Source organism: Giraffa tippelskirchi, chromosome 7 (assembly GCF_054371585.1).
Source record: "Giraffa tippelskirchi isolate mGirTip1 chromosome 7, T2T-mGirTip1v1.2.pri, whole genome shotgun sequence".
NCBI classification, from domain to species: Eukaryota; Metazoa; Chordata; class Mammalia; order Artiodactyla; family Giraffidae; genus Giraffa; species Giraffa tippelskirchi.
Genome location: NC_137281.1, coordinates 41,896,378 through 42,038,364, shown reverse-complemented (window position 1 = coordinate 42,038,364; position 141,987 = coordinate 41,896,378). Strand labels below are relative to the sequence as shown.

Genomic DNA, 141,987 nt, shown 5'->3' with positions numbered 1-141,987 from the left:
TTGAAGGGAGAAAGAAAAGCCCACTTTTAATGGATGAGAAACACAAATTAGGTCTTTTCTTCTTTCTTGCCCTTCATTTGGCTGCAGAGGTATACTGGCTCTCATATGGGTCCTTCCAGAAATGCCTTCCTTCTGAGTGTGTGTGTGTGTGTGTGTGTGTGTGTGTGTGTGTGTGTGTGTGTGTTTGGGTCATGTCCTTCTGACTTGGCTGCCCTGCTCGGCACAGGGTCCAGGTGTGAGGGGCCAGAAGATGTGACTGCTCATAGAAACCTGGTCCATGTGGCAAGAGCCTGTGGCCCCTGTGGAATTTTTCTGAGGTTTCTGAATCCCCACTGGGAATCATTTTCCCTTTTCCATCCCAAATATGGACTGGGTTCTGGAAGGCATGGGAGAACTAATTTGAGGCGGGTATAAACACTTCCATGCTAGTGGAACCCTGGCCAGCAGGAATTCCAAGCCATCTGAGAAGTCTGCCAGGCTGGAGCTGGACTCTGGCTGAGACCCTCTGGTGTAGCTACTTTTAGCTGGGAACATTTTTTTCCCAGACTGTAGAAGGCCACACTTGAAAGATTACGTTTACTCAACAAAGACCCCAAACTGACCGGGAACATTCTCCATTGAGTTGGCCATTTACATGCCTGCCTCCCAGATACCGCCTTTCTGGGGAGTGGAACCTACCTACTTGTTAAGACCCAGCACTTGGAAGGCATATAAACCTAGCTTTACCCCCGGGTCTACCTCTTGTTGACTTTGGGCCACTTATCTGATGTGTCTCAGTCTGCTTCTGCATCTGGAAAACAGAGATCATAATAATGCTGTCTCAAGACTTGTTGTGAGGATCAAGTGAAATCATCATGCATATGAAAATACTTTAACATGAGAGTGTTTGTACCAGTCAGTCCAGGCAAGGCTGTGCTGCAATAACAAATATCCCCCAAAGCTCAGGGGCTTAACACAGCAGCAGTTTATTTTTCACTCTTGTAAAAAGTTTGCTGTTGGCCCAGGCCACTCCCCAGGGCAGCATTCCCCTACGTGCGACACATGATCCAGAAGATTAAGTTCTTGTTCCATCATTTCAACAGGAAGCCCCCACGTTCACTGGAGCAGAGGAAGAGATTAACTAAAGAGCTAAGCAGAACACTTTAGATTTCAATTTTAAATTGATCAGAACTAGTCAATGACACCATGTAACAGCAAGGGTGCTGGGATATATGATTTTCCCATGTCCAGGAAGGAAAAGCCAATTAGATATTGGAGAACACTTGTAATATCTCCCACAGTTTTCAATAACAGTAGTGTCCTGCCTTCATTTTCTACCCTCAAGTAGTTCAAAACTTGTTCAAGGTGATGAGATAGAGATGAGAAAATAAACATATTTTCTTAATTTCTTAGAAACATGCAGTTCTTTGCATTTTTGTAAGAAGTTTTTTCAGCCTCATTTCCATAGTCTCCTGGGGAGGGTTTCTAAGCCAGGAAATGAAGCACTGAGGACTTGCTCAGTGACTGGATAGGCAGGTGTCAGAACCAGCTGGCTTTGCAGAAGAAATCCACCTGCACCAAGCCCCAAGGAGGGCAAAACATGAGGCTGGAAGAAAAGGGCATCCCACGTGCCAGGCACCAAGCCAAATGCTACGTGTGTTGTCACTCATGTGGTGACAACGAGCGCCTTGACTTTACAGATGAGGAAACCGAGGCTCAGAGAGCCAGGGGAGCCAGCCGGAGGAGCGAGGGCTGAGGGGGGCCTGGGACCATCTCTGGCTTGAGGGTCAGGCACACTGGGGTCCACCATCATCCCATCTGCTCACACTATGGCTGAACAGGCAGAGCAGAGGGAGTTTTTGGCAAAAACCCCAATGTGACAACACCCAAGAGCCGCTTAGCAAAAATCCAGAGTGCTCATGGGAATTGCTCACAAATAAAAAATTAGAATCAACTTCTCTGTAGTGCAGAAGGAGCCAGTTGCCCCTTTTGGATAGAAAGAAGTGGGGGAGGGAGGGACGGACGGTGCAGAGTGAGGGAGGGGGCTCTTTTCCATGTCGGGGTCTTGGGTTGACCAAGATCAGAATCAAAGCCTCCTTTCCTTGTTATTTGGGGTAACTGAACCCCAGAGCAGGGAAGGGTTTGTCCAGGCACACGGAACCAGGAAGCAGAGGAGGCAGGTGAGAGCGCCAGTTTCCTGATGCCCTTTTCCTCCCATGGCTGCCTGGGGCCAGAGAGAAGGGGAGGTGTGGGGTCCCCAGTTGACAGCAGCTCCCAGCAAGCCCTGTGTGCAGGCGGTACCCGCCCAGGCTGGTCTGTCCCTGTAAACCCACAACATTACAGATGAGAAGGGAGTAGGGGAAGGGACACCCCCGCCCACTTCTGTCCCCCGAAGTATCCCATTTTCCGTGAGAGTGATGAGGAATGTGTTGTCATGGTGCTTGTTAGGGTTCTGATAAGGTGGAAGAAACTTCAGGCCCAAAGGCCTAAGGAGAAGATGATCAAAGAGGGGAGCTCTTGTTTCTGTGTTCCCCAACCAATGCACCCACGAAGCAAGCCTCCCCAACAGCTCCACCCTGGTCCTCCCCAGGCTCAAGCTCCTTGTTCTGCGTGTGACCTGCTTCCCAACCCCAGAACTTGGCTTTGCCAGGAGCTGAGGTTTAGAATGCTCAAATGCAGATGGGCTGCTTGCAGGCAGAGGCGGGGAGCACTTCGATCCCTGGGCATTCACGAGCTGAGGTGGGCCCTATGTGGCACACTGCAGGGTGTCCCACCGTGGATGACATGCCTCTATGCCCCTCCAGATCCCTCTGTGTGACCTGGCAGCATCAGCTCTCCATCGCGGCCTCTCTCTGACTTTTGCTTGGGTTTGGCCAATGGGAGGACGCATCAGGGGATGAGAAGGTGGCAGGAGAGAGGTCCATTCCCTGCTTCTCTCCCTGCCTGGCCACAGCACCTACCTGACTGCCTCTTTGAATGCCACCCTTTCTGGGTCCTGGTGCCTGCTCCATCAACCCCTTGTCCTTTCAGGCCTAGTTGTGTACCTACTCCTGCTGGTACTCCCTGTCCCTAAGACCTTTCCAGTTCCCCTTCACCTGTAAAGAGCCCCACTTTCCCTTTGGAAGATGCCATCTTCTTCTGGCAGGGATCAGACTGATACAAACAGGAAGGATGGGACGTCGACCCCTTAGACCCCGTCTTTCCCAGAGGCCATGGTTCTCAGGTCCCACAGTCACTCTGCCTGCCCACGTTTCCGCCAGCCTGGCCCCTCCGCGTGCCAGGCCTGCGCCAGGCTCCCGCCAGCCTTATTTATTTATTGAACAACATGCAAGCTCAGTTTCCTTTTGTGTTTAATGTGTCAGCGTTTCAGTGGATTCGGACTTCAAGGCTTGGATTTTGTTGACAATAATGAGATCACCCAGACAATTATCGTTTGATTTTTCAGTTTGCCAGAGAGGGGAAGATTAAAGAAAAGTTAAGAAGCTTTGGCTGTTTCCTGTTATCCATTTGCTGGGAGGGGTGGGGGTGGGGTTGAGGGGCTGAGAAGAAAAGAAAATCTAACTGCTTAAAAATGTCCACATGGGGGACACGCAGACTGTCTGCTCCTCCCAGCAGGCTCCCTGTGTCTGTGATGGCCCCACGTGGGATGACCCAGAAGACTCCTCAATCCCCAGGTGCTTCACCACCTCAGGCCACAGGGTCTGAAAATCCATTGGCTCCAATATCCAAACCCCTCTGGCTTAAATCCTGGAGAGAGACTAGGAGACTGGAATTCAGCAAACCTTTATTATTATTATTGATTGAATTGTTCTTATTGTTTCAGCTCACCACTCATTGGTTGACGCCAGAGGGGGTCATGCCTCTGGCCTCAGTTTCCCTCTATGCAGTGAGCGATGATTGAATGAGATGATCCAAACCCACCTCAGCCCTGATTTCACCACTCCTTCTTCCCCCTTATTTGTGTGGCTGGAGTTTTCAAATGGGGAGACCCCAAGGAGAGGGTGCTAGGTGCTAAAGGGGAGGAGGAGGGTGCTGGAGAGACAACAGGCCCTGGAGTGTTTCTACTTTCTATCGCACCCTCTTAACAAGACCCCAGCCCCAGAAAACAGGCCTTGGGTGGGGACTTCCGGAGCACACGTTCCAAGGGGTTCTGGAAGAAGCAGCTGTACTAGGGAGGGCAGGGCGAGCTGGAGGGTCTCCTTCTTCCTTCCATCCCTCCATCTTTGGTTCCTAGGGGGACTCCTCCTGTGAACTAACCCCCACCGACTGGCAGAATGTGGCTTTGAAGCTCAGAAAGACCATCCAGAAAATGGCTCTACCTCTGGAAATGTCGTCAGGGTCCCCTCTACATCTCGTGCCCCTTTCTAGAACATCACAGAGACCCTCGCTCCAGTGTTTCCACCTTTCCCTTGCTTGACACCTTCTCTCACTCCCCGCCGCCTCCCTGTCCAGCTCGGATGCCTGTGTGGCATTGCCTTCCTGCCCCTTCTCCCCAGCTCATCACCCTTCTCTGACTCCCAGGTTGTTACTCTGCTAGTCCGTCTAGGTGTTGGCACTTTCAAACAATCTGCTACATGTGGGATGTTAGAAGATGACCACTGGGACAAGACTGTCATTGAAAAGAGAGAGAGAGAGAGAAATGATGGGAGTGAGGGGTGGGGCTAAGGGGACTCAGAGTCTTTGAGCAACAAGAATGTTAGACAAAGGGGAAAACTGAGGTCCAGAGAAAGGACAAACCCACGCCTCCCAGCCTGGCTCTGAACTACAGGCCTTCATCCAGGGTTTGACTACCCCACAGTGAAATGAGGCAAGTGAGGGCACTATACTGAGTTCTTCATCAAGTTTTTTGTTTTGAGAGTCTGTCCTTCCTGTTTTTGGTGTTTAAATGTCCGTTCTTGGGACTTCCCTGGTGGTCCAGTGGCTAAGACTCCACACTCCCAATGCAGGGGGCCTGGGTTCCATCCCTGGTCGGAATCCCACATGCTACAACCACCAAGCTTACATGCTGCATCTAAAACTCGCACAGCCAAATAAAATAATAATAATAAATATTATAAATGTCCATTCTTTTATGAAGTCTTGGTGAAAATGAATAATTGCCAGTTTCCTAATGTACTTGCTTGGCATAAGATTTAAACTTAAAAGTTGGCAATGTCAAATTGATAAGCCAAGTTTGGAGGAGATTAGCCTGTTACCTCTTAGCCAATGTCCGGGAACATTTGCCTCCTAGCACGCTGAGAACACACAGACCAGCATATATTGAATCACTCTTCTGACGGGGAGCTCCCTACTGCCCCCGCCCGCAATGTGGTTTTGAGGAACACAGGCTTAGGGCAGCCAAGGCTCAGGGCCCCCACTGGCCCAGGCCAGGGCCTGGAGGTACACCCAGAGCCCCATGTGGGAGGGATTTCACAGTTGTGCCCCAGCCACTCTGTTCCCAAGGCCTTACATCAGTGTGGATTAGAAAATGAAGAACCAGACTTTTCCAGCCCCATCAGTGATTATGAGTGATTTTTCACTTTCTTTTGCTGTGTTTTACTCTCATCTGCATTTTTCAAGGGGCAGAATAATGTTTACAGCCACCTCCAATAAATCATCTCGGTTCTGGAAAAACATAGGCCTGTAAACTTTTGCTGTCCAATTTTAACAGTAATAATTGCTCATGGTGCTGAATTTTAACACCCCATGATGAGAACATTTCCCCCACATTAGAAAATGGCCAGCATTGGGGGTCTCTCCATCCTTAGGACCACTTAGAAATGAAGGATACAACTGGCTGTTTTGTGGACGGCCGCACAGGGGAGGTAGCAAGCACTTTTGCCCTGGGAGGACCCTGGTGCAGAGACAAAGTCTGCTCCCCCTGGGGGCTCTCCTCTCTCTTCTGCTCACCCACCCGTCCCCTGCTGACCTCTGCGGACACCAACGCCAGTGTGGCAGGGAACTCTCCTGATGGATATTTGTGGAGCTGAATAAAGAAGCAGCAAAGAAGAGCTAGCGAGGTGTGCCACCACTCCCGGCCCCCTGGAGGACTCTGTCTGAAGGACTTTGACAGACGGGGGTTTGTTTCTTCCTGTTGTTGGGCTCAAAACAGAGTTAAGGCTCCTGATCGTCTCAAATGACCTGAAATGGTTTCCCAAGCAACCTGGGTAGACCCTGCGGAGTCCACCCCAGGGCATTCGGGGGCCCTGGGCCTCTGGGTCTGGAGGCCTGCCCGCCCCTTAGTGGCCTAATACAGATTCCAGAAAGGCAGCAGAGGCCTGGTGCCAAAGGGCTGGGGGTGGGAGTGAGAGTGTGTGCCATGGTGTGGGTGAGGGCTGGGAGGGGCACAGAGGGTCCAGCCTGGGCCTGGGGCATTGTCTGCAGGGGCAGCCTGGAGGAAGTGGCCTGGGGTAGCTGTGGACTTCTACAGCCAGAAGAATGGGGTCATTCTTCCAGAAAGCTGAATGCTCAGAGCTGGGGTAACCCCAGGGGTGGGGGTCCTGGCCACCCTTTGCCCCAGGCAGGGCAGGCTGGGGATCAGCACCAGAGCATGGCTGGGGGGTGTCCTGCCGGAGAGGCTGGTCCTGGAGTGGAAGAGGGGCTGGTGCTGGCAAGCCACGTTGTTCGGGGACCGGGGGATTTAGGGCCTGGAGACCTTGCAGGGGTCAACAGGATGAGGAAACTGAGCCCCAGAGAGGAGCACGGACCCTCCTCATCTCCCTACTCAGTCAGTGGCAGGACTGGGACGTTAAGCTGGGAGTCTCTGGAAGCCTGGGTTTGAATCCTAGGCTGGTGGCTTATGAGGTGTGTGTGTGAGCTGTGGGGCCGCAGCTTCTCTATGTGAAAGATGGAGATAAGCATAGTCCTCTGAGGAACCAATGCAGGAGGCAGGGCTAAGGTGTGCAAGAGGGCTTCTTTGCTTATTTTTCACAACTGACACTGAAACCAGGTCTACACGCTTCTGCTTGTCCTTCATGGCCCCTTGCAACCACCATCTCCTCCTCCTAGCTCCTCCACTCAGCTTCTTGGGGACACTTGTTTTTCCTCTGTCCTCATTGGAGGACTGGCTTTTCTCACTTCCATTCTCACTTCCAGTCTCTGTGATTACCCTTTCAAAATGTGTGACTGGGACTGAAACCTTTCTTGCAGTTCAGGAGCAGGGGTTGGTCAGCTAGGATGAGAAGCAGCACAGACTCCCAAGGATCTGAATGACTTGTCACCTGGGTTAAAGACTGTTGAGAGTGGGTGGGGTCACTGCAAGGAATCAGCATCTCTGTGCATGTCCTCCATGTTAGAGTCCCTGAGGTGGTCATTGTATGCACCCCCACTTTACAGATGAGTAAACTGAGGCCTGATTTGCCAGAATCACTGTCTTTTGGATGTTTAGCATCTGTGTAGCCCGAGTCCTCCAAGCCTGGAGCTGGGGCCCTGTTCTGTTTCACACTTTGAGTGGGCACCTCGGAGGCAGGACCTGGGTGCCTTCTGGCCGGGGACTGAAAAGGCATTTGACTGCCACCAGCTCTGTGGGGTCCCAGGTACAAGGGTATCATCAGGAGGTCTGGGCATTTCCTTTCTGCACACTCTAGTGTTCTGAGCACATGGAGGCCTGGTGCCCAGAAGAGGAAAGATGCCATCACTGAGGCATCGTATCATTGTTGTTTTCATAGCAGCTCCATCCTCAAACTGAGCAGCCCTCAGTTTTCTTATAGAAACTGGGCCTTGAAATCACCCTTCCAGGGTGCCTACCTCCCTGCCGGGTCTGTGAGGTTGGAGGAAGTATAAACTATTCCTGCCCACCCTCAAGAAGGTGAGACCTCAGAGAGCTGTGAGGTTTCTCTACCCTGCGAGCTCCCAGAAGACCCCATCTCCACACGCTCACCCATGCCACTAAGGTACAGGTTCCCACTGAGCCAGATGATGGAGGTTCAAGCAACCAGTGGTCCTGAATCCGGGGAAACTGTCAGACCAGGCCACTTCCATGAAGGTGTGGGAAGTCCTGCTCAGCTCGGCACCCATAGGGGCTACTCTACTCTCCTGGACCACTCTCTAAGGGGTGGGTCTTGGAAATGCTGTCAGTTTTAGGGAATAGAGAACACTGGAAGTAGGGAATTTGACCACTAGGCCACTTGTTATGTCACATAAGGGAAGCCCAGTTGCAGGGTGGCTCCATATTGGTCTGTAGTGTCTTGGACACCCAGTTCCTATCCCTTTGTTCCCTCCACCACTCTCAGCATCTGCACGACTTCTTGGCATAGCCATCCTCTTGGCCTCAAGATGGCCACAGCACCGTTAAACATCATGCGCCTCTGGGTCACCATCTGGGGGACAGTAAGTGACTGGCTCTCTCTTCTGTGTCTCTTTGAGGGAAATAGACCATCTGCTAGAAATACCCCTAGCCCATCCCGTACTGGAGAAGGCAATGGCACCCCACTCAAGTACTCTTGCCTGGAAAATCCCATGGACAGAGGAGGCTGATAGGCTGCAGTCCACGGGGTCGCTAAGAGTTGGATTCAACTGAGCGACTTCACTTTCACTTTTCACTTTCATGCATTGGAGAAGGAAATGGCAACCCACTCCAGTGTTCTTGCCTGGAGAATCCCAGGGACGGGGGAGCCTGGTGGGCTGCTGTCGTTGGGGTCGCACAGAGTCGGACAAGACTGAAGTGACTTAGCAGCAGCAGCATCCCGTACCTCTTACTGGGCAGAACTGAGAGTAGGCTGGTTCAATACCAGTTATTGGTGGGAGAAACAGAATTACCATGATGGATTTAGACTGGTTGATTTGTTCTGAAGCTGAAGTTCAGACTCCGTCTAAAATCCATTACCTTACACCTCTACCTTGAGGAAGAAAAGAGAAGTCTAGTAACAAGCAATCAAATGTATTCCTTTAAATATGAATATATATATAGGCTTCCCAGGTGGCCTTAGTGGTAAAGAACCTGACTGCCAATGTTGCCAATGCAGGAGACACGAGATGCAGATTCGACTCCTGGGTTGGAAAGATCTCCTAGAGAAGGGCATGGCAACCCACTCCAGTATTCTTGCCTGGATAATCCCATGGACAGAGGAGCCTGGTGCGCTACAGTCTGTGGGGTCGCAAAGAGTCGGACACAACTGAAGCGACTTAGCACAGCACAGCATATATAGCATACACACAGTTGTTCATTTCATTTTTTCATTTTTATTTTTTAGCTTTTCATTTTATATTGGAGTATTGTTTGATTAACAATGCTGTGATAGTTTCAGGTAGGCAGCAGAGACTCAGCCATACATATACATGTATCCATTCTCCCCCAAACTACCCTCCCATCCAGGCTGCCACATAACATTGAGCAGATGTTTCATTTTTAAAGCACCAATTTAAAAATTGATACATGTTACTACTGGCATTTTCTTAATTGTTTTGGGTTTGTTTTTGTAGGTCTTTTCCTTCTGTCCTGTTTCCTTCCTATAGAAATGCCTTTAACATTTGTTGTAAAGATGCTTGCTATGCTGTGCTGTTCTGAGATGCTCAGTTGTGTCTGCCTCTTTGCAACCCCGTGGATGGTAGCCCGCCAGGCTCCTCTGTCCATGGGGATTCTCCAGGCAAGAATATTGGAGTGGGTTGTCATGCCCTCCTGCAGGGGATCTCCCCAACCCAGGGATCAAACCCAGGTATCCTGCATTGTAGGCAGATTTTTTACCATCTGAGCCACCAGGGATGCGGTGCTAAATTCTAACTCTTGCTTGTCTGTAAAGACTTTGATTTCTACATCAATTTTGAATGAGTTCCTTGCTGGGTGGAGTAATCTTGGCTGTAGGTTTTTCCCTTTCAGTACCTTAAATATATCCCACCATTCCCTTCTGGCCTGCAGAGTTTCTGCTGAAAGATCAGCTGTTAATTGTATAGGGTTTCCCTTGTATATTACTTGCTGCTTTTCCCTTGCTAAAGCACCAATTTAAAAATTATTTTAAAAATTCTGATTATGATGTTGCCTGTTATTGTGCAATTGCTCAGTCGTGTCCAACTGTTTGTGACCCCATGGACTGCAGCATGCATCCTTGTCCTTCACCGTCTCCCAGAGTTTGCTCAAACTCATGTCCATTGAGTCAGTAACGCCATCCAACCACCTCATCATTTGTCGTCCCTTTTCCTGAGATTTTTCTTAATTGGTTGGGTCTCACCTGGGCTTCCCTGGTGACTCAGTCAATAAAAGAATCCTCTTGCAATGAGGGAGACCTGGGTTGGGAAGATCCCATGGAGGAGGGCATGGCACCCTACTCCGATATTCTTGCCTGGAGAATCCTAGGGACAGAGGAGCCTGGCAGGCTGCAGTCCAAGGTGTTGCAAAGAGTTCCACACGACTGAGCGACTAAGCATACACCTGGGCTCCAGGATGATTGGCAGCTGCCCAGGAGATGCCAATATGTGGCTGAGTTGAGGACAGAACCTAAGGCCCCTGGGCTCATTCACATCTCCACTGCTACCACAACCAACGCTCACTATTATTTTCATCTTTGCCAATCCTATGGATGAAAAACAGTACCTCCCTGCTGTTTTAATGGGCATTTGCCTGGTTACTTCTGAGTGTCTCCCTACTGCCCCTGATTTTCTCCTCGCTCTCTTTCCCATCTCATCCCTCCCACAGCCAGAGCCCTGTCATATTCCTGTCTCATGGGGCCTTCTAGGGGCTCTGGGGGACAGGCAGCAAGGGGTGGGTTCCATTTCCCATTTTAGAGAAATGGGCATGAAGACCCAGGAAGGACCCAAGGTCACCAAGAGGAGAAGAGGTAGAGGTGGCTTCTCATGGGGGTCTTTACACATTGGTCCTTCTCTGTTTCCAAGACACTGATGGTTTCCAAACTATTTTAGGTGAGGAAGGAAGTCTTTTTTGACATCTTCCATGTAACCCTAAGTGAAAACCAGAGAGAAGGGCTGTCACTGGAGAGTATGGTTTAAAGTCGTGCCTCTCTGTCCCTCTGCTCCTTGAGGGCAGGGGCTGGGGCTTCCGTTGTCCCCCTTTTGTTCTCCGTGACACCCAGGACAAGCCATGGGCTGGATTCGACTCATGGTGCTGCTTTGTTTGGCCCATAGGGTGATTTTTATTTAATTTTCCATGTTTTATTAAGGCATATTGTTTAATCAGGTATAATAGTTTTATTGTATTAATATAATTTACAGATAGTAAAATTCACCCTTTTTAGTATGCAGTTCTGTGAATTTTGACAAACTACTGCCGTAAGCAACGTATAGATCATCTCTATCACTTCCCCAAACCCCTGTGTGCTTTTTTTTAGTCTATTCCTTCCCCCACCCCCAACCCTTGGCAATCACTGATCTGTTTTCTGTCCCTACAGTTTTGCCTTTTCCAAAATGTCATGGGAATGGAATCCTACACTAGCAATCTGCTGGGTCAGAGCTCTTTCACTTGCCAGTGTGCCTACAAGATTCAGCAACTTTGTTGCATGTGGTGGTGGGTCATTCCTTTTCTTGCTGAGGTTCCATTACATAGATGTACCATGATTTGCTTATCCATTGCCCAGCTGAAGGAACGTTTGGATTGTTTCCAGTTTTGGTCATTACCAATAGGAAAACTGTCATAAATATACACTTACAGAGTCTTGTGTGAACATAAATTTTTATTTCTCTTGGGCAGTACCTAAGAGTGGGATGACTGGGTTGCATGGTAAGAATATGTTTAACTTTATAAGAAACTGCCAAATTGTTTCCAATGGAGTGGTACTCTTTCGCATTCCCATCAGCAATGTTAAGATTTCTAGTTGTTCTACGTATTTGTCAGCACTTGGTACTGTCAGTTTATTTTTATTTTATTTTAAATTAATTTATTTTAATTGGAGGCTAATTACTTTACCATATTGTGGTGGTTTTTGCCATACAGCAACATAAATCAACCACAGCTGTACATGTGTCCCACCATCCTGAACCCTCCTCCCCCCTCCCTGCCCACCCCATCACTCTGTGTTGTCCCAGAGCACCAGCTTTTAGTGCCCTGCTTCATGCATCGAACTTGGACTGGTCATCAGTTTTACATATGGTAATATATATGTTTCAATGCTATTCTCTCAAACCGTCCCACCCTCGCCTTCTCCCACATAGTCCAAAAGACTGTTCTTCACATCTGTGTCTCTTTTGCTGTCTTGCATGTAGGGTCATTGTTACCGTCTTTCTAAATTCCATATATATGTCTCAATAAACTGTAATGGTGTCTCTCTTTCTGACTTACTTCACTGTGTATAATGGGCTCCAGTTTCATCCACCTCATTAGAACTGACTCAAATGCATTCTTTTTTATAGCTGAGTAATATTCCATTATGTATATATACCACAACTTCCTTATCCATTCATCTGCTGATGCACATCTAAGTTGCTTCCATGTTCTAGCTATTTATTGTAAACAGTGCTGCAATGAACATTGGGATATATGTGTCTCTTTCAGTTCTGGTGGGTACATAGTGTTATCTTATTGTGGTTTTAATTTGCATTTCTCCAATGACTAATGATGTGGAACATCTTTTCACATGCTTCTTTGCCACCTATATATCTTCTTTGGTAAAGTGTTCAAATCTTTTGTTAAATTTGTTTTTAATTAGATTTTGAGAGTAATTTTTATGTTTGGCTATGCTATAAAGTGTTTTAAAAATCAAAATCTGTTTATAATATGTCAAGAGATTTCATATGAAAGTTGAATCTGTCGAGGTTGAGCCCAGCATCCCATGTGGCAACAGTGGCTGAGGCTGGGTGGAGCCTGCATCTTTACATGGGCTGCATCCTGCAGCCTCTTGCCTCTTTATTGCCAGCCTGGTTCCTCTACATATTTGAGTTTGAGACCTTCTGAGTGCTTTCTTCTCTTTGACCTGTAATGTGTGTTGTCCACATAGACAGTGCCCCCTAGGGCTGAGTTCAGGTTTTGCACTGTTTTTCTTTCCATCTTCCCACTCACCCTTGGCCTAGGATGGAATCCCCCAAACCCACTTACTCAAATGATCATGAGACCCCTCTTTATGCCTTCTGGTTCCTTGATGTTTCCCACTTGGCCACCGTGTTTTGCCGTTCAGGTGGCAGTTTGTGTGAATGGCGCCCTCTGGAGTTGTGCAGTTCGCAACATACATTGCCATGAGCACTAGCCAAGTCCTTTGTCTCTCCCTAGCTCAGGACTCAGGTGTGTATTGTTCGCTCACCAGGTGAGAGGATGCTGTGTAGCTGAGACCAGAGCCTGAAGTTGTCTCAAGACAACCTCACCTTCTTGGCTTTGGTTTTAAACTGATAAATTCATTGTGATGATGATACTGGACCAGTGGTCCTCAAGCTTTAGCATCACTTGGAAGGCTTGTTGAAACACAGATTGCTGAGCTTCAGCCCCAGAGCATCTGATTCAGCAGGTCTTGGAGGGGCCTAACAATTTACACTTCTCTAGAACTCCCAGGTGATGCAGATGCTGCTGGCCTAGGACCACACTTTGAGAACCGCTGTCTTGGGTCTTTCCAGAGTGAAGGACAGTGATTCTGAATAGTGGAGGTTGATTTGGGGAGAGGAGGTGATGAGAGGAAAATTAAATTCCCTGAGGGAGGAAAGGGCTGTGTGGAATTCTCAAATTCTGAAAATAACAGGATGGGACCTGGAGACACGGCTGTGACAGTCCCTTTGAAAGAAAAGGCCATATCTAGGTTGGCTGAATTGAGACCCCAGGCCTGAGTAAATATCCCATGCCGAGACGGGGCTGGAGGCATCCGAGCTGCAACCTCTGAGCAACCCTGTGTCCTGCTCTGCCTTGGTTTGAGGACTGATCAACAGTGGCCAGGGACAAATTTCTAGTCAGGCTACTGGATGGGTCCTTGGAATCAAGTTTAATTTGATTTTAGAAAAATAAAATAACTCTTTTTTCATATCTAGGATCATGGAATAAAATTCACACCTGCTCTAGATGATTTAGTTGTAAGCTATGGTAAACCCAGATAGCATATTAAAAGGCAGAGACATCACTTTGCCAACAAAGGCCCCTATAGTCAAAACTATGGCTTTTCCAGTAGTTATGTATGGGTGTGAGTGTTGGACCGTAAAGAAGGCCGAGCACTGAAGAACTAGTGCTTTCAAACTGTGGTGCTGGAGAAGACTCTTGAGAGTCCCTTGAACAGCAAGGAGATCAAACTAGTTAATCCTAAAGGAAATCAATCCTGAATACTCACTGGAAGGACTGATGCTGAAGCTGAAGCTCTAAAACTTTGGCCACTTGATGCAAAGAGCCGATTCATTGGAAAAGACCCTGATGTTGGAAAAGATTGAGGGCAGGAGGAGAAGAGAGAGACAGAGGATGAGATGGTTGAATGGCATCCCCGACTCAATGGACATGAGTTTGAGCAAACTCCAGGAGATAGTGAAGGACAATGAAGCCTGGCATGCTGCACCCATGGGGTTGCAAAGAGTCAGACGTGACTTAGTTACTGAACAACAACAACCTCTGTCTCCATAATTATATAGAGTTTGCCACTGATAAATAATTCCTTCTTTCCTAAGCGTGTGCAGAAACTGATGGTGGAAGGACATCAACACATGATAAAAATTAATTTGTGGATACTCTGCAAAGTGGAATAGTCAAGAGTTGGTTGAAATTACTGCTTGTTCTCCCTGTCACGAAAGCTTTCTAATGTAATATAACAATGATGGTAAAAGCTCTAGCCAGGTGCTGGGCCTCTGGTGCATTGGGTCCTATCTGCAGGGATCTCCAATTACATTATTTATTTTGAATCTCCCCAAAGCCCCATGAAGTAGGATTTTATTTCTTCCACATTATGAGAAGGAGAAACTATAGTTAATAACTTGTCTAAAAGCACATGGCCAGGGGCAGGAGCAGGATTAAAATCCAGCTCTGTCTTACTCTGTTTACCTGGGGGATTATATGGCTGTAAAGACAAATCCCTTATGATTATGCAGTGGAAGTGACAAATAGATTTAAGGGACTAGATCTGATAGACAGAGTGCCTGATGAACTATGGACGGAGGTTCGTGACATTGTACAGGAGACAGGGATCAAGGCCATCCCTATGGAAAAGAAATGCAAAAAAGCAAAATGGCTGTCTGAGGAGGCCTTACAAATAGCTGAGAAAAGAAGAGAAGTGAAAAGCAAAGGAGAAAAGGAAAGATATTCCCATTTGAATGCAGAGTTCCAAAGAATAGCAAGGAGAGATAAGAAAGCCTTCCTCAGCAATCAGTGCAAAGAAATAGAGGAAAACAACAGAATAGGAAAGACTAGAGATCTCTTCAAGAGAATTAGAGATACCAAGGGAACATTTCGTGCAAAGATGGGCTCGATAAAGGACAGAAATGGTATGGACCTAACAGAAGCAGAAGATATTAAGAAGAGGTGGCAAGAATAAACAGAAGAACTGTACAAAAAAGATCTTCATGACCCAGATGATCACGATGGTGTGATCACTCATCTAGAGCCAGACATCAAGGAATGTGAAGTCAAGTGGGCCTTAGGAAGCATCACTATGAACAAAGCTAGTGGAGGTGATGGAATTTCAGTTGAGCTATTTCAAATCCTGAAAGATGATGCTGTGAAAGTGCTGCACTCTATATGCCAGCAAATCTGGAAAACTCAGCAGTGGCCACAGGACTGGAAAATGTCAGTTTTCATTCCAATCGCAAAGAAAGGCAATGCCAAAGAATGCTCAAACTACCGCACAATTGCACTCATCTCACACGCTAGTAAAGAAATGCTCAAAATCCTCCAAGCCAGGCTTCAGCAATACTGTGAACTTCCAGATGTTCAAGCTGGTTTTAGAAAAGGTAGAGGAACCAGAGATCAAATTGCCAACATCTGCTGGATCATCAAAAAAGCAAGAGAGTTCCAGAAAAACATCTATTTCTGCTTTATTGACTATGCCAAAGCCTTTGACTGTGTGGATCACAATAAACTGAGGAAAATTCTTCAAGAGATGGGAATACCAGACCACCTGACCTGCCTCTTGAGAAACCTGTATGCAGGTCAGGAAGCAACAGTTAGAACTGGACATGGAACAACAGACTGGTTCCAAATAGGAAAAGGAGTACACCAAGGCTCTATATTGTCACCCTGTTATTTAACTTATATACAGAGTACATCATGAGAAATGCTGGGCTAGAAGAAGCACAAGCTGGAATCAAGATTGCCGGGAGAAAAATCAATAACCTCAGATATGCAGATGACACCACCCTTATGGCAGAAAGTGAAGAGGAACTAAATAGCCTCTTGATGAAAGTGAGAGGAAAGTGAAAAAGTTGGCTTAAAGCTCAACATTCAGAAAACTAAGATCATGGCATCTGGTCCCATCACTTCATGGGAAATAGATGGGGAAACAATGGAAACAGTGGCTGACTTTATTTTTGGGGGCTCCAAAATCACTGCAGATGGAGATTGCAGCCATGAAATTAAAAGACACTTACTCCTTGGAAGGAAAGTTATGACCAACTTGGATAGCATATTAAAAAGCAGAGACATTACTTTGCCAACAAAGATCTGTCTAGTCAAGGCTATGGTTTTTCCAGTGGTCGTGTATGGATGTGAGAGTTGGACTGTGAAGAAAGCTGAGACCAAAGAATTGATGCTTTTGAACTGTAGTGTTGGAGAAGACTCTTGAGAGTCCCTTGGACTGCAAGGAGATCCAACCAGTCCATCCTAAAGGAGATCAGTCCTGGGTGTTCATTGGAAGGACTGATGTTGAAACTGAAACTCCAATACTTTGGCCACTTGATGCAAAGAGTTGACTCATTTGAAAAGACCCTGATGCTGGGAAGGATTGGGAGTAGGAGGAGAAGGGGATGACAGAGGATGAGATGGCTGGATGGCGTCACCGACTTGATAGACATGAGTGTGTGTAAACTCTGGGAGCTGGTGATGGACAGGGAGGCCTGGCGTGCTGTGATTCATGGGGTTGCAAAGAGTCGGACACGACTGAGCGACTGAACTGAAATGAAAGACAAATAATCTCTCAAATCACCTTGAGTATAAAATGGTGCTCCACAGGTAGGACACAGGGTGATGGCAAAGGCCAAGGGCTCGGGGTGAGGCCGCAAGACCTGGACCCAGAGGCCTGTGGGGCCGTCTGACCTCAGCATCAGTTTCTCCCTGCTCCATCCTTCTTTCCTTTCAGACACTTCATTATTCTATTTGTCTGGACTGGAGTCCACAACTGAACTCCAATCTCTACTCCCCAGCAGGAGGGATCTTATTGACCTCGTTTGGGTCAGGTGTCCACTTCTAGTCCAGTTGGCTCTTTCGAGGGAGGGCTTAGTGGGGGGAGATAAGGCTGCAGATGCCTTGCAGTAGGGAGGTCCTCTGAGTAGGTCGCCCCCATGTTGTATAGGAGAACCAGAAGCTCTAAGATGTAACCGCCCAGCTCATGGTGAACCTGGAACAGAACCAGCCAGCTCGGCAGATCTGGGTCTAACCTTTGACCCGTCTGGGTAACTGTGGGCAAAGTCCTTGAGTCTCAAAGCCTTGGTTTTCTCAGTTGTAAAGTGTAGAAACTATAACCCAGCGCTAGGGATTGTTATAAAGAGTTGATGATGTTTACTCAGCTTCTTACACAATAATAGATCCCAAGTGTTAACCTCAAGGGTGTCTATATTAAAGAAAGGCACTTTTATTGTGCTTTTCTCTTGCAAAGTAGTCATATTCATCATAACATCAAAATAAGAGAGGATAAATAATTGTCAATTCCCTTCATCTTGTAATTTCTACCTCTCACGGCTATCGTTAGCCTTTGTGTGACCTCAGGCCACTTATTTGAATGTCATGAGATCTCAGTTTTCCTGTCTGTAAAATGGGCACAACCTTTCCTCCACTGCTTCCTACCATCTCCAGTGACAGGGCTCAGGTTCTGGCCCAGGGAACTTCAGGGGAAATAATAGTTTAAAAGTAAGTGTTAAAAATAAAAAGGTACCTGAAATGCCCCATGGATGCCCCTCGGATGAGACAACAACCTTCAGAAAGCTGGTTAGCTTACTCTCTCTACAGAGGCCCAGTATTGACAGATATTCGAATTTTTAAAGAAAAACTACAAAGGAAATACTTTATTTCTTTAAGAAACATTTAAACATCTGCTATATTAAAATTTTAAAAAGTATTTAAATTAAACATTTAAATAAAAAGTCACCATAGTGGTCAAATAAGATATCTCTCGGGGGGCTTCCCTGGTGGCTGTCAGTAAAGAATCTGCCCATGATGCAGGAGACCCTGGTTCAATCCCTGGGTCAAGAAGATCCCCTGGAGAAGGAATGGTAACCCACTCCAGTATTCTTGCCTGGAGAATTCCGTGAACAGAGGAGCCTGACGGGCTACAGTCCATGGGGTCGCAACAGTCAGTCGGGACTTAGTGACTAAACCACCACGGGGCCGGGGGAGGGGGGGTGCTGCCAGTTTGGAAGCCCTCCTCAGAGGCAGGCAGGGAGGTCTGGGGTCTTATTCTGAAGGCTCAGACCAGAGCTTGAGTGGTCTGAGCCTCTGGCCAGGCTACAGCAACCCCCCCTCCACAACCTCCTCCCCGCCGGGTGCCAGGGATGACTTCAGCTGGAAGACAAAGGGGCCTTCATGTTCAAAGGCCGGCAAGACGGTTCATCCTCCATCCTCCACAAACAAACAGGGCGGCTTTGATCTGGGCGGGGGTGGAAGCGGCAGCTCCAATTAGGAGATCAGCCCGTGACTGGGCTAAAGAATGTTTGTAATAAAGTAAAAAGATCTAAGTGGTGGTAATGAAGGGCAATAGAACAATGGTGTCACTCGGGATTCTCTGCGAGCTGTCCCATTTGAAGTGGATTAACCGACTGGTATGGGATAGGGCCAAGGGCCAGTCCCCAGAGGCTCTCCCGGGACTCTGCCTCACCCCCACTTGGCACAGGATGGGCACTCCTAGGTGCACACGGAAGGGCCCCCAGAGGAGCCTATTTTCTGAAGCATGTCCCCCCCTCTCACCTCTGCAGACACTGCCCCTTCCACCCAAGTGACCACCCTCGTCAGTCAAAGCATGGGAGTCCAGGCCTTCCCCAGCGACCCTCCTGTGAGGAAGACACCTCTGCACTCCCAACTTTGTCCCCTTCACCGACTGTGGGTTGCTTCACTCTCTGGAGCCTAACCTGTGGAGTTGGGTTCTGCTTTATAGCAGGACTCGGGCTCTTTCCTGCTAGAAACATTTGTAGGAACCCTCACAAATGGAAGCCGGCCCATCTTCCTCAGCCCTGGCATCGATTGTACTCATTACAGGGGAAGGTGCATAGGAAAGACTTTGGGTTCTAGTCGATGGTTTGGTAGGTAAGTGTACACAGAGGTGGTATCTCCAACTTGCCAACTGCTTGACGTTCATCATCAGGGCTGCTGCAGACGGTTGCTCAGGCTGTGTACTGCACAAGCCTAGGGTTGCCATTTACAGTCTAGGGATTGCCTGTTTCCATCATTCCATGTTACTTCATGATAATGCTTCAGAGAACTCATTTTGGTTCTCAAATGAGGGAACTGAAGCTCAGAAGGATTGAACGATATCCTCCAAGCAAGATGACTAAGCTGGGAATGTAGGTCCTCCTGGCCTCTGAAGTCCTTATGTTACCACAACAGGGTATGACACCAAAGGTGACAGCCTGGAATCGATATTTATTTAGTAGACACTATTCTAGGGATCTGGGCTTTCCTGGTGGTGTGCTGGTAAAGAATCTGCCTGCCAATGCAGGAAATTCAGGTTTGATTCCTGGGTCAGGAAGATCCCCTGGAGAAAGAAATGGTAACCCACTCCAGGGTTCTTGCCTGGAAAATCCCATGGACAGAAGAGCCTGGCGGGCTACAGTTAATGGGTTTGCAAAATTGTTGGACGCAACGTAGCAACTGAGCAACAACAGTAACAGATTGTAGGGCTCTATGTACATGAAGCCATTGGATCCTTACATATCCTGACAAGGTGGTTACAATGATTATCATCTTCATTTTACAAAAGAGGAAGCTGAGGAAGGGTGTGGATTTGAAGTCATTTGGACATTTAGCAAACAGAGTTGCAGGTATTCAAACGAAAAAAGCTGGACCTTTAAAGCCTGTGGTGTTACCCACTCCAGCATCTTGTCATCATGATTACCTCATGTCTGGCTACTTGGTCTGACTTTTTGGTCTTGGTTCCCGCCCTCCCCTCCGCCCCCACCCCGCCTTTAAATTGCTGATTCCATTCATCTGAGAAGGCCTGGGGTAGGGAGAATGTTTCTTCTGTCCCAGACCATGTTTATCTCTTCCATGTGGGCAGGGACCCCAGAGCAGGAACTACCTGGGCATGATGGGGTTTTCCTCCTTCTTGGCACCCAAGCCATGACACCAGCCATACCTCTCCTGCTCCGCGTGTCTCCCTCTCTCTCCCTCAGAGGGGTCCTACTTGTGGGGGAAAAGCCCAAGGATAGTCTGGATTTATGTACAGTATATAAAGTAGAAGGCAATCCTTTCCTTGGCATGGAATCCCTTTAGATTTATTTCTTCTGTTTCTAATTAGCAGCTTCAGCTTATTTGGTATGACTTGACATCCATTGCACCTGCATTATCAGTGAGCGGAGGTAATGGGAATGTTAGCTTTGTTTCTGTCTCCCCCATGATATGAAAAGCAGCACTTTAAGAGTTTAATTCCCCAAGAAGACCACTGTCTCCCATCCTCCTGGTGGGGGAGCAGGGAGAGGGATCCAGGGAGGGGGGATTCTAGGGTTGTGATTCTCATTTAGCTCTTGAAAGAAAGGAGATTTCTGAGCCCACGAGGTCAAGCTAGTTCCTCTCTGGGCAAGCACAAGCCAATCCAGGAGGCCACTCTGAAGGCAGCTTCAGAGACACACAGGTGTGCACTCAGTGGCTAGGTCGTGTCCAACTCCTTGCGACCCCATGGACTGTGTAGCCCACCAGGCTCCTCTGCCCATGGAATTCTCCAGGCAAGAATACTGGGGTGGGTTGCCATTTCCTTCTCCAGGGGATCTTCCTCAGCCAGGGATTGAACCCACATCTCCTGCATTGGCAGGTGGATTCTTTACCACTGAGCCACCAGGAAACCCCATCTCTTCTCACTGGTCACAGGTTAAAATCCATCAAACTTTTGAGTTAGGTTCACAAAGTCATATCTCTGCCTACCCACATGCCAGTGACATTGCCGAGTGTAAATCCAAGCGAACTTAAAACACAGTGAAGAGGGTCCCTGCCCTTTTCAGGATTCTGGGTGCTGAAGGCTCCCTTGTCAGCAAATTCCATCTGGCATTCCCACCCACACTGGGGAGGGCAATCCGCATTACTCAGACCCCTGATTCAAATGTTAATCTCATCCAGAAAGTTCCAAACAGACATACCTAGGCATCCACTGTCTTTGCACTCTGGGGGTCTTCCCTGGTGGTTCAGATGGTAAAGAATCTACCTGCAGTGCAGGAGACCGGGGGTCAATCCCTGGGTCAGAAAGATCCCCTGGAGGAGGAAATAATAACCCACTCCAGTATTCTTGCCTAGGAAATCCCAAGGACAGAGAAGCCTGGCAGGCTACAGTCCATGGGGTTGCAGAGTCAGACAGGACTGAGCTCCTAACACTTTAACTGCACGCTCTGGAGCACAGTCGAGTGGACACGTACAATTCACCATCACCACCTCCCACAGAAGCCGACTATTTGAATAAAGGCATGGAGATCTGTCTCTGCTCGCAGGCTTGGTGTTGCTGGGGGAAAGTTTTGTGCACAGAGAAAGGCATAAGCCACTCTGTGCACCACTGTGGGGACTCTTGAGGGTCAATCTGACTGTCCTGTAATTTCACCATCCACTGAGGAGCCCTTGGCACCCCCTAAACTGCACCCTGAGGCCCCCTATTGTGACTCTCCCCACCCCACTCCTCAGACCCACCAACTGCAACTGGTCCCCCTTACCCTCACATCCAACCCCGGAGCCTCAGTCCTGGGTGCTCCCAGCTGCCTACACCTCTTGCTGACACCCCCTTCCCTCTTGCCTCCCAAGTCCCCTCTCTTCCTATCCCCCTGGGCTGCTGGGTTGGCCTTCCACATGCTTTTCTACCATCGTAGACCTGTGGGGTGTTGAAACTGGCCAGGGTCTTTAGAGATGGACCATCTCCTCCAGTACTCCTTTCCTTCCTTACAGCCGGGCAGCTGAGGCCTGGGATGAGGAAACGACTTGCCCGTTGGCCGCCCTGACCCTCGGGCCGGGTCTTCTTGTGTGTGCCCAGGGGACGGTGGGAGGGGTGGGCAGTGAGGAGAGGGCCGTGGGCCTGATGGGGAGAGAGGATGTAAAGAACGCAACTAGGGGTGGAGGCGTGGCAGGTAGGTGTGAGTGTGAGCTGGGGGTAGGTGACAGATATATAGGTGCTATGCACATAAGTAGGTGTGTGAATCTGTGTGGCTCCTATGAAGTGACCCAAGACAGTGGATGCTGGAGTGTGATGGTGGGGGGTGGGGGTGGGAGGAAGTCAGGCAGAGGCCAAGCAGTGTCGGCTAGTTAATAGCTCAGGCTATTTCCCCAGCGTGCTCGTGATGGGTACGAGCTCTTCACCCACTTCAGACACCACCCACTTCCACACATGCCTCACTGGGGGCTTCCCGGGGACTCTTCTACTCCTAGGTCTTCTGGAAAGGGTAGGGTGGGTGTAAAAGCTTACCTGGGGCCCTCCTCCGAGGGGTGCCTGTCTGCAGGCGAACCCAGGCTCCAGCCATGTCCAACCATGTTTAGCTGTGTCCCAGCTAGCGCTCAGCCCTTCAGGGCTTCATTTCTCTCATCTGTTCAAGAAGGGGTGTGCCAGCTGGAGGCGGTTTCCATACACCAGTCTTCTATGCCAACATCTGCCCCCCTGGCCTTGGCAAAACCAGAAAAGTAAGGACAATGCAGTGGGTTGTTCATAAATCTAAACGCATGCAGTTTAATGGGCTGTGCTTTCTTCTGAAATGAAGTCCTTCCTCTTTTTGATATTCAAATGCCCTTTTAAAAATCAAATGATAGAAGCTGTGTGTGTGTTGTGAGTGTGTGTGTGTGGGGGGGAGCATGCACATGCATGTTTGTATGCTTATAGAAAAAGACAAAATAGTGAAAGGCAGGGTATATCAAAGTGTGGTCTGAGAATGCCTGGGTTGCTGTCAGGGGGTCTACAAGGTCACAACTATTTTCATAATAACACTGAAATGTCATTTGCCCTTTTCACTGTGTGGACTGATTTGCACTGATGGTGTGAGAGCAATATTGGGTAAGTCTGATTGTGCTGGCACGTGAATCAGGCTGTGATACACTTGTGGTAAAACAAAAACCAGGAAAAGAGATGGTCATTACTTAAGAATGTCCTTGAAGCAGGAAAAATGGATTAATTTGTTAATTTCTTCACCTTTGAGTACAAGCCGTTTTCATGTTCTGTGTGACCAATGCATAAAGCATTTGTCCTGCACAATGAAGAACAGTAATTGTCTTAAAGAGAAGTACTTGGGCAATTGTCTGAGTTGTGAGCTGACCTAACTGAGCATCATTTTCACTTGGGAGAAAAAGGCTAAGAGAGAAATTATAGTTATTCGGACTTGAGACCTTTTCCCCAAAAGGAGTGAAGTGTGCCTGTCACTTCAGGAGAAAAAATGAACCATATTTGCCGGTGATACAGTTCAAGCTTTCAAGATAATGGATGTCTGGACCAGAGTGGGTATCTGAAAAAGCTATTCTTCCCTCTCTCCTGTCCTCAGTTCTCTCCATCTTTCCTCTCTTCTTGGTGGATATTAGCTTCTCACCCCAGCTGGCAAAGTCTCTGAGGATTTGGTGTGAACTGGGGGAGGAGATGTCTGTTAGGGCACATGGTAGGTGGCTTTAAGAACAGTCCTCTCAAGACTTCCCTAGTGGTACAGTGGCTAAGACTCTGTGCTCCCAATGCAGGGGGCCTGGGTTCAATCCCTGGTCAGGGAACTGGATCCCACATGCAGCAACTAAGACTCAAATAAATATATATATACATATAAATAAATATTAAAGAAAGAACAGTCCCCCCTGGTATGGCAACTTGAACTAGGTAGAAGGTTTTTTTTTTCCCTCAGATGAAACTCAAATTGGGAGGTGGTCTGGGAGTGGAGGGCAATTGGGTCAGGGGTTCAAGCTACTTCCATCTTGTCTTCTGCCCATCCCCATGGTTAAAGCTGGATCTCTATTCTGTGTCAATGCTCCAACCTGCAAAATGAGGGAAGAACAAGGTAAAGGGCAAACAGACATCCCCTCTGCTCATGTGCTGCTCACACAGGGCCCTGCTTAGCTGCAAGGGAGGCAGGAAAATGGCGTCTGTAGCTGGGAGGCCATTCTCTTACTAAAGCCAGGAAGGCAGAGTGGATAGTGGGGGAAAGATAACTCTATCTGCTACAATGGGAGTGGTGTAGGATTAGGAGAGGAAGATGTGAGAATAGTAAGAATGTGGCATGTATAGGTTTCAGGTGCAGAGATTCTCAGGGGAGAGCCCAGAGAGGTCTACATAGACATGGCACCCCAGGATTACTACCTGTCTTCACCTTGTCGGGCTCTTCATGTAATCTAGGACAGGTGCCTTCATGTTTACCCCAAACTTGTTAGGTTTAGAGGAGACCTCATTCTATCAAAGTAGGAGCTGAACCCCAGAAAGGGAAGACTCACAATGACACACAGCAAGTCAAAGGTGTCACTAGAACCAACCCACTGTGGCCCAACCAGCCCACTGCCTGTCTTGCTGAGCCACTCAGCTCTCTCTGCTTCCTCATGGACACATCAGGGGACTCCCTCCTTGAGCTGGCCACCTGATTCCTCATCCTTTGTCACCTTGCAAAGCACTGACTTAGTTAAAATAGGAAAGGAGTGAAGCAAACCTGAAGCCCACAGTCAAAAAGAAGAACAAGCAGAGAGATGTAGCTTAAGGAAGATCATCCAAGAAAGGGGTTTTCCCAACCTGTTTCATACATCACTCAGGATCTGTTTGGCTGCATGTGCAAACATTCCACACACACTTGCTCACATAATAAGATAATATATACTCGCCAATTCCATATTTTAGAGTAGGTCACTTTCAACACCCCAGTCCTGGTATCAACTGCTATGTCATTTGAGATGTCTTGTTGACAAACTGGAGCAACAAGTTCTGACTAACCTGAGCCTTTTGGGGGCTTTTACTGGAATAACCCTGGGGTAGTACAGAGGATTGAAGATGGTGCTGAACAGCAGGATCTGGAAGTTCTATTTCAGAGGATGTCAGAGACAAGGAGTCTGTTACTTGATGTTTTTGTGGCAGTCACCTTCCACGCCTGAGTTCAAGGCCTAGATCTGGGGAAAGGAATCCTGTTGGTACGCCCACCTGGAGCTTCCCAGGTGGCACTAGTGGAAAAGAACCCGCCTGCCAGTGCAGGAGAGATAAGCGACACAGGTTCAATCACTGGGTCAGGAAGATCCCCTGGAGGAGGACATGGCAACCCACTCCAGTATTCTTGCCTGGAGAATCCCATGGACAGAGGAGCCTGGTGGCTACAGTCCACGGGGGCACAAAGAGTCGGACATGACTGAAGCGACTCAGCATGCACACATGCATGCACATGTCTACCCCTACCTTATATCAGAAAAAGATGGGGTGAAGAGAGGGAGCTATGTCTGATAGACAGAAGCAATCACTACCACACTTTCCATCTCCCGTGGATGTGCTCTGTCATCCTTGTTTGTTTCATGGATTGATTATGGCTTTTTTCTCAAGTTTAACTTATAGACATGTGTCTAAACTCTACTGACGGCATCTTTCTAATGGAAGGCAGTAAGTTATAGCAGTTAGAAAACCTTGCTCAACACTTATCAACTGTATAACCTTGGGCAAGTTACTTAACTTCTCTGGGTCTCAATTTCTTCATCTTCATTTTTATTTAAAAAAATTTATGTATTTGACTGCTCTGCATCTTAACTGTGACACACAGGATCTTTTTCAGCCATGGCATGCAGCATCGTTTTTTGTGGCATGTGGGATTTAGTTCCCAGACCAGGGATCAAACCCAGCCCCCGTGCATTGGGAGTGCAGAGTCTGAGCCACTGAACTACCAGGGAAGTCCCAGTTTCTTCATCTTGAAAATGGAGATAAATAGTCTTTGCAGGGCAGTTGAGGTAGTTAAAAGTGATAATTCATGAGAAGATCTTGAAGTAGAGTGAGCATTCAAGGAAAGTCCTCCCGAGGATAATTTCCCAGTTCAGTCCGTTCAGACCCTTTCAAGGCCAGCTCAAAAACAACCCTTCCCTGAGGCTGGTCCCTAAGCTCCAGGTGGGAATTGGCATCTCTTTACTCAGTACCCTGACCCACTTGATCTGTCCTTCTCTTCTGATGCTGGGCAGAACCTGGAGCAATCTGTGAATGTGCGAGGCCTGAGGTCTTCCCAGGCGCTGAGGCCAGTGCCTGGTGCCTGGTGGGTGCTGAGGAAGTGCTGGGAGAATGCCTGAGCAAGGAGTATTTTGCCAATTGTGAAAGCCCAGCCTGTGTCTGAACCCTCAAAATATGAGTAGCGGAAACACCACTTGAGCTTGGGCTAATATATGTGTGCAGCCCGGCCCAGCCCAGGGCTTGCTGGTGAAATGCCACAGGGCAATAGATGTCTGGGTCAAAAGCCCTAATTCCTCAGACTGGGATGTCAAACAAGTACTCCAGCTGGGCACACGGAGTCTCCTATTTGGAAGTGCTTTGCCACTTGACAGCTCCACGAGGAGAGTCTTGGAACCACAGTGGGTGAGCTCTGACCCAGAGGCAACCATAGACCTCAACAACCAACGTCCATCAGTGTGGGAGTATCACTACTCCAGCTCACGCAGCTCGTGTGACTCTAGAGCTCCTCTGTGGGAGTGACCTCAAGCTGCTCTCTGGAGGACTTTGTTTGATAACATATCCTTGTTTGATAACACATCCTCCCTTGGGTATCTGTGTCCTAACTGATATCTTCTCTTTCTGGCCCCCTCTACCAACACTCCACACATTTTCTTCTTTTGAAATCTGCTTCTAAGCACCCAACCTAAGAGAATAGAGAGGGAGGGAAATTAAAATAAAAAGACTGGGACCTCCTCGTGGTCCAGAGGCTAAGACTCCAAGTTCCCAATGCAGGGTGCATGGGTTCAATCCCTGGTCGGGGAACTAGATCCCACATGCTGCAACTAAGACCTGGAGCAACCAAATAAATAAACAATAACAAAAAAATAAAAAAGGCCTCATTTAGCCCATGGCCTAGAAGTTATATATTGCAATATTTATCTGAGAAATATTTCTATGGCTTCCCTAGTGGCTCAGATGGTGGAGAACCTGCCGGCAATGCAGGAGACCCAGGTTCGATCCCTGGGTCAGGAAGATTCCCTGGTGAAGGGAATGGCTACCCACTCCAGTATTCTTGCCTGGAGACTCCCATGGACAGAGGAGCCTGCAGGGCTACAGTCCATGGGGTCGCAAAGAGTTGGACATGACTGAGCAACTAACACTTTTCCTATGGCACTTCCTATTTGCTGGAAACCTTCAACAGTTTTACAAACATGAACTCATTTCTTCTTCATAGGGAGTATGGAGGTTCAGGGGAGGTTTGTGGGGATTCTGGCTGCATAGAGTCTGACCCTGTCCTCTTTAGGAGTCCCACCTGTTCTTTTTCCAGTGGTGGTTAGCATGTGGCTGTGCCAGTGGGGTGCTTCCCTCTCCAGAGCAGCAGGAGAACACAAGGCCCCCTCTCTGCAAGCAGTGGCTTAAAGACCCAGTGCCCAGAGTCCAGGTGACCAACGGCGCTCTCTTTTTCTGACTAAGCCTCTTCTGACCCTGGCCTCACCTGCCTGATATTTCTTGCTTTCTGCTCATTTTCTCCGTCTGATTTTACAGCTACCTCTGGGTGCCTTTTATGTTAGGGTTCATCAGGGTTGAATTCTGTCACCCAGAGTCCTGACTGGTTCAGAAGAGAAAGTTGAAAAAAAAAAAGTTAAAAAAGGAAACAAAAGGAAAAAAAAAACAACCCCAAAACAGAAGAGAAAGCTGGGAGATGAGGCCAGGAAGATAACTGGGAGTCAGACTGAAGAAGATCTTGAATGCCAGTCTAAGCATCTGTGATTTTATCTTTTGGGCCAGTGGTTCTTTATCAGAGATGTGCTTTGGAATCACTGGATGTATTAGTTGAGATATGGTAGCTCAGATGATAAAGAATCTGCCTGCAATGCAGGAGGCTAGGGTTTGGTTCCTGGGTCAGGAAGAACCCTTGGAGGAGGGCATGGCAACTCACTCCAGAAGTCTTGCCTGGAAAATCCCATGGACAGAGAAGCCTGGTGGGCTGCAGTCCATAGGGTCTTACTGTAATAATGCTGCATCACAAATGACCCCTAAGGCACAGAACAGCAAATTTTTCTCACTACAGGTCTGTAAATCAGTCCAGGCTGGGGGTTGGGTTCACATCTCTCATCTTGGGACCCAGGCTGAAAGGGTAGTGGTCATCTTGCACACACTCTTTCACAGTGAATGGCAAGAGTGCAAGAGGGAGGAACAGAAATATTCAATGCCTCTCAAGGTCTTGTCTGGGAACTGGGACAGTGTCGCTTTTGCCCATATTCAACTGGGTGAAATAAATTACACAGCCAAGCCCACTGGTGTGAGAGACTTCCCTCTGCTCATCAAGGCTCATGGTAAAGGCAGACAAGGAAGAATCATGGACAAATAATTTAATCTGCATACCAGCTGTGTTTTTTCTCCATCTGATACTCTGATTCCAAGTCTTTGAATGACGTATCTGTGTTTAATAAAGCTGCCCTGGTAATCCACGGGCTAAATACTATCATCATGGCCAATGAGAAACTGTTGAAGGCTTCAGAAGAATGACACACTCGGTCCTGGGCTTGGAAAAGAACCCTCCAGAATAGACAAGTGTGGAGGCTTGGAGATGGTTAGTAAATAGTTGCAACAGGAGAGATGAAAGTTTGTTCTGGTGTTCAGGTGTTTATCGCTGTGAAACAAACCGCCAGAAAACTCAGTGACTTGACCATGTTATTACCTCTTATGATTTTGAGGGTTGAATGGGCTCAATGGGGTACCTCTTCTGCTCCGTGTGATGTTGACTGGGATTGCTGTCAACCGGGGACTCTTTCATGCTAGACATCCAAGAGGGAGCACTCCCGTGGCTGGTGGTCGTGGCTGTCTGTCTGCTGGAAACTGAGCTGGGGCTGTTGACTGACACAGGTATATGACCTCTTCATGTGGCTTGGGCTTCCAGCATTGCAGCTGGGTTCTGGGAGCGAATGTTCCAGAAGAGAGCATTCCAAGTGGGGGAAAACAAAGCTGCCTGTCCTCTTAAAGGCTGGGCCCAGCACTTGCACAGGCTTGCTTCTCCCTCTCTCCACTGGTTCAGCAGTCACAGGGACAGCCCGAGCTCAAGGGGAAAAATAAATATCTCTGCTCCATAGAGTGAGTGACAAACCATGTGTGGCCATATTTAATCAATCACACCTGGGCAGTGGCAGTGTGGAGGGAGAGAATGTAGATCTAAGGGAGATTTCAGAAGAATGAATGGGACCTGGCACCTTATCGGTTGTGAAAGGACGAATTGGGATGCCCCGAAAGCCTGGAAATGATTTGTTGGCATGCCCTATTCAAACCCTAATGTCAGCCTAGGGAACAAGCCCCCTGTCATGTGTTAAGTGTATTCTTTGGGAAGGAAAGATGATTGGCACCTTCACCCAGGACACCTACAGTCACTCCAGTGACATCAGGCAGATTATCTCAGCTTCTTGCACGGCACTAAATGAAGAGGCCACAGGACAGGTAGATTTGGATAGTAAGGAGGTAGGAAAGGGAAATTATTGGCTGTTCTTGGAAGAAGGGGGTTGCAGAAGCCAGACTAGGATGTACTGTGAGCAGGTCGGGAAGAAGGAGAGAGACTGGACTCTGATTATTCTGAAAAGTAAATTTCTTGCCATCTCATCAGAGAATGAATTATTTGCTCTCAAGAGTGGCACCTGGCCTGCTTTCAGGGGTGTCAGTTGACCGAGGGGATCTGTCTTGATGCTGAGACCCCCTTCATGGTTTCCCTTCATCCCTGGAGCCCCACGACTATCCGGAGAGGGAGGTCTTATGGTTCTACTCGATAGGAGAGAATTCTATAATCATTTTTTTCAACATCGAGACCAGGCCTCAGAGGGTAGCCCTGGGCCAGTTATGATATATATATTTTTTATTCTTTTTTCAACTAAAGTATTTTTCCTCCTCTGGCTTCCTCACCAAGCCAGCTTTTCTTTCCTTTTTAGACCAGCTTTCCTTTCTGGTCTCCAAGTCACCTGTGTTTCAAGGTCAAGGACGACTGTTAACCTGCTTCTCAAATTGTTCAGTCTCTCATTCCTATATCTCTACTGCCTTTCCTTTTGCTTTCCCAGGGGTCAATTTCAAGAGGTCTAGTTCACCCATTCAAAGATATTTCCAAAGATCAAGGTTGGCTCTGGACGAGCTGGACTAACCCAAGAAGGTAAGTGACTGAGTTGGAGAAATGTGAGTGCCTGTGTACAGTCAATCCTTCTCTTCTTTCTGAAGAAAGAAGGGGATTAGATGTGAGGAAAATTATGGAGGCAGATAGTCCTAGACTGAGTCCCAGGGCCCCCACTTATAGATCATGTGACCCTGGGCAAGTCATTTCATAGATTTGAGACTCACCTTCCCCATCCATAAAGGGAAGGCAAATACCTCTTTGGCAGGCCTTGAGTTCATGTATGGGAAGGGTGGAGTTATGAGGACATTCTGCCTTCCTTAGGTAAGAAGATGTCTCCTTTTCCCCCTTACTTTAGGGGACTTTCTCCTTCTCATCAAATATTGTCATAGAGATGGGGCTGCAAATCAACTCTATCTGGCCACGAAGTTGGGCATCTGACTCAAGCTGGACCCACCAAACACCTCTAGTCCAGGAATGTGTACATGACACAAGCTAGACCAATCAGAGTCCTTCCCCAGGATTTTTCTCATCTGGGCTGGGGGGTGAATAATTCTCTTTTTCACTCTCAATACAAGGTTGTCAGGTTATAAATTGAAGCTGCCCATGATCTGTCCTTCCAGCGCCTCGGTTATGTGAGCCCATAACCTTCCTTTTTGCTTGGATTATTTTTAGTGGGTTTTTGTCACTGTCACTTACAGCCAGAAAGTCCTAAAGAAAACATTATTTTAGGGTGCTCTTTTAATAATAATGATAAGCTCCCTTTTACTGTATGCCTGCTATTTGCCAGGCTCTGTGTAAAGCCTTTCCATACCTTAGCTCATGACTCACCTTCATCAATGCTGCTGCACGCTCATCTCCCACAGTTGGGTTTGTCTCAGCACTGACAGGCACACCCAGTTTGATGACTGTCCTGCACGGGTGGAGGGCAGCCTAAAGACAGCCCCTCAGTGAACCACCTTGAACTTAACCTCCAGTGTGGGGTAGATGGGGTGTTCAGTGGGTTCCGCAAGCTGTATGGAGTCAGTTCTCTGGCCGGAGATTGGCTGGGGACTGATTTTCAGAGGGCAGCTGCATAGAAGTGGGATGGATCCCCATTCCCGCTCATTCTGAAAACCCCCGCCTTGGCTCTGTATGTTAACAGCTGGTCCAGAATTCCATCTGATGATTGTGAGAGTTGGGGGATGAGGGACTGTGTTACTAAGCCACTTGGGTTGAAGGTAAGAACTCTCCAGGTCTCCAGCTGGGGGCTAAAACAGGAAGAGAACAGCTGGCTAGTGGAGAAAGAGGTGACACCCATGCTGGGACTGAAGGATGAGCAGGAGGCTGGACTGGGGAGAGCAGGGAGTGGAGCTGAAGCAAGAGGACAGACTCAGGAGGCCCCTTGGGTGTCTGATGAGCTGGCCAGATGCCGGAGCTCAAGGAGGACTAGGATATGAGACAAGAGGGTTCCCCAACACTGCCTTTTGAAATGCTGGCACCTATTCCTATTTTTTTGTGTGTGGCTGCATCACATAGCTAGAGGGATCTTAGTTGCCCAACCAGGGATCCAACCTATGCCCTACAGTGGAAATGTGGATTCCTAACCACTGGACCACCTGGGAAGACCCCACATATTGTTAGTTTTTAAGAACAGAAAAACTTGCAGTTTGATTGGCATTTAAGTCTTTGAAGTTTGAATGATCTTCTTCTAGAGTAAGTAAGTGAAGTCGCTCAGTCACGTCTGACTCCCTGAGACCCCATGGACTGCAGTCTGCCAGGCTCCTCTGTCCATGGAATTCTCCAGGGAAGAGTACTGGAGTGGGTTACATTCTAAAGTAAGAGTATCTAGAATGTTACATGTGCATTAAAACGTTGCCTGAAGCGGACATCAGGCTTGAGAGTGACTTCAGCTCTCCTCTGCTTAAAGCCCCTTAAAGATATCTTATTGCTGTTTAGTTCCCATTCTCCAGGATTTTAGTGAGGCCAAGGAGCTTTGTAAAGGTTATTACTAGTCCTTTGTATTTTCCCTTGAACCACTTGGGCCCCCAAGAGCATCCTCCTACAAAGAGGAAGGTTAAGGGTCTAGGGGAGGAGCTGGGAGCAGAGTAGGTGGGGCTCCCAGACCTGTCAGCTCGTCCCTCCTCTACCCTTTTCTTTCTGAGGCCAGCGCCATTCTCTTAAGGCCTGACCTGCCAACCTTGGATAATGAGTTGTGACCAGCCCTCCTCCTCAGAGCCCTCCCTGAAGCGATCCAGGGCAATGGATAGAGGAGCCCTGGCCCCCCTGCTCGGGGGAAGGGCAGCCCAGATGGAAGGCGGCAGGCTGGGCGGGCCCCATTCCACTTCACACTGTCTGGGAGCCCCATCCCATTGCTCTTATGTTGCAAACACGAAAGGTCAGCTGGCCTGCGCAGCCTAGTGAGTTCTTGGAAAGGGTTGGCCTGATGCCTGATGGCAGCGGGAACCATGAGAGGCTTGATGAAGGAGGAGGGCACGGCCCTCCGCAGCATAATTCCAACCGTGGAAGGTCATGGAGATGATGATGATAATGAGAGTTAGGCAACATTAATGACGGCTGAAGCTTACTAAGAGACCAGGCCGAGCTGGGAGCTGTCTACTGTTTATACATGGAGGTGAAAGTGAAAGTTGCTCAGTCATGTCCGACTCTTTGCCACTCCGTGGACTATACAGTCCATGGAATTCTCCCGGCCAGAATTCTGGAGTGGGTAACCTTTCCCTTCTCCAGGGGACCTTCCCAACCCAGGGATTGAACCCAGGTCTCCCGCATTGCAGGCAGATTCTTTACCAGCTGAGCCACAAGGGAAGCCCGAGAAAACTGAAGTGGGTAGGCTATCCCTTCTCCAGAGGATCTTCCTGACCCAGGAATCAAACTGGGGTCTCCTGCATTACAGGCGGATTCTTTATCAGCTGATAGGTGGAGGAAGTGAGGGTAAATAGGGGCTCAAGTTTACTCTCCTGGCAGGTGAGGAAGGCAGAGCTACCTTGTTTAGCCTAGAATCCCTCTTCACTTGTTTCGAGGATGTTAGAATTACGTCTTAACTACAATCCCCAATTATAGACAAGAAAACTGAAGGCAAATATTGGAGCTAGGAAGTGCTATGTTCAACTTTGTCTCTCTCAGGTACCCATGGAAGACAGGTGATCTGGGCAAAGGAGGAATTTTTTTCTTCTCCAGATGCAAGATTTGCATTGGGAAGAAGGCTCTCAGGAGAGGCCCTGGCCTCAACATTCTTGGGCTTTATCTATGCCTTGATGAACACTTAATTTGTTGTAATTTGTCCTACCACAGGGTTGGCATGTATAGTTGCACAGGCTACACACTGCACAATACCAAGTGTTATATGGCACAAACCTGGGTGACCTATCTTGCAGCCCATGAAACAGTGAAGAGTAGTGACCATATGCAAGAGCTCGGCTAGCAGGCAGTGGGGAATCTAGCCTCTGCCACTGTGTTGGTAAGTTTCGTTGTTCTTGAGAATCCCTGTGAGGTAACAAAATGCATACAACCCTTCACACAGACTTGGCAATAGTGAGCCCCCAGCATAGCCTAGCTCGCCACATTTCTGTCTGTTTGCCTGGACTTGAGGGAGTCCTTTCTGATTCATTCCTGCATCTCCTGCTTCTAGCCTAGTCCTGGCACACTGGAGGGACTTAGTACCCATTTGCTGAGAGACCGGAGGGGTAACACTAATGGTAGGGAGGGCGTTTGGGGGACACTGGGGCAGGGGGCATGAGTCTGCCATCGTCACCCTGTTTTTCCCTTTTGAAGAGAGCCTGGGTCTGGTCTGAATCATTGCCTTTCCTCTGCCTCTCCTGTCTCCAGTGTACATTTTCTCTGGATGCGTTTAGCTAAGCAGAAGGTGAAGCGGGTGCCAAGGGGCAGGATCCTAGCAGGAATGTATGTTTCATTTGGCCTACATCATAATTTATATGTTTTTTTGAACTAATTGCCAATATTTGAAAATTTGGAGATTTCACCTAGAAACATGGATTTGCAGCTACTACTGAAAAATTGAAAGATCTAGCAACTCAGGGTCCTTGAGTGGAAACTGGCGCCGAGCTACAGCTGCCCCTTTAGACTGGGCAGATGCTACCAACGCTGTGGCTCAGATGGTAAAGAATCTGCCTTTAATACAGGAGATGCAGGTTTGATCCCTCAGTAGGGAAGATCCCCTGGAGAAGGAAATGGCAACCCACTCCAGTATTCTGGCCTGGAGAATCCCATGGACAGAGGAGCCTGGTGGGCTACAGTTCATGGGATTGCAAAGAGTCGGACACAACTGAGTGACTGACACTTTCGCTTCTTTCTTCTACCTGTCCAAACCCCTCCTTTGTCTTTTCCCCCATTCCCCTGGTGAACCCGTGATCACCTGGCTCTGTGGAGCTCAGGGGCATATGGCAAAGCACGGCCGTGCCAGGGTCTTGGTCTGTGTAACCTCACCAGCCAGACTCAGCCGAGGTACTCTCCGAAGGTGCCAACCAGCACACTGATGCTCACTGCCCAGCCTCCACTGTAAGCATCCTGCCGACTTTCTGGTCCTCCCCCGCCTCCATCCATCCAGCAAGGCGGCTGCATTGTTTTGGAACGCAAACATACACACATACACACGTTATTAGAACCCCAGATCAAAGGCGGCGTCCCACGGCCTGCCTCTCAATGGTCCCTTTGTGCAGACGGAAGCCTGTGAGAAAGAGTCAGAACCCAGGGAGGGAGGGAGGGGTTGGGGAAGGGGGCTGAGTACAAACATACTTGTCACCCAGAGAGGTCCGCAGATGAGGATGTCAAAAGAGGCTCCAGGTGGAGGATGCACCCCAGCTCTCTGCTGGAAGATGCAAATGAAGAATTCTCCATTCTGTGGAGGAGAAAACACTTGGCCCTGTGGTTTCAGAGAGAAGGGACCACAGTAGTAGCTGGGTGTATGAACACTTCCATCTGCCTTCCTGCCCTGGCTGGGGGTAGGTGTGATATGGCCAAAAGCTGCTGGGAGCCATAGGCTGGCAGTGACCTCTCTTGGGCACAGAGTCAGAAGAAACCCAAATGACGTGGGAAGGGAGTTTGTAGAACTCCGGGAGATGTCCAAGGAGAGATAGCATCACCTCTTCTCAGATGGGCCCCTTTGCTGTCATTCCTGTCCACAACAAACGTGTCTAAAGCCCCTACTTTGGCCCCGTGTGTGCCAGGCACGGGGTGCTGTGACAGGGGCCCAGACACGGCTAACCCGGGGAGGGTGCAGAGCTCCACCGTATCCACATTGTCAGAGAGCTGGCCTCCATGGGTCCCCAGCCGGCCGCCCGGGAGCGCTTCGCACACATTGTCTCGTTTATCTCCAGGGCTGGTTTGAACAAAGAACTGCTTTGAGACTTCAGATGCTGAGCCAGGAATCCTGCCTGCTGTGGAGTGGGGGCGGGTGGCAGGGGTGGGGTGAGCAGGTAAGAGAAGGATTTACTGAGCAGGGCTTCTCTCGGAGGGGAGCCGCGTAAACGGGATGGAGGTCAAGAGGTCGCGGAGCTGCGGAGATTCCCAGGAGATAGGCAGATACTTGCCATCCCCCAAACTTACTCTGTCCTTGGCCCTCTTCTGTTCTCTGTCTGCACTCACTCCCCAGGGGAGCTCATCCAATGTCGGGCTTTAAATTCCCTCTCGAGGTTTATGACACCCAGGTGTAGCTTTCGGCCCGCAGCTTCTGAACCCTAGGTGAATGGATTCAACTGCCTACTTGATCTGACAGCTCAGATACCAACAGGCCTCTCCAAAGAACACGTTCAGTCTGAGTCCTGAGCTTCCCTGCTCTGCAGACAGCACCCACCGCAGGCTTCATCATTTCGGTTAGTGGCAGCTTCCTCCTCCCAGCCACTCAGGCCATTTTAGCATCTTTCTTAACTTGGCTCTTTCTCTTCCACCCCATGTCCAGTTTGTTAGCTAGTCTTGTCACCTCTAACTTCCAAGTACATTCAGCCCCGGACCTCTCACCTCCTCCACTGCCATCACCCTGGTCTAAACCAAGCTTGTGTCTCGCCGAGGCTGCTGGCATCTCCTCTTTGTTGGTCTCCTTGCCTCTACCTGGTCTCCTCCACCACCCCTGTCTTCCCACTCTGCTCTCAACTCAACAGCCTTGTCACTCTGGTTCACAATCCCCTAACAGGAGCCATCTCTCTCCAGTAAAGCTGCCATCCTTACCAAGGCCCACAAGGTTCTCATGGTCTAGCCTTGTCACCTTCCAACCTCATCTTCCCCTCTTCTGCACTTTCTCTGCTTCACAGCCACTGGCTTCCTTGTTTGCAAAACATTCCTGGCATGTCCCTGCCTCAGGACCTTTGCACCTGCTGTTTCTTCTGCCTGGACCTCCTTTCCCCTGGCATCCTTATGAGTCCCTTCCTAATTTTCACATCTTTACATAAAGGCTATCCTCTGACCCCTTTACCTAAAACTGCAACCACTCTCCTAGTATTTAACCTCCCTCTTTGTTCCTTGATTTTCCCCACAGACACACCATATAGTGTGTTGACTTATATTTGTCTGCTTTGTTAACATAACAGCCTGGTATAAATTAGACCCTCAAAAATCTTTGTGGAATGATGTGGGAAAAGAGAGTATCTTTATTTCTCATGTCCCTCCCTCCTGATGTCTTTTCCTTCTTCTTCTGCCCAGTACCGCAGCTTACTCTATGAAGAGGCAAGTTCTATAACACTAGTGGCTGTTGAGAAGACTTCAGTTTCTAGAGTCTTAAATGCAGGCTACAAACCAGCAGCATCAGCCTCATTCTGGAGCTTGTTAGAAATGCAGATTCTCAGGTCCCATACCAGACTGCATTTTAACATGATCCCACGGGATTCATATGCACATTAAATTCCAGGGAACTCTCATCTAGGCTCTTTGACACCAGTCCAAGATGGGGGGACCAAGTATCTCTCAGTTCTGAATAGAATACATAGGCAGAACTAACAAGGTTAGGAGTTGGGTACAGGCAGCATCAGGGACCAAGACATTCTGACTGTCTGTCTGCACATCTCTCTTCACCTGGCTTACTATCTCTCTCTCTGACAGCTCCTACCCCTGCTTCTTTCTGCTTGTTCATCAGCCCACATGGATGCCTAAGCAGCTGCTCCAGTCCCTGGAGCTACGGAAACTACAGAGCCCTTCAGCTTCAGAGATCACCAGCAAAGCAGACCCCAGACCCTGGGCCTTGCTAGTTAAATTCTGCAAATATCCTGATCAGTCAGTCTCATGGTTAAGGCAGCCAATCAGCTGTGGCCAAGGAGTAAAGCAGTCATGTGTATCAACATGGCAACAGGGCCACCTGAAGCTGTGCTCTGTGAGATGAAAGGAAAAGAAGGTGATGGATGGTGGAGGAACAGGAAAAGGCGGCCAGGCTAAACTAGAAGGGAAGGTAGGTGAGGCAGGCAAACACTACAAGCTTTACAACAGTGATGCTTTCCCGTCTTGCCTTGAGCTTTGGCCTAAAGAAGCCCCACATGAAGCCTCACACATTGTAGGTGTCTGATTGTTCAGAGGCCTGGAGGTGGACACATATGTTCTGAAACACATTAAATGCACATCATTGAATGCGTGTTGACTGTACTCTTTCACGGAACCTCCCCATACTGGCTCTGTCCCCACTGAACTTTCCTTCCTGTCACCCTTCTAGGCTAGGTCCCTGGATTTAGCACTGGAATTTCAGATTGGAAGGAACCTTAGAAGACACCAAGTCCACCATTTTCCAAAGACTGTTCCGTGAATGTTCATTTTCACTTGCATCTCCCAGAAAGTGTTCCCCAGTCCAGTGAGTTTGAAAAACACTGCTTAGGATGTCCTCCTTTTAGAGACTTGCAAAGCTGGGGCACTCCCTGAAGGTTCTGAAAAGTTCTGCAGAAGAGGAACTTGTCTCCCTTTTCTAGGCCAGGGCCCACAGAGCTCTTTCTTTCATGTAATAAGAGCATCTCACAATTCTGGTGTTCAGTGGACATCCTTTTGGGAAAGACTGACCTCTTGGGCCCTTCCGTCTCCTGGATGAGCAGACTGAGTATGGGGATTAGGCCCTGAGTGTTACTGAAAAGCAAAGTCTCCATAAGATGGGAGTCTCTTTCTCCCTTTTGTGAAAGGAGTCTGGAAGTAGACAGAGGGGGCCTGGAGAGGAGCAGAGAGGTGGGGACTGGAGGAGAGCTGGCCATGCTGAGGCCGGGCTGTCTCTCTCCCTCCTCCAAGGTCACCTGGGATGCCTGCATTCTGAACTTGCTGAAACACCCTTGACCCGGGAGGTGTCGGCAGCACAAAAGTTCGATTCAGTTTTATCAACATTTAGGCTCCAGTAGCTGTCTTTGGGGTCTCTTTCCTCTAACACCTGGATAGGGTGGCTTGAGGACCCTACCCCTGCTCCAGACTCCCCTCCTCTCCCCTCCAAGGACTGATGCTAGGGCTGGCATTCCTCCTGGCTCCCTCTTGCTCCCATCTTTCCCTCCTGATGAACATCTCCACTCTGAAGACTGTCTGTGGCCTGTTCCCCTATGGATGGATGATCGACGTTAGGGCCATCTTTCTACTTCCTTCCTTCTGTCCTGTGCTGTTACCCTGGAGACGTGGTTAGGGTTTTGCCAAGGTTTGGAGGGATGAAGGGCAATTCCAGCACCAGGCAGAGCAAGTGACAACTGTCAATCACATTTTAGTCTTCACTGTCCTGAAAATGGATTGACTGTCCCCACCTCACTGGATTGCCCCTTTGTGGGCCCTTTTATTTGTCACTTTCTTCTCATACTGTTTCCTTTGTCACTCTTTCCTTCTCTTTCCTGGTTGGTATATTGAAAATTCCTGTAACTTTTTCATATAGGACAGTTTTTTAAAAATTTATTTATTTATTTATTTATTTTTGGCTGTGATGGGTCTTCACTGCTGCATGGGCTTTTCTCTAGTTGCATGAGCAGGGGCTGCTTTTCGTTGTGGTGTGCAGGCTTCTCAATGCATGGCTTCTCTTGTGAAGCACGGGCTCTAGGGCTCGTGGGCTTCAGCATTCGTGCTCAGCAGTGGTGGCTCCTGGGCTCTAGAGCACAGGCTCAGTAGTTGTGGTGCATGGGCTTAGTTGCCCCGCAGCATGTAGGATCTTCCTGGATCAGGGACTGAACCTGTGTCTTCTGTACTGACAGGCGAATTCTTTACCACTGATCCACCAGGGAAGCCCCATGCAGGACAGTTTAACTCTGCTATTCTCACCCAAACCAGGCTTCCCTGGTGGCTCAAACGGTAAAGAATCCACCTGCCAATGCAGGAGGTGTAGGTTTGATCCCTGGGTTGGAAAGACCCCATGGAGAAGGAGATGGCAACTCACTCCAGTATTCGTGCCTGGAGAATCCATGGACAAGAGGAGCCTGGTAGGCTACAGTCCATGGGATTGCAAAGAGTTGGACATGACTAAATGACTCACACACACACACACACACACACACACACACACACACAGTGCAAAAACTTACCAGGAAACTGTGGCATGAAGCAACTCCAGGGATCTAGGGGAAGCCAGTAAAATTTGGACATTCATTTTTTTCTTTAGTATATCCCAATTCATATTCTTGTAAGCCCTCCCACCCTCTTATTGACCACAACATGTCACAGGGTAGAGATGGGACTGGGTGGGCTCCTCTAGTTTTATATAGAGCACCTTCTATGGGCAATGCTGGGTACTGCATCTAGACTTGCTAGTCAGGCAAGAACTCACCTCAAGGAGCTCTAACTCCAGAAGGGAAATTTAGCCCCATCCTTAAAAAATGAGTGCCAAGTGGAGAGAGAGCGGGGAGGGGAACTTGACTCTTCAGAGTGGTCAGAGTTCTTCAGGCAGGAAGGCCAAGGAGGGCTTCTTCTAGGAAGTGGCATTTGAAGGGGACCAGAGCATATGGCTTAACTTGAGGACAAGCATGGGACAGCCAACCAGGGTGATGAGTGTGTGTGTGTGTGTTTAAACCTCCCAGCTCCATGTCTAACAGATTTCACCTAAACCAGCCTTGCTAAATCTCAAGCCCCATGAAACCTGTTTCTGTTATAATCTCTCTCTCTTATCTCTTCCTTGCCTTCCTTCCCCATTCTCCTCCCTCAAAGGATGGGAAATCTTCAAAGAAAAAGATGTGTCACTGTAAGTATACAGCCCAAGAAGTGGGCCAGATAAATTATTAAAACACATAAAAAGACAGTGAGTCATGGGGCCAGAAGCTAACAAAGGGCGAATAGCCATCCCAGGTGAATGGTGGGCTCGTGGCCCCTGGGGCACCCCTCCTCAGAGCTCTGGATGGCCTGAGGTTTCAGCATCAGGCCCACCTCTCTTGTGTCTCCCCCTAGGACCAGGTTGGTGGGGGTGGGGATGTCATGGTTCCCATAGCAGTGAAGCCCCAGGCGCGCCTGCCGGGCTGGGAAGGGCCAGGCTGAAGGTGGAGGGGGAGCTTTGTGTCTGGGCTGGACATTTGGGATTTACTTCCCTCAAGACTCAAAGCTGGTAACTGCAGAGTTTTAGTTCTTGCTTTTATCTCTTTTTGAACTGTAAAAAGAAATTCCCAAGGGGATGAGGGGATACTTTTTTCTCATGCAGGAAGAAAGCCATGACTGGTTTAAGGAAGTAACCAACTTTCTGAACACTGTGAGAAAGACCGCTCCGAGTTTTGCTTTGATTTAGATGCGCCCTGGCACCGGTGGGAGGTGGGGGCGAGAGAGACATCCAGCATCCAACCCCCCTCCCCTCCAACCGAATTCCATTTCCTTTGGAGGGGTCTGCAGGAAAGCTCCTACTGGAATTCAGACACGCAGAGCCCCCACCTCCCTAGTACTTCTGATCCCTGTCAGCCTGCTCCGCTTGTTTTCCTGCTGCTCAGAGGTTCTCACTTTGGCATTATTGATACTTGGGGCTGGATCAGTCTTTCAGGTGGCTGTCCTGTGCATTCTAGCATGTTTAGCAGCAATCTTAGCCTCTACTTACCAGATGCCTTCAAACAGTCCCAAATGTCCCCCAAAGCGCAAAACAGCCCTCAGCTGAGAACCACTGCCATAGCTGGTAATGCCTGCTAACTTAGCATACTATTTGCCAGTTCATTATGTTTATTCTCTGTCTTCCTTCCGGTAGAGCGCAAGTTCTGTGAGAGTGGGGATTTTTTGTTCTGTTCACTGATGTATCTTAAGTGCCTGAAACAGTGCTTGTCACACAGCTGGCACTGAATCAGTATTTGTTTCCAGGTGGGTGAGTCTGTCTCTAACAGTGAAATGTTAAGTTTGGACAGTGTTGGGATAGCCTGATGTAGTAAAAACAACATGGGCAATGGAATCAACAGGATTGGGCTCAGTTCCTGACCAGGTCACTGACTAGCTGTGTGACCTTGGGCAAGTGATTTCACCTCTCTGAGCCTAGTAGGTTTCCTCTTTTATAGAACAAGTATGAGCCTGCATCAGACAGTGGTTGTAAGAGTTATCCATGACTTAAGACAATGGCTGACATACAGTAGATACTTTATTTGTGCATGCTTAGTCGTTTTAGTAATTTCTGACTCTTTGTGACCCTGTGGACTGTAGCCCGCCAGGCCCCTCTGTCCATGGGATTCTCCAGGCAAGAATACTGGAGTGGACTGCCGTGCCCTCCTCCAGGGGATCTTCCCAATCCAGGGATTGAACCCATGTCTCTTATGACTCCTGCATTGGCAGGTGGGTTCTTTACCACTGGCGTCATCTGGGAAGCTCCAAGAAATGCAATATAAAATGAATAATAATAATTTTTTTTGGTGGGGGAAGGGGTTCCCAGCACTCCTCAAATGGAACTAGCTTGCTGTGAGCATTAATGTACCTGCTTATAAGAATACCTTTCATTTCTCTGCAAAAGGGGATGTAAAAAGCAAATTTGAAGGATGGAAGTAAGATACTGTTGGGTGAAGGGATTTATGACTCTAGAGGTCCACGCAGTCCCCAATATCCTTCGGAGACACGAAGATGCTGCAGAGTTGTGATGCCCAAATATCCGTGGCCATAGAGCACTTGCACTGTGGCTCATCTGGGTTGAGTTATGCTCTAAGTGTAAAATATACCAGATTTTAAACAGTGCAAAACAAAGAATGTACATCTCATTATATGTTGAAATTGAAATATTTTTGATCTATTGGGTTAAACAAAATACATTAAAATTAGTTAAGTTTCTTTTTATTTTAAAAAAATGTGGGTACTAGAAAATTTGAAATTACGTATGGTGCTCACATTATCTTTCTATGGGGCAGTGTCCCTCTAAGGAGTTGGCAAAAAGGGCAGAACTGAGCCTCCGTAACGGAGGCTCACACAGAGAACTCAGTCCAAGGGGCAGCGCTTTTCTTCTCTTCTAGCACAGGGTTTTCTTTTCCCACGCCCAGACTGCCCAGTACCAGGCCTAACTTAACAGGCCCTCAGTGTCCCCAGCAGAGAAGGCGTGCTCTCTGAGAACCACAAAGGTGGAGTGGAACCCCTTGATGTCGCCCTCCCCTCCGCAGAGACCTCCCCAGACAAAACAAACAAGCCCTTGGGTCTGGCGAACTGCAGCGGGGAGCGGAAACCCAGGAAGATCAAAGACCCAGCGGTTACCCCCTTCCGGGCCGCACAGCTGGCAGCGCGCCCCGACCCCCCGGCGGGCACCCACGGGCCTGGGAGGAGAGGACAGAGCGATTGGCTGGCTACTCGCGGCTTTCGAACACTTGTAGCCGCCGCGAGCTGGCTGGGTCCACAGCTGGCCGGAGGCGCAATGGGGGCTTCTCCTGCACAACCAAATCAAAGCCTAGAGAGAGGTTCGGAGGAGAAGCGGGGCGGGCACTGGGCGGGGAATAGCGAACATTTTCTGCCGAAGTCCGACCGTGCTAGACTTGGGAAAGGGCAACGTTGCGGGCGCCCCGAGCAGCATCTCGGAGCATCTCCGACCTCAGTTTCATCATCTGTAAATCGGAGCCGCAGAGTCCTGTCCGCTTCCAGGAAAAATCGAGTGCAGGGAACACACAGCGCCGTGAGCAGCGTTGTGAGGGGAGCAGTTGTTCTAGAGAGGGCAGGACCCAAGAGGGTGTCTGTCCCAATATTCCTACTGACCAGAGCTCCTCCGCCTCCCTCCACCTCCCAACCCACCTCTAGTCCCCAGTGTCCCAGGTGCCCAGCCCCCGGCCCGGGTCAAAGACCGAAGCCTGGACGGGGGCGCTGTGTCCAGCCATGAGCGCTTCTCCACGCCCCGCCCCCAGTCTGCCGGCCCCGCCCCCAGTCCGCCCCCTCCGCGGCCCGCCTCTCCTTTGATGCCCCGCGCCTGGCCAATGGGGGAGCGGGGAGGCGCGGGCCGCGGCGGCGGGCTGGGGGCTCGGCGCGCCCGGGCGTCAGTCCGGCCGCGGCAACAGCGGCAGGAGCGAGTCCCGGCGCTGCCTCGGGCTCCGCTCAGCTCCGGGGCTGCTCCGGGAGGAGGAGAGCGAGACAAGGCGAGGCGAGCCTTCAGGGCCCGCCGGCCAGGCGCATGGCTTAGGGACGCCCCCTCCCGCCGCGCCCCCAGCATGGGGAAACTTCACTCCAAGCCGGGTCAGTGTCCCCGCCCGCGCGCCGGCCCCCTGGCCCCCTGGCCCTTGTCCCCGCGATTGCTAACTCTCTGCCTCTCCTTTCTTTCCGGCTCCCGCCGCCGCCGCCGCCGCCGCGCGCGTTGTGCCTGCAGCCGCCTTGTGCAAGCGCAGGGAGAGCCCGGAAGGTAGGGGCGCGCGGGGCACGGACCGGGGTTGGCGGGTGGGGGCTAGACGGAGAAGCACCGCGAACCGCAGCGGAATGGCCTAACCCGCGGATCTTATTACCAGGGCCACCCCCCACCCGTTACTCCAGCCACCAGTCTCACAAACCCTCTCCTTGGAGCACACTTTGTGTCTCCCTCTCTGCCCCACCTACCCCGTCCCCGCTATCCTGTACTTTCTCTTCTGACCTTCAACCCCTCCCCTGCGGTACCCCAGCTCTGCGCTCACTGCAGCCCCTTCATCAAGAGCCTGCCTCCTCTCTTTCTGGTCCTCAGCCCCTCTCCGAGATCTTGGCTCCTGCGCCCCTTCTCTTGACCCTCAGTTCCCCTCTTCCCCTTACCCGGTGTCCGTCCCTCCCCTCCGCAGTCATGGCCTCTGGCGCTCGCTCTCCTGATCCCCAGACGTGTCCCCCTTGGTTCGCCTCCCTGCTCTCGGGGCTTCGCTTCGAGAACCCCCTTCTCCTGATTACCTGCTTCCCTCTCTCAGGATCGTGCGCAGCTCTCAGCACCCTCCTGGTCCCTTGGTGCCTCTGCCTCGCCCACTCTTTCTCTCCTCTCTCGGGTAACTTTCAGCCTAGGGGCCAGACTCAGGGGCTTCATGTCGTCCCCGCCCCAGGTGACAGCTTCGCTGTGAGCGCCGCCTGGGCTCGGAAAGGCATCGAGGAGTGGATCGGGAGGCAGCGCTGCCCGGGTGGCAGCTCGGGACCCCGACAGCTACGGGCGGCGGGCACCGTTGGCAGAGGAACTCGGGTACGATCCCCACTTGCCTCCCTTTCAACCTCAGAGATGGGTCTCCATACACCCCCTAGACAACTTTTAGCACCTCTCGGCACAGCTTATAAGTCCAGAAATCCCTTAGCTGCCCCTACCCCACCAACATGACCCTGCACACCCCCTGCCTTGGGGAACCTTACTGGTGACACAGATGGAAGGGGCCAGTTAGGGGGCAGAGGGCTGTCTGGTAGGAAAGGTCCTAGGTGAGGTGGGCCAGTTGATGGGGAACTTGTCTGTGCTGGAGGAATTCGGGGGCTTGCTCTGATTTCTTCCTTGTTTCTGTGGCCAGCATTCAAAGGTGGATTTGGAGTTGGGCTAGGGAAGAGGGAAGGCGGTTGGGGGTGTCTGGGTGAAAGGCAGGACTGTGCTGCCCTCCGAATGTGTTCCAAGTGTCTGTGGCATTCATCAGTGCCAACTGCCTTGGAGTCCCAGTAGAGCAGGCAGTGATCTGGGTGGGGGCAGAACTTGGGGGGTACTGAGATCTGGGAGACGCCTTGACTTGGCACACAAGGAGAGAGAGGGCCTCATTGTGCTCTAGCCTAGCCCACCCCCAGCTTTCACCCAGTGAGTCCCTGAGGCTGGAGTTGTTCCTAGGGGAGCAGTAGATGTGACAGGGGAGTGAGTGAGTCCAGCTGCAGCTCCTGGCCTGGGACTGGTGTTCACAGATGTCCTATGGGCTCTGGAACTCTGCACAGGGCTTTCAGATGGTCTGCGTGGAACTCGAGAAAGCCAAGGATCAAAGGATGAATCAACTTTTTGATGTGACATTTAATTTTTTTTCTTAAACTTAGAGGGGAATAGACTGAGTTTCAGGTATGGTTAGTCCTTTGGTCTTGTTCATAGGCTGGGGAGGGGCCAGTGGAGTTTTCAGCTGTGTGTGTGTGTGTGTGTGTGTGTGTTTGTGTGTATGTGTGTGTGTTAGGGTGGTGGGAGCTGGACTGAGTGTAGTCGGTAGCAGGAGGTGAGCCTGTGGATAGCTGACTCTTGTGCATGTATGAAATAACCTCTGCATCTAGAGGAAGCTCCCATCTCCTACACTGACACTGCTGAGCAGGGGGCCTTCTCCTCTCCATTTCTCTTCATCTGTTGGCTAGGTTAGAATTGAAGCTAGTGTCCCCTAGGAAAGGCCAACGCTTGGTGGGGGGAGAGGTCACTGCAGTTAGGGCCCTTTAAAAACAGAAGTACAAACTTCCCTTTCTTCCCCCTACCATTTCTACTTTTTGATCTCCTTATTTACTTAAAGCCCAATGAAAATGATCCGATTTAGCCATATGAACAAATGCATTTTGCAGCTCAAGATAGAGGCCAACTGAGTGGATTTCCATTAATCAAGTTTTGGGTTTTTTCAGCCTGTTTATTTTTACAAAGTATTCCTGCAGAATGACATTTATTTGCAGTCCCTTTTTTTTTTCCTTTCCTAAACTGCCAGGCAGCTTGCTCCATGCTTTAGGGGAAACTTGAAATACAGCGAGGGCTTACTTCAATTGACTTTTATCTTCAAAGCCATAACAAATGTTACCCGCATGTTTTTGGTGGGTCTCCTTGGCATCCAATCCTGGAGGATGGGAGGGAGGAGGAAGGAAGGAGAGGAAAACAAAAGTCTGTCGTTTTTAATTAAATAGTAGTGTTCCCAGCAAGAGGGATGTGAGCCAGTAAAAGTTGCCATTGGGGAAAATGGGGGCGGGGAGGGGGCCCCAGCTTAAGTCTGTGGCTTTGGTGAAGTCACGGGAATTTTGTTGCCTGGTTTCTTCCCCCAGCTGAGGACAGCATGGGATGGGGCCTGCCCCCTCCTTTCCCAGCCCCCTCTCTCAGAGAAATGCTGAGGGGTCATTAGTGTTTGTTCAAAGCCCTTTTGAAGATGTGAGACCGAGAGCCATCAGTGTGACATATGTTGGGTGGTGGAGGGTGGGCCCTGCCATCCAGGATATTCAGAAGAGAGAAACTCTGCCTCCTTGGGAGTCATGCTTGGTGACTGGGACCCGTTCGCCTGGGTTACCCCCACTTCTGGCCTCATTCCTGAGCCTGCAGAGGTGGAGTTGGCCTAGGGAGAAGCCAGGGTGAGCCCAAGGTGTGGGGCTGTCCTGTGGGTGCCTGTGAGGTGATTTCAAGTAGTACTTAGAGGAATATTTTTTATCTTAACAGTTACTTTTTTTTTTTAACCAGAAAAGAAAAAAAAAAGCTGGGACATCAAACCCTTGATTTCATGGATATTATTACTTAGGATGAAGCTAAATTGAAACAGATAGTCTAAAGTCGATTCTGAGAAAAATATTAAGTACAACTGGTCAAAATTGTGAATGAGAACAGAATGCCCCGAGTTTAACACTGAGATACTAAACGGGATCGCAGTAGGCAACCCCCGGTCTGTTTAGTTTCCGTGAGTTCCAGGGGCACGGAAAGGGTGGCTCTGGGTTCTTCCATTATCTCATCAGGATGTAGGAGGGTGTGGGCTCCACAGTGTGCTTCGTCCCAAGCGCTGGCATAGCTTCCCCCCCACTCCCCACCAGCCCCAGACCTGTCCCTGTCCTGGGAGTGGCTTCTGTCTCTTCTCCATCACCCAGCGTTGCACCAAGGCAGCTGGGGACACATTCCTGGCTCATCCGACCAGCAGTATTATTATTGCAAAGATAACTACTATTTATTAAGCACCCATGTGTGTCAAGCATTTTGCTTACATTATCTTAATCCTCCTCATAACCCTGTAAAATTGCCAGCCGGCTGGTGTGGACTCTGGTTTTCTCCCTTTCTGGAGTACTTTCTAGTACTTTCCCGCACCAGAGCATCTGCCTGGAGGGGGTCGCACTTACTCATTCCTAAGAGGTGGCACACTGGCCAGCTGCCGAGCACTTTGGGGTGAGGCAGGCAGAAGCGTGAGGGGCCCCTGCTTGCCCTCTTCCTCCCTGAGGGGGTCTGAGTAGTTTAGTAAATGTTTAAGGTGGGTCTTAGTTTCATGCCAGATCTTGGGATGTGAGAGGGTGACCTCATCGGCAATTAACCCATGCCTACCCTTCCAAAAAAAAATGAATAAATGAGGTCAGTCTTGGCCACAATAGCTTGTCACCTTATATAAACCATTTTACCTTTGTCTACCTTAATGAGCTCATCTTCAAAATGGGTGTAATAACCTGATCATTCCTGGCAGAGTTTTGGCAGGTAACTCTTCATGAAGTGTAGAACCTGGAGAAAGCCTGGCAGGTTCCTGAGGCCCTAGGAGGGTGGAGATGGGGGCCCAGATTATGAAACCAGAGGCTTCCTTCCCCCATACTTTATAGTCTCATTTGGAGGGACACAGGTTAAGGCATCTGCCCTTTCAGTGGTACATGATGAGCTTCAAGGGAATATGAGCTCAGAGGAGAAAAATAAGGAGACATACAAGCTGTACGAGTTCTACAGAAGATGAATGATACGTGAACAATTTGTATGGCAGACAACTGTGTGCTAGATAATTAGACATTAAAGTAAGCATAATATTCTTAGAGATAAAGGATGATATTAGAAGCATGAAGCAGCAACAGGCATTAACAAAAGAAAAGCAATTGGAAATGTTGGATCTGGAAGATGTAATGGGTAAAATTAACAAGTTTAGTAGATGGATGGAGTAGCCTAATGGACACAGAGATATTGATAGGAGAACACTTGGAGAAGCAGAATCTGCGTGTCTGTGAACACTCCTGCAGCGTGCACATGCGTGTGCATATATGCACGTTGACCTCCGGATTTAAGACCATCCCCTCCCCCAACCCCCAGTTTGGCCCTTTTGTTCTTTTATGGCAAAGTTGCCTGAAGAAAACAGGCTGAGCACTTTGGTGCAGGCAAGCCTGCCTCTGGATCAAAGGTGGCTGCCAGGCGGTTTGGTAATTTGATTAGGGGCACCTCATGCATTTTGATATTTGGGGGAGATTGGGAGGGTACAGGCAGGGAGGGATCCTGCGGGGACTTATGGGGCTGGGTGATGAGATTGGAGGCCAGCCCAGCTGCTGCTTGAGTGCTGGATTCCAGGGGAATTACCCTTGAATGATACCAGTTGGCACAATTAAAAGGCCCCATGTCTTCACCATATGGAAAGTGTTAGGCCTCCTTACGTGGTTTCAAAGCTATGTGCCGGGAGGTGGACTTGACATTTGAGGTAGAGCATAAATTAAATATTTGGTGTTTCACAATTAAAAGATGATTTGCTCTGAGGCTAGAGGAGGCGTTTGGGCTTCCACTTACTGGCTTCTTTGAGTTCTCCATGGAGGGTGCCCTCTGCCTGTGGCACCCAGGCCCGCTTCATAGTCCCACCTGGCAGCTTTCTGGGCCCGTGGGGGATGGGGAGGAGAGCAGGGGCAAGCTGGAGCTGGGCAGAGTGCCAGGGGGGCTTCTGGTTTCCGGTAGGTGTGGGTCCCTCAGGGTGGTGGGAAGTGGGCAAGGGTGTCATTCTGGATATGTTAATGCATCTCTGTGACGGGGTCTCTGGGAGAGGCTTCGAGGAGTGTCTTATCCTCCCTACAAAACTTTTTGTCTTTGTGAAGGACTCTGGTTCCCCGAGTCAGGCTGTTCCGTGCGTGCTTTCCCTCAAGCTCAGGAATAGACACTCTACATTCACACCTTGTGCAGACTGTCATAAACTCAGTGGGAAGCCAAACCAGGAGACAACCGCAGTATGTCCCACAAACTTCTAGACTTGGGGAATGTTTAATCCCCTCACCCTGTGGGGATGTCAGAGTGAGGCAATAATGTGGGTGATGATCAGACAGAGCATATTCCTCCTCATACCAGGAAGCTTGGGCACCGGGCTCAGGGGCCAGACTGTTCCTCTGAGGCCTTAAAGCAACAAAGCTGAGCGGTCAGCAAAGGAAGAATCACCTCCTGAGGAATCCGTCTTCCTTTTGGCAGTCCCAGGGCATGTGGTGGGCTCTCATGATAAATTTGCTAAGTGAATGAATGAAGAATGAATGAAGATGGATTAGGTCACCATCACTGCCTCTTCCTCCCCTGGCCAGGTAAAGCTGGAAGCAGGAGTAAATGGCAGACTGTAATTTGGCCTTTTCTTCCAGACTCTCAGCTGTTCATTCACGATGACTGATAATGAATTGTTATTAATTATGAATTCCCTAGCCAAGACAGGCATTGAAGCTACAGTGGCAGATCACAGAGTGGTGGTGCCTGTCCTCCTGTGGCTTCCAGTCTAATAAAGGAGATGAAGAATAAGCATGTGCACAGGTGCATTGGCAGACAGTGACACTCGTGAGAGGCTGGGCCAGTGAGGAAGGAGTGTGGAAAGAGGGGATGGGTTTGTGCAGCGGGAGCTGGAGGAGGCCGTGGCGCATTCATGTCTGTGGTTGGGTTGAGCCCTTGAAGAAGGGACTGTGGGCTCCAAGTGGTTGCGCATCCTGTGGGGTCTGAAACTCTCTGGTGCTCATTCTTTCTACAAATTTTAGATTTTACAAATCCCCCCCACATTTTAGTGGTTCTTGGCACATGTGAGCTCCCTGTCCCTCTGGACAGGTGGATGGGGTGGAGCTGGCCTGGCAGCCAGCCTGCTGGTCCAGACACCAGTACACTCTGTAGAGTGGATTGGCATGCAGTGTCATGCCCAGGGACCTGGGGGCGTTGCTCCAGCTGTTTGGGTGAGGGGTGGCCCCTGCTGCCCTGTGTGTGGGAGGAAGTTCAGAAGCCCAGCCGTGGGTGGGATGTGGCACCTGAGCCATGGGATTGGCAGAGGGAGGCACCCCAAGGGCCAGGGGGCGTAGTGACACACCAATCCCAGGGAGAGCCTGTCCTGCCCCAGAATTGCTGTGAGCCTGTGCTGGAGGGAAGAGGGTCTCCTGCCTCAGTTTACCAGATGTGTCTGTGGAAGAGGAGTGCAGTGTAACCCTCTGGGCAGGGGGCAGGGACCCACGAGGAGATCTGTGAGCCCCCGGGGAGTCAGGGACCCCTCAATCCTCCTTATGGGCTTCCTAGGTGGCGCTAGTGGTAAAGAACCCGCTTGCCAGTGCAGGAGATATAAAAGACACTGGTTTGATCCCTGGGTCGGGAAGATCCCCTAGAGGAGGGCATGGCAACCCACTCCAGTATTCTTGCCTGGAGAATCAATCCCATGGACAGAGGAGCCTGGCAGGCTACAGTCCATGGGGTCACAAAGAGTCAGACACGACTGAAGCGACTTAGCACACACACATACGCAGTCCTCTTTGCTCGAGGGTTCTTGCAACCTCACTCACTATGACTGTAGGTTCACAACTTGGGAATTTTTAGGTCACTTGTTGGATTCCAAAGCAGGCACTTCAGGCTGCCTCCCTGACTTCCCGCTCTCTTTTCTACTCACACATGTTCTTTTTGTGGCTCTTGTCTCTCACAGACATTCTTTCTCTTCCTCTCGCTCTCTCTCCCCCTCCTTTCCCCTCGCCTCCTCCCTCCCCCACTCCCCAAGGAAGGAAAAAATTCAGACTCTTACAAACAAAATATCTGCCATTCCATCCAAGGGAGAACTGAGGCAGGAGCCCAGAATCTCCTGGAAGAAACGCCAGAGAGAGCTGAAGGCCTCGGTTGTTTAATCTGGAAGGCAGTCTTTGATGTCACCGTGCTCCGTTTATCCTGGGAAGCTGCCTGCTTCTTTATGGCTCGCTTCAGACTCTGCACATGAAGAATGGCCGAGTTCCTTCAGGAGCTGGAGGAAAAGGCTGATCACTCCCCAAAGGGCAGGCCTAGTGATGCTTTCGCTCCTGCCAAGCCCAGGTGGGGTGGAGAACCTTTTCCAAACAAGCATTTGCAGAGACATAAGTAATTCTTTGATAACTGCCCAGGAAAGCAGAGGGGGCTGTTTATCCACGCGGTACCTGTCACAGGGCTTTGCAAGGGAAACCTCAGGTCCCTCCGATGAAGTCATCCTTCGCCCCAGAAAGGCAGCATGCAGGAGCTCTTACCAGGTGACTCTGCCCACTGGGGTGTGTCCTGGATGTGTGTTTGTGTCGAGGGCTCCAAGGAATTGCTCTGGGCTTCACTTTCCTTACTTATTAAGCCATGTGGTCTGTGGCCTATGTGTGGCTGACACCTTTCAGAGGAACCCAGGGTAATGGGTGGGCTTCACAGTGGTGTGTGGCATCAGCTGAAGGGTCCTTCCCTTCTCTGGGCCTTGAATCTTCTAGCTGAGAAGTAGGATAAAATTTATTATATTTATTGCAATTTAGAAACTATGTATTGAATGTATTCTATTCAAGTCATTTATGCATCTGTGCAATAGAAATTCAGTACTTACTTTACGCCAGGTATACATCTGCTCTGTCAGTAGAGCGTGGTCCTTGTTTTCATGGATCTTACACTCTAGTCAGAAAAGATAAGTGTTTTAAAAAACAAATTACACAATCTAAGTTGTGATTTATGTCTCAGTAGAGGTTCTGGGTGCTTTGAGAACACTTGATGGGAATCAGACCTAATCTGGGTGGCTGTTCATTCCACAGATTTTTGAGTGTGGTTAGGATGTTGTGGAAATTATGAGGAATAGAACATACTTCCTGCTTCATAGAACTTAGAGTTTAGTGAAACTAAACTTTCATTTTTGCCTCTCATCTATTTTTCTTATCTTATTGCATTGGTTAGAATATCCTTGACTGATTAATAACTAGTAAGTATGATGTTCATTGTTTAACTACTTAACAAAGCTTTCTTTATCTCCTGACTTGCTAAGATTTTTTAAACCAGGAATAATTATTGAATTTTATCAAATGCTGTTGGGGTATTGATGGAGCTGATGATTCTGTGCTAATATAATGTGTGATTTATATGAATGATTTACATTGCCAGATCTCCTAGAGTTTAAGTTTCTTTGCATTCCTAAACTAAATCTTTCTTTTCCATGCTAGACTGCTGCTTTAAAATATTACTATGTTTGATTTGCTAGGCTTCCCAGGTGGCACTAGTGGTAAAGAACCCACCTGCCAATGCAGGAGACATAAGAGATGTGGGTTCGATCCCTGGGTCAGGAAGATACCCTAGAAGAGGGCACGGCAACCCACTCCAGTATTCTTGCCTGGAGAATCCCATGGACAGAGGAGCCTGGCAGTCCACAGGGTCACAAAGAGTAGGACACGACTGAAGCAACTTAGCATATATTTGATTTGCTCATACTTTACTCTGCATTGATATTCATGTTTGATTGGCTCATGTTTGAAAAGTTATCTCCTGAATAATGACAATATTTAGGGAATGTTAGAGAATGCTCTGGGCACTCTGAAAGTCTAGAGCAGGGAGGGCCAACTGGTCCAAGGTCACAGGTAGTCTCAGAGGAGCTGTGATTTAAGCCCAGAGTTGCATAGGGAGAGGGGTAGTGGTGAGCAAGGCAAAGGGAGAGAACACATAACAGCCACATGAGTGTTTGCTGGACAGACCCACCACATGTGAGAAAGCCCTGTAGTGAAGAGGGCAATTTGTTTGAGATGCTGATTGAAGTTCAGTTGGCTGAAGAGGGGTCACGGCCTGGGCCTGGGGGCCTTCTCAGCCATGCCATGGAGCTTGGTCTTTGTCCAGAGGAGAGACAAGTGTGTGAGGGGCCCTGTGTGAAGGGCCAGCAGGACAGAGGTGAGCCCTTTGATCTAGGGGAAGAAGGAATGTGGGGAACGATGGGCTCTCCCTTGTAAAAATACTTTGGAGGATAAAGAGGAATCAAGTGACTGATTCTATGGGCTGAGGGAGAGATTCTGGAAGGTCTGCCTTGATCCAGGCACAGTGTTTAGTTCTCAGGGGCCACCCAGGGGACCCTTGAGGGGGCCACAGGTGGGTGAAGGACCAGGAGAAGTAGAATAGAACACCGCGTGGTGTAAGGTGGTGGTTAAAGAGCGAGGACTCTGCAGCCCAGTGTCCTGGGTTCAGATCCTGCTGCACCGTTTTCTGCCGCGGGAACTTGGGCACCGTGTCGAACCTCTGTCAGCCAGGGATTTAGCGGGAAACAGAGCCACTCCAGAGAGTCTAAATGAAATTAGCTTCCAGAGGTATGGGCAGCGTTCAGGGAGCCTTCATGGGGTCTTGAGGTACCCAGGGTCTGGTGGGTCCCTGGCAATAGGAGGAAGCTGTTACTACCCCCCTCCAGAGCAAAAAGGGCCAAGGAGGATGTGTTGGATATTTTGGGTTGGATCCATGTAGGAATCGCAGCTGAGGTTGGGTGGAGACCAGGCAGAAGCTCTAAAGATGGAGGATTAACTGCAGTGAGAGATATGGTACAGAAGTAGTGAGGAGGTGCAGAAGAAACAGACCACCCCCATCTCCTGGCATCCTCGTTTCCTGCCAGGGCCTCCCATTGGCAGCTGAATTCAGAAGCCAGAGACTGGGAAGCCCTGGTGAATGGGTCCACAGGGTTATCTTCCCGAGGGCACAGAGCAACATAGGACAGGGGTTGGGGGTGGATGGGGAGGGCGGGTAACGGATGAGGGTGGGGCTGAAATAGACTGATCACCTCTGTGCTTGTGTTTCCTCATCCATAGAGTGACGATGATAATAGTATCTATTTCACAGGGCAGCTGTGAGGACTCAAACTGTAAAATGGTTGTAGTATGGGACGGTTCCTAAGTGTGTAAGTTCACTCTTACAGTTACAAAACCAGGAAGAGACACAGGGTTGTAGAGATTGGAGGAGATGTTTTTGAAAGACATGGCATGTCAATACAGCTCTAAGGATGGTAAGACTGAGACCAGGGGTCAGAATCTAAAGGACCTGCAGGGACCAGAGAAGTCATATCCACCAGTGCATCAGGCTGGCTGGGAGACGCCCGGGAGGTGGGGAGGACTCGGATGCCCTGGGGAGCACATGTAATGTGTCCAGGGAGCAGCGCCCCTCAGCCCCAGCCAGCTGTTGCCATGTGGGAATGTGGCCTGGCGTTGCCACATCTTTTGATCGTTAAGAGAATCCAGCCGTCTGGATTTTTATGTGAAATTTTTCTAATTTAAAAAATTATCATCAACGACATAAAAATTTTCAAAAACACTCTTTTGGGTGGACCCAGACAGCTGGATATGGCCTGGAGTGTGACTGTTGATTTAAACCTACAAGATTTTGGTGGGGTATGACTGTGTGAGGGATAATAGCACATACAAGTGAATATTAAAGTACATAATACTGTACATGCATTCTTTACATGTATTATTCCCCTGTGTACAGCTGAGACAGGCTCAGCAAGTTAAACTCCTGAGCCCAGCCAGGGAGGGTGTACTCAGGCTGCCTCCAAGGTGGAGGGTATAGCCCAAGCCAAGGCTGGGAGCTGCGGAGTCATGGATAGTATGTTTCAGTTGGTAGAGAGAAGGATGGGAGGGCAGGTGGGGTCAGTACAGTGTAGATGTGGTTTGTGGCTCCTTTTATACCAAAGTCCAGAGTGTGCCTGTGTAGGTGTTGGGGGTGTGTTTAGAGCTTTCAGAATCCGATTTCCCAACTCTCCCAGCTGGGTGGCCCTGGGTTACCTGATAGCATACCGCAGATCCTCAGCTTTCACATCTGTGGAATGGGCGGTCATAGTTTCCTACCTTGTGGAGTTGCTCAGAGAGTGAAATGTGTTCACTCTGGCAAATCAGGGAGAACAAAGCAGATGTCACCCCTCCTTTTGCAGCTGTCTGGTGTGGTTAGTGGATGCTCTGCATCCAGATGTGTGCTGATGTGCACTGCATGTGATGAAGGGAAAGAACAGGGCGTGGTAAGAGAGAACAAGGAGGGGTTCTCTTTTGGTTTAGGGAACTAAGTTGTTGAGTCCCAAAAGGATAAATAGCCGGGTGATGAAAGGTTTGGTAAAAACAGCTCAGACAAAGGGTTTGGGAAGTGCAAAGGCCACAAAGCGTGATTGCCGAGTAGGGAGTCTTTAACCCACTTTTGGTGTCTGGCTTAGGACAGTCCAGTCCCTGAGATGTTCAAGTAGAAATGTATGGTCCAGCGCAGGGGTGGGTAGCGCTTGGGGGTTGCGGGGCAGGATGCTATATGTTGCAACTTGTTTTGAGCCCTTGTCTGCCTGCTGCAAATCTTCCATGGTTTTATTTTTTACTGATGTCTGATCCCTCCAGATTCTCTTCCTTCTGGCTGAGTGGGAGATGGGGGAGAACCTCGGGTCCCATGAAAGCCTGGAGCTGATGGGCTGGTCTGCCATGTGCTGTCCAAGCCCCCAGCCTTGAGCTTGAGGACAGAGCTGGGGCCCTGGAGAGGGTGGGGCAGAGCATAGAAGGTGCCTGTCAGTAGGATGGGCCTGGCCACCCTCAGGCCACAAGTGAGGCTGGGGAAGACCGGAGCCTCCCAAATGTGTCTCCAACTCCAGATGTCTGCACAGGCTTGGGGTGGGAGGGCTCTCAGAGAGGTTTTGGCTCATGGCAGCTCCACTGAGTGGAGAAGGCAATGGCACCCCACTCCAATACTCTTGCCTGGAAAATCCCATGGACGGAGGAGCCTGGTAGGCTGCAGTCCATGGGGTCGCTAAGAGTCGGACACGACTGAACGACTTCACTTTCATGCATTGGAGAAGGAAATGGCAGCCCACTCCAGTGTTCTTGCCTAGAGAATCCCAGGGACGGCAGAGCCTGGTGGGCTGGTGTCTATGGTGTCGCACAGAGTCGAACACGACTGAAGTGACTTAGCAGCAGCAGCAGCAGCAGCTCCATTGAGTAGGTTTGAGGGTGCTACTTTGGGGTACCTTGTTACAGGGCAGCTTTTGACCTTGACCTTGTTTTAGCCTTCTTTCCCCTAGGGATCTAGATAGACTTCAAAAGCAAAACAATGATGTCAGAAAATTACTACAAAACAGGAAGGAAGTTGCCTTCTAAGTGGGTGCTGGGAGCACTTTTCTTGCTCCCCTATGCTGGAGATCTCAAGGAACCCGCTGCCCCAGTCAGTCTTGGGTACATGCCTCCTTACTTGGTGTTCTGTGGCTGCAGCTTCAGTGTGGTTGTTAAGTGCCTGCTGTATGCTGAGCCTTGTGCTGAACCATGGGTATAGCATTGAGCATCTGCTGTATGCCAGGCCCTGGGCCAGGAGCTGTCCCTACTACTTGGTTCTCTCAGCCTCGCTATGAGGCAGGTACTATCATTTCTCCCATTTTACTGCTGGGGAAACTGAGATTTTAAAGAAATCTGCCTTCTTGCCCAAAGTCACTTGACTTGGAAGTGGAATCTTGCTCTAGCAAGATTCAAATTCAGAGTAGTCTGATTTTAGAGATGTCTTAACTCATTATAGGTGAGTTTTTTTTTCTTAAACTGTGTCTTATAACCCCATTCATGGCTCTTGAAATCTATGTAGTGACCAGTATTTAAAAAAATGAAATAGACAAAAACAAAAATAAGAGAGAACTTCCTGTGTAGTAATAGTAAGTGTTGCTTTGTGTTACTTTCTGTTTAGTTTATAGTGATGGACAGGCATGTCTATAGATGATAGATAGATATGGATATACAGACATGGATGTCCATACCAATAAATAGATAAATAGATCTATATATGTCTATAAAAAGAAAGAAAATGAAGTCACTCAGTCATGTCCGACTCTTTGCAACCCCAGGAATGTAGCCTACCAGGCTCCTCCGTCCATGGAATTTTCCAGGCAAGAGTACTGGAGTGGGCTGCCATTTCCTTCTTCAGGGCATCTTCCCAACCCAGGGATTGAACCCGGGTCTCCCGCATTGCAGGCGGATGCTTTACCATCTGAACCACCAGGGAAGCTCAGATATGTCTATATCTAAATGGGTATCTATACCCAAACCCATATATACTGAGGCCCATTATAAAACACAATCCTTATTGTGGGTCACTATAAGTGTTAGAAAACACTGGTGTTTGGTCACTGGTCTAGACTCTGAGTTTGAATGCCTAGCCCTGCTTCTCACTGGCTGTGTGACCTTGAGCAAGTTCCCTAACCTCTCTGTGCCAAAGTTTTCTTTCTTAACATCAGGGCTTTTTGGTTTATTGACAATTTGGTCAGAATAAATTTTCCCAGGATTGCCGTGGTTGCTGTCTTGTTCACCCACTCCCTTTGCTTAGGGCATGAAGAGGGCCCTTGGGGGTCCCATGTCCTCTCACCTTAGAAACCAGCCTCTGAGCATGACAAGCAGCAGCTGCATCCTGCAAACTCAGTTCTTCTGGACAGAACACTGTTTGGGGAATCCTGAGCCCAGCTTAGCTATTAGGTGTCTACTGTGACCTCTCCTGGCCTTTGTTTCCTCCTCTCAACATGTAGTGAAGAAAAGATGGATGTCTAGGTTATTTTTTGTTGTGTAACAAATTAGTCCAAAACTTAGTGACTTAATCATTTTGTGATCTGCTTAAGATTATGCAGTTTGAGCAGGGCTTGGCAGGGGCACCTTATCTCCAGCTCCATGTGGCCTAGTTGGGTTGGCTCCAACAGCGAGGGGCCAGCTGCCACAGGTCCACTTGGCTCATATGTCTGGGGCTTCATTTCTCTTCCAGGTGGCCTCACCACAGAGTTAGCTTGGGCTTCCTCATAGTATGGCAGTCTCAGAGTAATCAGACTTCTTATATGATGGCCGACTTTCTACAAGTGCAAAAGTGGAAACTTCCAGAACTTCTTAGGGTTCAGACCTAGAATTGGCAGTGTCACATTCTCTTTGTTAAAGCTAGTCACAGGCCCAGCCCGGGTCCAGGGGAAGGGACTACACAGGGGCATAAATACTGGAGGTGTGATGGAATGAAAGCAAAGTGCAAGTGAAAGTGCTAGTCACTCAGTCGTGTCCGACTCTTTGAGACCCTATGGACTGTAGCCCACTGGGCTCCTCTGTCCATGGGATTCTCCAGGCAAGAATATGTCAGTGGGTTGCTATTTCCTTCTACAGGGGAATCTCCCCGACCCAGGGATCCAACCCAGGTCTCCTGCATTTCAAGCAGATTCTTTACCACCTGAGCCACCAGGGAAGCTGCAGCTGTGCTAGATTGGGGGCCATCAAAGTATTTTACCAGGAGGGAGGATGTGATCTCCTGGAGAGAAACTGCTGAGAGCCTGAGTAAGAAAAGGTGTCCATTGGATTTTGGGTCCTGGTGGTCACAGTCTGGTTTGGCAGGAGCTGCCTTGGTGGAATGGTAGCACAGGTGAGACTGACATGGACCCTGAAGGGACTGAGGAGCACTGACACGGGAGCAGAAGCACGTACATGTGTGAACATCCATGGATACATTATCTGAAAGAAGGGAAACTTGTAGTAACTCAAATATCCATCACCAGGAGATAGCAGTGGTGTTGCCATTCCATTTCAGGATCTCTCTGCAACTGATAAAACCAGGTTGAATGAGGGCTACATGCCGATAGGAAGGAGGCCCTGAGATGCTGTTGAATGAGCAAAGCAAGAACAAAACATCAGTATAAGGTGGCCCTGTTTTTTGCACTATACAAAAGTCTGTTCAGGCCTGTGTTTCCATATATTTGCTGATGCACATGGAAAGATCTGGAATAATACACTGTCAAAGTCTGTTTCCCTGAGGAGTGCAGTGGTGGGAGATGGTAAGGAGAGAAGAAATTCACTTTTCGCATTATACATTTTTACATTGTTTGACTTTTTTTCCCCAGTGAGCACATACCACTTTTGTATTTTTCAAAGAGGAGAAATCTCATTTAGGAGAAATGAGAAAATAGCATGTGCAGACAGCTCTAGGGATACACTTTTCTGGAAGAGATGGAGAGAGATGCCAATAGCTGGAAGGGGATATGGGGTTAGGATGGACTCGGGATAGTGCCCTTAGGGGTCCCTCCCTCACCAAGCCCTCTATTTCTTTTCTGGCAAAGCCAGAGTTTCCCCCTCAAGCCAGGGTCTTCAAAATTCATGAGGGCAGCAGCTTCAGGGAGGTTTGTGGCTAAGTAAGTGTGACCTTTCTCTGTGTGGATGAGTCAGGACCCTTTGAATTTTAAGCCCATCTCAGTGGTTTCCTACAGAGGCCTGTTATTGACCTGTGTAACCGGGAGGTCGGGAGGGTGAATTGAATTCGCTCAGTTGTGTCCGACTCTTTGTGACCCCATGAACTGTAGCTCATCCAAGTCCTCTGTCCATGGGATTCTCCAGGCAAGAGTACTGGAGTGGCTTACCATGCTCTCCTCCAGGGGATCTTCCTGATCCAGGAATCGAACCCAGGTCTCCCACATCGCAGGCAGATTCTTTACCATCTGAGCCCCTAGGGAAACTTGAATTCAGGAAAGCTGGGTCCTAGAGCTCCATCCAGCTCTGTCCCAGGGTGGCAGCCTCTGCTCTCAGCTCTGGTTTCTTTTGGGTCAGCTTCTTTCTTGGGCTGACTCTCCCCAGGTAGTGGAAATTTGGCTCCTAGCGGTCTGGGCTTCCATCTCCAACTAGAAGATAGTTTCAACCAAAGTTTAGGCTGGGATCCTGTAGTTTTGACTTGATCCCATGGCCATCCCAGAACCAAAACCTCTGCTTCTGCCAGTTCTGGGTCACATGGCCACCCTGGAGTGGGGAGTGGGATCAGAGTCCCCACCCCTGCCCCGCAAACCTCAAGGGCTGGGACGGTGGGGGTGGGTGTTTCCCTAAAGGAAAACCACCTGTGAGAAGAAGGTTGCAGAATGCGCATTAGGTGGATGGAAACAACATCTGTGCTGCATGTAAAACTCACTGACCGCAGCTCCAGTCAGCAGCTGGCAGGCGTGGGTGGGACGAGGCAGCCTGACAATTAGCTAGCTATCTGGGGAGGACCACTGCTTGCCATTGGATCTTGAAACAGCGTAAGTGATTTGCCATGCAAATCTAGAAGGGGGGCTCCTCCATGCAGCCCCCATGAGTCATAGCTTTCCTTTCAAGCTCCTAGCCTCTCTGTGATGAGCATAGTTAGGTGATGCTTAACCCTCAGGGGATAGGTAATAAAGACCCTTCTGGGAATCTGCTGTATCAGATGGCGTCTTTCTCCTTAAATAAGTGCTCTTACACCTTGACCCCTAATTTCAGGGCACCTATAGCCCCCAGGTTAAGAACTGCTGCCTCAGTTTTTATGGATATTTTAAAAAACCTCATCATTTAACTTTTTTTTTTTTTCTTATATGGATCTTCTCTACTCCAGAGGGGCACACAGCTTTGGACCTGGACTTCCGATCTGGGTTTGTACTGAACTGTATTCACTTTGGGCTTTAATTTCCTTACCTGTAAAATGAAGGGAAAAAGTATTAATCTCTTGGAGTCATTTCAAGGATTAAATGAAATAACACATGTTGCGATTTAAGGCTTAGCGTGCAGTAAGCACTCAGTAAACATACTCAACAGTCCTATAAGACCTCTGGAGCTGCTGATTCCCAGTGAACCCACTCCATCTCTCTGGGACCCAAGGCAGCATCTGGATGGGCTTGGTTGCTGTTTGATGGATGAAGAGGTTCAGAGAGAACATCTTTGTTCACTCAAGAGTTCCCTGGAGTGATTCTTTTCCATTTCCAGATGGGGAGACTAAGGCCAAGGAGGTTTCAATGACTTATCCGGCCATCTTGGAGTGAGTTTGAGGTAGTTGTGAGCGCTTTTCCATTCTGATCTTAGGACACCTCTCACTTATTTTATAAACTGTGCCTCCTGCATGGCAATGGACAGGCCACAGGTGACAGCTCACCTGTGCATAATGCCTGCTTGGAGGAGGTCCCCAGTCTCAGCAGAGTCCTTTCTGGCCCTTGAGTCCCAGCCAGTATTTCTGCTGCCCACCTGGCTGGACACTAGGTCTCAGGTGGTGGGTATTGTTCTGCAGAAATGCAAACTAGTGCTTTGCTTTGAGAGTATTAAGACACAAAACCCCCGTGGTTAACAGCAAATTAATCACAGGGTTAAGGAGGAAATTTCTGGGTAGACATGACTTCATGAGCTTGTCATAAAGTCTGTCCCTGCCATGTTTCACTCTCCAAGATTTTTGACTTTCAGAAAAGGAACTGCAGATAGAGTTACCAAGTTTTACAGAAATATTTTTACTGGGCAGAAGATTGCTTTATGGTGAGAGCCAGTTATTTCAGGAGACAAGCAAAGAGCCCTTTATTCTCACGTTCTGTGGGAGGAAAATATTATGCTAGGAAGCCCGCTTCTTGGATGGGCCATTTGAGAGGCTGGGCTACATTCCTGGAGCTGGGAGTAGGTGACATGAGATGACGCAGGAGCCTAGGGGGCGGGGGGCTCCTGGGTGTGCACCCACCTTCTCTTAACCCTCCCTGGGGATTTGGGGCTTGTTAGGTGGGCAGAAGGGAGCCTAAACTATAAAGGAGGGAAGGGGGCTGGCAGAGAAAGGAAGAAACAGGTTTGCACGCCAGTGTGGGAAGGCCCCCAGCTGAAGAGCAAGCCTGGGGTCAGCTGGCTATCCCATTTACAGGCTCTGTGACTCTGGGTCTTCACCCCTCTGAGCCTCCACTTCCATTTGTAAGTTGAGGATAACAGAGTTTGGGATAACAGAGTTATACACCTCATGGGCACGTGTGAGTATTAAACTAGATCATCTCTGTCAAGTACTTACTTGTTTGCTCAATCCGTGGTGTCCAGTGGTGATTGTCAGAGACAGGGAGATGGGTCTTCCATACTCATATTCGAGAACCAACTTATCCTGCAGCTTCCTTTGCCTTGGAGTGCAGTGGGCATATTTCCTGAGTCCTGAATGAGACTCCTGGTGGATTCCATGGTGGAGGATTGGAAATCTGGGTCATGCCAGCAAATTGGAGATTTATGAGCTTCATTTCTTGAACCCCAGTCTGTACCTTGGCTCACGGAAGGGACTGTTCTCTCCTGGAAATTAGGGGAAAACAGTATTGGCTTGATTGTACTTAAGGAGGATGGGCTTGACCATTGCGGATTAAGACTTCGTTCCCCCCTGCCCCCACGATGGGGAAGAAGGATGCCTGCCAAGAGTTCTGTTTGTGTCTGGAGCAGCCGTGTGCCTGATAAGGAGACGGCATCCTTGCCTTCTCTTGCTTCTGAGCATAATCCCTTTTAAGTTGGGCAGTTGGAGAGGGTTGATTTATTTCGTTCTCTTCCTCACCTCCCTGTCGTTATTTAGAATGTGAGGGAGAGTTTATCTTGCTCTCCAGGAGATCTATCGTTTCAGCTTTGGAATGGTACCCAAGTTTACAGAATGGAGTCTGGTGCCCAGAGCCCTCTGGTAAATATTTTGGAAAGTTGGATTCCTCTGGCATTATGGCCCGTGGGTTGGGCAATGGGTGCTTTTTGATAACTTGATAATGGAACTTGAACTCTCCTCATATAGTACCCTGCACATGGGCTACTTGCTAAGGCATCCTAGCGTGCAGGTACACTTTCTGCCTCTTAAGAGTTCCCTTGACTATGCCTTCTACCAGAAATCCATGCATTGCTTGTTCATTCCTTGCAAATGCCCCTTCTTCATCCTCAGAAGCCTGGCTTCCCTATTCCTTCTCATGCAGCCTCCATCACACATTTATAACCCCCCCAAAACCTTACCTCAAGTCCCCTCTCCTTGTTCCTAGAAGCCTTTGCATTGCTTTGCTGATGCCTACTGTGTTCTGCTCTGGGTTGGCCAGGTCAGATCGGTGGGCCCTGGACAAGATCCATCTTTTCTCAGTCTCAGTTTCCTCATCAGTAAAATGGGATGGTACTGTCGAACCCCTCCTCCTTCTTGGCTGAGTGGGAGGGTAAAAAGATAATAGGTGGGAAGTCTCAGGGCCTGGAGAATCCCAGGGACGGCGGAGCCTGGTGGGCTGCCGTCTATGGGGTCGCGCAGAGTCAGACACGACTGAAGCGACTTAGCAGCAGCAGCTCAGGGCCTGGAGGGCGGTAGGGTTTGGTAACTGTTTCATACCCAACCCCCTTAGTTGCTCCATAGTTCTTAGTCTTCATATCTCCTTGAGAACATATTAGCATGGTGTCTTGTCCATAAGAGGCCTAAGAACACAAAAGTGGGACCTGCTGGTCAGGAATGGTGGTGACTCTCCAAAGGATTCTTTGATTGAAAAGAAGTCTCTCAGAGCATCATTTTCAAGGCTTTTGGGAAGGTAAACAATATTACTTCAGCAGAGTGGTTACGGCGCGGGGGACACCGTCCACTTTGTGGCCACTAGCCTTACACGGCTGTTGGGGACGTGAAATAGGGCTGGGCTGGGTTGTAAACACCCAGCAGATTTCAAAGCCTTCATGAGAAAGCAGAATGTAAATTTTTCCTTAATAATTTTTACATTGATAACAAATAATATTTTGAAATGGCAAGATTTTTGAGATTTTGGCTTAAATAAAATTATTAAAATCAATTTCACCTATCTCTCTTTTTTTTTTTAATGTGGCTACTAGAATATTTAAAATTACACGTATGGCTTGCATTCTGTTCCTACTGGGTAGCCCTGGTCTAGATTCCAGACCATTCTTAATGGTGATGACGTTGCCCCCATATACACACATACATATGTATACGTACATTCAGATTGACAAAAAGTATACCTGTGGTATACCTAACTTTCATGTTGAAGTGATTAGGAAAAAAAGTGTAACTAGGCTAAGTATAGGGTTGTTGTTGTTCAGTCGCTCAGTTGTGTCTAAATCTTTGCCACCCCAAGGACTGCAGCACACCAGGCTTCCCTGTCCTTCACTGTCTCCCAGAGCTTGCTCAAACTCATGTCCATTGAATCAGTGATGCCATCCAACCATCTCATCCTCTGTCGTCCCCTTCTCCTCCTGCCTTCAATCTTTCCCAGCATCAGGGTCTTTTCCAATGAGTCGGCTCTTCCTACAAGTTGGCCAAAGTATTGGAGCTTCAGCTTCAGCATCAGTCTTTCCAATGAACATTCAGGGTTGATTTCCCTTCGGATTGACTGGTTTGATGGGTAGGGACAGATAATAAAGAATAAGAAGTGCTCCAGAGACAGCCAGACCTGATGCAGATGTCGACTTTGCCACTTATTAGCTGTGTGACCCGGAGCAAGTTCCTTAACCTCTCTGTACCTCTGTTTCCTCACCTGTAAAATGGGAGGAGAAATGGTAAGTACGCCCCAGAGCTGTTGTGCAGGTTGAGGACTTGAAACACTCAGCTCAGGACCTGACACACACAGAGCAGTTAATGCGGCAGTTAGCACCATTGTGCATATTGATATGTAATAAGTGAGGCTTCTGGACACAGAATGCAGTCGGACATCCACTTCTAGAATTTACAGGGTGACCATAATGTCTGCTAGCCTCGGTTTTTCCATCTGGAAGATGTGTTTCTGGGGGGACTGTAATATCTGTGTAGCACTTCGTGCTGAGCAAGGAACGTGGCTAGGGGTACACCCCCCACCTGCAACTGTGCCAGTGCTCTGCCAGGCACAGAGGGGTTTGACACCAAGGGCCAGGCAACTGTGGTCTTCCCCAGCTGCCTGGCAGACCCTCCTGGCTCTGTGGGCGTGAAGCTGTCAGGGCTGGACCAGGGCTGCACTGGGCAGCTCTTTCCTGGGGCTGCCTTCAAAAGGAAAGCCGGGAGGAAGGTGGAGGGGGAAGGAGGGGCTGCCCATTAACTGCCTGCCACAGACAATTGGATTAAAGGTCCCTTTCAAGGCCTTGGAAATTGTCAGTGACATGGGCCCTGGCTTGGGGACTTGCAGACGGCAGCCTTCCAATAACTAAAGCAAATTCCCTCTTCTGAGATCATGACGTGAGAGACACAGATGCTGAGGCTCTGCCTTCTGTGGGAGGAGGTGATGCAGAAAGGCCCGTCAGCAGAGCAGCTAGGATGAGGATGACCAGCTGGCCGCACGGCTGGGTAGACCCAGGGTGTATGTACGTGGTGGCCTGGGGGGGTTGTGTGGAGGCCTTGGGAGATTCAGGGCAACGGGAGACCTGGGTACCACTGCTTGGTGCTGTCTCGCAACATTGCTCAAGCATCCAAACATAAACTGTCTGAAAACTACAGTCTTCGTCTTCCTAGGGAACTGTGAGGGCTCCAGGCCTCCCTGGCCTGGTGACTGGCCCTCTGTTCACTTGTTGTTCAGGTCAGAACCTGGAGGTCATTCCCAACTCTTCCTCCCCTCCCTAAACTGAACAGCCAACAGGTGGACAACTTTTGTCAACTCTTCTCACTGTCCCCATCTTGGTTTAAGCCATCATCATATCACTCCCAGAGGATTCCACCAGCCTCTGATTTTATCTTCTGTGTTTCAGCCAGGCTGATCTTTACAGAACACAGTGAGATTTTACAGAATCACGCTCCTGTATAAATCCCCTGCTGTGACTTCCCAGGACCTTGAGTGGAATGTTGAAATCCTTCCCATAGTCTGTAACACTCCCTACGATTTGCCCCCTTCCCACCTCTCATCTCCTACTGCCTTCCCTTGAGCTCTCTCTGTCCCTGCTACTCTGGTCCTTTTTGGAACTCATCCATCATGCTTCTACCTCAGGGCCTTTGCACAGGCTGGTCCTATTGCTTGGGGTGCTTTTCTCCACACTCTTAGCCTGGTTCCCCCCTACCCACCTTTCAAGACTCCACTTCCACATCACGGCCTCAGAGCAGCCTTCCCTGAGGCCTCACTTGGGACCAGCTCCTTTGTCGCTGCTGTTCCTTATGGGAGGGGTCCCCAACCCCCAGGCTGGTCCTGGGCACCTCCTGGGCTGCACAGCAGGAAGTAAGTGGTTGCCTGGCCAGTGAGCCAAGTTTCATCTGCCACTCCCCATCACTCCCTATCGCTTGCATTACCACCTAAACCATCTCCCCTACACCCCACTCCCTGCCGTCTGTGGAAAAATTGTCTTCCACAAAACTGGTCCTTGGTGCCAAAAATGTTGGGGTCCACTGCCTTGTAGCACCCTGCTCCTTCCACTTCCTCGGGGTGCTCATCACCACTGGTCATTGAGTTACTGCTCACCTCCTATAGGAACATCAACTCTGCTGTCAGGGGACAGGCTTTATTATTAATCCCCAGAGCTCCATGCCTAGCACAGTGCCTGGCACATAGAAGGGATCCATCCATCAATACCTGCAGAAAGAAATTGCTTTGCTTATGCCTTGCCCACGTTCCTTCCCTTCTCCGGGCTTCAACTATCCTGTCCATAAATAGGGTTGGGGAGGTTGCACTCAGTTACTACTAAGTTGCTTCAATCTTGAATTTTTAGTTTTTGGAATTAACCAGTGCTTTTTCTTCCACCCCACATGTTATTTGGGTAAGGCTGGAGGTTGGGTGTTCCAAGGTCATGTGCCCCACCCGCTTCTTAGTGCTCTAGCTGGGCGGGGGCTCAGAGCATCTTCTGGGGGACCATGGGAAACAAATCCTCTGCACAAGGAGCCCATCCCTAAAAATGGGTGCTCACAACCCCCTCAGTTCCTCTTAACCAGCTTAGCGGCAGTGTGGCATCAGGGCTTGAATGTGCCTCTGGGTCAGGCGGAGCTGGATCCAAAGCCAGTCTCTGCTGAGCCCAGAGAATGTGGAGGATGGAAGGGGTGCTGCCGTGCCCGTCAGAAGAGAGCAGGAGATGAGCTTGGATCTCGGGTCAGAAGCCTGGTGGGCTGCAGTCCATAGGGTCACAAAGAGTCAGATATGACTGAGCAACTGAACACACACACACACACCTCTACTGGTTGTGTTGTATTGTGTTGTGTTAGTTGCTCAGTCATGTCTGACTCTTATGTGACCCCATGGACTATAGCCTGCCAGGCTCCTCTGTTCATGGAATTCTCCAGGCAAGAATACTGGAGTGATTTGCTATTCCCTTCTCCAGGGGATCTTCCCGACCCAGGGATTGAACCTGGGTCTCCTGCATTGCAGGCTGATTCTTTACTGTCTGAGCCACCAGGGAAACATGAGTTGTGTTACCGTAAGCAATTTGCCTCATCTTTCTGAGGCTTCAGTCTCCCTATCTGTAAAACGGGACTACCGAGTGACCCTCCTTTCCGGGATTGGTGTATGAATTCAGTAAGATCGTGAACCCCGTGGTCTGGCATAGATGGTGCTTGGTAAAGCTGCTCCTGTTATAACTACTAACTATTCCCTACAAGATGTCTTCTTATGAGGGAGAAGAGATGGAAGAAGGAAAAATCTTGCTGGAAGATATTTTTCCCCCTCCTGGACAGATGTTTGTTATTTACCCCCTTTCTGGAAAAGCCCCGGCCCCATCCTGCAATACCACCCTAGCCCTGTCTGCCGCCGCCCCCTGGCATCCTGTCTGGTCACCAGGTAACTCGTCAGTTTCTCCAGCTGCGGGGTTGCTATGGAGACCTCCTGATGCTGCAGTTGCCCTGTGGCAAGTGGATGTCCCTGGTTTCTCCCTCAGGCCTCCAGGACTATGGTCAAATGTTACAGGAACAGGGGCCAGGCTCAGTGTGGAGACTCTGGGCATCCATTCTCCCCTTGATCTGCTCTGCGGGGGGCAAGGAAAGAGCCAGCGAGTCCTTTCCAGGGTCAGGTCAGAACTCCACCTGGTCTCTGCTCCGCAGGAATGCCCCTCGGGGACTCTCATCTTGTTTCGGGTCTGGGAGAGGGTCCCATCTGGACAGCGCTTTGGAATCTGAGACCCTCTGCAGATGTGAGCTTCCTGGGGGGATTAACACCCTCTGTGAGCACAGGCTCTGGGCCCTCTCGAGTTTTTCTGGCAGCTGTTCCTAAGACCGTCTCTTGTGCACCTGGGGAAATTAAACAAAGAGTTACTTCTGGGTTCAGCCCCTGGTGATTCTGATTCAGTAGGTGTCTGGAAATCGGTCAGGCTCACAACCACAGGGACTGAGGGCAGGCAGCAGCCCAAGGCGGGTCAGGTGCTGTTATCCCAGGTGGGGGAGGGGTATACGGTCATAGGAATGACTGCTGTCTACCCTCTGTGTCTGGGGTGCAGCTCAAGAGTCACGTATATTTATGTACGTGTGAGTATATTGGGTTGGCCAAAAAGTTCTTTCAAAACTCAAACCAGTGTGTACAGATACCAACCCAATATATACAGATACCTTTCCAACTTTTATTTGTGCCTTATCACAACTTTTTGAGGGAAGCATCCTCACTCCCATTTTGAGGATGGTGAAACTGAGGCTCTGAGTAACAAGGTGCCTTCTTCCAGGTCACATGGGTATTGTGTCCTGGGGCTCCCTATTGGACCCAGATTCAGCACTGCCCATGTTCATTCTGCCTCACCACTGCCCCTCTCAGGACTCAGTGATCCTGCCTGTCAAACGGGTATCCTACAGTGACCTTGACCATCTGCCAGGTGGGCAGCGCTTGGAGAGTGGGGCTGGGGATTGGAACCTGATGTTTGTGAGTCAGCCCTCCTTGAAGTCAGAGCTGGGGGCTGTGTCCTGGGAGGGCCTGTTTGGTTTGGTTGACATTTCTGAGGGATGCGGTCCTCACTGGTGCTCTGGCTGAGCAGACACAGCCGTCTCCCCACAGGGACTAAAATTAGGATTCCTCGGCTCTTGGCTGGGCCTCCTCTTGTTTTTGGAAAGGCTCCATTTTGTTCCTCCTGCTGCCGGCGGCCGAAGCTCAGCCACAGCCAAATGACTGTCCTGCGCGGTCTCCACTCACACGCTCCGGCCTGCATTGATCTTGTCGGAGTTAATTAGCAGCTGGCCCCACAGGCCTGACCTCCAGCGGGCAGGAGGAGCCGGCTGGGGTGTGCCAGGACCCAGGGGTCCCCTGCCCACACCCCTGCCTCGCGGCCGCCTCAGGCAGAGAGGCCCTCCAAGGGAGGCTCCGGGGTTTTCTTTGGCACTCAGGGAACTAATGGCTCCCTCTCCCTTTTCTTTGGAGCCCTGTAAAAATAAAAAGTTAAAAGACCCTCAAGTTTGAACAGGAAAACCAAATACATGAAACCAAGCTGTTTCCATGTGGGGGCCACGGACTGTGAACACCCAAGTTTGAAACTTCCTCTCGTCGGAATTTATGGAAGCCTTGGAAACTTTTCCTTTTCCCTTTAAACATCAGAATTGGCTCAGGGCATTCTTTAAAAGCATAACCCCGGTGCTGCTCACAGCTTGATTTAATACAGCTTGAATACAATAGTAACTTCTGAACCCGCTCTCTTCAGAGAGAGCTGGAAAGTTGTTTCATGACACCAGTAAGTAGGTTTTTTTTTTCTTCTCTCTTTTAGCCAAAAAGTATATTCTAAGATTTATTAGATTCTCTCCTGCCCTCCCCCTAGTAACCCAGATTTTCGCTCGAAGTAAAGGAAACTTGCTTAGAACAAGTTCTCTAACTAGGGGCTGGGAGATACAGAGCCCAGTCCTCTAGGGCAGTGTTGGCACTAAAAGATTCACCAGTGCCCAGAGGCTGGTTGTTGTTATAGGTGGGTGGTTCATAAGTATCTGCTTGGCAGACCAGAACCACACAGGGTCTGGGCTCCAGAAACATCGGCAGAAGAGTAATTGTATTTTGGGGAGAGGAGGTTAAGTGGGGGCAGGGACGTGAATGAGGAAATTCAGTTTTCCTGCAGAGGGAATCTGTTCTGGGGATGGGTTTGTCTGCCTGTGTTCCTGGGAAAGAGTGTTTGCGAAGCGTGTGAGGTGGTGACAGTATTCCCCCAGAAATAACTCGGATTCCTTGTCTGTCTCCACCTTTGTTGTGTGAGCCTTGCAGAGGGCTCTTCCAGGCTGCAGGGCGTCTGAGCTTGGTCTGTAGGGAGCTCAGGGCCTTCAGCATTGGGAGATGCGTTATGTCCTTTCTCTTCTTCCTTCTGGATGTAGCAGAGGCTCAGCTGGTAACCAGCACACATGTGTTTTGGCTCTCATCGCCTAAGCAGATTATTTTTAATTAATTGGTTGCCAAAATTTAAAAATTGGGACATTTCACACACACACACACACAAAATCCAGATATGAGAAGATGGAAGATCTGAGAGCACCAGGCCTAAATTTTGGCATGGCCAGCCACTGGTCGCACCCTAATTTAGAGCAGGGTTTCTCAGCGGGATCAGGGGACATTTGGCAATGTGTGGAGACATTCTCGGTTGTCACCAACTGGGTGGGTGTTGCTACTTGCATCTGATCTGTAGAGGCTAGTTGTTTTTTTTACTGTTGTTCAGTCGCTCAGTTGTGTCCAACTCTTTGTGACCCCATGGACTGCAGCACACTAGGCTTCCCTGTCCTTCTTTATCTCCTGGAGTTTGCTCAAACTCATATCCTTTGAGTCAATGATGCCATCCAACTATCTTCATCCTCTGTTGCCACCTTCTCCTTCTGCCCTCAATCTTTCCCAGCATCAGGGTCTTTTCCAATGAATCAGCTCTTTGCCTCAGGTAGCCAAAGTATTAGAGGCCAGGGGTGCTGCTAAACCTTCTACAAGGCATAGGATGGCCCCAACAAAGAACGAACCGGCCTCCATAGCGCCATCTTCCTATGTTTTGCTCCCACCAAACCCACCTCTGGCTTCTAGAGGATTCTCAGCTCCTGAGATTGGTTACTAGCTTCTTGGCTTATTCTTTCCTTTTGTTCAAAGCTGGAACTGTGCGGTAATTTGCCCTCACCCCTTCAGAGCCCTGGATAATGGATGCTTGGTGGCTGGCAGATGTGTGTACTGCATGCCCCAGAACCACTAGGAGGAGCAGCATTCTCCACCCTCCAACATCAGATCACATAATGGCATCTGGCCACTCACCCCTTTCCCCTCTTCCAGGTTGCAAACGAAATGCAGACTCTCAGTGATAGTAATGCCTGGTGTAAATATCAATAACTAGTGACTAGTAAGATTGTGGGAGAGCTGGGTTAGAGAGCTAGTTTTGGATGGGAGCCTCCCAGGTAGGCTGCCTGGGAAATTCCATGGACAGAGGAACCTGGCAGGCTACAGTCCACTGTCGTGAAGAGTTGGCCATGACTTAGTGCCTAAACAGCAGCAGTAACAGCAGCTCCCAGGCAGGCTCAAGAAACAGCAGAATTTGGCCTGAGAGAAACTGTGGGTTGGCACAAGACCCTCTGCATTGACTGTTGAGTCTGGCCCCTACCCCCAGCCTCAGCACCCTATTTAGGAGGTACCCAGTGTGGTGAGTGGTGCAGAAATTGATTTATGGGAATGCAGGAGGGGTTGGTGGAAGGGACAGGAGCTTAGATCAAAATCTGGCTCTGCCTCTCCCAGCTGCTTGACTTTGGACCAGTTCCTGCATCTCTGGACCCCGTGGTCCTCACTTGTCAATGGAGACAGTAGGAATACTCTTCAGCAGGTTATTGGGTGGGTGGACAGACTACACTTGGAAAATAGCTATTTTTTTTTTTTCCAAAATAACTTTTAATAAGGTATTCTTAATCAAGGTAGTAGGCATAATTAATCACCCAGGGATCTTAAAGTTGATCTCTGTTTAGAGGCTTTCAGGAGGGCTGCATGTAGGAGGCAGTGGCTGATCTGACTTAGCAAGGTGAGTTTTCCCTGTATCACTGTGGTCTTGAGCTGCTCACCTTGGTGAGGATCTCCTTTCTCAATCCATGGTATTTTCCTTTCTTTCTTCTTCTGGTTTAGATGGGGTCACCCTAGTTGTTGTAGCAAAGATGTAAGTGACTTAACACATAAGAATTTTCTTTATTACTCATGTACCAATCAAAAACAGGTATCTTAGTTGGAAGTTGACGGTCACCCATGTGATTTGGTGGTCCAGGCTCCTTCCATCTTGTGGCTCATTCATCTGCTTCTCTGAGTCCTTTCTTCCAGCTAGTGACAGAAAGAGAAGTGGAAAACTCTATGCATTGCTTAAGATCCCTGGCTGCGAGATGGCATGTCATCATGTGGTCCCATGATGCAAGGGGTGCTGGGAAATGTAGTCCTGTCTGAGGCAGCCACCTCCCAGTGACAGCCCCAAACTGTGGAAGGGGGAACATGAACCTGTGAGCACAGCTGTCCATTTCTGTCACCACCCCAGCTTGAGTCCTGTGCCCTTTGCAGGCCTATTGGTGCCTGGGCTTCTTTTTCTGCTGACTTCCTCACCTGGCTGTCTAGCTCCTGCTCCAGAAGTGTCTGCCTCTTTACCCATGTGAGTAGTGTTGCCCCTGGGGGCTGCTGGCACTTTGTTGAGCAATTCACACTCAGGTTCCAATTAGATGCCCACTCTGCCACCTCTGTGGTTGTCCATCTGATTTTGAGGAATGTATGAGACTAATATGGGCGTCCCCAGTGACTCAGTGGTAAAGAATCTGCCTGCCATGCAGGAGACATGGGTTCAGTCCTTGGGTTGGAAAGATCCCCTGAAGGAGGGCATGGCAACCCACACCAGTATTCTTGCCTGGAGAATCCCATGACAGAGAAGCCTGGCGGACTACAGTCAATAGGGTCTCAAAGAGTCGGACACGACTGAAACGACTGAGATGCATGCAAGGAGATGAATATACCTTCCCTCATGGTTCAGAAAATGCTCTGGAGGCCTGAGTCCTCCTGGGCAACTTGGGAGCCAGGCTGGCTGCAGCACAGGCTGCGTCTCATCACTGCTTTCCTGACATCTTCTCCCATCAGGAATGTAAGACTTGCTATGTCCTTAGAGGAAAGTCGGTTTACATCCATGGGCCTCATCTGTGAAAACAAATAAACATTCAAAGGAAGCCCTGGCCGTATTATCACACGGGCCATTCCAAGGATCCAGCGAGCCTGTGATTGTGCGCATATTCCTGTAGCCTGGCCTGCTACACCCAGGTTTTCTGTCTCCTTCCTTTGTAAGCCTTTCCAGGTGGCCTTTTTGTTTTTATTTTTCATTTGAGAACAGATCCCATTTCTGGAAGTAACCTGAGCATTATGATGCCATGAAGTTTCCCGTTGATGGCCTGGCCACTTTGGGCCCCCACTGTGTGCAGGGCTCATAGCTCAGTGCTTGGCACATGTGCCAAGGTGAGGAGAGGATCCAGAAGCCTTTGCAATGGCAAAGCCCACATCTTTGGGAAACCTTCACTGCCTCTGGCATAAGAGCAGGTACACACAGGGAATGCAGTATATGTGCTGGGTGAACGCAAGGGACAGCGCCCAAAATGGCAAGCATACTCAACCCTACAGCCCTGCTTCCCAAGGGCAGCCTGGCCAGAGAAGCTTGGAAAATACGTGACAGCACCAGGTTAATGACCATCCTACTCTCGTCCTTTTGGCTGAGATTACAAGTTGATGGGCCATATCTGGCCTCAAGAAATGTTGTATTTGACTCAATTTGGAAAAAAAAAAAAGAAGGACTTCCCTGGTGTTCCAGTGGTTAAAATTTCACCGTCCAATGCAGGAGTGTGGGGGTTTGATTCCTAGTTGGGAAACTAACGTCCCATATGCCTTGCATCAAAAAAAAAAAAAAAAAGCCAGAAACATAAAACAGAAGCAATATTGTAACAAATTCAATAAAGACTTTTTAAAAATCCACATCAAAAAAATCTAAAAAAAAAAAAAAACAGAACCAACACTTAAAAAATGGGGAATTTCACTTAGAAGTACAGATTTCTGACTTCTTGGTTTTTTTTCCCCTTTTAAAAATTGAAGTATAGTTGATGGACAGTATTACAGGAGTTGCAGGTATACAACATTGTGATGTGGACACTGGCATCAGTTCAACTGGAGCTAAGTGTGGCCAGGGCTCTGGGGGGCACATGCCAGAGGCCATCAGCACCCACCAAACCTGTTTCTCTCTCCTACCCTTTGTCACTGCCTTTGCATATATTTTCCAATAGAGCTATGTTTCTTTTCAATAAATGTTTCAATTTCTCTCATAGAAAACAGATTTCTCTCAGAGATGAGGGAAAAGATGAGCCAAGATGGTTCTTTGTTTTAAGAAAATTGAGTGTATTTCTGCGTGGAGATGAAAGTCTCTGTATGTTTATAATATAAATATGAAACCTGGTTCACTTCACTTATTTGGATAACTGAGTTCCTATAGGATTGTGGTTATGACGTTTACCCTTTGCTGGTGTCCTATGCTTCCCGTAGGACAGTATTTCCCAAATATAGTATCCTGTTAGCATTTCTAGGGAATAAAAGAAGTTTGGGAAAAAATTGATACAGCAACCAATTAACAAAGTTTCTTTCCTGCAGGACTTTTCAGAGCTTTTGTTTTGCTCAGGTGCCTTGTAAATCTCAAATATGGGGGGTTTAGTATAACTCAGTGTTCCTTCAATTTGGGGACGAGTTTCCCAAGCTCTCCGTTGAAATTTTGAGTTCCCCTTGCTGTGTGGGGTGCCAGCCACTTGCTCAGAAGCAACTTGGATTGAGCAAGCTGGCTGAATAGCCAGCGCCTGCTCTCTATGGCAGGTCTGTGGCTCTGGGTACTTTGTGGGCTTCCACAGAGCGGGTGGCTTTGTTTTCCTGATCCAGGATGATGTTCGGCAGTTTTGCAACAACTCCTGGTTGCTATGAGCCTACAAGGCTGGAGGAGTGGTTCTGGGGCGGATGAATCGTGAGGGTCGGGAGATTGCCTGCTTGACCTCCCTGAGCTCTGCATGCTGCAGGGTGTGTTTCTTGCCCAGGAACACGTTTGTCTCTTTGCCTAGCCATAGGAAGGCAACTCACGGACCAGATGCCAGCCTTGATCTAGTTCCCTGGGATGTTTCAGAGAAGGCCAGTGTGCGTTGCCTGCCCAACTATGTCTCAACTAATTAGTCCATTTGAGCCGATGGGCCTCAGATCATGAATGTGGAGCTGTCTGCTAATTATGCCTCAAATGTGATTTTAGTTAAATGATTAAGGGCTCTCCTGGGGCTGCCCTCCCTCTAGCAGTCCCTCAGGCCTCTGCTTAGGGCTCTTGCCAAGATGAGATTCTTTTCTGTCCTGGGGCCCGAGGGAGACCAGGTCATGCCAGTGCCCATTTCTAGACTGAGGTCTTTGCAAAGAGCGTGGTGACCTCACACCTTCCAGACGTCCCTGTGTGTGTCCAGGGATGGGAATGGTGCCATTCATGGGTCATCTCATACACTGATTCTTTACAGGACCTCAGGAGCCTCCAGTGGCCCAGCAGGGATTCTGGGGTCCACAGCCCACTGCCTTCGCCTTGGTATTCTTTCCAGACCTGTCTGTGGTTCTGGTGGGAAAGCCCATTTGCTTATTCAATGTATATGCTGTAGACCCATCCCAGGCCCGCTGCTTAGTGTGGATTAAGGTATAAGGTGGGTGACCCCTCCACTTCAGGATGTGGGCTGATGTTGACCTGGGTGGTTCAGCCAAGTGGGCCACATGTAGGAAGTAGGAGGTTGTGATGAATTAAAGTGGCTGCAACTTTTGGTCACCACGCCCCCAACACCATTAAGAAGTGGAATTTATTCCCCTACCTTGAACCTGTACAGGCCTTGTAACTGCTTTCCTCAGAAAGCAGTGGAAGAAGCACCAAGAAGGCCTGGCAGCTTCTGCTCTTGTGCTTTTGAGAGCCCCAGGCTGCCCTGTGAGAAGTCCAGCGACCTGGGTGGAGAAACCATGTGGAGAGGTCATGTGGAGAGAGTGAGGCTCGGAGACGGAATGAAGCAAGAGAGAAGCCCAGCTGTCCGTGTCTTAGCTCGGAGACACTGAGCCTGGCGCTCCAGCCATGCCTGCCAAGGGGCCAGACACGGAGTGAACTGTTTTGTATGCTGCAGCCCAACTGAGCTCCTGATGACGGCAGCCCAGCCTCCATCTGCCGGCAGTCACATGAGAGACTCAGATACGACCAGCAGAGTCACCCAGCTGAGCCCTGTCAACCCACAGCATCATGAGAGATAAGGAAGTGGCAGTTTTAAGCCGCAAAGTTTGGGGCAGTTTTTTATACCACAGATATCCAAAATAGAGTCATAATTTAAGGTCAGCTTACGTGGGAGGAAACGGATGCATCCCATGGCACGTGGTGGAGCACTGTCTGATGAGTGTGGAAGAGAGTGGGGTAGGGGGTGATAAATGGTCCCACTTAGGGGATACCATGCACAGGCGTGTCGGAGTGATGAGGGTCACAGCTGCAGTTGTGGTCTGATCTCTTCCTGGGTGTTTTCAAGAGTTCTAGGTTTCAGAGACTCATCTAAATACAGAAACTCATTGGTGATCCCTCATTTAGCACCAACCCTCGATTTAAATGGAGTTTTCATTCACAGTAGCATCACTTCACTTTGTTAATCTCAGGAGGTTTTTTTCCCTATGTCAAAAGAGAATAGACAGTAAGAGAAAAATCTGTATTTGTGTGTGTGTGTGTGTGTGTGTGTGTGTGTGTAGATATATATTGAGCTATTGCTGTGTAACAAACCACTCTAAGACTTAGTGACTTAAAACAGCCATTAGTTATTGCTTCTATGGGTTGGTTGGAGGAGTTTTATTGATCTGGGCTGGGCTAGGCTGATCTGGGTTGGGCTTACTTGTGCTTCTGAGGACAGTTGGCACAGTAGATTGGCAGCTGCCTGCTCTAGAAAAGAGCTATCTGACATACGCTGACTGCCCTTCAAGTGCATGTCACTTTCCTCCAGCAGGCAAGCCCCAACATTTCTCATTACAGTGCTTGGCATTCCAGAGCGGAAGTGGAAACCCCAAGTGCCTTATCAGGTTTCTGGTTGCATCACATTTGCTACAGTCCAATTGGCCAGAGCAAGTCACATGGCTAAGCTCAGAGTCAGTGTGGATGAACACTGCCGGTGCGGGTTCGTGCAGGGGGTGTGAACCGATTGAGGCCATTAATGCACTCAGCTTGCCACAGCTGGGCTGAGGGTGTTTTTTCCTACCCACAGGCTCTGGAGTTGCCACTTTCTAAATGTATGTGTAACCTTTGTCATTATTCAGCTTGTTTCAGTTTTCTCATTCACAAAATGGACATAATAACAGAAGGGGTGTTGCAAGGGTTTAGAAAGAAGATAAGTATAAAGTATATGGCATAATATCTGGTGCACAGAGTGAATGTCAGCGATTATTGTAATTAGAAGTGACCCTTGGTTATGGGTACATGATAATTGATAGTGACTGGAGCTGGTTGGTTTCTTGTCTTTGGCCTCCGTGAATGAGAAGGTGTCTCTTCCATCTAGAGTGGCCCTTGCTGAGCTTGTCTGTACCTGACTGTGGATGGCAGAGCCCGCATCCTGCGGCAGCTGTGCCCCTGAGGGCTCTGGGCAGTCATCTGTAGATGGGAACAAGCCCCAGACACCCAGACTGAGGTCCCAGACATGCGGTGGGATGCACACAAGCCTCCTGATGAAGGGACCCGTGAGAGGCCAGGCAGTGACAGTTTCCCTGGCTCCCATGGAGAATCACGGACAGTGCTAGATTCGGGAGGCGCTGCTCTGGAGAACAGAGAGGGTTCTTTTTCGTTTCTTTTTCCTTCAAACTTGGTCTTTCATGGGAATTTTTGCTCCAGGGTGGGGAAATCTGTCTTCAGATTCCGATTTTGACCCCGCAGTATCGGCCACTATAGGGAGACACTGAAGGATGAGAGGTGGCCAAGGCCCTTCACTAGCATTTGTACCAAACACGTGGCTGAAGCAGGATCTGGGGACATGGGCCATTCCCGTTCAACCACTTTGGAGCTGGCAGGACCTTGGTGGGAGTGCAGGAGAAGGCGCCCCAGCAGCTGGGCCGTGTCAGCCGCGCAGAGATGAGGTCCTCGCCGGCCAAAGAATTCTGGGCCTAAGTCTGCGATGAGGCTGCCTTGGAAGCACGTCCTGGGCCCTGGAAGAATCTGAGTGCCCTGGGCAGCTGGCCCGAGTGGGGACTTGGGGCCGGCATGCCGGGAACTGAAAGCTGGCCTGACTTCTGAGGCCTAAGGAGCTGGCTCTGTGGAGGCCTCACCGCCTCCAAGATCCAGCCGCCCAGCTCTCACCCAGGCAGGGCCTTCCCCTCCTCCCCGCGCTGCCTCCCTCAGCCATCAGGGTCTCCCAGCCCTTCCCCTCTGTGTCCCGGCTCCTTGGGCTGGACCCTGTGGTCTGTGTCAGTTTTCTTCTCTTCTCTCCTTAGAATCGGATCATTGTAATAAAAATGATAGCAGCAGAATCCACAGTGCTAACAGCCACCATTTATCCAGAGACTTCTGTGTGCCTGACACACCAGGTGTTTTGTTCATTATTTCACTGAGTGCACTAGTTCATGAACATACTCAGCAAAGCTTTGTTTTACGAGGGTGTTTTGGTCCACTTTTTTTGTCTATGTTTCAATGCAGTGCTTACTGCGTGCCTGGGACTGTTCTAAGTGTGCTTCGTGAGATAGATGCTGTTACTGTCCTCATGTTCCAGACAAGAATCTGAGTCACAGAGCAGTCCGTTCACACAGGGAACTATGATTCCAGCTCCAGCGATCAGGTTCTGAGCCTTGGTTGAACTGCCTCCAGGCCAGGACTGTCCCTCTGAAAGAGTGCCATGGGCTGACATTTTAGAAGACAAGTTCCCATTAGGGTTTGATGTTTTCACTGTGTTCTGTGAGCTAAGCCCAAATTGCGGGTACTTGAAGATGCCAGTGAGTGGGGTCTGCTTAGTGAAAGCCACGGCTCATGGGTGAAGTGAATGGGGGCCTCTTTCCCTGTGTGAAAGTGCAAATCTCTGAGCCACAGAGGTATTGCCTTGCTTCAGAGCAGGTGAGGGCAGTCCCCTCCTGTCCCCAGTTAAGGGTCAGTTAGCTCTACCTCCTGTCTGAGGACCACCAGTGCCACATGTCTGGGATTCAGGATGAGGAAGGTGTTTGGGCCAGAGGGGTAACAGAAGTTTCCATCATCTGTTTGGACTCATAAGGCCACAGAGACTTCCTAGGCTCCCATAGACCATCATTATCCACAGGAAGCCCTTGATGGGGAAGGAGGGCATTCTTACCTTCCAGTCTTCCAGCAGATGTAGGAAACATCTTCCTGGCCTTGGGATTAAAGAGGAAAGTCCAAGCCATCAAGCTTGACTCCTTCATGAAGTAGGTGTCCTCTCCAGTACATTTTGTGTAGAAGTCCACCAGCTTCTGCTTGAATGCCTCCCTGTGATGGGGAGCTCACCACCTTAAGTGGCCTCTTTGTTTTGTTGGATGGCTCCAGCTCCTACAAGGACAGAGTTTTTGAGCCCTTTCTGCTATGAGTTCTGCTCTGCCTTCAAGAGGCACCCAGAATTGACCTTCTCAATTTGCAGAAAGGAAAAAGCCAGGCTCTCCTACCCTCTCCTGCAGCTCATCTGGGGTCTTCAGCTCGAGTTCCCACCTCTTCACCATTCTGTTGTCAGCTCTACTTCTCTGAAGTTGCGTACTCTGCAGTAGCTTACTTAGTCTTTCTGAATCTTAGTTTCTTTATCTGTAAAATGGAGATTGCAATAGTCCCCACCTCATTCTTGCGAGGCTTACGTGAGTAATTAAAGGATTTAAAACAGGGCTCAGTACCTGCTAAGTAAATAAATATCAGCTCTAACTATGCAGTCAGAGACATTACTTTGTCAACAAAGGTCCATCTAGTCAAGGCTATGGTTTTTCCAGTAGTCAGGTATGGATGTGAGAGTTGGACTATAAAGAAAGCTGAGCACCAAAGAATTGATGCTTTTGAACTGTGGTGTTGGAGAAGACTCTTGAGAGTCCCTTGGAATGCAAGGAGATCCAACCAGTCCATCCTAAAGGAGATCAGTCCTGAGTGTTCATTGGAAGGACTGATGTTGAAGCTGAAACTCCAATACTTACCTGATGTGAAGAGCTGACTCATTTGGAAAGACCCTGATGCTGGGAAAGATTGAAGGTGAGAGGAGAAGGGGATGACAGAAAATAGATGGTTGGATGGCATCACCGACTCAATGGACGTGAGTTTGGGTAAACTCCAGGAGTTGGTGATGGACAGGGAAGCCTGGCGTGCTGCAGTCCATGGGGTCACAAAGAGTCAGACACGGCTGAGCGACTGAACTGGACTAAACTATGCAGTCATCTTTCTGGTTATCATTAGACTAGGGCTTCCTGAACTTGAATGTGTATATGAATTACATAAGAATCATATAAAAATGCAGATACTGACTTAATAGATGAGCTGGGGCCTGAGACTCTGCATGTCTAACAACTTCCCAGACTATATAGAGACTGCTGCTCCTCAGGCCACATTTTAAATTAGCAAGGCGAGTGTACCCATTTGTTTACATATAAAACTTATTTTCCAGGTGTGGTCTATCCTATTTTGGTGATAGTAGAATCATCTACAGTGATATAGATGTAATTCTTCTGTTAAGAAGAATAAGTTTGTATTACATAGGAGGGAAGAGTATTATCTTGAATATCAAGATAGCTTCAATCCTCTGAAGTCACTAGTCTGAACTAGTGATTTATGGAAAAATTGTCCTGCGATTTGCATATATCTTGATGGATCTGAAAGAACCTGAGGATCTCTGAGACATGACTTGCTTCTGGACGTCCATCTGCCCCTGGGATATGTCATGTGACTAAGCCCAAAGCTGAATCAGTAGAGGAAGTCCCAGAGGGTCTTATACAGCAGAATTGCTCAGGGCAAAGGTGGCTAACTCGGGCTGGTGGGGAGTGAAGCAGGCCCAGTGTGGGTGACGGGTCAGTGCCGTGGTGCTGCTGGGATTCCCTGACGTCCAGGTGACTTCAGCATGGAGCACCTGCACCTATTTGTACTTTTACTGCTCAGTTCATTCTACTTACATGTCTATCTGAGGAGCCAATTTTTCTTAAAGATTTAAATGCTAATTTCAAGTTGAATTCCCATAAATACGTGGGACTGCAAGTATGCATTTAGAATGACAGATCAAATAACCTAGTGGTGGATACCATAGTTACCAACTTTTTACTGCACTTGTAATGAAATCTATTCCAAAGCTAGGGTGATGCTACAGCTTTAACCCCTTGTTTTGTTGTTTTTATATCTGATCCTGCTGGACCATGACCTGCTCTGGGCTGACATGGAACGGCACTTCAACATGGTGGTTAGAGCACAGCCTAGAGCATGGCCTGGGTTTGAATCCCACGGGTGACACTTCTTAACCACTTGATCAAGTTTCTTAACTGCTTCAGGCCTCAGTTTCCTCACCTGTAGAATGGGGAAATAGCAATGAGAACCTCATGGCTGTTGTGATGGTTTAATGAGTCGATAATCGTAAAGCTCTTGGGACGGTGGCTAGCTCACAGTCAGTGCCGTGCAGCATGTAGCCCCTCCTGTTTTGCTGTGATCTTGTTGTGCCTAAAAGAAATCTAGCACCTTCTCAGAACCCAGCATCACAGTTTCTTGGTTGTTGACTAGCTGATGCCTGGTGAGCCTTGGACCTGACTGCTTCTCCCAGAAGGATTCAAAGTCCTGGTCTTAGTTTTCAGGCTAAGCTGCCATAGTTACTTTAAATGTAAATGGATTTAAGTCTCCAGTCAAAAGACATAGAATGGATGAATAGATTAAAAAAATAAAGGAGAAAGCAAAAACTATGTGCTGTCTACAAGGAACTTGTGGGGTTTTGTTTGGTTTTGCGTTTCTGTAGCCCAGTGTGCCCAACAGCCAGCAAGTGGCCAGTGCTCACAGCCCTCTCCCCTGGCCTTGTGAAGTGTCAGCTGCAACAGGGGCACCATGAAGGTAGGGCTGTGCCTTGCTGGTAGTGTCCTTAGTTAGTGGGGCCACCTTGAGGATTGATCTCCTGGGGCGTGGTGGCTCCGGTCTGGGTCATTCCTGCTCCCCTCTAAAGGAAATGGGCAGGCAAATCATGTGGAATCCCTCTTTTGACTTTGGCGTTGTAAGTAACCTCTCCTGCCAGTCCAGCCTTTGTTTCTGGAAGAGGCCCAGCCTTTTCCAGGACTGTTTGGCCCAACCTCATCTCCCCATATTGATCCTTCTGTGCTTGTAGGATAATACAAGAACATATCAGTAACCCATATAAGACTGGCATACCTCCAGTGAAAAAGCAAAATTTATACCTTCCTATAGATAAAAGCCAACAAATACTAAAGGTATTCAGTCATCCTTTTTGGTGGGGAGGGGAATCATTTTTCTTTTCTATGAGTACCTCTTTATGTAGTTTATATTAATCTTTAGTTTTATTTGTTGAACCAACATTTATATAGAGCTTCTTATGAGCTAGTCACTGTTCTAAGCACTTCATTATCTAATTTAACCATCACAATGACTCCACGAGGTAGGTATTATTATTTGGGTCCCATTACCCAAAGGAGGAAACTGAGGCACCAAGAAGTTAACAACTTGCCCAGCATCTCACAGATGGTCGGTGACAGAGCCAAGACCCAAACCTGGGGCTGAATCTGGGCCCCACCTCACTTTGCGATTCTCTTGGCCCCTGAGGCATCATCTGAGCTCATGGCCATTAGGACTCAACCTATCATGAAATTAACCTTGATAAGTATTATTTTTTGAGGTACACGTAAGCTGAGCTGCCGGGGTCCTGCCTGGAGTGTTCTAGTGTTTTAGGTGTTTGCCGTTTCTCAGTCTATGTCCATGTCTCACTCCTGGGGTGGGAAGTGTAGGGCCAGGGGAGCTACGTGCTGGGCTGATCCAGAATCTGATTGAGGGAAGCATTCAGAGCCTACATATCTCCTTCTCCTCAAGGCACATTTGCCCCTGAGAGAAGCAATCCTGAGAGATGACCAGTGGCTTTGTAAGTGAGCAAGAGCCCTTCAGGGTAGCCTGAAGAGCAGAAGGACGGAGGTCTGGACCTGGCTGGACTGGCCTTATTGTGAGCACATGGAATCATGGACCTTCGGAGCCCTGTCTCCTCCCTTTGTACAAATAGTGAAGATGAGGCAGGGTGGATGGCTCCTCTACCTCTATAACCACTTGTCTCCCAGTGAGCAGGACTGGGAAGGAAGGGCAAGGCTACAGAGGGATTTGAGTTGGTCAGGAATAGGGAGCCACTGAGGCCTGTAGAGCAGAGGAGGAAGCCTGTGGACATAAAGTAGTGCTGTGCCATCTGGACTGGGATGTGAGTCAAGGAGCTGGTCTGGCAAAGTGTTCTCCAGGTTGCTGACCTCAGGGTGAGAGTCTGTCTGGACCAAGAACTCAAGCAGTGAGACCTTCCCGGGGTAAGCCAGGATTGCTGTGTGGGAAGGGGCTGAGCATCCCAAGGGGACGCCGTCTGCTCATGGGTGGAACAGTTGGGGCTGCGTGTGGGATGTCACGGCCTTGGTCTCAGGTTGGAGAGGCCCCTTTGCACCTGCCCGATTTGCATTCTGGGCAGTGACTTGGCTGCGGCTGCCGAGGACAAAGCTGGCTGGGGCCGCGGGGAGACGCCGGGCTTGTGTTTTGAGCAGGAGCCAGGGATGGATTCTGGAATAGGCAGCCGGCGTGGGTCCAGTCCCCGCTGGCCCCAGATCAATGAAAACTGTCGTGGGGCCAGTGCATTGCTGCCGCCGCCTAGGGACTGCTGAGCTGGGCGGGACCTTCTGGGGCTGCCGTCCCCAGAGTCGCTGGCTCTGAGGCCATTATTAGCGTGTCCTGGCCGGCTGGGGGCAGGCCGTACCCCTGCCCCACACCCTGCCCACTCTGTGATCCTAGTCCCATTTGGCCCTGCTTGACATCTCACCCAAGACGGGTTTATCAACACGAAGAAAATGCAGGATTTGCAGAGAGGAGGAAAAGGAGGGTTAGCTGTTTACTTTTTTGACTGCCCTTTTCTGTATTCCAGGCACTGGGCCAGGTCTGTAGGGCCTTCAGGAATGAAGAAGAAATGTACAGTCCCTGTCCTCGAAGAGTTAGCCATGTGGGAGACTGGCCAGCCACAAGGAGTCGTTATAAAGACCCCTGAGGACAACAAGGGTGTCACAGGTGGCCAGGGTACAGAGCGGGGACCATACTGAGTCTGAGTGCCACAGGATGGTGCCTGCAAGAGGGGACATTAAAGCTGAGATTGAAGTAGCTAGAAGGAGAGCGTTGGGGGAGTGTCCTGGGCAGAGGGGAGGGTGGACAGGATGGTACACACTGACCGAGGCTCAGGAGGACGTGGGCAGGGTCAGTTGTAGGTCCATGCTACCACTGGCTGTTTACCCAAGACAGTTCCAGCTGCTCCTGTTATCTTGGCCTGGTTCTTAAAATTGCCCCCTTTCACTCTCAGAAGAGTCTTGGTTTGGGCAGTGAGATTATATGGGCAGGCCAGGTCTAGGTACTAGGATCTTTGTTTTGCCAATGAGGAAACTGAGGCTTGCGAGAGTTATTCATGCAAGGTCCTGGAAGAAGGATAGGACAGAGCTGGGATGGAAACAGCCTGCCTGACTCGAAAGCCCAGGCTTTCCCGTAATCCCACACGACCTTGCACAGTCAGGTATAAAGTTACAGACATATGCAGCCGAAATACTCTCTGAGTGTGGGTTCTGTGCCCACTGTTGTCCCAGGGGTGGGTGGGGTGAGAGGGGGCTGAATTGAGCAGAACTCGTTCATGACAGAGAACAAGTTCAAACTGGCTTAAGCGAGGAGGGGAAATTTAGTGGTTCATATAACTGAAAAGTCTGGGAGACGCTCTAGCTTCAGGCATAGTTTGATCCAGATGCACAGGGTTGTCACAGCATATTTTCTTTTGTTTTACCTCCTGGTTCTCTTTCCCTCTGTGATGGCTTTTTTTCTTAGACAGACTCTCCCTGTAAGGAGGTAAAATGTCTTCCTCGGTGTCAGACCCCTACCTTCACATCTCATTAATGTCCCCAGAAAGAGAGCAGGTGTCCTTGGGATTGCATCTCTTTGACCTTGGGCCATGTGCCCATCCTTGGCCAATCCCTGTGACCAGGGATGTGCAGAGTTCTCATTGGTCAGACCTGGGGACGTGTGTCTCATGTGTCCTTCCTTGTTGGGTTAGGGGGAGAAATCAGCCCTGTCCACACCTCTTGGATGAAAATGGTGGCGGGGAAGATTTCTAGATAAAATATAGGGTGCCTAGTTCAATTTGAATTTCAAATAAAGAACGTATTTTTAAATCTATGCAATGCTAGGGGCCGTAGCCTTCTAGGCTCCTCTGTCCCTGGGATTCTCCAGGCAAGAATACTGGAGTGGGTTGCCATGCCCCCCTCCAGGGAATCTTCCAGACCCAGGGATCGAACCTGCATCTCTTATGTCTTCTGCATTGGCAGACAAGTTCTTTACCACTAGTGCCATCTGGGAATCCCTCTTTAAAAATACAAATATATCCCAAGTACTGCATGGCATAGGCTTATATTAAACAATGACTGAATCTGAGATTCAGACTTCACTCAGTGTCCTGTGGTTTTTATTTGTAAACTCTGGCAAGCCTGTGAAGGGGTAGCTCTCTAAGGAAAATCACACGGTTGCCAGAAGACAGAGGAGTGGGTACAGAGGGAAGAGGGGACATTGTCCAAGTCACAGGTGCTCACTATAGAGGTGATGAAAGGGACCAAGGGCTTTGCTTCAGCCTTGGACACCCTCTGAAGGCACAGTCTGTGAAGGCAGTCTGAGAGCTGTGGATAGTAGCGAGGGAAGTCTGGTGGAGGGGTGGGGTGGGCGGGTTGAGGTGCTCAAAGAGGCCTTCCTGTGCTTGAATTAGGCCTCAAAGAAGAGGAGGCTCTCTCAAAGTCAGGGTAGGGTGGGTGGTGGGTGGGAGGAAATGTCCATCCTCAAGACTTCCCTTGTAGTCCGGTGGTTAAGACTTTGCCTTCCAATGCATGGTTTGTGGGTTCAATCCCTGGTCAGGGAGCTAATCTCCTACATGTTCAGTTCAGTTCAGTTCCGTCACTCAGTCATGTCTGACTCTTTGCGACCCCACGAACTGCAACACACCAGGCCTCCCTGTCCATCACCAAATCCCGGAGTCTACCCAAACCCATGTCCATCAAGTCGATGATGCCATCCAACCATCTCATCCTCTGTCGTCCCCTTCTCCTCCTGCCCTCAATCTTTCCCAGCATCAGGGTCTTTTCCAATAGTCAGCTCTTTGCATCAGGTGGCCAAAGTATTGGAGTTTCAGCTTAAACATCAGTCCTTTCAATGAACACCCAGGACTGATCTCCTTTAGGATCGACTGGTTGGATCTCCTTGCAGTGCAAGGGACTCTCAAGAGTCTTCTCCAACACCACAGTTCAAAAGCATCAATTCTTTGGTGCTCAGCTTTCTTTATAGTCCAACTCTCACATCCATACATGACCACTAGAAAAACCATAGCCTTGACTAGACGGACCTTTGTTGGCAAAGTAATGTCTCTGCTTTTTAATATGCTGTCTAGGTTAGTCATAACTTTCCTTCCAAAGAGTAAGCGTCTTTTAACTTCATTGCTGCAGTCACCATCTGCAGTGATTTTGGAGCCCAGAAAAATAAAGTCAGCCACTGTTTCCCCATCTATCTGCCATGAAGTGATGGGACCAGATGCCATGATCTTAGTTTTCTGAATGTTGAGCTTTAAGCCAACTTTTTCACTCTCCTCTTTCACTTTCATCAAGAGACTCTTTAGTTCTTCTTCACTTTCTGCCATAAGAGTGCTGTCATCTGCATATCTGAGGTTATTGATATTTCTCCAGGCAATCTTGATTCCAGCTTGTGCTTCCTCCAGCCCAGCGTTTCTCATGATGTACTCTGCATATAAGTTAAATAAGCAGGGTGACAATATACAGCCTTGATGTATTCCTTTTCCTATTTGGAACCAGTCTGTTGTTCCATGTCCAGTTCTAACTGTTGCTTCCTGACATGCATAAAGGTTTCTCAAGAGGCAGGTCAGACGGTCTGGTATTCCCATCTCTTGAAGAATTTTCCACAGTTTATTGTGATCCACACAGTCAAAGGCTTTGGCATACTCAATAAAGCAGAAATATATGTTTTTCTGGTACTCTCTTGCTTTTTTGATGATCCAGCAGATGTTGGCAATTTGATCTCTGGTTCCTCTGTCTTTTCTAAAACCAACTTGAACATCTGGAAGTTCACGGTTCATGGTATTGCTGAAGCCTGGCTTGGAGAATTTTAAGCATTACTTTACTAGCGTGTGAGATGAGTGCAATGGTGACTCTGGCTCAGATCATGAACTCCTTATTGCCAAATTCAGACTGAAATTGAAGAAAGTGGAGAAAACCACTAGACCATTCAAGTATGACCTAAATCAAATCCCTTATGACTATACAGTTGAAGTGAGAAATAGATTTAAGGGACTAGATCTGACAGACAGCGTGCCTGATGAACTATGGATGGAGGTTCGTGACATTGTACAGGAGACAGGAACAAAGACCATTCCCAAGAAAAAGAAATGCAAAACAGCAAAATGGCTGTCTGAAGAGGCCTTACAAATAGCTGTGAAAAGATGGGAAGCAAAAAGCAAAGGAGAAAAGGAAAGATATACCCATTTGAATGCAGAGTTCCAAAGAATAGCAAGGAGAGATAAGAAAGCCTTCCTCAATGATCAATGCAAAGAAATAGAGAAAAACAACAGAATAGGAAAGACTGGAGATCTCTTCAAGAAAATTAGAGATACCAAGGGAACATTTCATGCAAAGATGGGCTCAATAAAGGACAGAAATGGTAGGGACCTAACAGAAGCAGAAGATATTAAGAAGAGGTGGCAAGAATACACAAAAGAACTGTACAAAAAAGATCTTCACGACCCAGATAATCACGATGGTGTGATCACTCACCTAGAGCCAGACATCCTGGAATGTGAAGTCAAGTGGGCCTTAGGAAGCATCACTACAAACAAAGCTAGTGGAGGTGATGGAATTCCAGTTGAGCTATTTCATATCCTGAAAGATTATGCTGTGAAAGTGCTGCACTCGATATGCCAGCAAATCTGGAAAACTCAGCAGTGGCTACAGGACTGGAAAAGGTCAGTTTTCATTCCAATCCCAAAGAAAGGCAATGCCAAAGAATGCTCAAACTACCACACAATTGCACTCATCTCCCACATGCCTGGCAGCCAAAAAACCAAAAAATATAAAACAGAAACAATATTGTAACAAGCTCAACAGAGACTTTAGAAATGGTCCACATTAAAAAAAAAATCTTACAAAAAAATGTCAGTGCTCACCTGCCTGCCGCTCAGGTCCAAGCCCTGGCATTATGACCCTTGGTCCTTGACCTCACTGGCCTGGCCATGGGGTGATGCCTTTGTCTGAGACTAATCAGCCTGTCTGTTCCCTGTGAATTCGCCAAATGTTTCAGGATTCCTCCAACTACCAGGCTGTTCAGTGGAGAGATAGCTTAGGTTCACAGAAGCAGAGCCTGAGACAAGGATTGTATGTCAGCGATTTGTGGAGAACGCTCTCCCAGAACAGACCAGCAATGGGGGCGGGAGTGGGGAGGGGGAGGCAGGGCAGAGAGGGGGAAGGAGCAGGCAAGGTGCAATTTCAGGCAGAGTCTTGGTTCTATCCTGACCCTGTGGGGAGCTCTGGACTGTAAGCTGTGGCTCAGAGTCAGTCCCCACAGGAAGCACGGAAGCTGGGCTTTCATTCTCCTGCTCCAGGCAGTCACTGGCCAGGGGCCATCTGGTGGAGGGTGGGGTGGGGGGATTTGGGGTTCTCTGACTCTCCCGTCAAAGCACTAGGGATCGTTCTCTGAAGAAACCTCACTGGTTTGGGCTGATGGCAGGGACTGCACACTGAATGGGGGCTGGGGGGATGCGGACATGGTAAGAGACAGAGGGGTGAGCCTGCATCAAAGAACCTAGAGAAGATGGGGAAATCCCTCATGTTGTGGACACCTCAGGGGTTCCTAATGAGAACAGTCTATAAAGGCTTGAGAAGTCCCACAGCAGAACCCCGGATCTTCCCCAGACTGCACGGACCACGGATCCTGGCACCTGGAGAGGCTGGTCAGAGTGCTCCCACAGTGGCCTCTGGTGGAGTTGAGAGACCATGGTTTTTGTTTCCGCCACTGTGAGGCCTCATCTTCTGTTGCCTGCTTTGGATGCTCTGGGTTCTGATCATGACCTTGCTGCTCTTCAGTTCTGTGACTCTGAGCAGATCCTGTTGCTTTTTGGGGACTCAGGTTCTCCATCTGTACTCTGAGAGTCCTTAACCTAAAGTTTGTGAAAAGGCTCACCGTGCAATTTTATCTGTCTGGCATTTTTCTGGGGGGACATTCTTAGAGGGGTTTGGACCTTTCTGAACCAGGGTGCTGGCCTAGTCCCAACACCTGTGTCTGGGAAGCTGGGTGTGTGTGTACCGCAGGCCTGTCTCCCACTGCCACATGGACACACACCAGGGGTCCTGTCCCGCTGAGAACCTTCCTCCCATGAGGCCCTGGTCCCTCCCAACTGCACCACGTTCTTGCCTCCCCTTTCAGAGCCTCAGTCTTTTCATCTGTAAAAGGGGATGATAGCTGACCTTGGTGACCTCCCAGGGTTGTTGGGTGAGTCAGAAGACCCAAGGACTGTGATGGAACAAAGTACAGATGTGATGGATGGAGTCACTGTTGGGATGCTGTCTTTCCCCCAGGCTCCAGAACATCTTCAGACCTTGGATGCTGACCACACAGCATCTCCCAGACCTCCATGGGCTTCCCAGAGGACCACTCTGGAGTGACGTAGACGTAGGTGGTTGACCAGACCAGATAGGGGCTGCCTTCTGGTCCCCAAAACCTATTTTTTGTCTCCCCCTCCCTTCTTTCTTGCCTTCCTTCCTTCCTTGCCTGTGAATGGAAACAGCAGAATTTGGTGTGCAGTGGGTTCGGGGAAGGGGGGGCAGCTGCCACCCTCCCCCACTTCCAGTGACAGCCCAGTTTGACATGCTCAGCTGGCCTCGTGCCATTTCTGGAATCAAAACCTTGTCTGCATTGCATGAACCACAAAGAGGGGTCTTGCCAGCCCCTGACTTCCTATGCGTGTGCAGCCAAAGGCAGTGAGAAGCGGTGGGTTTCCAGCAGTGGTCTTTTCATGGTCTGTGAGTTCAGCACGGCTGTGGGATGGAGCAGCAGGGTCTGAGGTGCCTAGAAGCCCAGGGCTTCCACCTTCTCTCCCAGTGAGGACTAGAAAAGCCCCCATGTCACTGGAGAGTTGTAAACCTCACTACCCATTGGAGCCAGGACCCTGTGGGCAGTCTCCCATGTGCCATGCCTTCTAGAACCAGCTCAGGTGCCCATTTTTGTTTTCTTCCAAATGCCTGGCTACTACTTCTGATTGTAGAAATCCTCCTGCACATTCATGGCAAACAACTGCAGACCTTGAATCCAGGGCCAGGGACAAACCTCTGGGAATGTTTTGGTGTGGTGCTGGCCCCTCCACATGGGCCTCTCAGACTACACTGCATGGAAACACACGCAGACGATCTTAGCAGATGCAATTGGATTCCCTTTGCTCTTTGGCAACTGCTTTTCTCTTTGACGAAAACGCGGGGTATGTCTTTCTGAGCCAGTAATTGTAGAGCCGCGTTTAGTTGTCAACACATATTCATGGCCTGCCTCCTCTGTCAGGCACTGCTATGTGTGTCAGAGGGTGGTAAGTGCCCCAGAGAAAAGCGAGGCGGGGAAGAGGGTGAGGGGGTACAGGTGGTGCTGCAAGTTTAAATAGGGGTGTTTGGAAGATCTCACCCAGGTGATGAGGTGACCAAAACCTGGAGGAGTAGGAGGAGAGGATAGCTGAAGAAAGAATCCCAGGCAGAGGAAGCAGAAAGGACAAAGGCCCTGAGGTGGTGCCAAGCGTGTTTGAGCAATAGCAAGGGGCCTGGGGTGGCTGGGGCAGAGTGACAGAGAAATAACAGATGAAGGCAGGGGTGTGTTGTAACAGATTGGGTGGGGCTCTGCGGGGCATTAGGAGGACCTTGGAGAATGGGGTGGGAGGTGGGTGCAGAGAATAGAAAAGGGTTGTCATTGTCTTGGTGGATGGCCTGGAGCGCTCGGTGCGTGCGGGGAAGGGAGGACGTAGTCTCAGGGTACCTTTTGAAGGCAGAGCCAACAGGATGCACTGTGGATTGAACAGAAGGGTTGAACACACGTGGCAGGGTGACTCTTGGGTTTCTGGCCTGGGCAACAAGGAGGAGGGAGCTGCCCCAGCTGGACACAGGGAAGAAATCGGGAGCAGGACTGGGACAGTGTGGTCTGAGATGCCAGCCCAGTGGCTTGATGGAACCTTTGGGTAAGCAGGGAGCTACGTCATTCTCCTTCATGGAACAAAGTTTAATTTCTTTTTAGCGTAAAAACACTACATGTTCTTGATTTAAAAGAGAGAAAGAAGAGAGACAACAGAGAACCCAGGCAGTCTACAAACCTGGACAATGGGAAGGACAGCACCTCAACTCCCCAAGAATAGCTATTGTGTGTCCTTCCAGAAGTATTCCAGAGAATGTGACTCTATAAACAAAACGGGATCGGCTGTCCCACACCTGCCCGCCCACCTAATGGCACTCACTCCCAGGCAATGTCTTTAACTCTTTTGTTCTTTCACGGCCACCTCGTATGTGGCCCTCAGGGCACTCCTGAGTCACAGGCCCATTTTACAGATGTGGACACTGAGGTACAGATCAGGTGACACAGCATTAGCTAAGATCCTGAATGAACTAAGTCCTCTGGCCAGAGGGGCGACCCTTGATTCTGTTCCACTTTGGTGGTGGTGGTGGTGGTGTTGATGGGAGGTGTTGGGAGTCAGAAGTCACACTAGAGTGGAGCAGCGATAAGACTTCATCTAGCCGTCAAGGGGAGAGGGCTCTCCAAGTGGAGAAAAGAGCGCAGGTGGGATTGGAGACCCCGAGGCAGGCAGTCCAGCTGGGGAGAGGATGTCAAAGCTGGGTTACGGGGTTAGGGGCGGGCGGGCGGGGGATCAGGAGAGATGAAGGCAGGCCTAGTGTCAGCTAGGATCAGAGGGGCAGGAAGATGACTCCTGTAAGAGCTTCAAGGCCAGATGCGGTGGGCTGTGTGTATGTGTGTGTGTGTGTGTGTGTGTGTGTGTGTAGCAGAAGGGTCCTAGAGTCTAGCCCAAACCATTGTTCTCTGGTTCTCTCATGAAACTGATGAGGATTCTTTGGATATTCAAAACAAGAGGAACTTACTCCATCTGTTTATTTACATTAGCAGAAGCCAGAAGCCTAAATCATCTCTTACTCTCAAGGCTAAGAGAAATACCACACTTTCCTGGGTCCCCTGACCGCTCGGGGCCCCTGGCTAGGCTGGCCCCGGCCCTGGGCAGGGGTGCACATCCTTTCCACACAAAGAGGTGGCATGTGGTCTGTGGTGCCGCCGTTCTCTGGTCCACAGATGCCTGTGCATCTGTCATAAGCAACCTGGATCACCGCCACCCTGCTCGGCTGGGCACACGCGCTGGACCCTGGCAGCCGACTTGAGGCCTGTCCCAAGGCCAGGAGCTGCTGGCAGGGGCAGCCCCAGCTGTTTGGTGATCAGAGGCACACCCCAGCCCCTTTAGCCTGTCCTGTTATCAGCACCCGGCTGAGGGGCATGGCAGGCCAGCAGCATGGCACGTCGGTGGCATGGCTTGTCTGCAGTGTGGCAGGCCAGGGGTGTGGCACACCGGTCGTGTGGCAGGGTCAGCTGGCGGTGGCATGACTGGCCAGTGGCCAGGCAAGAGGCAGAGACGCTAAGAGGTGCTGAGTGCAGACAGCTTGCCGGGCCTGCTGCTCAAGGCCTCGTGGGGCAAGCTGAGGCCTTGCTAGGTCCGGCTTTGATCAGCTGTACGGCGGACTGAAGACAGCGGGGCTGGAAGAGAGGCTGGGAGGGCAGAGAATGAAAGAGGGGGCCCAGAGAGAGAGAGAAGGCACAGCTGTGTTGATGACGTGCTGACTGCCTGGCGTGTGCTGCACGCTTCCACCTGCCCTCCTAGTTCCTCTCTGCAGCCTCCCCACCCGGTGGGGCTGTCGTTTCCATGTTCCAATGAGGAAACTGAGGCACAGACAGGTGAAGTCATTTGTACAAGGTCGCACAGTATAAAGCAGAGGTGCGTGCTGTGCTAAGTCACTTCAGTCGTGTCTGACTCTGTGCAACCCCATGGACTGTAGCTGGCCTGGCACCTCTGTCCGTGGGATTCTCTAGGCAAGAATACTGGAGTGGGTTGCCATGCCCTTTTCCAGGGGATCTTCCCAACTCAGGGATCGAACTCACATCTCTTATATCTCCTACATTGGCAGGCAGGTTCTTTACCACTAGCGCCACCTGGGAAGCCCCAAAAGCAGAGGAGCCAGGGTCAAAGTCAGATGGTCACTTCACCTCTCTAAGCCTCAGTTTCCTCGTGGCTGAAATGGGGTGACAAGAGCACCCAACCCATGGGGCTGTTTGGAGCATTTAGCGGTGCATCTAATGTGATGAGCAGAGCTCTGGCATAGGCCGGCCCTTACCAAAGAAACGCTGGTTCTGATGATCACCGAGTCCTTTATACTCATGACCTCAGTTACTCCCATGCCCCAACAAGCCCATCAGATCCTGGTTTCCACTGTAGAAACTCCTTTGAACACTGACTTGTAGGAAAATTCCAGTCACGCAGCAGTGAGTGCCGCACCCCGCCTGGCCTGGGACCATCTGCCTTGCGTCAGGTCATCTCCTCGGAAGAGCCTGAAATCCCAGAGGTTGGGGGTTAGGGCGCATTCTGGGTCATGCTAAGTTTTGCCATTTTCTGTTGGCATCAGCCATTTTCTCCATGTGCAGAGTCACATTCCAAAAGCGTGAGCCCTCGAGGGAGGGCCTCTGGTTACAGGAAAAGGAGGCTCCGTAGGTCGTGAGAACCTTCTTTCATCCGACCTCACCAGGTAGTCGCCTTGCTCCCTGCCTCCCCACTTCCTCCCCTAACTCCTTCCCACCTGTCAGAACCAGCCTGACGGCTCAGGGTGGAGGCGGGGGGGGGGGGGGGGGGGCGGGGGGGGGCAGAGACTTCAACTTTGGGCTCCTTAAGCCTTGTCCTTTCCAGAACATGTTCCACATTCTACCAGAGGGATGGGACTTGAGGTCGGTGGTGGACGTCTTGTATTTTAATGGTTCTGTCTTGGTTTCATACGCATCGTATTTTTTTTAAAACCTCAGCTTCAACTAGGACATCACACCCATGATTTAATTGATCTTGCTTATGGCAAGACTTTCAGGATTTTTTAAATAAATCTTTATTGGAATAGAGTTGCTTTACGGTATTATCTTAGTTTCTACTGTACAGCAAAGTGAATCAGCTATGTGTATACATATATGCCGTTTTTTTTGGATTTCCTTCCCATTTAGGTCACCACAAAATACTGAGTAGAGTTCCCTGTGCTACACAGTTGTTTAGTTGCTAAGTTGTGTCCAAGTCTCTTGGGGCCCCATGAACTGTAGCCTGCCAGGTTCCTTTGTCCATGGGATTTGCCAGGCAAGAATACTGGAGTGGGTTGCCATTTCCTTCTCCAGGTTTTCTTTTTCTTTTTTTTTAAGATGACAGAGAGAGCCAATTTAAGGGAAAGTATTAAGTACTCATGGTGGCTCAGGTGTGACCCAGTTCCGGGGGAGGTTGGGATGACGGCTTATGGGTGCCCACAGCTTGCTGGGTTGACAGCCCAGGATGTGGGCTTTGCTGCTTGCTGTCTGTGGCTGGCTATGTCTCCAGGACGGGACAAACTTGTCTTTGGGGGTTATTTGTATCCTGTAGGGTCTAGGACCTGGGGGTCAGAGGAAGGGGACGTGGTGGGACATGGCCCAAGGCTCAGAAGTCCTCCGCTCCCACACCCTGCCCACCGTCCACCTTCCTGAGAAGCAGTCCTTCAAGTCCAGGAAGCAAGCTCAGGCTGGAGTCCCTGTGACATGGGCCCAGGGATTGTATCTCGAGCAGATTAAAAACAGTCAGGGAGAAATCTGAGGAATTTTAATGACTGCCACACATCCCTGGAGTCCTGGTCCTCGTAGACTGAACACGCAGGCCGGCGCTGCAGGCTGCAGCCCTTGGGGCCCACCTTCCCCTCTCCAACCCAGCTCGCTGGGCTCCTGCAGTGGGGTAGGGCTTGGGGACACTCGTGGAGGTGTTGCAGCGAAGCCAGCGGTGGCGGCTTCCTCCCACTGGTCTCCAAGCTTGGCTGGGAGTCCTGGGCTTGGGTTGAAGGAGACTGTGGCTTGGTGCTGGGGTCTTTGCAGGTCAGAGCTTTCAGTTGTAAGTAACCTGAATTGGTGTGAACAAGGAGGGCAGTTTAGTGGCTTCTGTGGCAATTTGGCTGTTCGGTTCCCAGGAAAGGCCGATGAGAATGGGTCTGACTCAGAATTCATCCAACAGATATTTGAGTGTCTGCTGTGCAGCAAGCCCTGTCCTAGAGCAAAATGGACCCAGATCCTTGCCCTCGGGGAGGCTCCTTGTTAGAGAAGGCTGGACCTGATGCCGTGGACGAGCACCCTCTCCTGCATTGTCTCTCTCTGTCCCTGTGGATGGGGGCGGGGGGCGTTCTCTCCTGGGTGGACCTTCTCCAGCAGTTGGAGAGGAGAGGAGGTGCAGCCTTGACACCAGAGAAGACGTCTTTTCCACCAGCTCCCGTGAGAAGGATCCCAGGGGACAACTCCACTTGGCTTTGCTGCAGCCAGAGGACACTTGCCGAGCAGGTGGACCTAGAGCTCCCACAGGTGACCTGTGGCCCTTCGAGGCTGCAGCGTCCTCAGGGGAGTGGCCGAGGGCTCTGCCCCCATTTGCTCCTTTGAGAGGAGGTGCCATTTCTCTTGGGAAGCTGCCCCTTGAGGTCTGCTAGAATCTGGTGTGGGAGGAGTGAGTCTGTTTCCCTCTCATCTCTGGGGAGGAGGGAATCCCCAGCCCCTGACACTGGAGCCCTGGCCCCCAGAAGCCCCCTCTAGTGCTGCTGCTGGCACCCTCTACCTGTTCCCCAGCCCGTGTGCATAGAGCACACTTCGGGGGCCAGAGAACGCTCTCAGGGGGCAGAGATAACAAAGGTTAGAGGTGCATGTTGGAATCGGGGACATTGCAACTCAGAAAGTGGATGGCCCTCTCACTCTTGATTCCTGGGTGAAGCCCAAGAGAAGGGGCCTCCCTGCTGCTGGGTGGGGGGCTGGAGCACCAGAAAGCCTGTGCTCGAGGCCCCATGAGCATCATGGTGGCCTTCTGCCCCATTTTCCAGACAAGGAGCCCGGGCCCTTCCCTGTGACTTTCTCTTCCTAAGTGACCTTGAACCAGCCACTTAGTCTCCTGGCTGAGCCTCAGGCCCTTCTCTTGTCAAGCGGGTTCTTGTGGGTGATTTTGCTAAAACAGTGTTTTAAAGACCCGAGTGACACAGGAGGATGCTTGCCTTAAAAACTGGACCCATTCTGATGAAGTTTGTGACTCCTGTTTCCCTCCATCTGGTCTCCCTCCCCTCCTAGGGAGTAACCGTGGATATTGTGTACCTGTCTCCGAGTGTGTTTGGCGTTTTCTTGAGTATACAAGTAGAATCGTACCCTGTGTATCTTGTGTGTGGCGTGGGTTCTGTGTGTCAGTATGTGCAGATCTACCTGGCTCTTTTGAGCCTCTGTGTGGTTTTCCACACATAGATCTAGTTCGCTTTCCTTTGCTGGGTGTCCAGCGTGTTTCTGACTGTGGGCTAATAGAAACAGCCTTGCTCTCAACCTCACTGAACCTGAACACGTCTCCCTGGTACACAAGCACAGGTGTTGTGGACCAGGGTGGACACTGAGGCATTGAATCACTGAGTGTTAGGGTTTTGCAAGGATAAAATGTGAGAACGTTCCAAGCACATGGCAGGAATAGGGTGCTGCAGAAGGAGAAGTTCACGCTTGTGTTCCCCTCCCCCATTTGCATCAGACACTGTCCTAGGTATCTGGTCTGCATTTTCTTACTGACTCCTCTTTGACAACGAAATCCCCATTTTATAGAGGAGCAAAAAGGGGCCCAGAGGGGTTAAGTAAGGCATCTGCTATCACTCAACTCCCAAGGGGCGGGCGGGCGCCTGAGTCCCATGTCCAGCTGGGTTCTGGGAGTGAAGCCTCCCTGCCCTGCACGGCCAGAGCTTGCTCTCTGAGGGGCCTGCCCGCAACGGCGCTGGTTCCCCAGGAACGCCCCGAGTGCAGGAACGCCGCCTCTGTGGAGTGTGCTGGGAAGAGGGAGCTCGCCAGGAATTTCCTGGATCAGCTCCAGGGCAGGCTGCTTGGATCTCAGGGTTACAGGGTGGCTAGGTCCTGCCTCCCACCCTTCTCTTCCCCTGGCTTGTCCCAGCCCCGTGCATTCTTGGAATCTAAGTTGTGCCGTGTTCTGTGGGCACCAGAATTTGCCTTTGAAACCCCGTGGCACCAACATCTGTTAGCTCTTAGAGAACAGAAAGATTGACAAAGAACTGCTGGGGCAGGCAGTGGGGAAAGATATTAAGCTCAGGAGTACGAACTCTCAAAGACAAAGAGGAAAAACCCCAACTGAACTCCAGCCTGCTCCCCAAGGCCCTGCTTTGATGTGGGTTCCCATCCCTGGAGGCCTTATAAGGCATTGTGCCTGCAATTCTGGGCTCTGGGCTGGTGCTGGCTGCACATTCAGCGCCCGGAGGAGCTGGCCTCTCATCCTGGGGCCCAGTGTGGAGCAGAGGAGGGGCAGTGCTGGGACTCGGGAGGGAGGCAGGCCTGGGCCTTGTGTAGGCCACTTAGCCTGGCCACTGGGCAGGAGGCAGCCTGGCACCAGGTTGGGTGGGGCTGGAGGTATGTGGATCCAGGAAGGTCTTTGATCAGAACTTGGAGCAGAGGCTGAGTCTGACTGTCCTAGAGACCAGAAGAGAGGGGGCCGTGATGGCTGAGTGGATGAAGAGAGCAGTGAGGGAGGTCACTGCATACCGTATCCCGTACTCGGGCTTCTTCCAGGGCAGTATGGCGAAGAGTATGGGCTCTGGAGCCATGCAGCCTGCCTTTAATCCTGTCTCTGATACTTAGTAGCTGTGTGACCTTGGGCAAGTCACTAAACCTCTGGGTGTCTCAGTTTTCTCATCTGTAAAGTGGGGATAATAATGATATTACCTAAAAGGACTGCCACGGGGGTTAAATGCAAAGCACAAGAAATATGCACCAGACAGGGGAAGAGTGTGTTTCTCTGTGTCTTGTTTCTTTGTGTTTGTGGGGGCACCTCGGGTCTGGTGAGCCATTCAGCTCTGCCCAGCAATGTTCTGGTAGCCATTTGATAGTAAGAGTGCAAGTAATAAATGGTAACCACTGTCAAGCCCCAGTCATGGTATCAGATGTAATGCTAAGTACTTTCCGTGCGATGGCTCACACCTGCCCTGAGACAGAGTGACTGCTCTCATCCCTATGCAGAGATGGGGAGACTGAGGAACACTGGAGATAAACCTCCTTCACCTACGTAGAGCAGGGATTTGAACCAAAGTCTGAGCAACACCAGTTCCATGCCCTGCATCCTCTGTGCTAGGCCTCATGGCCCAGTCCCCTGGGGCTCATGGCCAGGAGTGCTGCATGCAGGGTTTGGGGCCAGGCCTTCAGGACCATCCTGCAGGAAGGCTCCTGGCTGAGGCTTGGCCCTGTCCCAAACCTAGTGAGGAGGAGCCGTGGGGCCTTCAAGTCCTGCAGGACAGAGGGGAGTGTTTGGTCTCTGACACACTGGAGCTGCTGGCTAGGCTGATTTTCTGCACTTCTTTGAGCATGATTCTTGGTCCCCAGCAAGTGCCAGGACTCCTGGCCACCTCCATCCCCATGCTCATGGGAGCCCCAGTTCCACTGTACAAGGTCGGGCCAGGCACCTGAAGGAGCTGGCTCAAGTCTTGACTCTGCTTATGATCCACAGGAGGGTCTCCTGGCCTCTTGGAGGCTCTTCCTCATTTAAACCCACAGGACTGTTGGGAACCCCGTTCTCTGGAGATTCTGGTGAAGATCCCGATTGATCAGTACCTCATATATATCATGAGGGCTTGGGGATGCGAGTGACTGTCATTGGCATTATTTTCCTATCTCATTCCTTGAGGGTTGAAGCACTTTGTAGGAAAAAAACAGTAACAATTATACCTTTCACTTTAAAATTTGCACATCATTTTTATGAGCATTTGTTCTTCAAGAGATGGAAAGAGCAGGGCTCTTATGATGATAAAGGGAGATAACATAAAGTGCCTGACACATAGGAAATGCACAGTAAGTGTCAGCTGACTTTTTAATGGTTTATCAGTGTGCCCATTTTACAGATAAGTAGCTTGAGATTTCCCAGAAGGCAGCGGCTGGCCCCACATCCAGGGCAAGGGAGGCCACCGAGGCAGGATGTGATCCTGTGTCTGACTCAACGTTTTATGTGGCCTCTGGCCTGGTGATTCAAAGCTTGAGGACCACAGACATCACACTCCCTAGGCCCGAGGCTGTCTGGGTCAGTGGAGGAAATGAATGTTTGCCACAGTTGAGCAGCTGCACGGTCCTGGGTGTCAGCAGACCATAGTGCTAAGGAGCTGTCGATGTGTTACACAGAGCAGGGTGAGGTTTAGTGGGAAGAGACCGACCCCAGAACTTGCCAGAACTCTGCTTTCATATGCAGAGACATATCTTTAATATGTCAGGAGAGCCGGGCCCGCCCAGCAGACAGTTCTTCTCAGGGAGCGTTGAAGCCGTCATCTGAGTGATGAGTGTGGGTGCGAGGCATCGTTATGGGGCTTCTTCCAGAAGGCTGCTTTGTTGCTGGTGACGTTTGGAGTCGTTAAACTCCTCTGAGTGTGCCAGTAAAAAGATGCCAGTGCCCAGAAGTTTCCATCTCACGGGTCCTGTCGGCCTTGCCAGGAGCGGTCAGGGTGGCTCAGAGGTCAGCGCCGGCTCCCAGCCTCTGTTGGGCCTCCGCACACGCCGGTGTGTTGCTCCCCTTGAGGATGGTCACCCGCTCCTGTGAGGAAGCGCTGCCTGCCAGCCTTTCTGGAGAAGCGGCATCCGTCTCTCTCCAGCATGAAAGATCAGCTTTAATTGGCTGCCGGGGCGTCCCAGCCATCTAATGATGCCAGCCCAGTGCAGCCCTTTCCTGTCACCATCTCCCAGTTCCCCTGTCAGCTCTAGCTCTGTTAACACAAACAGCCAGTTTACAAGCCCAGGAAGTGTTCAGTGATTATAATAATTGGCGGAGGAGGAGAGAGAGAAGACATCCTGACTCGAAGAATAATGCAGCCTGGTTTTGAAGTCCATGGGACACCAGCAGTCTGAATGACCACATTTGAACAATGTCTAAGAAAGGGTGTGTAATGCCCTAGAATGATTTGAAAGAAGAAAGAGAACAGAGAACACCACCTCTAATCCATAAAACGTTAGCTGTTCATCTTTAAAAAAACACACACACAAGACTTAGCTCCAGCTGTGTCCAATTGATAAGATCAGCTATACAAAGCATTGTTTTCCTTTTGTTAATCAAGGCGAGTTCTTGGTTTTTCTCTTAAGCATCTCCAGTGCAGGATTTTTTTTTCCCTTCTAATTGTTGAAGAGTGTGTTTTTTCTTTTTCTTTATACTTTTTTTTTTTTTCAAAAGGAGAAGTTGGTGAGAGCTGCCAAGTTGAGGCTTTTTTGTTGCTTGTCTTTTTGCGGTTCACGAAGCACTGCCATGGCATCACTGTGGGCATTAAGAGAGAGAAAGCAGTGTGACCCCACCCACACACACCCAAACTTCATCTCTCCCCTAAAAGAGGAACATTTCTCAACGTGAGTTCCTTGGAACATAAATCCCATGTGATGCTTTTGAAAAAAGCTTCCTGGTCTAAATAGGTTTGAGGGGTGCAGCATAAGTTACTACTTAGGTATCCGCACTCTGTTACCATAGTAAGTCCTGCAGTAAAGGGTCTTGTTTGTATGCATGCATGTTAAGTTGCTTCAGTCATGTCTGACTCTGCAACCCCATGGACTGTGGCCCACCAGGCTCCTCTGTCCGTGAGATTCTCCAGGCAAGAATACTGGAGTGGGTTGCCATGCCCTCCTCCAGGAGATCTTCCCAACCTAGGGATTGAACCTGTGTCTCTTACATCACCTGCATTGGCAGGTGGGTTCTTTACCGCTGGGACCACCTGGGAAGCCCAAAGGGTCTTGTTTAACTTCGTTTAAAAGAATCTTTTTTGATCTCATTACTTCTCTTGGCAGAATACCAACAAATACAGAAGCTGTTTGACAAGCGCTAGTCTGGTCTCCTCGGTATCTAGAGTCATCCTACTGGAGCAAGATCAGATAGATGGGACCTTTATTGACATCCCAGAAATTTCCCAGCCTGTGGACCTAACTAACTTCCTTTGCCAACCTGACAACACGTGGGTGGCAGCCTGACCAGGCTGATTGGGAGCCGCTCTGCTACATGGCATGAGTTACTGGACATTTTAAACTCATGCCTGCAGACCAAGCCAAGGCATGTGCAAAGATCAGGCCCGCTGCTGGAAGGGGGAGATGCGGGAGGCATGATTGAAGGTCAGCTAAAGGCAGAGCCTATAGGTTCCTAGATGTTGTGCTGAAGAGTTTGGGTTTATGTTAAGGGATTATGTCAAGTTTGGGTGTTAACAGCTGGGTTTATGCTGAGGGAGTGCTCCCTTCAGCAAACCAGGCCCTCTTTATAAACTCATTGAGACACCTGCCTGGAACCCTCTCATAGAGGAAGGGTCCAAACTGAGGTCTCCTCTAGGGACCCACAGGGGTGGCTCTGGTCCTGAGTCTATTGGGTTGGCCCAGAAGGGTAGAGGAGAGACATTTTCTGAGCTTGTCTTTGTCATTTTCCTGGGTGGAGGGTGGATCTCCCTTTCCAAGTGGGAAGTGTGAGCCTGGGTAATGTTTCGTGGCAGGCTGTAGGCTGAGAAAAACTTACTTTCTAAAAAACAGCACAGTAATGAACTTTACAAGTGTCATAGGCTCTCCCTACTTGAACTACATTTCCATCAGAAGAATGAGAACAGGGTCCCTGCTTCTTTGTGACCAGCCACACACACCTTCACAATGTTACCTTGACTGTAAGGATGCCAGGTTCCTACCTGACTCCAATACTTCTTTAATATTCCTGCTTTGTCTTCCTCTAGGAGCTTGTGGGTGAAGTTTTCAGAGAAACGCTCAGCGAAGAGGAAGAGGAAGACTTTCGGCTAGAAGGTACCAGAGCCTATTATTTTCTTCTCAGGGCAGTGAGGTGGGGGAGGGCCATCTGGTCTACCTTATTCCTTGTGTACCCTCCAGAAAATCTGCAGACCGAGAGGAGAAGGACAGGACTCTCTGTGCGGGTGCACTGGGGGTGGATTGGGTGAGGAGCAAGAGGGAAGTGGAGCATCTCATAGGTCCTCACTGGGAGTGGATTCAGGCCACCCAGGCTCACATCCTGCTCTGTGTTAGCCATGGGGTCTTGAACAAGTTGTTTGACCTCAGCTTCCCCACTGGGGGGAAGTGGCCACTCAAAGGCTTCTCAAGCAGGGCTAGGCATGTAGTACACATGGTATGAAGGAACCCTTGTGTTTCTCCATTCACATCACACGCCCGGAGCACAGGTGTGCACACACACGAACAGACCCCCAACCCCTCACCGCTTTCCTCTGTAGCTCTCACTCCTTTCTTTCTTCACGGAAGCAGTGCATTGTAGAAAGAATTAGGACACTCAAGTAGAGGGTCAGTGGCCACTGGTGTACTAATTTGACTTTAGGAAGCCACATCCCCTCTCTGAGCCTGTTTCCATACTTGTAGAATGGGAATGAGGGCCTCTTCCTACTCGATTCCTTAAGTTGGTACAATGACTGGATAACATATGAAAGCATTTGCTGAAAAGGATAGCATTTCCCTTTTTCACTCAGAATCAGAGGAGAGAATTGCTGAACTAGAGCAGCCTTTGGACAGTAAGTGTGCTTCCCTGGAGGCTCAGACAATAAATAATCCACCTGCAATGCAAGAGACCTGGGTTCGATCCCTGGGTGGGGAAGATCCCCTGGAGAGGGGAATGGCAACCCACTCCAGTATTCTTGCCTGGAGAATTCCATGGACAGAGGATCCTGGCAGGTATAGTCCATGGGGTCACAAAAAGTCAGATATGACTGAGTGACTAACACTTTGTACAGTAAAACCCTCTCTGGGACCAGGACAGGGGGCTGGCTGGGGTCTCTGAGGGGAAATATAGGTCTTGGAAGGGCTGTAGGGCCCTGAGAGGAGAGTAGACCATGCCAGGAGGTTCTGGAGGGGAGCCTTGGCCGAGACTGTGGCCACATTGGGTCTGAGAGCTGTGATAAATGTAGACTCCTCAGCTCCACCCAGGCTGCTGAATCCGGTCTGCCCTGTAATAGGCTCCTCAGATGACTTGTGTGCATGCTTTCTTTTGAGAAGCACTATTTTGAGAGATTCACTCTGTGGCCCAGGATTTGGAGGGTGCCTGGGACCCGGGTATCTCTCAGACTTTGCTCAGATTCAAGCAGGTCCCAAATAGAAGGAGGAGGAATCACATGGACAGATATCTCTGTCAGAACTCTAGGGTGTTTCTCTTGAGCATATTTGCCTGTGGCTCTGGTGGCTACACTCAGGCTCAGTGGCTTTGATTCTCATTGTTCCCTGGGATTCCCCAAACCTCAACAGTCATCCTTGGCTCCATGGAGAGATGCCAGCACCTGGTGCCTAGAGTTGATCTGGAGAGTCAGGTGAAGGCCTGCAGGATGTAGGATCTGGGGGCTAAGGTGACCCCAGACATGGATTACATGGGCTTCAGCACTCATTCCATTTTCTATTCATTTGCTCAATCACCTGGTAACTTAGCAAGTTCATCCTCTTATTCATTTATCCTTCCATCTATTCCATCCATCCCTCGCCATACAAGTACCCACCTGTCCACTTATGTATCCATTCATCCACCCATCACTCACTCATCATCCACCCAGTGATCCATGACCCATCCATCCAACGCTCATCCATCCATCTTTTGCTCCATCCTTCACCCACCCATCCTTCCATCACTGCCTATTCATTCATCTACCTACTCTATTGTCACCCATCCGGCCAGTCCTTGTCTACCACCCAGCCATCCATAATCCATCCTTTGTCCATCTATTTATCATCTATCACTCATTCCTTAACCCATTTAACCATCTTCCAGTTGTCATTCACTCATCTCACCATGTGTCTATATTTTCATCATTTATTGAGTCCCTGGTTACTGCCCCAAATGAGGCACTTCTCTGACCACTGAGGCTCAGCCTGAAATCATGTAATTGGTTTCACATGAGGTGTCTTTCCCTGCAGACACGAAATGGAATGCCCATGGAATCCTCCTCTTTGGAAAGGGAGGGTGCTTTGTTCAACCTCTGTTCAGAGTATGAGCCCTATTGGATGAAGTAGAAGGAGCACTTGACCGAGGAACCCATAGACCTAGCTCCAAGTCACACCTCCCCTCCTGCTCCCACAGTGACTTGCTGTGGCTTTTGTCCAGGTCCTTCCCTCTCTATAACATGATATATGGGGATGTGGACTCCGTGGATGCTCAGAGAATGTGGGCGCCTTGTAGAGAGGATAAACTGCTGTGGGGTGGCACTTACAAACATTGGTTGATGGATGGGAGATAAACAGGAGGTGCCCAAGAGTCCCAGCTCCTGTCAGGGAAATGGTGGGGATGTTGGTGGCACTTGGTCCATCCCTGTGGTCCACAAGCTGCAGGTCGGGCTTTGAGGACAGCTTCGAAGGTGCCTCGACTGGGCACCTTGCCAGTCATTGACAGCGTCCAAGTAGATCAGTACCACCAGTGGGCGGGGGAGGGCGGGGAGGAGGAGTTGGGAGCCACAAGCCTGACTCAGTTTCCAACTAGGGATTAGACTGGGTTGCTGGTGGTTAAGTTTCCAGCCCCTTTTCTTTAAACAAAAGCTTACACAGAGCACAGAATGTAAGACAGACCAGGTTGCAGAAAGATGCAGTGTGTTATAGATAGTATGTTAATTACGTTTTATGTAACAAAGGGTACCAGACAGTACTCTGTATTTCCTTATATGTATGAATGTGGACCACATATGTATGTATAGAATTGTGTAGCTAGAAGCCTAGACAGATAAAGTAGTTCCTTCTGAACAGGGGAGGAGGAGATTAAAATTGGAAAGCATGGTCAGAAGATTGTAGTATTAACTGTAATTAATGTTTCAACTTTTACAAGAAGAATGTGATCATGTATTCCTTTGAAGCGAAAGACTAATAACAGAATTGAAAAGTGAAAACAATAAGTAAATAAGGCAGTAGGGCTGGGCTGCTATGGGCCTGCCTGTGTGGCCCCTGAGGCTTCTTGGAAGGGATGCTGGCCCCAGCAGCTGCCTGTGGTTCTTGGGCCACCGCTGGCGCCGGGTCCGAGGCAGCACTCCCAGGATGATGGACGTGGCTGTGGACAGCTAGGCCTGGTGGGCTCTGCCGCGTCCTGGCCACGATGAAGCAGTCACCTGGCCTGGAGCTGGGGCTGCGGGCATCACTCCGAGCCTTGGGCCAAGGGAGAGCAAGCCGAATCCTGAATCTCCTCTTTGTCTTCCTGTTGGCCAAGTTCATTGCCTCTTGGCCGGCTGGAGGGCTGTTAAGGGAGAAAAAAGGCCATCTGAGGCATGAAGATAAAAAGAAGTCTTTTAGCCATCCCAGGAGAGGATGGCTTTAGCTCCTGCGTTGTTATGTAAAGCCGGCCCTAATCCAGCGTCTTAACTGCCTTAACTGGCCAGCTGGGAGCTCGAGGGATGGGAGATTAAGGCTGGGCCCGGAGCGAGGGCTGGGGCTACAAGCTCCTTTTGAACTGTGGAGAGAACAAAGTAAAGCATGAAAAGTCCTGCGCTCCAGAGCTGTCCTGGCGTAGCGGGCGGGACCTGCGGCTTGTAGGGGGAGGGGAAAGGCACTCCCCCCTTTCTGCTGACCCAGCAGGGCACTGAAGACTGGGGAGGATCACCCCACCCTTCACTCCATTGCCCACCTGAGGTCCCCACCTCCCCAGTTGGGCAGGATGACAGGTGGTGGCAGCCTGTGGCTTGTGGCTTGAGGTGGACCTTGGTGTCAGGGGCTCCAGGAAGCACTGTGTCTGAGGGTGTCCTCTCGACCTGGCGTAGACTGAACTCTGGCTCTGTGCCCGTCAGGGGAGAAGGACCTGTAGATGGTCGTGGGCCCCTTCTCTCCTCGGGTCCCCTCTCTCCCCCACCTAGTTCTGGCCACATCCCTGCTCAACATCTTGGCTCACTCCCACCTCTCACCCTTGGGCTCTGACCACTAACCCTCAACATCGTGACTGTTTCTTGTCTTTCTACCTCCTTGCTTGGAGGTGAAAGTGGGGAGAGTGCATCAGCTCGGCATCTTCCATAGAAAGTTGAGTCCACAGAACCCTGCCTGCTGGTCGTGCATTTATTAAGGACCAAAAGTGAGTCAGGCAGCCCCTCTCTCGGAGGCCCGGCCCCCCCTCTAGGCCTCCAGGGCTGCTGCCAGATAGGCCTCACCTCGGCCTGGCCCAGGTGTCGCCTGGCAGAGTCCGCGGGGGTCTCGGCTTCTCTGGCCCAAGTGGAGGTGCCTGGAGTCCTATGGAACAGAACAGTAATGTTGGGACTGACACCCAAGGGCAAAGCAGCCCCACTGTGAGCTCAGGGCCTGTCCCAGTTGGCATGGCCAATTTGGTCTTCCTGCCACCCCATGGGGGTACAGAGAGGCACCCTTCTCCCTTTATTCTGGAGTCAGACCCCAGATCCAGCCTGGCTGTACTGCAGCTCACTGTGTGATCTTAGGAGAGTCACTTAACTTCTCTGTGCTTCAGGTTCTTGTTGGGGGCAGGCATAGCATGTCTGCCCTCCTCTGAGGGCCTGTAACAGCGAGGTTATTTATATAAGTGCAGAGCACAGCGCTGGTTCAAAGTATGCCAGTGTCTGTGAGCTGTTCTGACTCTTGTTTCGTGGGTTCCTCTTTCTTGAAGAGGAGCCAACTGGTGTTTGTAATTATTTACTAGTCCAGATCAAAGACAGCCTATTTTCAAAGCTTCTTTAATCCTATTAGAATCTCTGAATGTCTCCTTCCACTCCCAGTGCGTGACATAGTCTGGCATGCCATAAGTGCTCAATAAAAACAGATCTTCCTTGACTTAGGATGGGGTCATGCGTGCGTGCTAAGCTCGCTTCAGTCGTGTCCAACTCTCTGTGACCGTGTGGACTGTAGCCCTCCAGGCTCCTCTGTCCATGGGATTCTCCAGACAATAATACTGGAGTAGGTTGCCATGCCCTCCTCCAGGGGATCTTCCCGACCCAGGGATCAAACCCGTCTCTCTTATGTCTCCTGCATTGGCAGGTGGATTCTTTACCACTAGCGCCATCTGGGAAGCCCTAGGATGGGTTCATGTCCCAATAAACCCATTGTAGGTTGAAAATATCATTAGCTGAAAGTGCATTCATACATCTAACCTCCTGAACATCATAGCTTAGCCTTGCCCACCTTACATTAGCCTACACTTGGGTGAAATCATCTAACACAAAGCCTATTTATAATAAAGTGTTGAAGAGCTCATGTCATCTATCAAATACTGTGCTGGAAGTGAAAAAAAGTTTGGCTGTCTGAGTTCAGGATGGTTGTCAGTGTATGGGTTCTTGACCCTCATGATTACGTAGCTGACTGGAGGCTGGGACCCTCTGTACAGCATCACAAGAGGGGTTGTACCACATATCGCCAGCCTGGGAAAAGATCCAGATTTGAGATTCCAAGTACAGTTGTGTATCACTTTTGTACCATTGTAAAGTCACAAAGATGTTAGTCAGGGATCAACTGTGCTCTCTAGAAGAATGAAACCAACACCATGAAGTCACTGGAGTCAAGCTCCCAGGAAAGCCCCGTGTACCCCCCTCCAGTCCATCGAGGCTCCCAGGTGGGAAACGTCAACCCTTCACAGAGTGAAGGAGCCCTTGGGAGGCCTTTAGTCCCCTTCATTTGTAGTAAGAAATCTGAGGCCCAGAGAGGGGCATGACCTGTCTAAGGTCACACAGCAGACAGGAGAACAGCCTCTTCACTCAACACCTATTAATATTTGCTGAGTACCTACTGCAGGTGGGGGGCCCTGTTAGGCCTGGGTTCCAGCCATGGACGGGGTACGCGGGCCTTACTGTGAGGGTGTTGGCACGAGGGAGGCAGGTAGTAAATTGATAATCTGGTTCACACAAGGTTCTGAGAGGGGTGTTCTGTGAAGAGGAAAAACCCAGGGAAGGTGGAGGGAAGGTGGAGTGTGACGGGCCTCTCTGAGGAGGTGACATTTCAGCCTAGATGCAGGTGTCAGGAAGGAGCCGCCGTGGGCGGATGTGAGGGGTGAGCGGTCAGGAGAGTGAGGGAAGCCCCAGGGTGGGGGGGTTGTGGGGTTTGGGGGAGCACAGAAGGGAGGCCTGAGTGGCAGCCAGAGACCAGGGGAATGAGGTGGGGCAGCCGGCAAGGGTGGGGCCCCAGGCTGGGATTTCACGCTGCTTTTGAAGCGGGACTGTTGGCAAGTTTGAGGCAGGTGAGTGCCAGATTCTGACTTCCCTTTTCACCAGAGAATTATGGCTTCTGTGAAGGATGCGTCATTCTGAGGTGGGGGGCAAGCAACGAGAACAGGAGATGATTGCGATGGTGCAGGGGAGAGGTAATGGCCTCGGGGCCTCGGGGCTGCAGAGACGTGGAGGGGCCTGGAGGTGGTAGGGCTGGGAGTCGGGGGGTGAGGGAAAGAAAGGGATCCCAGGGACACCTTAGAGTTCGGGCTTCGGGAACTAAGCGGTCACTTCTGAGGTGGCAGTTTTAGCAGGTGACGATGTCTTTCGTTTTTGGATGTGTTGGCTTTAAGACTGACATGCAGGTAGGGCTGTGGAGGAGACAAGTGGACACCGAGTCTGAAGTTCAGGGAGCAGCTGGGGAAGAGAGAGAAAGACAGAGAGAGGGAGGGGACTTCTCAGGAAGAGGCCACAGACAGCCCCACCAGAGTCCTGGAGTCCCGGTGAGGCTCTCCATAGATGGGGCAGCCGGTGGTTCCCGTCAGTCTGGGAGGAAGGGGAGTTCACTGCCGAGCAGCAGGGACCCCCAGATGGAGGGGGCAGGCGGGCCACACCCCGCTGGCTCCTCTCCCTCAGTTCAGAGCCTGTCCTGCCGGCGAGTGTCACTCGCCCCGACTCCAGTCCACTGCAGTCCCCCCAGAAGCCCGGGCTGCAGCCGTGACAGCAGTTTCTCTCAAGTCTGTTCTTCATAAAAGCTCAGCTTGAACAGTGGAAATTCTGACTTGTGTCAGATACCGAGGAGGCTTTCATAGCTTCAAGTAGCTCGGGGTTAGATTTTAAAAGTTGAATTTCATCACATGTTTTAACTTGGGCGGGGATGGGGGGAGAGTGGCAGGGACATGATATTTTTAGCCCAAAGAAGGCTTTTTTCCCTTTCCCTCTCCCTCTCCTGGCGTTTTCCCCTCCCTCCCCCAGCAGATGTTTCGTCTCAATCCTATTCAAACCTCAAAGCAGAGTGGCCATCAACCTTATGCTCTGATGAGAAAAAAAGGCCAGAATGCTATTTGTTGGGAAGGGTTTTTTTTTTCCCCCCTTTCTTCTTTCCCCTCAGTCACAACTGGCCCTTAAATAAAATCTACTTTCAGAAAAATGTAACCTGGGGAAGCAGGAGTGAGGAGAAAAAGACCCTGGAAGGGGTAGACACCCGCTGACAGAAACTGCCGGAAGCCAGCTTCGAGAGTACTGCATTGGGTCAATTATGTGTTGGTGGTGGTTTTGTTTTTCCTGAAAAGCAAGGGCTCCAAGTGATGGAGCATTAAGTTAGGATTCTTTGGGGTCTTTTGGATACTCAACTTGCTTAAGATCTGGTTCATAGGAACTTCCCTGGTGGTCCAGTGGCTGGGATTACATGCTCCTAATGCAGAGGGTCCCAGGTTCGATAGCTGGTCAGGGAACCAACATGTCACAACTTAAGACCCAGTGCAGCCAAATAAATAAATAAATATTTTTTAAAAAATCTGGCTCATAGAATTGAAAAATCCTAGGGTAGATCTTGCCAAAGAAGGGCTGGTTGATCCAGGAGCTCAAACCATGTCATTAACACACACACACACACACACACACATACATTCATTCATTTTCTCTCTCTCTGTCTCCACTATCTCTCTCTCTGCCCTCTGTTAGTCTCTCCCAGTAAGGTGGCCAAGATGACTACGCAGCTCTGGGTCCTCATATCCTATGAACTGAGCCATCACAGGTGAAAGCAGCACTCAAGTCCATTATTTCTTGCAAAAGTTTGATTCTTACTTTACTGGCCAGGGTAGGTCTAGATTTTTTGTGGGACCCGAGTTTATCCAGTTTGGAGGTTGTCTTTTTTAAGAGAAAGAATACATGATTCTCTTTCATAACTGTGGACCATTTATATACAAATATATGTATTTACATATTTCTATTTACTATATATTTATTTCCCACTAAACCTAAATAAATATACCCCCAATTCAAGTTCCCTTTAGCTCAATTCCAGAAATGCTTGTGTTTACTCCAATACCACATGACACAAGCGGACGGGTGGGAAGTCAGAATGGGAAGAGACAGCATTCTTAACCAAGCAAGGATAAAATATCTAATTTTGAAAGCATCACAAAAACAACCAACCATGTCCACACATTGCAACTTGGAAGGAGCCCGTGCAAGTCAGAGGCCCAGCAACTTTAACCTCGTCAGCTTCACGAACAACTGTCCTTTGGCATTAGAGCGAGGACACAGGGCCACCAGGATGAAATAAGCTGGTCAGGTCTTGGTGCTTCCAGGAAGTATGGAGTGGGATCAGCACCCCCATAAACCACACGGATTGGGCTGGGGGAGAGGCGGCCCACTGGAGAAAACCCAGATGCTATTATCAGAAAGAGGAACATGGTTGCGGGACAGGCAGGAACAGGTGTTAACCATTGTCCTGTAACAGAGTGGAGAGACCAGTGGCTGGGGAGGCAGGAAACAGGGATTTTAATTCTGTTTCTACATCTTCTGTGTTCACATCCTGATGCTGCTACTGCTGGTTGTTTCATTTTGATGATGATGATGATGATACACTTCTATGTAGGGTGACAGGCTGGGGCTGCAGCAGAAAGATCCAGTCACACAAGTGCTTGATGATAGCAGTGTAATCAGGGCAGGGAAACCTAATCCAGCCCCTGAGCACATGAGAGCATGCTTCTCAGAAGATAGGGACATTTAACCTGGAGACCTGAAGGAGGAGCAGGTGTTGAGAGACAGAAAGAGTATTCTTGGCAGGGAAAACTGACTCTGTGGAGAGACGGGGCTGGGAAATGGTTCCATCAAGTTGGCTTCTTCCACTTAGTTTCCTCTTGTAAAATGCAGACAGTATCACATCCTGCATGGTGATATTAAGAGGACATAATGGAATAATGTGTGTACCCACTAACTTCACCAGCACCCCCGTACAACCCACTGCTGTGTGCAAGGACACACACATTCGTGTGTCTCCAGGACGCTTGTGCTCCAAGGAGAGCCTCATGCAGATATCGCAAGAAACCATTTGGTCTGGAATGCACATACGATATCTTTCTCTTTTTACTGGCAGCAGATTTACCCTCCTAATTATATTTGGCATAGGCTAATATTAAAATTCATCTGCATTCCCTCTAACAGCTGCTCTTGAAGGGCTGGGGAGTCAGAGACATCCTGGCAAGCCACCCTGAGCCTAAAATATTTGTGGCAGATAATCTGGACGTGGACAATTGAGAAAGGCCTGTGGGTATGTTAAGGCCAGTGTCCAAACTCCAGCCAGGAAGCTCTGGCTTGTGTTAAATCTTACGTTATATCAACTGAGAAGAACCTGCCAGGTAACCAGACTAAGAGAGGTGTCCACCAGGCCTTCCGGCATTAGTCATTTCTGGTCTTTGGTGGGGCTGACTTAATCATACCATGTTTCAAATTTGTCTCTTCTTCCAAAGTTTAATATCTACCAGGCCTTTCTGGATTGTGTTAAAATAAGCTGGCATTTGCTGATATCATCCAGGGTTTGGATTTTAGCTGATGTCTGGGATTCAGAATAGACCTACCCCTTTTAAACTACCCTCTTTCCCACTCCAGTTCCCAACCACACCAGAATTCATAGTGTTTGTTACGTAGCCTACGTTCTGTCCACCTGGGGGATTTGGTGCAGTGGGTCATTCTGGGATGGAATATTTGCTCTGCGCATGTATGGTACACTGTGGGCAGCCACGGGGCAGTAGCCAGCAGGGCCAGCTCTTGAGAAACTTGCATTCTGGCCACGTGGACGTGGTAGGCTCCCATCGTCATCAGAAAATCCAAGAGAGGACTGCAGACTGAATGAGTTTAGACAGCCCTCTGCTAGCAACAAATGCGTTTGTGCAAACTGGAAAAAGGGGCCCCTCCTCAAGATACCTTTCTGCCATCTGTCCAAAAACTGTCATGAGCAATACACAAATCGAAGATGTCCGGCATGTGAATGGTGCCCCCTGAGTTGTACCGTGCACAGTTGTCAGCTTCTCAGAGCCATTCTCCCAATGACCCCAAGTGACCCTGACCCCAACCCAAGGGAGGAGCCCTGGGGCACTTATCCTCCTCAGGAGGGTGGGGTCTCGGGTGGGTAGATCTGGTTCATTTCACAGCCCTTCTTCTTCTTCTCATGCTGCTTGGGCGGCGCCAGCTATCAACAGCCCTGGCTGGGTTGGCTATGCCATCCTGTTCCCTGGATCACTGCTAAACAGTCCCAAGAAAGTGACCATGGCTCTCACAGTGTGAGGTTCCAAGGGAGCCTTGGATGCCTCCCATTAGGTTCATGGGGGACCCATGATCAGAGTTGCCCCCATTTAAGTTATTTCCTACTCTCCCCAGTGGTACTCAACACTCTCCTCTTTCTCTCTCTCCCTCCCCACCCCCACCCCCTTTTTAAACTGGGGGAGGGGAGAGGGAAGAGACTGTCTTTGATCTCAGCGGAGGAAAAAAGTCTGTTCTGTTCAGGCTTTTGGCTAACACAACAAACAGTGTTTAAAATTTAACTTTGCTTAATTAATTAGTAATTCTGTTTAATGCTGTCTGATCTCCCTCCAAAAGGTATTTTGAAGCTTGAGAAGGGAACATCAAAGGGAGCCGGGTGAAGATGGTCAAGTAATGCATTTAATCTGGCAGTTGCTGGGGGTGGAGAGATGCCAGGTTGGGAGCTAATGTGGGACAGAGCCATCATCTGGTAAACACAGCAGGCCGGCTGGCTCCTCATGGCAGTGGCTGTGGTGAGAGGAGGGACAGGGGACTGCTTCCACAGAGAAGGAGCTCCACATGCTGCCCCAGACTCTGTGGAGTTGAGACTTGGTTTTAAGAAAGCAGAGTTGACGTTTTCTTTCTTCTATGGCTGCTGTGTATGGTTGGGCAGGTTGTGGACTGCACAAGGATTTCCAGTCAAGCAGGTGAACAGCAGGTGAAATTCAGCCTGCACCCTGCCTATCAAGGCTGTATCCTTGTGGGTGTACAAAACTGCACAGTTCACACCGTTTACTTAGAGGGCCAGGAAGAGTACATATTTTAGGCTTTGTGGGCATTAGAGTGGCTGTTACAGCTACTCAACTCTCTTTCACCATAGACAATGGATGTGGGTATCTCTGTGTCCCAGTAAAACATTATTTACAAAAATAGGCGGTGGGCTGGCTTTGGCTCATGGGCTGTACATTTGCCAGCCCCTGCTGCTCTAGGTCACCCAAGGGTACATCATGCTAAGTGAAAGGCTTTCCTTCCTCCTCACTCTGTCCCTTCCTTTCCTTTTTCTCCTCCTCCTCCCACTGCTTTCCAACTAGCAGTGTTGTTACTGTTGCAACTGAAGGATGACCAGAGTCCCCCTGAAACTGTGCCCGGTGAAAGATCACATCTGGGAAGAAAAAAAAATCGGTGGGCTGAACAGGTGTAGGAGATGAGGAATGAATGGGCTCAGGCTCTGGTGCTAAAACCCATCTTGACAAAAATTCTGTTCTCCGGTTGGTGGGACCTGGGCAGCTTGCAGTGAGTCCCGTTCACCCTTCTCCCATCTGCCCATGAGCCTGAGGTTGGACGGGTGGAGAGACGGGGGTGTGTTCTGCACAGGGGTGGCTGGGGTGGGTGGTTTGATGTCGTTTAGTTTTAGGGGGCTCTCTCACATGTGGATATGCAAGCAGGGCCCCTGAGTCCCAGCCCGGGTCTGCATGGCCTTCTGATTGATCATCTGTCACCTCTTCTGGCCCCTGGGCAGGGGACAGTGAAAGGGAGAAAGGCTTTCTTTGGTGGGGGCAACAGGGTGCTGACTGTCCTTGTTCCTGGTCCCAGGCCCCAGGGCAGATGGCTCCCAGTAATACTACCCACCTGTGCCTGTCCTCATACTGGGAAGGGGCCCCTGGGGGATATCCGGGTGGTCTTCTGAGCTAGGATGGGCTGAGGGGTGGGACCCACTGATGAAGAAAGGACAAAACCCTGGTCTTTGGAGAAGACGTATGAAGGGGATAAGGGATCGAGGGGGAGGTTCCCCTTCTCCCCAGGAGAGGAGAGAGGAAGGCAGGCAGGGGAGGACCTAAGGGAGGATGGGCTGTCTGGGTGTCAGGGGGAGGGGTGCCCCAGAGAAGGAGAGAGCAGGGACAGAGGTTTCTTTTCTTTGGGTTTTATCAAGTGGAACTTGAAAGGCAACATTGAACCTGAAGGTGGTTTTCTGATAACTTCCCTTTGAACTTGAAGTTTGGTTTCGATAAGCCTCGCCGGCTTGCATCTCCAGCCAGGACCTTGGCAGAGGGAGGCAGCAGCTTTGAAGATGGAGCTGCCCTTTGTTTCTCTTTCTTCTTTTTCTTTTTCTTCTTCCCATGATGGCAGCAGCTCTGGCCCAGCGGTGTGCTGGTAGATTTGAGATGGAGGGGTCAGGGTGGTGCAGGCTGTGTGCTTGGCTGTCCTTGGGTCACTGGCCAGTCTCCCACCTGACTTCTCCCGGGCTCGGTGTCACACCAGACCTCTTGGCCATTGAGGTGTTTGCTTTGGAGGAGCAGGGAAGGCTGGACTTGGTTTCATCCCCTACCCCAGGAGGGGGCAGCATCCTGACCTTCCTCTTGTCAACCACCCCAGCCATGAAGATGCCAGATGCTCCCACCTGGATCTTTTAGGTTTATTCTCAGTGGCCTCATTCTATGAAACCACCAGGGAAGAGCCAGGGTCTGTAACTGAGATGGGGTCTCTAGCTGGAGCCCTTGACGGCTTTAGGGAGTTGTTGCCTTGCTGAGGGGGCATGGAGATCTGGGGGCTCCCTGCATCCCAGAGCCTCGGCCCCCAGGCTCAGTCAAGAAGGGAGCTGTGATGGAGCCAGAACATCATTGGCTATGGAGATCTTCCTGTCCCCACTTGTCTAGCCTGGTGACTGGAGCATCCTTATCTTTATGTCCTCCCTCCCTGTCCTGCTCCCTACCCAGGCTGATATGACACTTTTGTTTCTGTTTGCCTCCAAAAGCCTCAGCTTTTAGAAAACATCGCTACTCACTTCCTGATTCCTAAAAGATAAAAAGTATAGGGACAACTTGTGTGTGTGCTATTGCCTCAGTTGTGTCCGATTCTGTGTGACCCCATAGACTGTAGCCCACCAGGCTCCTCTGTCCATGGGGATTCTTCAGGCAAGAAAGCTGGAATGGGTTGCCACGCCACCTCCAGGGGATCTTCCCGACCCAGGGATACAGCCTGCGGCTCCTGCTTTGCAGGCGGACTCTTTATCACTGAGCCACTCGGGGAGGCCCAGGGACATCATTTGCCAGACTATCACTACTAATGGTTGGACCCTGTGTGCTGACCCTGGGCTCTTAGCCCTTTCAGTTGCAACTCCTTGAATCCACACAAGGATCCTCTGGGGAAGGGACTATTATCATCCCCACTGTACAGTTGGGGAAACTGAGATATCCAGAGAAGTTATGTGACCTGCCTGGAACCACACACAGTGTAGGGAGCATCAGAGCCCAAGCAGAGATTACTCTCTTCCAGGGCTGGCACCAAGTCTGCTGAACCAAGCCAAGAACAGCATGGAGTGGTCAAGAGCATGAGTGAGGCTGCTTGGGTTCAAATCCCAGCCCTGCCATTTACTAGCAAAGCACTTCACCTCTCTGTACCTCAGTTTTCCCATCTGGAAAGTGGAGCTGATCCTAGTACCTGCCTCATGGGGTTGCTGTGAGGACCGAGTGAGTTAATGAGCAGTGTAGTCAGCCATGAAGCTCTGAGGGCTCCCCAGGAAGGGCTTTGAATAACTGCTGGGCCCACAGGGCAGGGGTCAAGTGGGAGAGCTGGGGCACTCCCCAGCAGCGACTCCTGGGTCCCAGTCTGCAAAGCTGGGGTGTGTGAGTGTGGTGGGGGACAGGGTCAGGGGAGAGGCAAGGCCCTCCACCTGGTTTCCTGGCCTGGTAGACATATATCTCCAGGCTCCTGACTTCCCAAGAAAGTCCAGTCCTGGTTGGGGCCACTGCTCAGGTATCTCAGCTGCTCACAGGGCCCTCCTGGGCCACCACTAGTTGGACAAAGGGGGAAATTTCTTCAAGTGAGAGCCAGGATCTGTTTGCTCCCCTGTAAAACAGGGTAACAGAATCACTGCCCCAGGGAAGCTGAGGGAATCTAAAGAGAGGGGCTGTGAGGTTCTAGAAAGCACATTCTTGAGCAAACCTGAGTCCTCTTTATCAGGCAGAGACAGAAGGGGCTGGAGGGGTCTCATGGGACATTCAAGATCTGATGGAACTGTGGGCTCAGGGATGATGGCTGCCCCCAGCCCTGTCCCCTGGCACCCGTTGGGGGTGTTCATGGGAAAGTGATGTCCACAGGCCACCAGCTTTCATGCCCACCTTTCCACTGCTGCTGGGAGGGCACAGAAGGACCAGAGAGCCCTCTGCTCAACACTTTTGGCAGAGGGAGGCCCCTCTAGGTGAGCAGAGGCAGAATGGAAGGCTCAGGGTGAGCTGGTTCCTGAAGATACCAAGGTGTGCCTCTGTGTGTGTGTGTGTGTGTGTGTGTGTGTGCGCGCGCGCACACGTGTGTGTACGTGTGCTCGTGTATGTGTCCTTCCCCTACCTCAGTGAACTCCATTTCTGTCACTCCCCACTTCTGTTCCTCTTCCTGACCACCCGCCAGTGTGCTGCATGATGAGCCCAGGCAGGTGGCATCTTTGAGGACACCACAGTGTTCTCAGGGAAGGCAGGGAGACTGCAGAAAGCGGCCATGGTCCAGAGCTCCCTCTGGAGTCTCCGAAAGCTCCTCTCCATCCTCATTCACCTGCTCTTTGGCCCTGGGTGGCCTCGGACTGCTTGTCTAGGCCACAGAGAACAGAGGCCTGTGAGGCCCACTGGGCTACCTGAGCAGCTGGCAAAGAGGCACCCGGGAAGGGGGCCTCCCCTGGGACAGCCCTGGGCATTAACGGGGCCAGAGGACAGACGGATTTGACTCTAGCAAAGCGGCCGGGCAGAGCGGGCCCCCCGCGCCACAGCCTCCAGACAGAGCCACAGGGTCTGGGCCTGGGGAGGCTCAGGGCCCTCTAACCTACGCCTGCTCCCTTGTCCCTCCCGCCGCAGTGGCCCTGCCTCCCGAGAAGACAGACGGCCTGGCCAGCGGAGATGAGAAGAGGATGGAGAAGTCAGGCGAACCCTGCCCAGGCTCCAAGAAACAGCTGAAATTCGAAGTAAGTTTCCTTTCCTGGTGCTGAGCCCTGGGCGGAAGGGTTTTCTCTGCCTGGTGCTGCTTTTTGAGGCGGGGGGAAGCTGAGGCCCCTCCAGATGTGACAGCCCTCCCCTCCCCCATGAACAACCGTTCCTCCTGCCACATCCGGGGCCGCCCCAGCTCGGCACAGGCCCTGGGAACTCCCCACGGCCCTCCCCTCTCAGCTCAGGCCCCTAGCCTCTCACCTTAGGGTGGTGGCCAGAGGCTGTGGCCCGGTGCTCTGGGGGAAGGACAGGAGAGTGGACAGGCAAGATGGCACTCTGGCCCTGGTGCTGCTGTGACTTCCTGCACTTCCTCTCTGGTCCTCCGTTTCCTCGTGGGTGAAGGAAATCTTTTGCTACTAGCTCCCTCCTGAGGCTGTCCAGGGGAACATGATGGGGCTCTCAGGTAGGACAGGTGACCAGGAGGCCTTGGGCAGGTCCCTCACTCTGGGACTCAGGGGCGTCGCGACTCTTTGCGGCCCTATGGACTGTAGCCTGCCAGGCTCCTCTGTCCATGGGATTCTCCAGGCAAGAATACTGGAGTGGGTTGCTAAACCCTCTTGCAGGGGATCTTCCTGACTCAGGGTTCGAACCTGCATTTCTTACATCTCCTGCATTGGCAGGCGGGTTCTTTACCACTAGCGCCACCTGCAAAGCCCAGGTGGGACTCAGGTGGTCAACACTAAAAGAGACATGCTCGCCCAGAGCCCACAGTCTGTCTGTCCTGCCTCCCTAGATGGTATATTAAGTTCCTTGTGTGTACCAAGCACAGGGCCAAGTGCTGAGTGGGAGACCCCGGCTGCCTGCAGGGAGCTTACCGGCCTCTCCCTACCCTCCTTTCACCCTCCCTCCTTCCTGCTCTGTCTCCCCAACAAGATCACTAGGGCAGAGCCCTGGAGCCCACAGATGGGGGTTCGGTTCCCACCTCTGCCACTGCCTCACTCGCCTGCCCTGTAAAATGGTGATAGTCATTTTATCCAGGGGTTCCCATCCTCTGGGATCTAATGCCAGATGATCTGAGGTGGGGCTGATGTAATAAGAAATAAGAAATGAAGTACATCATAACTGTAATGCATTTGAATCATCCTGAAACCATTCCCTACCCCCTGGTCCATGGAAAATTTTCTTCCATGCAACTGGAATCTGGTGCCAAAAAGGTTGGCGACTGCTGACGATATTGATCTGCTGGGATGTTGGAAACATGATGAATTAAGGCATCTCAAGTGCTTAAAATGGTGTCCAGTGCAGAATAAGTACTTTCCTTCTTCTGTCCAAGAAATGGGGATTGACACCCTTTGGATCCAGGGAACCTGGCAGTGTACTGGGCATGGTTCCTGCTTCACGGAGCACAGTGTGGTGAGGGGGACAGATGAGTGACCCAGGCCCAGGTACTGCACAGTCGGTGATGTGATGGGTGTCTGGGAGCGTGGAGGGGGGCAGGGAGGTCCCCTAAGTCAGCCCAGAGGGTGCAGAGTGATGGGCATTTTGGCAATCCCAAACTCTGTGCAGTGCCCCGAGGAGGGAGCCAGGGCTGCAGGCAGAGGTTGGGGAGGGCAAGTGTCTGCGTTGAGCCTCTGAGCATAGAGGCAGGAGCTGGGAGAGGTGATGCACGGGGGAGCCTTTGGGATCAGGAGGACACTCCCGGCTGAGGAAAGAGCAGAAGCAAAGGCCTGGGGGCTCGCCAGTGCTGGCTGGCTGTGTGGGAACAGTAAAGGGGAGATGACGCAGAAGACGGGGTGAGACAGGTCATCAAGGGCCTTGTGTCCTCCTGACACAGGAGCCGAGGGGGCAGTCGGCGACTCGTTGAGGAGCTGGGGTTGCTAACTTCTTCCTGAGCCCCCCACCCTGGGTCCCTGCGGGTCTTCTAGGGGTGCTTGGCAAAGCCAACACGGAGGCCAGGGCAGAGGAAAGGCCCAGACTTGGACATCTTTCCTGGAAGCCCATATAGGTCTGCTTCCAGACAGGGGCCGGCTGATGCCTGTGACTCACCCGTGGTCCCCGAGGAGGACTCATCCGAGAGGCCGGGGCTGGGGGGACAAGAAGACGCGTGTGACAGAGGTCACGGGAGGTTGGGGTAGTTACTCGACCCATGTTTCTGAACTTCTAACCCGAGCTGTCTTTGGAGCCAAGTGGAGGGGCTGGGAGAGGGAATCAGGTATGCATGTGTGTATGAATGTGTATGCAGATGTGTGGATTGGTGTGTATACATATGTATGTGTGAGTATGTGTATGTCTGTGTGTGAGTGTGTGTTCATATGTACATGTGTGTGTGCATGTGCCCACAGGCACACACTCGTGTACACGCATGTGTGCAGGGCAAGTGCTGCAGGACGCAGTGCTGGAGAGCAGAGCGGGCACTTGGCAGGTATCAGACAGGCGTGTCACAACTGAGGGAAGGCCGACTTTGAACTCAGCGTGGGCCACCCGAGAATTGTTAGAGGGAGCCGGCTGTGCGCTGCAGAAGCCTGGGGCAGGGCCGCCGTGCTGGGGCTCGCTCCAGCCAGCCTTGGGAGGCCAGGCACTGCCCCTCTCTGGGGGCGCTGAGTCTGTCCTCCTGCAGAAGGAAAAGTGGGCCGAGGCAAGACATGGAACCAGATGGTATGGGGGTGTCTTCGCTTGTTTTCATAGGACTTGTGGACCTAAAAGGCTGTTTGTGGATTCTCTTTCCCCAAACGGCTGTCCTTTCTGGACCTCTCTGATTGGTGTTCAGCCAGCCCCTGCACGCGGGCGGCCAGTGACGGAGCTCCCCGAGTCCCTGCTCCCAGTCCCTGCGGTTGGACACTCGGGTTGTGGGAGCCACGGTGATGACGTCATTGCTGTATTAGTCATTCCAGCAAAGACAATAGCAGCTTCCACCAGTAATTGGGCTTTTCTCTGAGCCAAGCGGCTTACGTACTTGTTTCCCGTTCTCTCCAAGCAGACCCTGAGACAGGACTTGGGAGGTGATCCCACGGAGCAGGGAAGGAGGGGTGCCCGTCACTGGGGGCGGTGGGGGTTGGGTGATGAGCAGGTCTCGGGCAGCTGGGCTCTGTCCGCTGGGGCTCCCTAGAGAGAGCTCCCTAAAAGCTCCCTAAAAGTGCTCAGATGTGTCCCCCAGCTTGGCCCCTTCCTCGTTCTGGTTCCTGGGGATCTTCAGTCCCTGACTCCTCAGACAGGGAAGCTGGATGCTTGATGTGGGAGGTGGGAGCGGCCCACCACAACTACAGGGGAACGTGGAGGGGGCGCAAGGGACGTGGGCCGGGGCAGTTAATGCTCCCAACAACCTTCTGAGGTCTATACCATCATCTTCCGCAGTCTGTATGAGGGGAAACTGAGGTACCAAGAAGAGAAAGGCCATGTCCAAGGTCACGCCCCTGCAGTTGGCACCTGGGGCTGACCCTTCAGCTCTTAACACTCCTCCCATCCTGCCTTCCAGATTAGCCCATGGCTAAGTTACCTCCGTGTGTCTTCCAGTAGCTTCTACCCCTGGCTCCAAGTTCATTCTTCCTGAGGCCACACGCCTCCTCCCAGAGCCCTCCCTTGTTTCCTCTGCCTTTGAAGACCCCGGAGTGTCTGGTAGCCAGCAGGCCCCTCTCCCCAGGCCCAAGCTCCCCGGCCCGGCTTGGCTTCTCTCCCAGGCCTGGCGTGTCTTGGTCATCACATGCTCCTTCACACAGGGTCTGGGGAGGGCAGCAGGGAGGCCAGCGGCCCTGTGACCCAGACTCCAGGTGTCCCAGTCGCCGAGCGACCGGCCACGCGCATCTGTTGTCTGTTTACATCCAGGAGTTGCAGTGTGACGTGTCTGTGGAGGAGGACAGCCGGCAGGAGTGGACCTTCACCCTGTATGACTTTGACAACAACGGCAAGGTCACCCGAGAGGTGAGTGTACCCGCCTGGCCTCCCGCCAGGCCACACCCCCGGCGCAGGACCCTTCATCGTGCGCCCACCCCTGTTGCCCCTTTCCCTTCTCCTCAGGGCAGGTGGGGAGGGCAGGAGTGAGGCCCCTGGGAGCTTCATGGGAACCGGTGAGAAAGAAGAGGTGACAGAGAGGAAGGGCCGCCAGGCTGCTCTGGGGTGAGCACCGTTCGGGCTGGGGAGGGGCGAGGGGCAGGCACAGGGCCCCAGACCTCCCTAGAGGGGGCCCCGGTCCCCAGCAGAGTCCTGTCCTGCCTCCTCCTATCTCTGGTCCCGGAGCTCTGAGATCACCCCAGGCCACTTCTCACCTTGGCCAGTCTGCCCAGGAGCTAGGGTGGGCTGGGCACCCAGTGCCTCTCTCCACTGATGCAGGAATGAGCAGCCCAGCCCCCAGGTTGCTGCCAGTGGCTCGGTTACAAGCCTGTCCACCCCCACCCCACCCCCCACCTCTCTGCAGGCCTGTATCTCTCTCTCCCCTCAAACCCATCCCACGTCTCTTTCCTCCCTGGGCTCCTCTCACCCCTCCTCTGTACCCGAGTCTGTGTATGGCTCACCTATGGCCGGCACCTCCTGTGCACTGGGTACGCTTTAGGGAAACAGCACAGATGTAATTCCTAGCCATGGAGCGCTCACAGTCTGCTGAGAGAAGCAGAGCCTGAGCCGTTGTAGGATCATTGTAAGCTGTGATTTGTTCAGAAATAAACGGAGGGGTGTGACTGAGATGGGCTTCCCAGGTGGCACTAGTGGTAAAGAACCTGTCTGCCAATGCAGGAGACATGAGAGCCGTGGGTTTGATCCCTGAGTCGGGAAGATCCCCTGGAGGAGGGCATGGCAACCCACTCCAGTATTCTTGCCTGGAGAATCCCATGGACAGAGGAGCCTGGAAGGCTACAGTGCATAGGGTTTCAAAGAGTTGGATAAAACTGAAGCGACTTAGCACATGCACACGACTGAGATGGGCTGGAGTGACCAGAGGAGCCTCCTGGAGGAGGTGACACGGGCACTGGGCCCTGCAGGTGCCAAACTGGGGGAGGGCCCCGGGCTGGGGAGAATGAGAGCGCCAGGGTGTTTAAGGAACCAGAGGAGACTGGTGCGATGGCTGCTTATGTGGAAAGACAGAGCTGCAGCCAGGAGCCAGCAGGACCGCAGCTGGCAACCTGACTTCGATTCAGGTGTTAAGGGAAGCCAGGGGAGGGCTTGTTTAGGCTGGCGAGTGATCTCGTCTGAGTTACTACTGATGATTGCTGCCTCTTGCCTGGGCCTTGAAATCCTCCTTTCTGCCTCCTTGTTGCCTTTTCAGTCCTGTTTCTAATATCCACGCCCTCCCCAGGAGGCCCAGGTGTGTGGCCTGTAACAGATCCGCAGAGACCTGAGAGGAGCATAGCTGGCTCCACGCCCGCCTCTTGCCCAGCATGTGAGGGCCTCAGGGTGCTCCCAGGGAGAACTGAAACTTGGCTATCTTATCTTCCTGTCCCGGTTCAGGGCTCAGTATTTTCTTCTCTGTAGATAATGTAGGAAAAGCTGCCAGAGGAGAGACCCAGGTGAAAAAAGGCCACCTCTTCCTCAGGCTGTGGTGTAGGGGATGTTAGAACAGATTGGAGGAAGAAGCTGTGAGTGAATTTCAATCATTCAGGATTCTTTGGGTGTCAGTGACAGAATCCCAGCACAAACTACTGTAAGTTAAAAAAAAAAAAAAAAGAGGGAGAGAGAGAGAGGACCATATTGGCTCATGTAACTGAAAATTCAGTCCACGGGCACTGACTTCAGGCATGGCTGGATCCAGAGGCTCAGTGTCTTCAGGACTAGCTGTTCTTCACGGTTCTTTCCTCTGTGTTTCTTCATTATCAACAGTCTCTCCCATTGGCAAGATAATGACTGATAATTTCAATCTATACCCCATCCTGTTTGCAGCTTTCCCAAATTCAGAATGTCACGTGGAGCTCCACAACTGAATGTGACCGGCTTTGATTGAGTGACATGACTAGTCCAGAACCATTTTGGCCATAAGTTTGTGATGCTTTTAATGGCTGATTCTGAGTACATGCTCTCATTCTGGAGTCAAGGGAAAGCTGACAGGCGAGTCACATAGAATGAAAAACGGAATGGATTTGGATCACAAAATAAAATCAAGGGTCTGTTATTAGGGGAAGGGAATGGATTCTGAGCAGACAAAGCCCCCAGAGAGACCCGAGTATTTGGGAAGCAGCAGAGATCTTTCCTGGTTTGGGACCCTGCGGAGATGGGGGATGATTTAGGTAAGACCACCCCCCCACACACACACACCAAGTGCCCTCCAGCTATCATGCTGTCTGTGCGGGGTCATTGTTTTTTCAGATTGAGAAGCCCCTGTTTCTCCCTCCGCGCCCCCCTCAACCGCCCGCCAGGCTGTTTGAGAATGGAGTTATTATCTTTATAGGAGAACGCATCCCAGGCTTGAAGCCTGGGTAACAGAAATGCACGGAGGTGGCAATTCAAGGGGAGGCCAGACTGGGCTTCTCAGGGGTGTGGTGGCCTTTCGCCTCTCCTAACATGTGCAGTGGCCCCTGGTAGCCACCCTCTTCCTTTCTGGTTCAGAAGAGACTGAGGGAGTCTCAGGAGCTGACCATAAAAGGGTTTGCCCCCCACCTCGGAGGCCTCACGAAACCTTGCAGGCAGACACTGCTTTCTCATTCTTCATTCTGCTTTCCTTCACCCCCTGCGAACGTGAGGAATAGCAAGGATGTGAAGATTTCCAAGGAGGGTGCCCCAGCCTGGTCGCAGAGAGAGCCTTCACTGGTGTCTGTCTCCTGCCAAGCAGCAAGGAGGTTGGCTCCCAGTCCAGGGAGGACCCAGCGTGGTGTTTCCCCCGATCTATTTTTAGCCCTAAAGCCACTCCTCAAATCTGGCTATAAATACTGCTTCCCTCCATGCTCTCTGGCCGTTAGCATGCATGTTCCTGTGCGCTGGGGCCTTCAGGCTCTCACCTCACTGCAACCACAGTCTACAGCTGGATTCTGGGCCAGCTTCCCAACTCAGAAGAAAGTCTCTGTTCATCCTTCAGGTGTTCATTTGTACAATAGTCACAGGCATCTACTCCTCTGTGCTGGACTCTGTGTAAATCAACAGGGCTGATTTTCCAGCTGGGACTGCCAAAGCACACTTGTTCCTACATCTTGAATCATCTAGGACCCTCGGGGATGGCATCCCAGGGCCCCAGGTCTGGTATGTGATGCTTGAGGCAATGATGTTGATGGACGGACCTCACTTTCCTCATCTGTAAAATAGAGATAATGATGCCACCTTCATGGGCTTCCTAAGATGATGAGAGAGAGTGGGCAATTGTGGTGGTGCAGAGAAGCTCAAGGGAAAGAGAAGAAGAGGGGATCCTCTGTGGGCCTTTCTAGAATTGCTGGGATCCCCAGTGAGCCAGCAAGTGAGAGGCTGGAGCCCAGGTCTCAAACTGGCAGCCCCCAACAACCCCAATCTAGCCCCCAGGTGTTCCAGCCCAGCACAGATAACAAAAGCAAAAATAGATGAACTGGACTACATCAAAATTAAACACTTCTGTGCATCAAAGGACACAATCAGCCGAATGAAAGGCAACATACAGAATAGGGGAAATCAAGTGTCTGAGAAGGAACTAATATCCAGAATATATTAAAGACCTCCTACAACTCAACAAGCAACTTGATTAAAAAATGGGCAGAGACTAACTAGACATTTCTCCAAACAAGATATACAAATAGCTGATAAGTGCATGAAAAGATATTCAACATCACTAATCATGAGGGAAATACAAGTCAAAACCACAATGAGATATTATCTCATAGTCAGAATGGCTGTTATCAAAAGGATAAAAAATAACAAGTGTTGGTGAGAATGTGGAGAAAAGGGAAGCCCTGTGCGCTGTTGGTGGGATTGTAAATTGGTTCAGCACTATGGAAAATAGTACGCCGTTTTCTCAAAAGAATTAAACATAGAATTACCATATAACCCAGAAATTCCACTTCTGGGTATTTACCCCAAAGACATGAAAGCAGATTCTTTAAGAGATACTTGTACATCCATGTTCATGGCAGCATTATTCACAATAGCCAAAAGGTAGATGCAAACTCCAGTGTCCATTGATGAATGAATGGATAGGCAAACTGTGACATATCCATACAATGGAATATTATTCAGCCTTAAAAAGGAAGGAAATTCTGACCCATGCTACAACACGGATGAACCTTGAGGACGTTATGCTAAGTGAAAGAAGCCAATCGCAAAAAGACAAATACTCCATGAGTCCACTTACATGAGGTAGCTAGAGTAGTCAGATTCATAGAGACAGAAATAAAATGGGGGTTGCCAGGGGCTGAGGGCAGAGGGAAACCAAGTTGAAAATAAAAATTAGTTGTCAGGATCAAAGATTCTGAAAACTTAACAGGAGATTCTGGATTTCTGGCTTCTCTGGAAGGACCCTCAGCCAGCATTGTCACATTACAAGCAGCTGAGCTGGGTGGCTGCCACCTTCTGTGGGTGGGGGACAGTACCCGGTTGGTCCCACCACCTCTGGTCATCTATCCACCTACTGCATAGCCATGGCAGTGCTTGGTGCCACCTCTGCCTAAAGGCTTATGGGTGAGGGGGCAACAGAGGGCTGAGTCCATCTGTATTCGTGAAGAGTCTCTGGGCAGAAGAGTCTGTGAGCCTGGCCTATAGAGGGCAAATACCTTTTCTAGAGGTTTCCAACATCATTTAAAGCATGAAGCCTCCCCTCAGACCAAGGACCTTAGGCAGATGTGGCAGGTGGGACCTCCTGAGGGGGACCTGGTCCCCCCTCCATTCCCCAACCCAAAGGGTTGGAGAGCCCTGTTCTTGCTGAGGGGGTAACTGAGGTCTAGAGAGAAGAGGAGTTTTGGTCAAGTTCTCACAAAAGAGTTTACCTTTAGGGATGCATCCACTTTTCCATTTTTCATTGAGAAGGTGCTCATCAGACAGGAAGCAGATGCTGCTGATGCTCACGCCCACAGCATCTGAGCCCCTCCTCTAAGTTTACCTGTTAAATAGTGCCCAGTGGAAGAGCTTTCTCTTGTGCCTGGTAGATGGCTTAGCATTGGCAGGACACCCTGGAAGTCCTGGGGATGTAGAATTCCTGGGGCAACTCAGCACCCACAAGGCAAGAGCTTTCTGAAGCGGCTTCCATTCAGTGCCTCCGTGGGTCCAGCTGCCACTGAGCCCCGCTGCCTACCACCCTTCCTGTGCATTCAGGTCATTCACCCGCCCTCTCCCTCACTCTTGCTTCTGGTCCAGGTCAGCCTCTGACATCTTAGATTTTGCCTGAGGCTGGGCTTTGGGGGAACTGGGGAGGTTTCTGCCTTTCAGACTCCACTGGCCCTCCGAGCCCTCTGTTTTAAATGCATGTGGGTCTCTGCTTCCCTCCCCATCCAGGACATCACCAGCCTGCTGCACACCATCTACGAGGTGGTCGATTCCTCTGTCAACCACTCCCCGACGTCGAGCAAGACACTGCGGGTCAAGCTCACGGTGGCCCCCGATGGGAGCCAAAGCAAGAAGAGCATCGTTCTCAATCACCCGGGTGAGGGCTGGCGGGCCATGCTGGCCGCGGGGTCCGTCCACTCCCAGCTCTCAGGGAGGATCAGAGCCCACGTGGGAGGAGTGTGGGGGTTGGGGGTTGGGGAGCTTGGGGCTTTTCCTGCGAGCTGCTCTGTGGACAAGTGGGGTTTGAGCGGGTCCTTGAAGGACCAGGGTTTGGATAGGGAAGGAGTTCTAGAGATGGAAGGCCCTGGGTGAGCAAGGCGCTGGAGGTGGGCCTGGGCGTAGGGAGAGTGGGCGAGTGTGGGGAGCCTCGAAGGTGGCTAAGGGGTCTGGGAGGAGGTGAGTCTGGGGGAGGAGTTAAGCTGGGCACGTAGCTGCAAGGCCCCTCTATTTAGTTCTGGCTCAGAGAACCCTCCCCGCAGAGCTATTGTGAAGCTGCTGTGGGCCAGTTTTTAAAGACTGTGCGCTAGGCAACCTAGGAAGGGCCGGGAGGTGGGTGGGCGCAGGAGCGAGTTGCTCACCTGTCTGTTTTTGGATGGGACTCAGACCTGCAGAGTGCCAGGCCCAGAGCCGAGACCAAGCCCGCCGAGGAGCTGCGAAGCTGGGAGAAGAAGCAGCGGGCCCTCCTCAGGTAAGGCAGTCCCAAGCACAGGTTGAGTACCAGCTGTGTACCAGCTTCTAAGGGATTTCAAGCAGGAGGCTGCAGTCTGCATCCTCCTGGGGCAGGAAGTGGGGGTGGGGGTGTGACTTAAGAGGACAGGTTCACAAATCAAGTTCAGTTTTCCAAAATAGCTAAATGTAGGTCTGCGTTGCTTCATCCAAAATGCTGTGGGCCAGATTTGTTATGGAATTTGGCATTTGTTGAGTTTTAGAAAGGTGCTCCCACTGTATTTCTGTTTGAGGTCTGAGCAGCAACCCAGGATTTAGCACAGAAATATTTCTGCAGGGACATGTATAAATATTCATGCTAAGTGAGATAAAGACTAGCTACCTTCACATCTGTTTGGAGCAAGCTTGGCTGCCAAACGAGTTATGGAAAATCTTTGTTTTCAGGCGTTTTGGATTTCAGAAATGTGGATAAAGGATTGTAAGACTGCAATTAGCTTTCACCTGTTGTTTTTCTTTAACTGTAAGGAAGGAAGTAAAGGGAGGGAGGGATGAAAACAGAAAGACTGAGTAAAGAAAAGTGCTGAGTTCAACAGTAATATAATGTAACAGTAACATGGGAGGCATGAAGATGTATTAGTATCTACTGTGTATGTGGAAAGGAAATGACTGCGATTTGAGAAATAGTAGCACAGGGGGAAAAGAGAAGGTGAGGTCCAAGCAGGGACACAGCATGGTGTGAAGAGAGGGCTAGAAATCAGGGCTGCCCAGGCTGGCTACAGATGTGGGGGGCTGTCCTAAGGCGAGCAGGGAGGAGGCAAGCTAGCATGGGCAGATCATAGAGGCCCTTGAAGGGGAGGGGCAGGGAGCCCAGAATCCTGCAGTGGGGAAAACGTCACCCCTACCACACACACACACACACACACCTTACACACACACACTGGGAAGGCCCATGCTGGATTTGGGGCAGGTGATGGAGTTTGCTGACCTCAACTCCAGTTACTCTCTCCTTTGCTTTGGCCCAGGGAGGCCAGGCAGGGGAGGGAAAGGAGGGCCAGAGTACTGAAGTGGTCACTCCTTCCCCGGCTCCCAAGACCCAGACCGAAATTAACAGAGGGTCCAGAAGTGCTTATCTGGTGGCTTCCCAGGAGCTTTGTGGGACCTCTCCCACTGTAAGGCCAGGGCCCACCCTCTTGCTTGCCTTCCCCGAAAGGTTCCAGGGTGACAGCCATCTGGAGCAGTCCGGCTGCTACCACCATTGCGTGGATGAGAACATTGAGAGGAGAAACCACTACTTAGATCTCGCCGGGATAGAAAACTACACATCCCAGTTTGGGCCTGGTAAGGGAGCCCCTTCGCTTGAGAGGGTGGCCAGGGAAAGGCGTGGCCGGGCGGGCAGGTGGGTGGGGCGGAGGTGTTCACTGGCCCCCTGGGCTAGTAGGGGGAGGCGTAGCTTTTACTAGACTGATTCGAGTCTTCTTCGAGGAGACCATCTTGAAAGCTTTTGAAAAATTAAAATAATACATGTACAAAGTTGAACAAAACCAAATATTATCCAAGGGTTTCTAATTGAATGAAAACAGCAGTTCAGTGCTGCACCCTGACCCACCCCCAGCCAGTTCCCCTCTCTTCCAGTGAAGACCCTGGGCTTGGTTAAGCAAAACACCGCTCTGTCTTTATGAGCCCTTGACATCTTGGCTCTTGCTATGATAAATGAAGACGCAGCCCACTTAATTTCACTCCCCTCAGCGCCCTTCTCCCCCTCCTCCTGTGTTTAATTCCGCTCTCGGTTACCTCTGTAAGTAAAGGAACATGCTCATAGATTTTCTTTGTGCCCCGGTGGCCTTAGACAGTTAACAGTGTCTCTGTCTCCTCTCTTTTCAAGCTCTCAGAAGGAGAATTAATTATTTTTAAAGACCTAACAAAGAAACAGTTTTTCCCACTTAGCAGATGGCAAAGTTCCATCCTAGAAAACTCTCCTCCAAGACAGGGAGGAGCCGGCAGTGGGCGGGGAGGGGGGAGCTCTGATAAGGAACAGCTGCCTCTCTCCGTATGGGAGAACTGGGGGTGCGGATGATGTCTGGGGCGCCTTGCAACACCAGCACACAGTAGGTGCTCACTAAACATTTGTTGCGTTGACTCCTAGGCTCCCCGTCAGTGGCCCAGAAGTCAGAACTGCCCCCTCGCGCCTCCAACCCTACTCGATCTCGCTCCCACGAGCCGGAAGCCATCCACGTCCCACACCGCAAGCCCCCGGGCGTGGACCCCGGCTCCTTCCACTTTCTTGACGCCCCCTTCGCCAAGGCCTCGGAGGTCCAGCAGCGGCTCCGGGGCGGCACCCAGGAAGGGAGCAAGCACTTTGTGAGGTCCCCCAAGGCCCAGGGCAAGAGCGTGGGTGTGGGCCACGTGGCCAGAGGGGCGCGAAGCAAGCCCCCCGGGGGCCCCGCAGTCCCTGCGGTGGCCCCCTCGGCCCACCTGGCCGCCAGCCCGGCCCTGCTCCCCACCCTGGCGCCCCTCGGGCACCGGAAGCACAAGCACCGCGCCAAGGAGAGCCAGCAAGGGTGCCGGGGCCTGCAGGCGCCGCTGGCCGTGGGTGGCACCGTCGTGGGGCGGGACCACCTGAGGGAGCTGCCCGCCGTGGTGGTGTACGAGAGCCAGGCCGGCCAGGCGGTCCAGAGACACGAACATCACCACCACCACGAACACCACCACCATTACCATCACTTCTACCAGACATAGAGCCCCGCCCCCCGCCCCGCCCCCACCATATGAAGGACCCCCTCCTCCAGGCCCCCAAGGCATTATTATTCTATTAATTATTGTTATTATGATGATTATTGTTTATTAATAATTATTGTTACTCCACTAATATTCAGCTAGCCTCCATGTAGAAGATATATGGAAACACAGAACTAAACTTTTATTTATATGTTGTGGGGACTGCATAACTTACCCAAGAAGTGACTGTGGGTTTGGAAGTGGCCTGTAGTGGCAGAGGCTCCCTGGGGCCCCGGAGCTGCCAGTGTTCACACTGGGCCATCCCACACCCTTCCCTTCCCTTCCCCCACCCCCCCACCTCCAGCCCCACCCCGGGAGAACACCCTTACCGGGCCGGGCTTCCAGAGACCCTCGAAATCTCCGAGAAGATAAACAGCTGCTACCTCTTAGTATGATCCTGATTTTATTTTGCCCTTAACTGATTGTAATGTGCTACAAGGGATTTCGGCGGACTGCGCGACCTTCCTGGCTGTTGTGTTTTGATGTCCCAACCTAGAAACCTTAGCTGTCCTTTCTGGAGTTAACCTTTGACACCTTTCCAGTGGGATCACACCCCCTGCCCCAAACCAGCCCCATCTTTCCTGCCTTGCGCAACGTGAAAATACATTTCTCCTTTTTCTCTCCTCCTCCTCTCTTCTTTAGAAAGATACACACACATATTTAAAGACTGCCCCTGAAAGCAGCCTTCTCACTTTGGAAATCTCTGGAGAGGAAACTAACCACATAAACAAGTGTGGTTTTCCAAGATCAGGCAATTGTGTGTTGTCGGTTGTGAACGAAGATGTGGAAACCTCATGTCCTGCCATTGGCAAATATATACTTACCTATGTGATTCTCTAACAGAACTTCCTGTATCTGTAGATAGATGCCATCTGTCCATTTCTATGTATCTTTCTATAAATATACACTCTCAGGTACCTTTTCTGGTGTGCAGAAATCGGTGCTTTGCTTCTTAAGACACATCCAAAGTCCAGAAGGGACCCTGTGTCTGTCTCCCTTTGGGGCTGCTGTTCATTAAATGCCACTTGCCTCTCATCAGGGGGTCCTTTCTCAAGGTTTAGGATCTGATAGGTTTTGGAGAGGACTGTGGGATTACGGAAGTGTGGAGGGAAATGGGAACAGTGGCCAGAGTTGGGACCCTGAAGCAGTGTCCTCTGTAGAAAAGAATTTTGATAGAGACCTGGGGAGGCCAGGAAAAGGACCCCTGTCAACTAGTCAGGGACCCTGTGAAAATCGGTGACACATATATTCTCATTGGATAATGGAGTGAGCTTAATCTGCAGGAGGGCATGGCAACCAACTCCAGTATTCTTGCCTGGAGAATCCCAAGGACAGAGGATCCTGGCGGGCTATAGTCTATAGGGTCGCAAAGAGTCAGACATGAATGAAGCGACTGAGCATGAGCACGTGAGCTAAATAAAGGAAATATCTACACAGTGTGGGCAAAGCCTCTTAAAAGAGCAAACGACCCTATGCTGGCACTCTGGGTGCCACTCCTGCGCCTGGAGCGGAGAGCGTAGGAGTGGGGGGGTCATCGTCAGCAGACGGAGGGGTGGAGGCACCTGAGGGAGCCGTGGCCTTCTCTGGAAGGATGCAGCCAGCCTGTGGAGACCCTCCAGGGAAATGACTTCTGGACCTTTCTCTCCTGTCTTCCTGTGTCCTGCTGAGGCCTCCTCGGTTGAAGCCACCAGGAACCAGAGAGCAAGGGAGTTACTGATAGGGGTCACACGGGCGTTCTTCCAGGAAAGAGGAGAGTGGAGGGTGAATCTGGAGGGACACAGGAAGAAAAAGTGGCTCCAGCTGCCTGCCTTTCTGCTACTCGGTCTCCCAGCTGGGACCCCCTTTTCCAGAGCCTCTGGTGTTGGTTTACTGGGGTTGGTAAGGAGTTATTTTTGAAGATAGTGTGTGGAATTGTTGTCACCGTATTAATTTTATTACTTACTGGCATACTTGGAACTGGATTAGTATAGTTAATCCTTATGACAACCGTTGAGTGTTGAGCGGCCAGAAGAAGCTCAGGGAGTACAACAGGCTCAGAGAGGTTGAGTAACTCTCTTGAGAACACACAGCAAGTGGCAGAGGTGGGATTCTAGTCTTTCTCAGGACCCCTTAACCAGTGGATCTGGGCTTCTCGTGTTTGGGGCTGTGGGCTGCTGTCAGGCAGGAACCAACTCATAGGAATAACCAAACCAGAGAAGGCAGGGAGGGAGCTGGCTTTGAGATGACAGGCTATGAATGCAGCTGAGACTCCCTGGTTCTTCTTGCTCCCTTTCTGGATGTATACTTCTACTGACATGCTTTGCCACAGCGTGGGTGCTGTTGGCCCTCTGGGCAGCACAACCCAATGAAAAAGGATTTTCCACTAGGACAAGCCCAGGGAAGGATTCTGATTGGCTGGGTTTGGATCCAGTACCCATCCCTGGACCAATCACTGTGGCCCACCTGGAGTCATATGTCTAACCTGTGGAGAGGGGGTGGGGTCTGTGCCAGCAGAAGGAAGAAGAGGAATACTGAGCAGAGAAGCTCGCACCCCAGGCCCTGAATTGCTGCAGCCATGGAAACGAGCCAGGCACTGGGTCCACGCAGGGAGCCTCTGTGGCCTGGTGGCCTTAGAGTGTTTCCTCAGCCTCTGAGAGGAGGTCCATGCCATCTCCCCCAGCCCCACAGCTGTCAGGGATCTATTATTTCTTGGTACTTGGAATTTACCTAACTTAAAAAAAAAAACAAACAGTAACGTGCTCATGTAGAATATTCAAACAGTACACAACGGTGTACACAAAGAAGTACACAGCCCTCTGACTTGCCTGCTCCCAGCTTCCTGGTGCCTTCTGAGTGTGACGTGGTGGTGTGAGCGCAGATGTTGGTGCCCAGCTGCCTGGGTTCAAATCCTGACTCCCTCCCTTAGTAGCTCTGTGTGTTTCTCAAGCCTCAGCTTCCCATTTATGAAGGGGGATCATAAGAGACCTACCCCACCGATTTGTTGCGAGAATTCATCGATTTAAAACAGCGCCTGGCCCACAGGAACACTATGAAAGTGTCACTGACAGTTTTTATAAAAATAAATACATTTAAATGAGATATCTCCCCATTTAAATTCTGTTATTTTTTTTTAAGACTATTTTTTCTGAGCCGTTTTAGATTTACAACATAATTGAGAGGAAGGTTCTGAGACTTCCTAGATACCCTTTCTTTGCCTCATGCATCGCCTTCCCCATTGTCAACATCACTCAACAGATGGTACTTTTTTTTTTTTTTTTACCACAGATGAACATATATTGACACATCATAATCCACAGTCTTTGTTGGGGCTCACTCTTGGTGGTGTGCATTCAATGGGTTTGGACAAATGTATAATGATGTGTGGGCTTCCCAGGTGGCACTAGTGGTAAAGAACTTGCCTGCCAGTGCCAGAGACTAAGAGATGCAGGTTCGATCCCTGGGTTGGGAAGATCCCCTGGAGGGGTGCATGGCAACCATTCCAGTTTCCTGCCTAGAGAATCCCATGGACAGAGGAGCCTGATGGGCTACAGTCCAAAGGGTCACACAGAGTCGGACACTACTGAAGCAACTTGGCACGCATGCACACACCTAATGATGTGTTTCCATCACTGTAATATTGTACAGAGTATTTTCACTACCCTTAGAATGCTCCATGTTCTGCTTATTCATCTCTCCCCTACCCTCCCGTCTTGCTATTTTAAAAAATATTTTTAACAGACACTGAAACAGAAAACTGTCTAACAGTAACTGTGAGGCTCACTACCCAGATTTTACAAATGCTGACATTTTGAAATATTTGTTTCAGATCTATTTTTAAGAAAGAAAACACTACAGTTACCACTTAATCCTCTTCCCACCACACCCTTTTATTTTTACCCAAGGAGTAGCATAGTATTCATACTTAGGGCCTTTTCCTCTGTGACCTAATGTATTTGGAGAGCTCCCCACGTCCATCACACAGTTCTGCCCCCTCCTCTCCAACAGCTGCTCAAGCCCACTCTTGCTCTGAGGCACTGTCATCTCCCCCAAGGCTTGCCCTTCCCCTCCTGCAGACAGGTGGGTCTCATCCTAGGCCATGGCACATCCTTGTAAACCTGGCTTGTCTGGTGCCCACCAGCTGGAGCCCTGGCACCTGGAGTACCAGTGCGGATCTGTTGAGTTCAAGAGCCTGTGCGATTCGATGTTGATCGATTGTGAACGAGCTCTAAAAGAAGTGGTACCCAGTCATTGGCAGCTAAAGGGAGAAGAGAGAGGGAGGAAAGAGAGGGAAGGAGAGAAGGGAAAGAAGGAACGAAAGGATGGACACACGGTCAACCATGCTTCTTGGCGAGGTTGTGAGCGTTTTCCTGCAGGCTGGTCGGGGTGAGTTTTGTCCTGCAGGCAAATCTGACACCCACTGCAGAAGAGCTTCTCTAGCTCCCCAGGCCCTGAGCTTTGAGCGCCGGACCTTCCCTGGGATCTAGAGACCTGACTTAAGGGTCTGCCGGCTGCCTGTACACATGTGCAAAGCTGCAGGTGCTTGGTCTCTAGGATGCCCGGTTTTGCTGATCTGTCCCTGACACCAAGGATGTCTGGTTCAGGCAGCCAACTAAGCTGAGGCTCTAGTCACCCAGGGAGCACGGGGTTCGGGGAGCCCAGGGTGGGGGGATGGGCAGGGAAGGGAGGGGCCCATGCACTTCACACCCAGCAGTGCCAATTACACTCTCTGGCAAAGGAAACAGCCAGGAGCAGTTGCTTTGACTCTCCCCCACCCCCATTCCCGTCCCACCTTTTCCTCAGCGTTCAGATGTCAAATCATTACAGGGCCAGAGGGAAGGCAACCTTGGAGGTCGCAGGAGGAGGGGAAGGCTGCCTGCACTAATAATCAGCTTCTGTGAGGCCTGTCAGCGCTCTTGGGAATGAAAGGGGACCCCTGAGCTGTGCTCTGTACCAGCGGGCTGTGGCACCCCACCCCCACCACCCTCACCTCCTCATGGAAGACAGGAATTCACCAGCACAAACTAGGGGCTGCAGGCCCCAAGGACCCCAAGGCAGCCTTGCCCTTTGTCCAAATCAGCCCCAATACCCACCCTCCCAGCTCCTGCCTTTGCTCCCCCAGGCATGGGACCAGCCCCAATATCACCCCTTCTCCCCGTGTGCACGTGGCTGTGTTTTGCAGAACCAATATAGGTGGTTCAGACAAACGCTTTATTGACTCCTAAAAGCTGTGTATTAGCTTCCCAGCAGGCTCAGACAATAAAGAATCTGCTTGCAGTACAGGAGACCCAGGTTCGATCCCTGGGTTGGGAATATCCTCTGGAGAAGGGAATGGCAACCCATTCCAGTATTCTTGCCTAGAAAATTTTATGGACAGAGGATCCTGGCAGGCTACGCTCCATGGGGTCACAAAGAGTCGGACACGACTGAGCGACTAACACACATGCAAGTGTTCCATTATTGCATTATATTATTTCAAAAGCTGTGTATTGACTCTCAGATGCTGTATAAGGGCACCCTTCTCCAACCGTTGAAGCTTTATCACTTCCTACCATCACGTCCCTTGTTTGGGGCTCTGATCTTATTCTTGGTCCTGTCACCTTCTTGCAAAGCAGCAGACCTTTGAACCTGACCCCTCTCCTGTGGGGCTCATGCCCTTGAATGATTCTGATTAATGTATGTCCCTGCCAAGGGCTTTGTGTACCCCCACTTTGCTTTAGTGTGAGCAGAGGGAATGGGAGTGAGGTCCATCTCCTAGTAGCAGAAGGTGACCTCAGAGGGGGAGGAAATGGCAGAGGCCTGCCTAGACTCCCCATCTCCCCCCCGACCACCCCAGGGCTTTCTTCTCCCTTCCATTTTCTCTCCATAAAGTAGGAGCATTGTGGTGCATCCAGTTCACCTGCCCGGTGGAGACAAGAGGGTCTCTACCTCGACAGGAGACCCTCCAGACTTGACTTTGGCCTAGACCAGCCTGTGGGTGGGGGCTGGGGACAGGCAGGGACGGAACGCTCACAACCAGAAATTCTCATCCTGTGAGTCCTTCAGAATCACCTGGGGAGATTCTGAAACTCCGGTGTCCGGGCCCCACCTCTGATGGTGTAGATTCCTTGGCCTGGGTACCAAGGTGTTCCAAGTTCCCGGGCAGACAGGCTGAGAACCCAGGTGACTTCCTTTGAGAGCCATACCTAACTTCAGGGGCCATAAAAATCTCTCTCTCTAACAGGGAGTGTGTTAAATGCAGAGACTCAGGCCCACCCCCTGAGACTGTGATTCCGTGTGCCTGGGGCTGGGAGTGGGGATTGGTGCTTTTAACAAGCACCCACCCCAGGACATGACGTGGCAGCTGGGCCTGCAGACAACAGTGTGAGGAGCCCAGGGCCTTGGCACAAGCAGGGTGGAACCCCAGTGGCCCAGCCTTAAGGAGTGTGTGCCCTGAGATATAAGGGAGACAGAGAGAGCACCCCACACACCTGCCTCACCCAGAACCTCCAAAAAGCCTCACGATGTTGGAACAAGTGGCCATGTCCTTGCCAGAGGACACAAATGGAGAATTTAATAACTCTCCCATAGGTGTGAGTTGAGTTCCTTTCCTATCTGCTTTGCCACTCAGGCCTTCAATAACCTACCACCCTCTCCTTCATAAAACTTTAGGCACCAAACAACCAGATTTGGCGGGAGTCAGGGAGTGTGCTCCAATGAGGGTGTGTCCACAGTAAGCCCCGGTGTAGGGATCCCATGTTCCCCTTCCTCCCTTGGCTCTTTAGGGAGATGCCCGTGGGCCCTTCCCAGTCTTCCTGCTGTGCTTTGAGGCCCTGGCTCCCTGGAGAGGCACTTGTGCAGGTGGTCAAAGCCAGCCTTGGGGAAGGGGAGACTCCATGTAACCATCTAGCTGTGCTGCTTTGCCACGCTGCAGACCGGGGCTTGGTTCCCAAGCATATAGGTGCCGTATCGTACCTCTACCAGGCCTGCTTTCACTCGGTGGGTGGAGTTGAGGTGACTGAGTTTAGTAGCCAGACCACAGAACGCAGGCTTGGGGCCTTGGCTCAGATGGGCAGGACAGCCCAGGGTGGAGAGTATGGACACTGGAGTCAGGCAGACCAGAACTGAGTCCTGGTCCTGCTACTTCCTAGCTGTGCCACCTTGGACAAGTGGCACAGCCTCTCTGTGCCTCAGTTTCCTTCTCTGTGAAAGGGAAAGTGTTTGTCACTCAGTCATGTCCAGCTCTGTGAACCCATGGTTGTATAGCCCGCCAGGCTCCTCTGTTGATAGGATTTTCCAGGCAAGAATACTGGAGTGAGTAGCCATTCTCTCCTCCAGGGGATCTTCCTGACCCGGAGATTGAACCCGGGTCTCCAGCATTGCAGGCAGATTCTTTACTGACTGAACCACCAGGGAAGCCCTTTGTTGTCTGTAGCACGAGGCTAATCAGGGTACCCAGCTCACTGGGCTGTGGTGAGAATCAGATTAAATGATCTGATGGACCTGAAGCATTCAGCTCATAGTTGGGCACAGGGCAGGCCCTCAGGAAATGGCAGCTACTGTTCTGAGAATCTGACCCCTCAGGGCTTGTGGGGAAGGAGGTGCAGACCTGATTGATGACAGGTGTCCAGCTCCCATCCCAGCTGCAGAGCCCCTGGGGGTCAGCGGTGGCAGCGTGCCACCTCCCACCTGCCTCATTAATTTTCCTTTCCACCTTCAGTGAATTCACTCTATTCCCTCCAGATCCAACCTGCAGTGTGAACTTGAGCAAGCCCAGCCCACCATGGGCCAGCAATCCCAAATGTGCATGACATTGCCTATATGGCTCTGATAAACTGGGCCTGGGGGTGGCAGCTCTGCTTTCCCAAAAGGATGGGGCAGTGGTTGGGACTGGCAGCCTGAAAGTCATGCCCAGCAGCTCCTTGCCCCTGGTGAGGAGTGAGGGAGCCCCAAGAACAGTCCTTGGCTGCCCTGCATCTGGGTCTCTCCTTGTCCCTCCAGGAATCTGGTCCAGCCCCTGGGACCAGGTCCTGAGCCCTAGGATTACAAGGAGGCTAAATGGCCATATCAGTCAATTATGGAGCACTCATTGTATGCTCAACCTGCGTTTGCTGACATCCTTAGAAAAGTCTTGTGTGGAAGCCAAGGAGGAAACCAAGTTACATTTCAGCCAAGTGACTTGGCAGGGTCATGGTTAGTGTGTGGCAGGGTTAAACATACGTGACACCTGTCCATGGGGACAAGCTGTTTGTTATTCAACCCTCCCTTGCCAGGAGCCTGTGGGCATAGACAAAAATTAGCAAAGACCAGTCCTCCCACTCCTCTGCCCTCAGCTCAGCCAAATCCAGGAAAATGTGAGTGAAGGGAAGGTCTGGGAGGTGGGGCTGCTGGCCTGGCCCGGGCTCTCAGCTACAGCAGGATGGTACCCATGCTCTCTGGGTGCCCCGCCAGTCCCTTCATTCATAGCACTGATCACGTTTGTAATTGCAGCTGAGCCTCATTATTTGCGGCATTTTACTCTCAGTAAAGTCATTGCAAACACTGATTTAGCCAATACTGAACCACTGATCTTGGGGAAATATCAGGTTAGGTTCCTGCGAGCCTCTGATCACAACATTTCCACCAACTCTGTTTCGTGTGTGTTTCTGTTTAAAGACACGAGGTTTATTCTGCCATGTTGATTTGTTACCACTGAACTCAGGGCCCACGGCCACCAAAACCCATGCCTGAATGAAGCTTGTCTAGTACATGTATTTTCTTTTTAAGATTTTTTTTTTTGATGTGGACTGTTTTTAAAGTCTTTGTTGAATTTGTGACACCATTGCTTCTGTTGTTTACGTTTTGGTTTCTTGGCTGCAAGGCCTGTGAGATGTTAGCTCCCTGACTAGAGATCGAACCCACACCCTCTGCACTGGAAGGTGAAGTCTTAACCACTGGACCATCCAGGAAGTCCGTAGCACACATGTTTTCTCCATGAGGCACATCACAACCTTCTTGCTCATTGGACCATTAGTCAGCCCTTCAGCCATCGTTAACACAAAGCACAAAAATGCAAAAAGTGCAGTGCTGAACAGGCCATGGAAAGAACACGTTTATAATATGAGAGCTGAAATGGAAAGGCAGAGTGTTGCTTTGTTGGATGTCAGCTGACAACATGCACATCTAATGGCTCAGATTTTTCACTGCTCTGCGCAAGAGCATGGATGACCATGGAAGTGCCGTGGGTACTGATTTTGAGGTTCCAAATGAATTTTAGTGAGCAGGCGAATTCATGAAGAATCTGTGAATAATCAGGGTCGACTGTAGAAGCTTGTTTGTGCCTCTGATTATTTGGTTAACATCTGTTTCCACTAAAGCACTATCTTGTTCACCAAAGATTATTTTGTAATCCCAAAGGCCCAGCAAAGATAGGTGCTTGTTAAATATCTGCTGAGCGCCTGAACCATAGCACGTTCCTGGCCGGCCCAGCCGGCTCCCAGCCAGACCTCGCATGTGGCCTGCTCTTGGCACTCAACACGTCTCTGTAGATTGGATTCGTAAAGACAACCAGGCAGGGGACATCCACTCACAGGGTCCTGCTCAGGCTCCTTGACATGCTGATTCTGCCTCGAGGAAGGGGTAGCAGCCTCTGGACAGACTGAAATCCAAGGATGTGCAGGGGATGTTCTGGGTGCTGGGGAGCAGAGAGGCAGCACCACTGGGCTTGGCCTGTGGGCTCCCAGCACAGACCAGGGACAGGAGTCCTGGGTGACTTTGAGTGGGTCAGTCCCCTGGCCAGATCCTCTTCTGATGAGGGGGGCGCTTTGCCATCTTAACAGAGGTCACCCGGTTACATTTCCTCTGGCTCTGTTCTCATAAAGCAGCATCTGATTGTGATTTGTTCAGAAATTCCTAGCCAGAATACCAGAATATTCTAATGTGGTCCACATGACCTATTTCCCATTCCTCCTCCCTCTCTCCTTCCTTCTTTCATTGTGGAGAAAGAATCTATCATTTGAGGACCTTGCAGGGTCTTGCTGTGCAGTTTAGTTACTGCAAGTCAGTCTCTGGGGTCAGATCACCCCCTGGTGACAGGCAGCTGCCAAAATCAAACCTGGTCCAAGCAAAGGGTGACCCAAACCTGGTTCTCACTGCTCAGAGAGGTCCTTCTCAGGCCCAGCTGGCCTTTCCCTGGACCACACCTGTCTCAAGTTCATCTCCAGTTTCCTTGATCCATTTATACTCTCAAATACTCACTGGTCAACTGCTATGTGTCAGGAACCATGCTCAGCAGGAAATAAATCAGGCCTCCCTCCATCCCTTCAGAGAGCTTTCAGTCTGGTAAGAAGAAAGCTGTCACACCAAAATTATATTGTTATTAACTGTGATAACTTCTGGGGAGGCAGGTGAGGGAATAACAGAGGGGACCTGATTGGGAATGGGGCTTGGAGAGGAAGGCCTCTGCAGGAAGCCACATTTAGGTGAGGACCTCAAGGAGGAGGAGGAGTTAGCCAGGCGAAAGCTAGAGGAAACAGCTCGAGCAAAGGCCCTGAGGTGAGGGAGAGGGCAGGCCATTGGAGCTGTCTGAGAAGCTGAGTGCAGACAACAGATGGGAGGGGACCACAGAATGTGACCATCTGTCCACTTAGTGGAGAAGGAACTGGAAACAGTAGTCTAGAGAGGAAGCGCTTGTCAGAGGAGACAAGGGCCTGTTGGACGCAAGTGGCTTATGACATTATCACCCATGAAAGTGCTAGGGATCCATTTCTTTGTCTACACCTGGGCTCAGCAACACCTTCCCTGATGCTGAACAACATCTCAAATGCGAGAAGGAACAGAAGTAAAGTTGGAAAGAACAAGAGGGCAAAGACAGAGAGAGACAGAGGTCTCACTTTCCTCTTTCTGGTAATTGCTGAACTGGCACTCATGAAGGCAGAAAAGGAATGGCTGACTTATGTCCCTCTGCCAGGAGAGGGGAAAGAAGGGAGGCATGATATTGACTTAAACGTGGGGGATTTAAAAGGTCCCTATGTTCCCACTTTGTGCTTTGCTGCTAACAGACAGCCTGGGACCTTTGAAGTCGGTCTGGCCCAGTGGGGAGCGGGCTTCTGTGGAGACTAGATGCTAACAGGGGCGGGGGAAGGGGGCCAGGGGGCGGCCGAAACTCTATTAGGCATGCTCTAGCAAAAAGAAAAGCAAATCCAATGATAATGTACATCTGTTTCAGGGAATTTATAAGCTTTGAACATTTTTTATGGGCAGATAAGTGGGTCCTTTTCTTACCATAACTTAGAACTTCA

The 141,987-nt window shown here is 50.4% G+C and overlaps 1 protein-coding gene and 1 long non-coding RNA gene across 3 annotated transcripts; one reads left to right on the top strand and one right to left on the bottom strand.

Annotated features, from left to right (window-relative positions):
* Window positions 1-43,630: 43,630 nt before the first annotated feature.
* Window positions 43,631-131,675, top strand: NKD1 (NKD inhibitor of Wnt signaling pathway 1). 2 transcript variants are annotated; one of them, XM_081511394.1, is made up of 10 exons: window positions 43,631-43,899; window positions 44,030-44,062; window positions 44,715-44,848; window positions 102,363-102,429; window positions 117,830-117,936; window positions 121,718-121,813; window positions 127,262-127,409; window positions 127,916-128,000; window positions 129,189-129,316; window positions 130,122-131,675. In XM_081511394.1, exons 1-10 carry the CDS (start codon window positions 43,644-43,646, stop codon window positions 130,712-130,714), a joined length of 1,647 nt encoding a protein of 548 aa, XP_081367520.1. In that variant the 5' UTR covers window positions 43,631-43,643; the 3' UTR covers window positions 130,715-131,675. The 2 variants fall into 2 exon arrangements, with proteins under 2 accessions (XP_081367520.1, XP_081367521.1); XM_081511395.1 differs by lacking the exon at window positions 121,718-121,813 and having other exon boundaries at window positions 43,652-43,899.
* Window positions 123,845-128,049, bottom strand: LOC145514182 (uncharacterized). Its single transcript, XR_014059899.1, has 2 exons — window positions 127,891-128,049; window positions 123,845-125,102 (listed from the first exon to the last, which is right to left on the bottom strand). It is a non-coding gene; the product is annotated as an uncharacterized LOC145514182 (long non-coding RNA).
* Window positions 131,676-141,987: the final 10,312 nt, after the last annotated feature.

Excerpts from the sequence above, each read along its gene's own strand:
- NKD1 (XM_081511394.1), top strand. The coding sequence starts at position 43,644 with ATGGGGGAGCGGGGAGGCGCGGGCCGCGGCGGCGGGCTGGGGGCTCGG. Across the intron at positions 43,900-44,029 it reads GAAACTTCACTCCAAGCCGG|CCGCCTTGTGCAAGCGCAGG; the intron begins GTCAGTGTCCCC and ends TTGTGCCTGCAG. Across the intron at positions 102,430-117,829 it reads GGAAGACTTTCGGCTAGAAG|TGGCCCTGCCTCCCGAGAAG; the intron begins GTACCAGAGCCT and ends CTCCCGCCGCAG.